Genomic DNA, 116,696 nt, shown 5'->3' with positions numbered 1-116,696 from the left:
AAAAGGTGGCTACTTTGAAGAACTTAGAATATGACATATTTTCAGTTGTCTCACACTTTTTTGTTAATTATATAATTCCAAATGTGTTAATTCATAGTTTTGATGCCTTCAGAGTGAATCTACAATTTTCATAGTCATGACAATTAAGAAAACTCTTTGAATGAGAAGGTGTGTCCAAACTTTTGGTCTGTACATACATTACTGATCCTGAGTTACCTCCTGTTTTATACTCCAGAGCTGCACTCACTATTCTGCTGGTGCAGTCACTGTGTACATACATTACATTACTGATCCTGAGTTACATCCTGTATTATACCCCAGAGCTGCACTCACTATTCTGCTGGTCCAGTCACTGTGTACATACATTACATTACTGATCCTGAGTTACATCCTGTATTATACTCCAGAGCTGCACTCACTATTCTGCTGGTGCAGTCACTGTGTACATACATTACATTACTGATCCTGAGTTACATCCTGTATTATACTCCAGAGCTGCACTCACTATTCTGCTGGTCCAGTAACTGAGTACATTCATTACATTACTGATCCTGAGTTACATCCTGTATTATACTCCAGAGCTGCACTCACTATTCTGCTGGTGCAGTCACTGTGTACATACATTACATTACTGATCCTGAGTTACATCCTGTATTATACTCCAGAGCTGCACTCACTATTCTGCTGGTGTAGACACTGTATACATTACATTACTGATCCTGAGTTACCTCCTGTATTATACCCCAGAGCTGCACTCACTATTCTGCTGGTGCAGTCACTGTGTACATACATTACATTACTGATCCTGAGTTACCTCCTGTATTATACTCCAAAGCTGCACTCACTTTTCTGCTGGTGCAGTCACTGTGTACATACATTACTGATCCTGAGTTACCTCCTGTATTATACTCCAGAGCTGCACTCACTATTCTGCTGGCTTTTTCTGTGGAATTTGTTAGCATGCTTATGGACACTCTCACTCCCCCATTATAATATGAGGGACGGTTCCTTTTTCCTACATCACTTTCTTGTACATTATGATATTTATCTCTACAGCTGACTGTAATCCTTACTTTATGGACAACATATACTGCGCCTCCAGTGGTTGATTAGGATATGACAGATCCATTGTTGAGTGTTTTACATTATGAGACCCTTAGGTTGAGGGTCTGCAGACCCTTTCTTTCCACATGAAGTGAAGTCTGTCCACTATTTCATCCTTCTTCTCCACTAGATATCTGAAACTCAACATGGACAAAACAGAATTCATCATCTTTCCCCCATCTCACGTGACCCCCCCTACGAACCTATCAATTACAGTAAATGACTGCCCACTCTCCCCAGTCCCACAAGCTCGCTGCCTCGGAGTAATCCTTGATGCTGATCTCTCCTTCAAACCACATATCCAAACCCTTTCCACTTCCTGCCGACTTCAACTCAAAAATATTTCACGCATCCGTTCATTCCTCACCCAAGAATCTGCAAAAACCCTAGTCCATGCCCTCATCATCTCTCGCCTTGACTACTGCAACCTCATGCTCTGCGGCCTCCCCTCAAACACTCTCGCACCCCTCCAATCTATTCTAAACTCTGCTGCCCGACTAATCCACCTGTCCCCCCGCTATTCCCCAGCTTCTCCCCTCTGTCAATCCCTTCACTGGCTCCCAATTGCCCAGAGACTCCATTACAAAACCCTAACCATGACATACAAAGCCATCCACAACTTGTCTCCTCCATACATCTGTGACCTCGTCTCCCGGTACTTTCCTGCACGCAACCTCCGATCCTCACAAGATCTCCTTCTCTACTCCCCTCTTATCTCCTCTTCCCACAATCGCATACAAGATTTCTCTCGCGCATCACCCCTACTCTGGAACTCTCTACCACAACATATCAGACTCTCACCTACCATCGAAACCTTCAAAAAGAGCCTGAAGACCCACCTCTTCCGACAAGCCTATAACCTGCAGTAACCACCGATCGACCAAACCGCTGCACGACCAGCTCTACCCTCGCCTACTGTATCCTCACCCATCCCTTGAAGATTGTGAGCCCTCGCGGGCAGGGTCCTCTCTCCTCCTGTACCAGTTATGACTTGTATTGTTTAAGATTATTGTACTTGTTTTTATGTATACCCCCCTCACATGTAAAGCGCCATGGAATAAATGGCGCTATAACAATAAATAATAATAATAATAAGCTCTAGAGCAGCAATCTCTAATCTGTAGCTGTCCGTACATGATGAAGGTGTAGATCTGAAAGTCCACATGTAGGAGACCACGACTCCAGAAAATTGTGGAAGATTCTTAATTTGCTACTAGGTAAAATCTTACGTCATGAGCCAGAACACAGGATTGTCCAGGAAGATTCTGAGAAATTCTATCGTTGGCTTCAGTAACATAGCACCATGGTGTGATTATGTCTGGATTTACGAAGAGCATTACATTTTCACATTTGGTTCTGAGACATCTCCTTTCCGATACTGCCTAGATACCAGGCTAGACCATCACTGGTTCTCTGCTGAGCAAGTCCGTGTATTCTGGTGGTTAATGTAAGATCCTTAGATTTTCTTATGTAGAACATTGCTCTGATTCCACCTGAAAACTGTGGGAGAAACGCTGAACGGTTCAGTACAGAACATTGCACTATGACCTGTGGATGGACTGGAGGGTTCTCATCAAAAGTTCTATGTAGAGAATAACATCATGGACTAAACCATATTCTACCTAGAACATTACACCATGGACCATAACACGTTCTACCTAGAATATCACATTGTAGACCATAGCAGGTTCTACCTAGAACATTACATATGTTCTACTTGAAACACCACGTCATGGACTATGCCTAGTTCTACCTAGAACATTACATCACAAACCATAACAGGTTCTACCTAGAATATTTCATGAAACATACCAGGTTATACCTAGACCATAACATCATGGACCATATCAGGTTCTACTTATAACATTATATTACAGACAATATCAGGTGCTACATAGAACATTACATCATGGACCATATCAGGTTCCATCTAGAATATCACATCATAAGCCATATCAGTTTCTACCTACAACATCACATAATTGACAATATCAGGTTCCACCTAGAATATCGCATCATGGGCCATATCAGGTTCTACCTAAACCATAACATCATGGGCCATATCAGGTTCTACCTAGACCATAACATCATGGGCCATATCAGGTTCTACCTAGACCATAACATCATGGGCCATATCAGGTTCTACCTAGATTTTAAATCGTTGACCATATTAGGTTCTGCCTAGAACATTACATCATGGCCATATCAGGTTCCATCTAGAATATCACATCATAAGCCATATCAGGTGCTACCTAGAAGATTACATCATGGTCCATATCAGGTTCTACCTAGAACATTACATCATGGTCCATATCAGGTGCGACCTAGAACATTATATCATGGGCCATATCAGGTTCCATCTAGAATATCACATCATAAGCCATATCAGGTGCTACCTAGAAGATTAAATCATGGACCATATCAAGTTCTACCTAGAACATTATATCATGGGCCATATCATGTTCTACCTAGAACATTACATCATGGACCATATCAGGTTCGACCTAGAACATTATATCATGGGCCATATCAGGTGGTACCTAGAATATCACATCATGGACCATACCTAGTTCTACCTAGAACATTACATTATGGGCCATATCAGGTGCTACCTAAAACATTACATCATGGACCGTAGCAAGATCTACATAGTACAGTATATAATGGACCAGATTCTGTGTAGAGCTTTACATTATAGAATAACCCTCAGCCTGGTGCTTTGCTGGGCTCTCTGGTGAGGGTTGGGAAGGACATACTGTAAATTAGAGATCAGAGGACTCAGGAGGGGAGTAGCTGGTGGCATCTCTGCTGCTGGGATGGGACACTTGACATTCCCACACTTGCTGGGCAGGTGCAGAATATGACACATAGAGTGTGATGCAGATTAAAGGACCAAGCGCACCCAGCAACATCCCAGGGGAGAGCATGCTCTGATCACAGGCAGGGAAAATAGGAGGGAGAGAGAAAGTAAAACACAGAGAGGAAGCCAGGGAGATAGAACACCAAGAGATCTGAGCAAATGGCAGCACTTCTATTGACACAGGCTGCAGGAGTGCACATTCAAGTATTTATGGGGCCTGCTGAGGGACGTTCACAAGACATCACCTCAGGGGAAGGAGGTAAATATATAATAATAGAGGATGCAAAAAGGCACCATACATGACTATAAATAACATACAATTGGGATTGTAGCGCCCAGTTGCCCTCCATGTTCATACTTGGTATGATCCAATGGTTCAGCTAAACAATAGTAACAGATGCTTATGTTTTTCAAACATTTACAACAGGGTTGTCCATGGAGAAATGAGTCCTGACCATTTCCCAAAGTAACTCAGACCATGCCTCCATGACCACAGCTCAGTGACCAGCCCTGATAGACCATGCCTCCATGACCACAGCTCAGTGACCAGCCCTGATAGATCAAGGTGCCCAGGCCATGCCTTAATGACCACAGCTCAGTGACCAGCCCTGATAGATCAAGGTGCCCAGGCCATGCCTGCATGACCACAGCTTAGTGACCAGCCCGGATAGATCAAGGTGACCAGACCATGCCTCCATGACAACAGCTCAGTGACCAGCCCTAATTATAGCCCACAAATGCCCAGAACATACTTCCTTAAGAACAGCACAGTGACCATCCCTGATAGACCAAGGTGCCCAGACCATGCCTTTAAGATTACAGCTCAGTGACCATCCCTGATAGACCAAGTTGCTCAGACCATGCCTCCATGACCACAGCTCAGTGACCATCACTCATACACCAAGGTGCCCAGACCATGCCTCCATGACCACAGCTCAGTGACCATCACTCATACTCCAAGGTGCCCAGACCATGCCTCCATGACCACAGCTCAGTGACCAGCCCTAATTATAGCTCACAAATGCCCAGAACATACTTCCTTAAGAACAGCACAGTGACCATCCCTGATAGACCAAGGTGCCCAGACCATGCCTTTAAGATTACAGCTCAGTGACCATCCCTGATAGACCATGGTGCCTAGACCATGCCTCCATGACCACTGCTCAGTGACCATCACTCATACACCAAGGTGCTCAGACCATGCCTCCATGACCACAGCTCAGTGACCATCACTGATAGACCAAGGTGCTCAGACCATACCTCCATGACCACAGCTCAGTGACCATCACTGATAGACCAAGGTGCTCAGACCATACCTCCATGACCACAGCTCAGTGACCATCACTCATACACCAAGGTGCCCAGACCATGCCTCCATGATCACAGCTCAGTGACCAGCCCTAATTATAGCCCACAAATGCCAAGAACATGCCTCCTTAGCAACAAAACGGTGACCATCCCTGATTTTTACCACATGACACATATTTCATACCCCCATGACCACAGCACAATAACCATCCCTGACCATAGCACCAAATGCCCTGATCCCCAGATAATGATTCCATGACCACTGCCTTTTGGCCAGCCCTTTCCATAGTCGTTAGATACCCAAACCATGTCTTCATGACCACAGCTCAGTGACCATAGCCTGAAGATACCCAGACCATTCTTCAATGACCACAGCTCAGTGACCAGCTCTGACTATGCTTCCATGACCAGCACAGAACATAGCCCTAAAATGCCCAGACTGTGACCCTATGACCACAGATGAGTGAGCTTCATCTACTCCCTGGTGATCTATTAACGCCTACTGACCTGCTGATAAACCATCTTATCCTTACCCATAGACTATCTAATTTTTGTATGGGGATCCAATCCACTCCTAATGCTAATCTATCATTGTGTTGATCCACTGAGATAATACCCAGCTCCCGTTGACCCAGTGAGATAGTCTCTAAATTCTACTAGTCCGATACAGTCCCTGGTGGTCCACTAAGATGGTATTTCTAAATAGTCCCTGGTGGACTAGTGAAATAGTTTCCTATTGTGGCCCAGTGAGAAAGTCTACAATTCTGGCGGTCCCATACAGTCCCTGGTAGTCTAATAAGATCCATATAGTCCCTAGTGGTCCATTGTGATGGTGACCAACTCTGTCCCTTAGGACATCATTGACCTTCTGATGACCACTTAGTGGTCCAGCCATGTTGAATAAACCTTCTCATGATCTCATTGTTCCCGGTAAACTGGTCGTCACTGTCCCCCCCACCAGCCCAATCCAAAAAATAGAACGTCTAAACCTTTTGTGTGACAGTGGAACTTCTAGGATAGTGGATGTATCAGTGCAGACACAAGGAGCCCCTCATAGCAGATGTGGTGACAACAGCTGGGGAGGGGTCGTAGAATTATAAGGGGGCGGGCAACAAGGTGTTAATTGAGTAATGATGGAGATTAGGTGAATCTAAACATAGAATTACCCTGTGTACAGACTGCCCCCCATTTGCGGGGTCACAATGATGCACTAATGACCCGCACATTTATAATAGGTGGGGGCTCCAGGGTGCGACATCAGGATCTTGTCATAGGAGCTAGCGCTCTACTGTGTGGAATGAGGCAATGATGGGATTCTGGCTGGCCCCTTCTGAGTATGGGGTCTCTCCTCCCACTGTATAAAGCTCTCCCCCCAGGTCCTGGGTGTCAGATCACATCATGCACTCAACTGGAATACTGGGCTGCTGCCTGCCCACCCCACCCCAACTCAGGAGAGACATGGGTGAGTACCCCGGACACCGTCACGGTATATGTGTGCGCTGTGTGTGTATAGGGAGTGGCACGAGAGAACTGTATGGAGGCGTTCTCTGATCACCGAGTACAGATAGTGTAGTAGATGTCACCTGCAGTCCTATGTAACACCACAGATAACAGTGATTTATTACTGAGTACAGATAGTGTAGTAGATGTCACCTGCAGTCCTATGTAACACCACAGATAACACAGTGATTTATTACTGAGTACAGATAATGTAGCAGATGTCACCTGCAGTCCTATGTAACATTACAGATAACACAATGATAAATGCCTGAGTACAGATAATGTAGTAGATGTCACCTGCAGTCCTATGCAACACCACAGATGACACAGTGATAACTCTCTGAGTGCAGATAAGGTAGTAGATGTCACCTGCAGTCCTATGTAACACCACAGATAATACAGTGATAGCTCTGTGAGTACAGATAATGTAGTAGATGTCACCTGCAGTCCTATGTAACACCACAGATAACAGTGATTTATTACTGAGTACAGATAGTGTAGTAGATGTCACCTGCAGTCCTATGTAACACCACAGATAACAGTGATTTATTACTGAGTACAGATAGTGTAGTAGATGTCACCTGCAGTCCTATGTAACACCACAGATAACACAGTGATTTATTACTGAGTACAGATAATGTAGCAGATGTCACCTGCAGTCCTATGTAACATTACAGATAACACAATGATAAATGCCTGAGTACAGATAATGTAGTAGATGTCACCTGCAGTCCTATGCAACACCACAGATGACACAGTGATAACTCTCTGAGTGCAGATAAGGTAGTAGATGTCACCTGCAGTCCTATGTAACACCACAGATAATACAGTGATAGCTCTGTGAGTACAGATAATGTAGTAGATGTCACCTGCAGTCCTATGTAACACCACAGATAACACAGTGATAACTCTCTGAGTACAGATAATGTAGTAGATGTCACCTGCAGTCCTATGTAACACCACAGATAACACAGTGATAACTCTCTGAGTACAGATAATGTAGTAGATGTCACCTGCAGTCCTATGTAACACCACAGATAACACAGTGATAACTCTCTGAGTACAGATAATGTAGTAGATGTCACCTGCAGTCCTATGCAACACCACAGATAACACAGTGATAACTCTCTGAGTACAGATAAGGTAGTAGATGTCACCTGCAGTCCTATGTAACACCACAGATAATACAGTGATAGCTCTGTGAGTACAGATAATGTAGTAGATGTCACCTGCAGTCCTATGTAACACCACAGATAACACAGTGATAACTCTCTGAGTACAGATAATGTAGTAGATGTCACCTGCAGTCCTATGTAACACCACAGATAACACAGTGATAACTCTCTGAGTACAGATAATGGAGTAGATGTCACCTGCAGTCCTAAGTAACACCACAGATAACACAGAATGTGGCATAGTCTGTATATATACTGTATGCCCTGTGTATATACTTCTTTACCTCAGACGTCAGGGCAGACATCTTTTGGGCCTAACTCATGAAAACTGACTAAACGCGGAGCTGTCCTTCGTGACCAATCACAGCATAGCTTTCATTTCACCAGAGCTGTTTACAGAATGATAGCCGCTCTGTGATTGGTTGCTAGGGGCAACATCTTCTTTTTGGTCAGGGCTGATCTGTATCACAGCGATGGATGAAAATGAGATTTTGTGACAAATACAATTCTCTGCCCCTCCGCCTTGTAGTGTGGGGTCTACTTAGTGTTGGCTTGGGATTTTGTGAATCATTTGAGAAGCTGTAAAGCCGCCATATGTGTTCCCTCCCGGCTGTCCGCAGGTGTCTTCTGTCCAGCTGTCACTACAACGCCTGACAGGTGTGCTATGCTGGGAGTTGTAGTGCGCAGCTCTGGGCTGGTAGATTCCTGGGCAGACATGGCAGCGGAGTGTGAATTGCGGTAACCTCAGGTCACTTTCCCCTTGTGTGAATATTTAGCCGGGTGTTTCGGGCGACGCCATTAGTGACATCGGACGTCCCTTCTGCTTCATTCAGGCACGAAGTTCCCTCATCCCGCTGGATACTATCTCTCTCCGCCATACTGCTCTCCTCCCGGGTCGCCAGCCGCCACCGCTCCACAAATCTCTGCCCAATTGGAAAACAGGGAATTATGGGAGAAGTTTAATGCCGTGGGGACAGAAATGATACTGACCAAAAATGGGCGGTAAGTGTGTGATGTTCATCCTGAGCCTCCTGGTTCATGAACAGAATGCCAGAACCCCAGTATGTGGGCCGCACTCACTACAACCCACAGTAATGGCGGCCAACAATTGCTGTCACTCTGCATCTGACAGGAACCCGTGGGGTGAAGCCTCCCAGTTCGGGGGATGAGTCTGACTGTCCTTCTTGTGCCCACAGGCGGATGTTCCCAGAGTTTTCTGTCTCTTTGTCCGGCCTGGACCCGCACGGTCTCTACTGTCTCTGTGTCCAGGCCGTCCCTGACGGTGAGAACCGCTACAAGTGGCGTGACCGGACCTGGAGCATGAGTGGCAGGGCAGAGCCAGGACCCCCCACCCGTCTCTACCTCCACCCCGAATCCCCGGCCCCAGGTCACCGATGGATGGAGAGACCCATCTGCTTCAACAGGATCCGACTGACCAACAATACCCTGACCCAGGGAGGACAGGTATGGCGGAGATGTGTCCATAGAACCTACGAGGGTGGCGCCACCTAGTGTCGTACAATCATGAAAAATTGAGAATTATTGTGGTGGCAGGGAGCCCCCTACCAGGACGATCCTTGTACCCTCATGATCTCTAATGATACTTTCTGCTCAGATCGTCCTGCAGTCCATGCACCGTTACTACCTGCGATTATACATCATCCCCACCTCCAATAATGGACCCCATGCCCGGCCAGCCTCCTCCATCTCTTTCCCGGAGACGTCCTTCATAGCGGTCACCAGCTACCAGAATCCCAAGGTCAGTAGGGTTCATTGCTTGTGTATGGACACCCCCTTTAAGACATTATTTGTGTCTCCATAGACGGATATTGTCAGATAGTTCTTGTTAAACCAAGCACTTTTGCAATTTACTGTTTGTTAAAATCTGCAGCCATTCATGAGATATTAACACTTTTCTTTTTGTTTACAGTTTGTTGCCTAGGTGACCGACCACCGCTGCTATAAAGCTTGTATGCACTGTGCTGAAGCTTGCCGAGAATAGGAGGTAACAACTCACTCCAGCAATGCTGGCCAGCTTTAAAGCAGCACTTACAAGCTCAATATAAAAGAGCTTGTGCACAATCGGTGGTCGTCTCCATAGTAGCGAGGTATAAACTAAAGTGTTCATATCTCCAGAACGGCTGGAAATTTTAATAAGCTGTAAATTGCAAAATTGTTTGTATTTACTATTTGGTAACACCCGTTCATTACAATGGGAATAAACCCTTTAAGAGCATTGGGCTCCCTATAAAATGTATGTTTCATGGCTCCTCCCTCTGTCACTGTCTCCTTCCACTACCACTGGCTCCTCCTCTCACCCATTCTTCCTCTCTGCAGCTCTCCTTGCTGAAAATAGAAGAAAATCCATTTGCAAAAGGAATTAAATATTTCAAGAGTCAGCAGGAAAAGTAAGTATCGCCCCCTACTGGCAGAATAAGGTGAAACAGACTGGCCCCCCAAAAATATCAGTCTCTGGGTGGTGTCTGACCCCTAATGTGACTGCCCCTATAATGATTAGATTGAGGAATCGCTTATTAAGGAGAAACGTTATAAAACATAACAGTAAAAATAAATCTATATTTTAGCAGCAATCCAAGAAAGAGGCACCACAGACCGGGACTGGATGGAGATGGGTCCCCAGGTCAGTCCGAGAGCACGGTATCATCTGCACTAAATGTCCGCACATTACAACATACTTCCCTTTTTTTAAACTTAAAACTCATGCTAAGTCACATCCTGTATTACCGTACAAACTTCACAGCTGCACTCACTATTCTGCTAGTGTAGTCACTGTGTACATACATTACTGATTCTGAGCTACATCCTGTATTATACTCCAGAGCTGCACTCACTATTCTGCTGGTGCAGTCACGGTGTACATACATTACATTACTGATTCTGAGCTACATCCTGTATTATACTCCAGAGCTGTACTCACTATTCTGCTGGTGCAGTCACTGTGTATATACATTACATTACTGTTCCTGAGTTACATCCTGTATTATACCCCAGAGCTGCACTCACTATTCTGCTGGTGCAGTCACTGTGTACATACATTACTGATTCTGAGCTACATCCTGTATTATACTCCAGAGCTGCACTCACTATTCTGCTGGTGCAGTCACTGTGTACATACATTACTGATTCTGAGCTACATCCTGTATTATACTCCAGAGCTGCACTCACTATTCTGCTGGTGCAGTCACTGTGTATATACATTACATTACTGTTCCTGAGTTACATCCTGTATTATACCCCAGAGCTGCACTCACTATTCTGCTGGTGCAGTCACTGTGTACATACATTACTGATTCTGAGCTACATCCTGTATTATACTCCAGAGCTGCACTCACTATTCTGCTGGTGCAGTCACTGTGTACATACATTACATTACTGATCCTGAGTTACATCCTGTATTATACTCCAGAGCTGCATTCACTATTCTGCTGGTGCAGTCACTGTGTACATACATTACATTACTGATCCGGAGTTACCTCCTGTATTATACCCCAGAGCTGCACTCACTATTCTACTGGTGCAGTCACTGTGTACATACATTACTGATCCTGAGTTACATCCTGTATTATACCCCAGAGCTGCACTCACTATTCTACTGGTGCAGTCACTGTGTACATACATTACTGATCCTGAGTTACATCCTGTATTATACCCCAGAGCTGCACTCACTATTCTGCTGGTGCAGTCACTGTGTACATACATTACATTACTGATCCTGAGTTACATCCTGTATTATATCCCAGAGCTGCACTCACTATTCTGCTGGTGCAGTCACTGTGTACGTACATTACATTACTGATCCTGAGTTATATCCTGTATTATACCCCAGAGCTGCACTCACTATTCTGCTGGTGCAGTCACTGTGTACATACATCACATTACTGATCCTGAGTTACATCCTGTATTATACCCCAGAGCTGCACTCACTATTCTGCTGGTGCAGTCACTGTGTACATACATTACTGATTCTGAGCTACATCCTGTATTATACTCCAGAGCTGCACTCACTATTCTGCTGGTGCAGTCACTGTGTACATACATTACATTACTGTTCCTGAGTTACATCCTGTATTATACCCCAGAGCTGCACTCACTATTCTGCTGGTGCAGTCACTGTGTACATACATTACTGATTCTGAGCTACATCCTGTATTATACTCCAGAGCTGCACTCACTATTCTGCTGGTGCAGTCACTGTGTATATACATTACATTACTGTTCCTGAGTTACATCCTGTATTATACCCCAGAGCTGCACTCACTATTCTGCTGGTGCAGTCACTGTGTACATACATTACTGATTCTGAGCTACATCCTGTATTATACTCCAGAGCTGCACTCACTATTCTGCTGGTGCAGTCACTGTGTACTGTGATAAAACACTCCGGGATCGGCTTTGCTGGGGTCAAAGGTCATGTGCGTGAAACTCAGGCGCAGAGCTGGGATTCAGGTGTAACTGACCCTGGGTCAGGTTTATTAATAGTGAAAGCAATGCAAAAAGGAAATAAAACATAAAACAAATCCTTGCCTGTCCGGCACTAACTAAACAAGGTACAACCTAACTACCAACTGGCGGGCTTCTCCCGTCCAGCCAAACCACAGTTGCAGTGGGCACTGCTCTCACTCACGTGTGTCTCTCACACAGACAGGCTCTCTGTGTTCCCAGGCTGAGACACTCACACAACCACCGGGCATCCTTTTATATCCACCTCCCATTATTCATTAGCAAGCAGGTGCGATACTGACCAGACTAGGCCACATAGGAAAGGAATCTGGGCGAGATATACCTGCCCTCATCCACTATTCCCACATGATTCTCACAGTACATATATTACTGATTCTGAGCTACATCCTGTATTATACCCCAGAGCTGCACTCACTATTCTGCTGGTGCAGTCACTGTGTACATACACTACATTACTGATCCTGAGTTACATCCTGTATTATACTCCAGAGCTGCACTCATTATTCTGCTGGTGCAGTCACTGTGTACATACATTACATTACTGATCCTGAGTTACATCCTGTATTATACCCCAGAGCTGCACTCACTATTCTGCTGGTGCAGTCACTGTGTACATACATTACATTACTGATCCTGAGTTACATCCTGTATTATACTCCAGAGCTGCACTCACTCTTCTGCTGGTGCAGTAACTGTGTACATACATTACTGATCCTGAGTTACATCCTGTATTATATCCCAGAGCTGCGCTCACTATTCTGCTGGTGCAGTCACTGTCTACATACATTACATTACTGATCCTGAGTTACATCCTGTATTATATCCCAGAGCTGCACTCACTATTCTGCTGGTGCAGTCACTGTGTACATACATTACATTACTGATCCTGAGTTACCTCCTGTATTATACCCCAGAGCTGCACTCACTATTCTACTGGTGCAGTCACTGTGTACATACATTACATTACTGATCCTGAGTTACCTCCTGTATTATACTCCAGAGCTGCACTCACTATTCTGCTGGTGCAGTCACTGTGTACATACATTACATTACAGATCCTGAGTTACATGCTGTATTATACTCCAGAGCTGCACTCACTATTCTGCTGGTGCAGTCACTGTGTACATACATTACATTACTGATCCTGAGTTACATCCTGTATTATACCCCAGAGCTGCACTCACTATTCTGCTGGTGCAGTCACTGTGTACATACATTACATTACTGATCCTGAGTTACCTCCTGTATTATACTCCAGAGCTGCACTCACTATTCTGCTGGTGCAGTCACTGTGTACATACATTACATTACTGATCCTGAGTTACCTCCTGTATTATACTCCAGAGCTGCACTCACTATTCTACTGGTGCAGTCACTGTGTACATACATTACATTACAGATCCTGAGTTACATGCTGTATTATACTCCAGAGCTGCACTCACTATTCTGTCTATTGGAAACAATCAGTAAGGGTGTGGATATATGCCCTTTACAGCTTAGTTGAACCCCAATATTGCAGGGGACGCTTGGCTACATATAATATACGCCGATTATGTTTTTTTATCTTTTTCCAGTTATTAAGAGACATAAAGCGAGCGCAACGGAGCTGACAACCTCTCAGAGAGACAGCAGGGTGGAGAGTCCGGTAGATGAGAACGTGGAGAGACATCTTGTATCAGCAGAAAGGAGAGGAGCAGAGGAAGAGGAGAGAAGGGAAGTTACAGAAAAGAGAGATGAGAAAGGAGAAAAGAGACAGACACCTGGAAAAGAGAGTCCCAGAGACATCCCAAGCCTGGCCAAGGGCAGAGACATAACACACAGGGAAGCTACAGAGGAGAGAGAGGAGCGAGCACACAGGACAGACTGCCTTGTGCAGTGGGACCCCGTAACACAGAGACCGATGTGGGCAGCCCCCTCTGCGCTGTCAGTGACAGCCTACAGTCCCCGCGCCTGCCCCGCAGGTCACAGGTAAGGTCGTTGTCTCTGCACGCGACGTGTCCTGCCTGCCGTGCCGCTATCTGACCGCTCCTCTTCATTTACAGATTGGCTCATCCACCTCCTTCCGCTTTGGCCCCGTTTCCTCCCTCGGCCTCCAATTTGCCTCCCGTTGCCCCCTATTTTATGGGCTCCTGGACCTTTCCGCGAGTCAGGCTGACTTACCCCTTTTCTACCCTGCATGCCCCCCTCCTGCATCAGGTGTGCACGCCGCCCTGGTATCTGCCCCCTCATACCACCTCCGGGGGCGTGTGATGGCACAGGCACATTCTGGGGGCCCTGCACAGCAGCACAGAGGATTATGGTGCCCGGCCCGAGCGGAGCCGAGTGACTGGCAGAGCAGACTGCTGAGGATGATAATGTCCGAGACAGTCACGAGGGGGTGAAGCGGAAGATGTTCTGCAGCAGAGAGGCCGGGGGATGCTCTACAGACTTTCTCCCACCGCAGAGGTGAGCCGCCTCTGGGGTCTCGGTGTCTGACATGTATGATGGCCGCCGCCGCCCCACGAGCTGTACAATACTGTATAATAAAGCCTTTATTTACATCGTTACATAAGTCACATGTGCGTCCTCTGCTGCTCCCCTCCTGACGAGGCGGCCGGGGCCTCTGCCCCCCGAGTCCTCTGCTCCCCATCATATTCCTGCAGGAAGGTGCGAAGCTTGGAGGGGTAATCCGTCATAACCCCGGTGACCCCACAGTCCAAGGCTCGCCGGAAATCAGAGTCCTGGTTCAGTACCCATAGGTAAACCTGTAGGGGGCGAAACAGAGGACACAAGAGTAGGTATGCAGAGTCTCACACCCATCATATGACCGCTGCAGACCATCAGACCCATCATATGACTGCTGCAGACTATCACATCCATTATCTGACCACTGCAGACTGTCCTACCCGTCATAAGATGTCTGCAGCCTATCATACCCATTAACTGACCACTGAAGACTATCACACCCATTATTTGACCGCTGCAGACTGTCCCACCCATCATAAGACGTCTGCAGACTATCACATATGCCATATGATTGGGTCGGGTGTCACACGGCTCGGGTACCTGGATGCCTCTGGCCTGGAGGTGCTGGAATAGACTTTTCCTCATTATCAGTCTGTAAGAAAAACGAATGGTGTCATTATAACCGGTGACATCACATAAGGGGCGCAGGGTGTGACGTAATATAATATTATAGTGCGGGGTCTCAGACACATACAGGAGCTTCTCTCTAAATGAGAATATCATCTAAAAGTGAATTTATTTCAGTTCTTCAATACAGACAGTGCCTCTCCTCTATTCTATAGAGTCATTACACACAGAGTGATCTATCTCACGGTTTATTTCTGGTAATGTTGATGATTATGGCTTACAGCCAATGAGAACCCAAAAGTCATTATCTCAGGAAATTAGAATACTTTATAACACAAGCCTGAAAAATGATTGTAAAATCTGAAATGTGTGATCAGTAAATGCGCTCAATACTTGGTCGGGCTCCATGTGCATCAATTACTGCATCAATGCGGCGTGGCATGGAGGCGATCAGCCTGTGGCACTGCTGAGGGGTTATGGAAGCCCAGGTCGCTTTGATAGCAGCCTTCAGCTCGTCTGCATTGTTGGATCAGTTGTCTCTCATCTTCCTCTTGACAATACTCCATAGATTTTCTATGGGGTTATGGTCAGGTGAGTTTGCTGGCAATCAGCCCAGTGATACTGTTGTCTTTACACCAGGTATTGGTACTTTTGGCAGTGTGGACAGGGGCCAAGTCCTGCTGGAGAATGACATTTCCATCTCCATAAAGCTTGTCAGCAGAGGGAAGCATGAAGAGCTCTAACATGTCATGGTAGACGGCTGCGCTGACTTTGGTCTTGATAAAACACAGTGGACCTACACCCGCAGATGACATGGCTCCCCAAACCATCACTGATGGTGGAGACTTCACACTAGACCTCCAGCAGCTTGGATTGTGGCCTCTCCACTCTTCCTCCAGACTCTGGGACCACTGACCACAGTCCGGTTCTTCTCCTTGGCCCAGGTAAGATGCTTCTGGCGTTGTCTATTGGTCATGAGTGGCTGACACAAGGAATGTGACACTTGTAGCCCATGTCCTGGAGACGTCTGTTTGTGGTGTGAAGCAATGACTCCAGCAGCAGTCCGCTCCTTGTGAATCTCCCCCACATTACTGAATGGCCTTTTCTTAACAATCCTTTCCAGGCTGCGGTTTTCCCGGTGACTTGTGCACCTTTTTCTACCACACTTTTTCCTTCCACTCCACTTCCCATTAATATTCTCGGATACAGCACTCTGTGAACAGCCGGCGTCTTTAGCAATGACCTTTTGTGGCTTCTCCTCCTTGCGGAGTGCATCAGTGACTGCCTTCTGGACATCTGTCAGGTCAGCAGTCTTCCCCATGATTGTGGAGGGTGTCAGTGATGGCCTTCTGGACATCTGTCAGGTCAGCAGTCTTCCCCATGATTTTGGAGGGTGTCAGTGATGGCCTTCTGGACATCTGTCAGGTCAGCAGTCTTCCCCAAGATTGTGGAGCTACTGAAAAAGACTAAAGGGCCTGTCACACTAAGCAATATCGCTATGTCTGATATTTACCTCCGACCGGCTCCCCCGCTGGTTATCGCTGATCGCGCGAGAACGTCCTGGGCCGTTTCTCGTCGGGCACTTCCTGCTGGGCTTCCTGTGGCGCTGACAAGCGACGCGTGGACGCGGGCAGGAGGATGTCAGGATCGCCTCGTCTGACAGGTAAGTAGCGACCCCAGACCCCTGCGATGTCGCTGGTGAGATCTGCCTGTGTGGCAGCTCACTAGCGACTACTTAGCGATGCACCAGCGATCCTGACCACGTCATATCACTGGCCGGGATCGCTGGTGCATCGCTAAGTGTGACAGAACCTTAAGGGACCTTTATAAACACTTAGGAGCCTTTACAGGGGTTTATTGTTAATTATTCTAATTTCCTGAGATAATGACTTTTGGGTTCTCATTGGCTGTAAGCCGTAATCATCAACATTACCAGAAATAAACCCGTGACATAGATCACTCTGTGTGTAATGACTCTATAGAATAGAGGAGAGGCACTGTCTGTATTGAAAAATGGAAATAAATTCACTTTCTGATGATCTTCTCGCTTAGTGAGAAGCTCCTGTATGACATTATACCTGCATTTCTCAAGCTCTACACCGCAGGTATGAGGCAGACAGGTAACACTGGTTTAACCATTCTATTACCTGCATGCGCATAGTAATAGCTCAAAATCCTCCAGGGGTGACAGATTCCCTTTAACCCATGACGTGCTGTACTGTGCAATGTGGAGTTTCCCTGGAAGAAGTGAGACAGGGAAGAACTTACTTGTCCTGGAGATAAACCAGAAAGCGGCTCCTCATCAGAGAGTGACTGGGAAAATACGTCCTATAGAGAGAGAAGAGGTGAGAGCCCTGAATACAGCCAAGCCCCCACTCACACCCTGTATAGGGCCGAGCCCCCCTGCACCCTGTATAGGGTCGAGCCCCCACGCACACCACGTATATGAACGAGACCCCTGCAGCCTATATTCAGCTGAGATTCCCCTTCACTCTATATACACCCGAGACCCCCTGCACCCTGTATAGGGCCGAGCCCCCACGCACACCATGTATACAAACGAGACTCCCTGCAGCCTATATTCAGCTGAGATTCCCCTGCACCGTATATACGGGCGAGCCCCCGCCCACACTCTGTATACGGGCGAGAACCCTTGCACCCTGTATAGGGCCGAGCCCACACCCTGCACCCTGTATATGTCAGAGCCCCTGCCTATGCCCTGTATACGGCAGAGACACCCCCTGCACCCTGTATATGTTCGAGCCCCTGCCTATGCCCTGTATACGGCAGAGACACCCCCTGCACCCTGTATATGTTCGAGCCTCTGCCTATGCCCTGTATACGGCAGAGACACCCCCTGCACCCTGTATATGTTTGAGCCCCTGCCTATGCCCTGTATACGGCAGAGACACCCCCTGCACCCTGTATATGTCCGAGCCCCTGCCTATGCCCTGTATACGGCAGAGACACCCCCTGCACCCTGTATATGTCCGAGCCCCTGCCTATGCCCTGTATACGGCAGAGACACCCCCTGCACCCTGTATATGTCCGAGCCCCTGCCTATGCCCTGTATACAGCAGAGACACCCCCTGCACCCTGTATATGTCCGAGCCCCTGCCTACGCCCTGTATACGGCAGAGACCCCTGCACCCTGTCTATGGCCGATCCCCTGCACACCCTGTATACGGCCGAGAACCCCTGCACCCTGTTTACGGCTGAGACCCCTGCACCCTGTATAGGGCTGAGACCCCACCTACACCCTGTATACAGCAGAGACCCCCTGCACCCTATATATGGCCGAGCCCCCTCCCCCTGAATACAGCGAAGACCCCCTGCACACTGTATAGGGCCGAGACCCCACCGACACCCTGTATATGGCCGAGACCCCTCTGCACCCTGTATAGGGCTGAGCTCCCACCCACACCCTGTATATGGCCGAGACCCCCCTGCACTCTGTATAGAGCTGAGCCCCCGCCTCCTGAATACGGCAAAGACCCCCTGCACTCTGTATATACCACAGTCTGACCTGTTTATAAGGGACGGCATGTACGTCTCCACCACTGACTCTGGCAAATCCACGAACGGCAACAGCCCCGTGTAATAGAGGAGGAGGAGGATGACGCCCCGGCGGGGGGTGAACATGAACGGCATCTCTGGGTTCTGAGGGAAAATGATGAGGAAGCATCAGTGGTGGTCCCAGGAGAATGAGAGGTGACACCGGCGGCATTGTACAGTCAGATGAAGTGGTGGGAGGATGAGAGTAGTAGTACCAAGGAGGGGTGACTAGGAGAGTGATGGGGTAGTAGCAATAGACGAAAGGATGATTAGAAAAGATGATAGGATAGTATCATAGAATCATAGAATCGTAGAGTTGGAAGGGACCTCCTGGGCCATCTGGTCCAACCCCCTGCTCAAAGCAGGATTCGCTAAATCATCCCAGTCAGATGTCTGTCCAGCCTCTGTTTGAAGACTTCCATTGAAGGAGAACTCACCACTTCTCGTGGCAGCCTGTTCCACTCATTGATCACTCTAACTGTCAAAAAGTTTTTTCTAATATCTAATCTGTGTCTCCTCCCATTCAGTTTCATCCCATTGCTTCTAGTCTTTCCTTGTGCAAATGAGAATAAAGTTGATCCTTCTACAATGTGACAGCCCTTTAGATAGTTGTAGACAGCAATTAAGTCTCCTCTCAGTCTTCTCTTTTGCAAACTAAACATTCCCAAATCCTGCAACCTTTCCTCATAAGACAGGGTTTGCAGACCGGTCACCATTCTGGTCGCTCTTTTCTGAACTTGCTCCAGTTTGTTGATGTCTTTTTTAAAATGTGGTGCCCAAAACTGGACACAATATTCCAGATGAGGTCTGACCAACTGAGTACTGAGGAGGAGGATGGAGTAATACTAGAAGGAGCATGAAGAAGATGTAGAGCGCAGGATGGGAGTGTAATAGTCAGAGGTAGTGTCAGTCTATGGGATAATGCAAGAGGATGATGAGATAGTAGTAATAATCACTGAGGAGAGTAGTCGTACCGCCTTCCGACATTTCTTCATGACCTTGTCGCTGGTGCTGGCCCAGATGGTTCTCTCCATGCGCTGGTATTTCTTCACAAGCTCAGACACCTGCATATAATGATGAGATTACTGTCTGCGGGCACATGGGGCAAACAGCGGGTACACGGGGCAAATGGCACATACATGGGGGGCACACAGTGAGTACATGGGGCAAACAGCAGGTACATGGGAGTATGCAGCGTGTATATGGGGGACACACAGCAGGCACATGGTAAGTACATGGGGGCATAAATTGGGTACATGGGGGCACACAGCGGGTACATGGGGGCATGCAGCGTGTACATAGGGAGTAAATTGCGGGTACATGGGGAAAACGACGGGTACATAGGGGGGCACGCAGCGGATACATGTGGAGAAAGTGGAGAGTACATGGGGAGCAAATGGCCGGTACATGGGGGCACATGGCGGCACTGCCCACCCCCAGCAGTAGTTACCTTTCTTATAAGGTCATCGCTGTCCTCCTTGATCTCCACATTGATGGGTTTATCCGGGTATCTCTTGAAGACCTCCTCCAGCAGAGGGATACTGTGGTCTGTACCTGACGAGATGTGACCTGGGACACAAACGTCAGAGGGAAAGCTGGGACTTATAGTTCTCCAACACCCTGAAGGTTACCCGATCCTCGACTCCAGCCTACCTGGGAAGAAGGTGACCTCCAGATGTTCCTGATAAGGCGGCAGCTCCTGGGGCAGAAAACACACATAAAGTACACGGCCGCCGCTCTGGACACCAGAGATGTTCATCCTGCACATGATTAGATACAGTGTAACAAACCCTCAGCTGTGATAGTGAGAGGTCAGCAGGGATATTGAAATGGAAAAAAGCTGAGACCTTCAGAACGTCTTATTACACTGTGTGTATATCTCTATCCACACACGTCACTGCCGTTACCTCGTATGTCACATCCTTTATGTTCACATCGTGTCCTGTTTGCCGTAATAAATTGCCATCATGTGACACCACAACGCATCCGTCTTTAGTCATGTGACAGTCCAACTCCAGGAGGTCAGTGTGATGGGTGACCGCGCTGTAAGAAAAGGAACACTTAAAGGGGTTGTCCAGTAGGTATTGGAATTACAACAACACTGCCCCCCCCCCCAGACAGATCAACACTTCCCCTCCACAGATCAATGCTGCCCCGCACGGATCAACACTGCCCTGCAGATCAATTCCCCGCCCCTCAGATCAACGCTGCTCCCCACAAATCAACACTGCCCCCACAGATCAACACTTCCCCTCCACAAATCAATGCTGCCTCGCACAGATCAACGCTGCCCCACACAGATCAAAGCTGCCCCGCAGAGATCAACAATTCCCCTCCACAGATCAACGCTACCCCGCAGAGATCAACGCTGCCCCACAGATCAATTCCCCGCCTCTCAGATCAACGCTGCTCCCCACAAATCAACGCTGCCCCCACAGATCAACACTTCCCCTCCACAAATCAATGCTGCCTCGCACAGATCAACACTTCCCCTCCACAGATCAACGCTGCCCCACACAGATCAACGCTGCCCCGCAGGGATCAACGCTGCCCCACAGATCAATTCCCCGCCTCTCAGATCAACGCTGCTCCCCACAAATCAACGCTGCCCCAACAGATCAACACTTCCCCTCCACAAATCAATGCTGCCTCGCACAGATCAACACTTCCCCTCCACAGATCAACGCTGCCCCACACAGATCAACGCTACCCCACACAGATCAACGATGCCCCACAGATCAACGCTGCTCCCCACAAATCAACGCTGCTCCCCACAAATCAACGCTGCTCCCCACAAATCAACGCTGCCCCCACAGATCAACACTTCCCCTCCACAGATCAACACTGCCCCGCAGAGATCAATGCTGCCCCGCAGATCAACAATTCCCCTCCACAGATCAACGCTGCCCCACAGAGATCAACGCTGCCCCACAGATCAACGCTGCCCCGCAGAGATCAACGCTGTCCAGCACAGATTAATCCCGCTCACAGATCAGTGCTGCCCCTTACAGATTCCCCGCCCCTGAGATCAACACTGCCCTCCAGAGATCAACGCTGTCCCCCACATATCAATTCTCCACCTACAGATCAACGATGCTCTCCACAGATCAACGCTGGCCCCACAGATCAACGCTGCCACCCACAGATCAAGGCTGCCCCTCATAGATCAACACTGGCCTCACAGATCAATGCTGCCCCCTAAAGATCAATCCCCCACCCACAGATCAACGCTGCTCTCCACAGATCAACGCTACCCCCTACAGTTCAATGCTGCCACCCACAGATCAATTCTCTCCCTACAGATCAACACTGCTCCCCACAGATCAATGCTGCCCCCTACAGATCAATGCTGCTCCTCATAGATCAACGTTGCCCTCCCACAAAACAATGCTGCCCCCCACTTACTTATCAAATGCTTCCATGGTGTTTTCAATCTTCTCTCCGGCTCCTGGAGGACAGGGGGCATATTATAATCAGGTCATTGTGAACATCAGCCCAGCTTTCCCAGACTCCTGACCAGCGTTTTCTTTTCTGAAGCATGTTAAAGGTGTCTGACAACCTCAGCAGCAGGTGTTATTACAGCGCCAGTGGTTGTCACCTAACTTGCCCAGAAATTGACCAGTGTTAGTGACACTGCTAAATATAGGGTGGGCGCCCATCCCTCCTATAATAAAGGGTTACATGTTGGGGTGCCGGGTGGTCTGGGCACCACAGGGACATGACTTACCCCCACGGTGGGAGATATGGCGGCAGTGGAAGGCCAGTCTCTTCCTCTTCTGCAAGATGTGGGGATTCTTCAGTAAGTAATAGGAGGTGGCAGCGTAGCCCCCCAGGACTGGCACCAGGTAATATAAGGAGCGCACCATGATGAGGAGATGGGGCCCAGCAGCAGGACCTGAGGAGAAGAGCCCCGAGAGTCATCATCCAGATGCAGGATGTGAAGGACACAGAGGATGGGAGGAGTGATGCTCCTTTACTACAGCAGCCACCTCCTCACTGTGTCTGCCATGGGCACTGCCCGGAAAATCTCTGCTCAGTGCCCAGGATTAATGGCTGCTCGTAATATGTCTGCTGTACAGCGGAATATGCTGCCACAGGGTATCCTCTATTCTACTGCCATAGGGTATCCTCTATTCTACTGCCAGAGTATCCTCTATTCAACTTCCACAGGGTATCCTCTATTCTACTGCCACTGGGTATCCTCTATTCTACTGCCACAGGGTATCCTCTATTCTACTGCCACAGGGTATCCTCTATTCTACTGCCACAGGGTATCCTCTATTCTACTGCCACTGGGTATCCTCTATTCTACTGCCACTGGGTATCCTCTATTCTACTGCCACTGGGTATCCTCTATTCTACTGCCACTGGGTATCCTCTATTCTACTGCCACAGAGTATCCTCTATTCTACTGCCACAGAGTATCCTCTATTCTACTGCCACTGGGTATCCTCTATTCTACTGCCACAGGGTATCCTCTATTCTACTGCTACAGAGTATCCTCTGTTCTACTGCCACAGGTTATCCTTTAGTACCACAAAGTACCCTCTACTGACACAGGTTATCATCATGCTATAAGCAGTCACTGCTCTGCTGGGTATCCTCCACATCAGGGGTATCATCAGCTTTTCTTCCACTATTAGGGCGCTCTATTAATTGGCCTCCCCGGCACTCGACTCTCCCCTCTCCAGTCCATACTTAATGCAGCAGCCCTGGCTAATCAGTACTCGGACGCGTCCGCTCTTCGCCAGTCCTTACATTGGCTGCCCGTTCATTATAGGATCCAATTCAAAGTACTTGATCTCACCCACAAAGCTCTCCACAGTGCGGCACCCCCCTACACCTCCTCCCTCATTTCTGTCCATCGGCCTAACCGACCGCTGCGCTCTGCAAACGACTTTCGACTAACCTCTGCACTAATCCGTGCCTCCTACTCCCGACTTCAAGACTTCTCCCGTGCTGCGCCAATCCTCTGGAATGCTCTACCCCAAGACATCAGGATTATCCACAATTTGCACAGTATTAGGCGCTCCCTCAAAACACATCTGTTCAGAGCGGCTTATCACGTTCACTAATCACAGTCATTCTATGTGTAAGTGTGCGTGTGTCGCCCATTCACTATCTCCATCCATCCCTCACTCCCTCAGGATGGCTGGACCTTCATTGTATATACACCCCTGTCCTCTGTATCTCCCCCACCTCATTGTAGAGTGTAAGCTCTCACCAGCAGGGGCGGCTGATTGTATTGTTAACGTTGTTACTTATGACTTATGGTTAGAACTGTTAAACTGTAAAGCGCTGCGGAATATGTTGGCGCCATAGAAATAAAGATTATTATCATCCATCACAGCCGGACGGCATTCTCTACTTTTCTGATTCCAGTTCCCCTCTTGATCCATGGGGCATTCACTGCTTTACTGCCACGGGACAGCTTCTACCCTTCACCCGGTTCACTCCATGCCTGGCTATCCTGGCACAGGATTACTATTTGCATCTGATATCTTTACATGCAGCCATGCCCTGATCCATACCACCTATTCCTGCCCTGCTACATAATGCCAGCTCTTCCTCGGGCACAGGCTTTTCTTGCCTATCCCTGGGCACAGGGCACCTACCTGGTCATGTCCTGCTCCTGGCACACCGTCTGTCCTCCCGGGAGCTACAGGGGGCTTGGTCCTTCTCGGTTTGTCTCCCAGACCAATGTACCCGTCACATTGCCAGCTCAGATAATACTCTGCCCCTCACCTGGCACACAGCCGCTCCTCCTGTTCTGGCACAGTCCTTGCCCCTCGGTTTGGCACAGTCTCCACACCTGCCGCTGACTGATGGATCTTCTCGCCTGGCAGAGTAGTGGGTCCTGCGGGCAGAATACGGGCACAGTCGTGTTCTCCCCTGGCACACTATGGATACCTGGCACCGTGCCCACAGCTGCGCCCTCTTTCTACCTGCTATGTGGATTGGAAGGGAATGCTGCAGCTCAGCAGATAGAAGCCGACAATCAGCAGTTTGTGACGAGCGGCGGTCCCTGATCAGGAGGGGGGTGCAGGTGCTGCCCCTGGCATGACAAAACCAGGTCCCCAGAGAAGGGAATGCAATCCCCGACTGCAATGAGCCGTCCTGGCAGCTATGAGGTTAATTCCACACTGACACACCTGTACACATTCCAGGCAGGTACATACCTGCAGCCGCCCAGGACCACAACCTGTTTGGGCAGTGACCAGGGACTGGGAGGCCGGACCCCCAACTGCAAGTCCTGCAGCTACCAGCCCTACGTCATGTCCAGCGGGTACCGTGCTGAAGTATCTAAGCCTCTCCTGCGATACCACAAACTCCACCACATATTGTTACAGAATGTCAGCGTATCTAATCCTGTCCTGTGTGATACTGACTGCTGAGCTGTGCATCTAATCCTGTCCTGTGTGATACTGACTGCTGAGCCGTGTATCTAATCCTGTCCTGCGTGATACTGACTGCTGAGCTGTGCATCTAATCCTGTCCTGCGTGATACTGACTGCTGAGCCGTGTATCTAATCCTGTCCTGCGTGATACTGACTGCTGAGCCCTGTATCTAATCCTCTCCTGTGATACTGTCTTCTGAGCTGTGTATCTAATCCTGTCCTGCGTGATACTGACTGCTGAGCCGTGTATCTAATCCTCTCCTGTGTGATACTGTCTGCTGAGCCGTGTATCTAATCCTGTCCTGAGTGATACTGACTGCTGAGCCATGTATCTAATCCTGTCCTGCGTGATACTGACTGCTGAGCCGTGTATCTAATCCTATCCTGCGTGATACTGACTGCTGAGCCGTGTATCTAATCCTGTCCTGCGTGATACTGACTGCTGAGCCGTGTATCTAATCCTATCCTGTGTGATACTGACTGCTGAGCCGTGTATCAAATCCTATCCTGTGTGATACTGACTGCTGAGCCGTGTATCAAATCCTATCCTGTGTGATACTGACTGCTGAGCCGTGTATCTAATCCTATCCTGTGTGATACTGACTGCTGAGCCGTGTATCTAATCCTATCCTGTGTGATACTGACTGCTGAGCCGTGTATCTAATCCTATCCTGTGTGATACTGACTGCTGAGCCGTGTATCTAATCCTATCCTGTGTGATACTGACTGCTGAGCCGTGTATCAAATCCTATCCTGTGTGATACTGACTGCTGAGCCGTGTATCAAATCCTATCCTGTGTGATACTGACTGCTGAGCAGTGTATCTAATCCTATCCTGTGTGATACTGACTGCTGAGCCGTGTATCTAATCCTCTCCTGTGTGATACTGACTGCTAAGCCGTGTATCTAATCCTCTCCTGTGTGATACTGACTGCTGAGCCGTGTACCTAGTGGAGGATACCTCGGGCCGTATAGAACATCCCCGGCCTCCTCAGCCTCCAGGACCGGTTATAACGACCTGCCGTGAGGCCTCAAAGATGGACGATGCAGCCATAGCAACCAGCTCTTCACTTTCTATTTTGCAGAGATCTGATTGGCTACACATAACAACCAACCACAGTCAGGTTTAATTTCTCTAGTGCAGCTGAGATGTCTGCTGATTGGCTGCCGTGAGCACATACCATGGGAGGTGTGAGGCGGCCTCAGTAGTGCGGACGCTCTTCTCGGGGTGGGAGCGGTCTCCTCAGTAGCGCGGACGCTCTTCTCGGGGTGGGAGCGGCCTCCTCAGTAGAGCGGACGCTCTTCTCGGGGTGGGAGCGGCCTCCTCAGTAGCGCGGACGCTCTTCTCGGGGTGGGAGCGGCCTCCTCAGTAGCGCGGACGCTCTTCTCGGGGTGGGAGCGGCCTCCTCAGTAGCGCGGACGCTCTTCTTGGGGTGGGAGCGGCCTCCTCAGTAGGGCGGACGCTCTTCTTGGGGTGGGAGCGGCCTCCTCAGTAGGGCGCGTGCTCTACTGGGGGTGGGAGCGGCCTCCTCAGTAGTGCGGAAGCTCTTCTCGGGGTGGGAGCGGTCTCCTCAGTAGCGCGGACGCTCTTCTCAGGGTGGGAGCGGTCTCCTCAGTAGCGCGGACGCTCTTCTCGGGGTGGGAGCGGCCTCCTCAGTAGAGCGGACGCTCTTCTCGGGGTGGGAGCGGCCTCCTCAGTAGCGCGGACGCTCTTCTCGGGGTGGGAGCGGCCTCCTCCGTAGCGCGGACGCTCTTCTCGGGGTGGGAGCGGCCTCCTCAGTAGCGCGGACGCTCTTCTCGGGGTGGGAGCGGCCTCCTCAGTAGGGCGCGTGCTCTACTGGGGGTGGGAGCGGCCTCCTCAGTAGGGCGCGTGCTCTACTGGGGGTGGGAGCGGCCTCCTCAGTAGGGCGCGTGCTCTACTGGGGGTGGGAGCGGCCTCCTCAGTAGGGCGCGTGCTCTACTGGGGGTGGGAGCGGCCTCCTCAGTAGGGCGCGTGCTCTACTGGGGGTGGGAGCGGCCTCCTCAGTAGGGCGCGTGCTCTACTGGGGGTGGGAGCGGCCTCCTCAGTAGGGCGCGTGCTCTACTGGGGGTGGGAGCGGCCTCCTCAGTAGGGCGCGTGCTCTACTGGGGTGGGAGCGGCCTCCTCAGTAGGGCGCATGCTCTACTGGGGGTGGGAGTGGCCTCCTCAGTAGGGCGCATGCTCTACTGGGGGTGGGAGCGGCCTCCTCAGTAGCGCGGACGCTCTTCTCGGGGTGGGAGCGGCCTCCTCAGTAGCGCGGACGCTCTTCTCGGGGTGGGAGCGGCCTCCTCAGTAGGGCGCGTGCTCTACTGGGGGTGGGAGCGGCCTCCTCAGTAGGGCGCGTGCTCTACTGGGGGTGGGAGCGGCCTCCTCAGTAGCGCGGACGCTCTTCTCGGGGTGGGAGCGGCCTCCTCAGTAGCGCGGACGCTCTTCTCGGGGTGGGAGCGGCCTCCTCAGTAGGGCGGACGCTCTTCTCGGGGTGGGAGCGGCCTCCTCAGTAGCGCGGAAGCTCTTCTCGGGGTGGGAGCGGCCTCCTCAGTAGGGCGCGTGCTCTACTGGGGGTGGGAGCGGCCTCCTCAGTAGCGCGGACGCTCTTCTCGGGGTGGGAGCGGCCTCCTCAGTAGCGCGGATGCTCTTCTCGGGGTGGGAGCGGCCTCCTCAGTAGCGCGGATGCTCTTCTCGGGGTGGGAGCGGCCTCCTCAGTAGTACGGACGCTCTTCTCGGGGTGGGAGCGGCCTCAGTAGCGCGGACGCTCTTCTCGGGGTGGGAGCGGCCTTCTCAGTAGCGCGGACGCTCTTCTCGGGGTGGGAGCGGCCTCCACAGTAGTGTGGACGCTCTTCTCGGGGTGGGAGCGGCCTCCACAGTAGGGCGCGTGCTCTACTGGGGTGGGAGCGGCCTCCTCAGTAGGGCGCATGCTCTACTGGGGGTGGGAGTGGCCTCCTCAGTAGGGCGCATGCTCTACTGGGGGTGGGAGCGGCCTCCTCAGTAGCGCGGACGCTCTTCTCGGGGTGGGAGCGGCCTCCTCAGTAGCGCGGACGCTCTTCTCGGGGTGGGAGCGGCCTCCTCAGTAGGGCGCGTGCTCTACTGGGGGTGGGAGCGGCCTCCTCAGTAGGGCGCGTGCTCTACTGGGGGTGGGAGCGGCCTCCTCAGTAGCGCGGACGCTCTTCTCGGGGTGGGAGCGGCCTCCTCAGTAGCGCGGACGCTCTTCTCGGGGTGGGAGCGGCCTCCTCAGTAGGGCGGACGCTCTTCTCGGGGTGGGAGCGGCCTCCTCAGTAGCGCGGAAGCTCTTCTCGGGGTGGGAGCGGCCTCCTCAGTAGGGCGCGTGCTCTACTGGGGGTGGGAGCGGCCTCCTCAGTAGCGCGGACGCTCTTCTCGGGGTGGGAGCGGCCTCCTCAGTAGCGCGGATGCTCTTCTCGGGGTGGGAGCGGCCTCCTCAGTAGCGCGGATGCTCTTCTCGGGGTGGGAGCGGCCTCCTCAGTAGTACGGACGCTCTTCTCGGGGTGGGAGCGGCCTCAGTAGCGCGGACGCTCTTCTCGGGGTGGGAACGGCCTTCTCAGTAGCGCGGACGCTCTTCTCGGGGTGGGAGCGGCCTCCACAGTAGTGTGGACGCTCTTCTCGGGGTGGGAGCGGCCTCCACAGTAGTGCGGACGCTCTTCTCGGGGTGGGAGCGGCCTCCACAGTAGCGCGGACGCTCTTCTCGGGGTGGGAGCGGCCTCCACAGTAGCGCGGACGCTCTTCTCGGGGTGGGAGCGGCCTCCACAGTAGCGCGGACGCTCTTCTCGGGGTGGGAGCAGCCTCCACAGTAGTGCGGACGCTCTTCTCGGGGTGGGAGGTACACGTGATTCTGGGGGCAGCTGAAGGACGCAGTGTACTTGGGTGGTGTCGCCCCTCCCGGGCAGCGGTTACACAATCCTTAGTTTCCGCAGAGAACACAACGCCAATCAGGAAACTTCTTTTATTTCAATCCAAAGGTTGGAGAAGACGGACGTCTGCTCCGAGGGCGGATGGTGAACCCGCTGCCGAGGTGGCGCCTGTAACACCGCAGGCGGGGCAGAGTCACTGCTGCTTGCCTGACATGGGCAGAACATGGCTTTCAACAGGGGCCAGATGGGCAGACACTCCCGCCGACTACCAGTGGGCGCCCCTCTTCTCTGCCACTATCTGAATGAACTGGGCATGGTTGGCGTACAGGCTGCAGCTGCCGCTGACGTCCACCCACTGCACCTTGCCCGCATCGTCCCCGGCTTGTAAGGCCAACTGGTCCAGGATGTGCCCTGATGGGAGAGGGAAAACACGGGCATCAGAGGATGCAGCACCGGGGCAGGTAATGAGACCGCCCGGAATACCCACCTGTCTCGTCGTGGTAATTCACAGCCTGCGTCTCCATCCAGGCGTTGTCCGTGTTACGAGGGTCATCCACATACCCCTTGTATACCTGCAATGGACGGTCACACATGAAATTCACTTCATCCTGAACTTTCTGTTTCATGAACATCATAAGATTACAGTAAAGACTGACACAAAGGCAAAAAGAGAAAGGCAGTATTCACACTAAGCAGCCGCCAGCAAAGAGCCTGACGTTTACAAGATCTACACAACCCCCTATATCCGATGAGCCCCCGAGAATGACGACATTCCTAGAAGCAAGGGACCACCAGGTGAACATTACCGGCAAGTGCTCCTGAGAGAAGAGGCTCTGGATTCTCTGCTCTGTGTCCGGCTCCTCTCCAGAGCTCTCCAGAGAGTTCAACGCTTCCTCACAGAACTCCCTGCGCAGCGTTGCCGTCACCAGCTCCCCCGGATCCACCATCCCCTGCCACATACAGACATGCAGAGAGTGGAAGATACACACACAGGGGCAGTATTATAGTAGTTATATTCTTGTACATAGGGGGCAGTATTATAATCGTTATATTCTTGTACATAGGGGGCAGTATTATAATCGTTATATTCTTGTACATAGGGGGCAGTATTATAATCGTTATATTCTTGTACATAGGGGGCAGTATTATAATCGTTATATTCTTGTACATAGGGGGCAGTATTATAATCGTTATATTCTTGTACATAGGGGGCAGTATTATAGTAGTTATATTCTTGTACATAGGGGCAGTATTATAGTAGTTATATTCTTGTACATAGGGAGCAGTATTATAGTAGTTATATTCTTGTACATAGGGAGCAGTATTATAGTAGTTATATTCTTGTACATAGGGGGCAGTATTATAGTAGTTATATTCTTGTACATAGGTAGCAGTATTATAGTAGTTATATTCTTGTACATAGGGAGCAGTATTATAGTAGTTATATTCTTGTACATAGGGGGCAGTATTATAGTAGTTATATTCTTGTACATAGGAGCAGTATTATAGTAGTTATATTCTTGTACATAGGGGCAGTATTATAGTAGTTATATTCTTGTACATAGGAGCAGTATTATAGTAGTTATATTCTTGTACATAGGGGCAGTATTATAGTAGCTATATTCTTGTACATAGGGAGCAGTATTATAGTAGTTATATTCTTGTACATAGGGGGCAGTATTATAGTAGCTATATTCTTGTACATAGGGAGCAGTATTATAGTAGTTATATTCTTGTACATAGGGGGCAGTATTATAGTAGCTATATTCTTGTACATAGGAGCAGTATTATAGTAGTTATATTCTTGTACATAGGGGCAGTATTATAGTAGTTATATTCCTGTACATAGGAGCAGTATTATAGTAGTTATATTCTTGTACATAGGACTAGTATTATAGTAGTTATATTCTTGTACATAGGGGCAGTATTATAGTAGCTATATTCTTGTACATAGGGAGCAGTATTATAGTAGTTATAATCTTGTACATAGGAGCAGTATTATAGTAGTTATAGTCTTGTACATAGGGGGCAGTATTATAGTAGTTATATTCTTGTACATAGGGGCAGTATTATAGTAGTTATATTCATGTACATAGGAGCAGTATTATAGCAGTTATATTCTTGTACATAGGGGCAGTATTATAGCAGTTATAATACTAATCCTCATTGCACCATGATCTCGGGTACATTAGAGGATACACAGCAGTCATACATCTCCAGTTCCTGTCACTGACATTTCCCATGAACGCCCTGGCGCTCAGGTTCTATCTTGTCTTTGAAGCAGGAGAAACACGAGGTGTAGTTCTGTCTGTATCTGCTTGGAGCGGTGATTGTGAGAGGGGTCACATTGTGTAATCCTTCCTGGGGTGAGCTATGTGTCTCATCTGTTCCATATTTACACATCCTTTATTCAGGGGCCTGTAATGTGCTCTGCACTCACCCCCGGGATCGCCCACTGCCCGCAGTCTTTCCTCTGTATAGATACAAATTGTAATACAGGTTTCCCAGTCTCGGAATGCTGAACCTTCTCCCCTGTAGTAGCTCGTTTCCACCTGGAGGGGGGAGGAAAACATTAAACACATTCTGGCATATTACCTGTCCATTGCAGCAGCAACAGCAGTAGAAGTAGTAGCAGCAGTAATGGTGGTAGTAGCAGCCGCAGCAGTAGTGGTGGTAGCAGCAGTAGTGGTGGAAGCAGCAGCAGCAGTAGTAGCAGCAGCAGTAGTGGTGGTAGCAGCAGCAGCGGTAGTAGCAGCAGTAATGGTGGTAGTAGCAGCCGCAGCAGTAGTGGTGGTAGCAGCAGTAGTAGAAGCCGCAGTAGTAGCAGCCACAGTAGTGGTGGTAGCAGCAGTGGTAGTAGCAGCAGCAGCAGCAGCGGTGGTAGTAGTAGCAGTAGTGGCAGTAGTAGCAGCCGCAGTAGTAGCAGCAGCAGCGGCAGCAGTAGAAGTAGTGTTGGTAGCAGCAGTGATAGTAGCAGCAGCAGCAGTGTAAGCAGCAGTAGTGGTGGTAGTAGGAGCAGTGATAGTAGCAGTAGTAGAAGTAGTAGCAGCAGCAGCTGTGCTCACCTGGTTATGATGGGGTCTGCTGCATGATTCGGTCCCCATCGGCCCAGTAGTCCTCTCCCTATTATCCCTGTCCGCCCCATGGGGTTCCTGAGAATGGAAGTAAATACTCGCAGTCAGATCTTGCTGTAGAGGCGAGAGGATGCCCCATTATATGTCACCCGCATTCACCTCGGCCATCCGTCTATTACTTCATATGTTCCTTCAAAACTGGTTCTCTCTACTTGTCCGTCGAGTGCGTTGTACTTGGGGCAGAAGTCTTCATTGCTGCAAAACACAAGAAGATCCATGTTTTATTGTACTCCAGTCACATCGAAATCTGCACGCACATTTCTGCTGCTTTTCTGTTGGTTCTCAGGATGCATGCGGTCTTCTTTAGTGTTAGTACAGAGCACACAGAAATGGAGACGTGGTCCAAGCGAGCAAGTACAGCAGCCGGAAGAATTGTGATTGCAGCTCTGGGTGTGACTCGGTATTGTGATGGTCAACGTGTGACTGGACACACCGCCTCCAGCAGGGAGAATTTCTATGGCACACGTGACCCTGGATACACCGCCTCCAGCAGGGAGAATTTCTATGGCACACGTGACCCTGGATACACCGCTTCCAGTAGGGCGAATTTAAATAATATAACGTGCAGCCGGATACACCGCCTCCAGCAGGCGAATTTCAGAATTACACGTGTAACTGGATACACCGCCTCCAACAGGGAGAATTTAAACAATAAAGGGAAACACCAGGGAAACTGATACAATGGAGGGCCCTGCGAGAGAGAACAGGGATGTGGAGACCTCCTGCACTCCCGAGCCAGTCTCTACACTCCTAACAGTGCCTATACAGGCTCCACACCTGTCGCCGAGCTGGAACCTAAGAACCCTAGCTCGCCCTGCACCTAGCCCTTTCTAATGAAATGGACGGTGCAGAAACTAATCCCACCACTGCACTGAAACACACAAAAGGGATGTCCCAAACAGGGATAACACCACTTAGCTTTGCTCTGTTGCTCTTGCTCCCAGCAACAGAGTCCAACACCAGAATGCAGCTTTCCTCCAGAATAGCTGCTCCTTCACCAAGCTTTGTCAGAGCTGCAAGGAACTCTCTCTAGCTCCTTCCACACCAGGACTCTGACTGAGCTGCCAGGAACTCTCTCTAGCTCCTTCCTCCACCAACGATGGTTGGAAATGACCACTATCGCCAACAATGAGTGAGAGCACATGACACACCTTTATAGTTAAGCCAGAGGAATCACACCTGTTAGTGATTCCCGTGTAATAACGCTAACCACCACCGGGGGCAAACTAGGACAAAAGACACCACTGTGCAATGACCCTAATGGCCACCGGGGGCAAAACCAAACTTAAGCACACAGCATAAGGAAAAAAAAGGTTACATGTGCTTTTATCTGTCATCAGCCAACCTGGATCATGACAGGTATTAATAAAAAAAATACTATTTCTGCAAAGTTACATTCATGGTTGTCTTTATCACCCATCCACAGGAAAGGTGATACATTGCTGACAATTGGGACCCCCACCCACCCTGAGAATGGTCTATGAATAGATGGATGGTCCTACATGCCCCCCACCTTTGCTCCATTTATTAAAGGCGCTGGTTAATTAAAATTGCAATATGCTGGTGAAAAATAAGCAACTTTGCAACTTAGCTTTTAGTAAAAATCCTTTCCGTTCTCAAAAACGGGGAATTTTTAATTTGAGAGCGTACTGATTAGGAGACCAACCACCACTGGTAGACCGCAGTGGTGGCCGCTAACCTTGGCAACGAGCAGTCCCTGCCACTGGTGGTTGGTCTCCTAAGCAAGGAGTTCAGCACTTACAAATAGTTTGCTTGTAATCGCTGCTCTAAAGCTGATAGCACCGCGGTATCCGGAGAGCTTCACGCTTTCTAGCACTCGTCTGATGCTGCCGAGGCAAAGCGGCCTCTGCATGCGGGATAAGTGAGGGCACAGTACGGAGCAGGGTGGGACAATGCCGCAGGTCTGAGCTGTCGATGGCAAGCAGGGAGCTGGGTGGAGGTAGAGCAGCACAGCGCGCCTGGACTCCGGCACTCACATATTTAAAGGGGTTGTCTCATGTTCTTTGTCCAGGAACGCACAGCTCCGCTGCCTCCAACCTTCTTATCTGCTGTGGGACATAAAAACATGAGACAACCCCCTTAAATATGGAGATAGCCTTACACTGCTCTGTGCCATGGAGGATGAGTGGACCGCTGACCTGCATGTGCGACCACCGCACCATTCAAAAAGTCCACACCAAGCCCCTTTCTCAGGATCTGTGGGTAGAGAATAATCTTGGTATATAACCCCTATAAATATTACTGGGGACCCTACTCCGGTTTTGGATCATTTTTGGACAGAATGCTGCAGGAAACGGCCGGCATGGTGGTGACAGCCGCTCCCTGGTGGCTGTTCCACAGTTCTACACTAGAGGTCCCCGTCGCTCAGAACATGGTACTGACTTTATACGTAACGGGACGCTGCGATGTACTGTTAGGCGTAATAAGGCTGAATCTGCGATGAACGCTCCTGATGAAGCCCCTGAGCCGAAATCCTCGCCCAGCCTGGGCGTTATCAGAAAGCGCTACACGAGACTAGCCAGACTGGTCTGGCGGTTTCCAGGCACCTCTCACCTTTGTGGTGGGTCAGCCCAGGGAGGTCTGGCGAGAACGGAGGGGGCAGTGTACTCTACGGGCTGATACTCCGGCCATTCCACAGACCAGCTGACCTTCTCCTGGGGAACCGGCCTCCTCTCCACCTTGGAGCCTTGGTACGGAGAGGTCAAAGCCTTGACGTGAGTCGCCATCACTGGCGGGCGGCTGCTGTACCAGCACGACAACAGGACACTGCGGGAGAAAGAAACGAGACACAACCGAGTCAGGACAAGGACCTGCCGCTGCTCAGCCAGGGCCTCCTGGTGCATGAATACAATGCCAGACGCACGGTACAGTCTGACACACACAGAGGACACATGGCGGCACTATAACAGTACTGCACCTGACGAGCGCAGCAGTGACAGAGGCCGCGGTAACAGCTCGAGTCAGGGCGCTACCCGGCATCCACACGTCCGGTCACACACCGCACCCCTAGACGCAGGCGGGAAGATGGGTCAGTACAGCAACATAAAACATGGCTCCAGCCCCCACACTGACACACTCTGCGCTGCTGTACGGCCTCAGACGCCGGACGCTCCGATCTGGCGCACGACTCTGATCGGGCGATCGGTCTGTCACCTGTATTTATGTTGTCCCCATGGTGATGACATCACAGATACCCATGTGACTGCCGCAGCCAATCACAAGCCTCCGGTAGCATCACGAGACCAGGGATTGGCTGCTGTGGTCACATGATCTCTGTAAACACTACCTGGATTGGACCGTTACAGCGGTGATGATATTATCCCATGGCTGTCAGCTGTTACCTCACCAAGGCCTAGGGCAGCAGTGTGTTATCACCATGGTGACTGGATGATGGCGGGAGGCAGAGGGGCGCGGAAGTATACCATGAGGGGTGATATGATGTAACTACCTGCTGTTCCCAACGTGATTGGTGGAAATAAATGTCAATCAAGCGGAGCGCGGTTTTGATAGGTCGCAGGGCACCTCAGGACCCTCTTACCTGCTAGGAGCGCTGTGATTGGTCGGGAGTAGAAGTCGCTGAGCGCGGAGCCCGAACACCACGCACCCGGCCTGGAGCAGGTGACCGGCGCAAGCAGTCAGTCGGGGAGACATACTGCGCAGGCGCAAACCAGACGGCCACGCCTTCTGGTTCCTTGGTAACGGCCCGTTGACGCAGTGGGCGGGGCGTCGTGTCTTCTGAGCGCGCGATGTAGAGGCGTCGAGTTCTCTGCTGACAGGAGCTTGTTCTGAGGTAAATGTGAGCGGGGAGCGGGATACCACACGGGCCGGGACCGGGAGGGCAGCGCTATAGGGAGGTGATTCATGTAAACCTCACTGGTTATAAGGCACCTCCTGTCAGAGCTGCAGTTTGTGGCGGAAAAATGGAGGCAAAATTACCGTCCAGTGATTCTACAGGTGTGGACGTAGCGCGTGTGTCCGTGGCTGTGTGTATCGCGTGCCGGCGTCGTGGATCGCAGGATCGCGAACATCGGAGCATCTGGATCTTATGTCGGGAATCACCAAGATGGAATCAGCTCTCCGGTGTAGACCTCAAAGGGGCTCCGGGGCCCAGAGAACGTCTGGACGTAGGACAGGTGACCGGTGTCATAAATGTGAGGTCCTACACCCGGCAACGATCAGGTCCCACACACAGGGTACGGAGCGGTCCTAAATCCAGCACCCCCAACGATCAGGTCCCGTACACAGGGTACAGAGCCAGAACAGTACGGTGAGGTCCTACACCCAGCTCTCCCAACGATCAGGTCCCACACACAGGGTACGGAGCCAGAACAGTACGGTGAGGTCCTACACCCAGCTCTCCCAACGATCAGGTCCCACACACAGGGTACGGAGCCAGAACAGTGCGGTCCTAAATCCAGCACCCCCAACGATCAGGTCCCGTACACAGGGTACAAAGCCAGAACAGTGGGGTCCTAAATCCAGCACCCTCAACGATCAGGTCCCGTACACAGGGTACAAAGCCAGAACAGTGCGGTCCTAAATCCAGCACCCCCAACGATCAGGTCCCGTACACGGGGTACAAAGCCAGAACAGTGCGGTCCTAAATCCAACACCCTCAACGATCAGGTCCTGTACACAGGGTACAAAGCCAGAACAGTGCGGTCCTAAATACAGCACTCCCAACGATCAGGTCCCGCACACAGGGTAAGGAGCCAGAACAGCGCTGTACGGTGAGGTCCTACACCCAGCTCTCCCAACGATCAGGTCCCGCACACAGGGTAAGGAGCCAGAACAGCGCTGTATGGTGAGGTCCTACACCCAGCACCCCCAATGATCAGGTCCCACACACAGGGTACGGAGCCAGAACAGTGCTGTACGGTGAGGTCCCACACCCAGCACTTCCAATGATCAGGTCCCACACACAGGGTACGGAGCCAGAACGGTACGGAGAGGTCCTACACCCAGCACCCCCAATGATCAGGTCCCACACACAGGGTACGGAGCCAGAACGGTACGGAGAGGTCCTACACCCAGCACCCCCAATGATCAGGTCCCACACACGGTACGGAGCCAGAACAGTGCTGTACGGTGAGGTCCTACACCCAGCACCCCCAATGATCAGGTCCCACACACAGGGTACGGAGCCAGAACGGTACGGAGAGGTCCTACACCCAGCACCCCCAATGATCAGGTCCCACACACAGGGTATGGAGCCAGAACGGTACAGAGCGGTCCTAAATCCAGCACCCCCATCAGGTACCGTACACAGGGTACGGAGCCAGAACAGCGCAGTACAGTGCGGTCCTAAATCCAGCACCCCCAATGATCAGGTCCCGTACACAGGGTACGGAGCCAGAACGGTACGGTGCGGTCCTAAATTCAGCACCCCTAACTATCAGGTCCTGTACACAGGGTAAAGAGCCAGAACGGTACGGTGAGGTCCTAAATCCAGCACCCCCAACAATCAGGTCCCGTACGGAGCCAGAACAGCGCTGTACGGTGAGGTCCTACACCAAGCACCCCCAACGATCAGGTCCCGCACACAGGGTACAAAGCCAGAACAGTGCGGTCCTAAATCCACTACTCCCAACGATCAGGTCCCGTACACAGGGTACAAAGCCAGAACAGTGCGGTACGGTGCAGTCCTAAATCAAGTACTCCCAACGATCAGGTCACGCAGACAGGGTACGGAGCCAGAACAGCGCTGTACGGTGAGGTCCTACACCCAGCACTCCCAACGATCGGGTCCCGCACACAGGGTACAAAGCCAGAACAGTGCGGTACGGTGCGGTCCTAAATCCAGTACTCCCAACGTTCAGGTCCCACACACAGGGTAAGGAGCCAGAACAGCGCTGTACGGTGAGGTCCTACACCCAGCACTCCCAACGATCAGGTCCCGCACACGGTACAAAGCCAGAACAGTACGGTGCGGTCCTAAATCCAGTACTCCCAACGATCAGGTCCCGTATACAGGGTAAGGAGCCAGAACAGCGCTGTACGGTGAGGTCCTACACCCGGCACCACCAACGATCAGGTCCCGTACACAGGGTACAGAGCCAGAACGGTACGGAGAGGTCCTAAATCCAACACCCCCAACGACCAGGTCCCACACACAGGGTAAGGAGCCAGAACAGCGCTGTACGGTGAGGTCCTACACCCAGCACCCCCAACGATCAGGTCCCGCACACAGGGTATGGAGCCAAAACAGCGCTGTACGTTGAGGTCCTTAATCCAACACCCCCAACGATCAGATACCCCTACACAGGGTACAAAGCCAGAACAGTGGGGTCCTAAATCCAGCACCTCCAACGATCAATTCCTGTACACAGGGTACAAAGCCAGAACAGTGCGGTCCTAAATCCAGCACCCCCAACGATCAGGTCCCGTACATGGGGTACAAAGCCAGAACAGTGCGGTCCTAAATCCAGCACCACAAAAGATCAGGTCCCGTACACAGGGTACAAAGCCAGAACAGTGGGGTCCTAAATCCAGCACCTCCAACGATCAATTCCTGTACACAGGGTACAAAGCCAGAACAGTGTGGTCCTAAATCCAGCACCCCCAACGATCAGGTCCCTACACGGGGTACAAAGCCAGAACAGTGCGGTCCTAAATCCAGCACCCCCAACGATCAATTCCTGTACACAGGGTACAAAGCCAGAACAATGCGGTCCTAAATCCAGCACCCCCAACGATCAGGTCCCGCACACAGGGTAAGGAGCCAGAACAACGCTGAACGGTGAGGTCCTACACCCAGCACTCCCAACGATCAGGTCCCGCACACAGGGTAAGGAGCCAGAACAGCGCTGTACGGTGAGGTCCTAAATCCAGCACCCCCAACGATCAGATACCCGTACACGGTACAAAGCCAGAACAACGCGGTCCTAAATCCAGCACCCCCAACGATCAGGTCCCGCACACAGGGTAAGGAGCCAGAACAACGCTGAACGGTGAGGTCCTACACCCAGCACTCCCAACGATCAGGTCCCGCACACAGGGTAAGGAGCCAGAACAGCGCTGTACGGTGAGGTCCTAAATCCAGCACCCCCAACGATCAGATACCCGTACACAGGGTACAAAGCCAGAACAGTGTGGTCCTAAATCCAGCACCCCCAACGATCAATTCCTGTACACGGTACAAAGCCAGAACAGTGCGGTCCTAAATTCAGGTCCCTTACATGGGGTACAAAGCCAGAACAGTGCGGTCCTAAATCCAGCACCCCCAACGATCAGGTCCTGTACACAGGGTACAAAGCCAGAACAGTGGGGTCCTAAATCCAGCACCCTCAACGATCAGGTCCGGTACACAGGGTACAAAGCCAGAACAGTGCGGTCCTAAATCCAGCACCCCCAACGATCCGGTCCCGTACACGGGGTACAAAGCCAGAACAGTGCGGTCCTAAATCCAACACCCTCAACGATCAGGTCCTGTACACAGGGTACAAAGCCAGAACAGTGCGGTCCTAAATACAGCACTCCCAACGATCAGGTCCCGCACACAGGGTAAGGAGCCAGAACAGCGCTGTACGGTGAGGTCCTACACCCAGCTCTCCCAACGATCAGTTCCCGCACACAGGGTAAGGAGCCAGAACAGCGCTGTACGGTGAGGTCCTAAATCCAGCACCCCCAACGATCAGATACCCGTACACGGTACAAAGCCAGAACAGTGCGGTCCTAAATCCAGCACCCCCAACGATCAGGTCCCGTACACAGGGTACAAAGCCAGAACAGTGTGGTCCTAAATCCAGCACCCCCAACGATCAGGTCCCGTACACAGGGTACAAAGCCAGAACAGTGGGGTCCTAAATCCAGCACCCCCAACGATCAGGTCCCGTACACAGGGTACGAAGCCAGAACAGTGCTGTACGGTTCGGTCCTAAATCCAGCACCCCCAACGATAAGGTCCCGTACACAGGGTACTAAGCCAGAACAGTGTGGTCCTAAATCCAGCACCCCCAACGATCAGGTCCCGTACACAGGGTATGAAGCCAGAACAGTGCGTTACGGTGTGGTCCTAAATCCAGCACCCCCAACGATCTGGCTTTGTACCTTGTGTACGGGACATGAACACTGCAGTCCTAAATCCAGCACCCCCAACAATCAGGTCCCGTACACAGAGTACGAAGCCAGAACTGCGCTGCACGATGCGGTCCTAAATCCTGCAACCCCAACGATCAGGTCCTGTACACAGGGTTCGAAACCAGAATAGCGCTGTACGCCGAGGTCCTACACCCAGCACCCCTAACGATAAAGTCCTGTACACAGGGTACGAAGCCAGAACATCACTGTGCTGTGAGGTCCTAAACCTGGCACCCACAACAATCATGTCTCCTATGGAGGATAAGAAGCCAGAACAGATATGTGCACCACGTAGTGGCCGTTCTCCGGTACTGCATCTCAGCTTATAGTGAAGTAAATGATAGACCTGGCATATGACATGGACAATTCTTCTAATGGGTAATTTCTAAGCGTCATTCATACTGGCTCCTTTGCAAAGTCAAGAAAAGTCGCAGTAGACTGCACTATGACAGCCTAATGCAGACTCAACAGGCCCCATAACAGTCAGCGGGCTTCATTTATGGTAGTTATGATCGGTTATAACCCTAGTGTCAATATATAAAGTCAAAAGAAATGCTACAATAAAAAATGATAATCAGGCAAGTATTACTTTCCAAATAAGGAGTTTTTATTAAACATATATGTAAATAACAAACAAGACAGAAAACCAGAATAAAAAGGGGATCTATTGCAAAGTCACGTCACTGGAAAACATGGATGCACGGACAGTATGTATGAAATAATAAATAAGCCATGAAACATGAAGATGAATGCGGGTCCACATGGAGGAATTGTGCATAGTTTTCATATGACATCACAGCCAAAAGGTACAAATATATGATGTAAAATAGATGTAAATACTTAAGTCCCCCAATGATGTAAAATACAAATCGATAACCCATTGCTCAATATCCCCACCTAATGGAGACAAGTGGAGTAACAGACCAACTGAAAGCAAATAAAAATATATATATACTAGCTGAAGAGCCCGGCGTTGCCCAGGCATAGTACCTAACTGTGGGTCCGCTCTCTCCCTTAACAGCCCCGCTCTCCTTCCGCAGCCCCGCTCCACTCGCCATCACGCTCTCCTTCTACAGCCCCGCTCTCCACCCGCCATCCCGTTCTATCCCTCCGCAGCTGCGCTCTACATCCGTGTCCCGCTGTCCCTCCACAGCCCCGCTCTCTCCCACCACAGCCCCGCTCTCTCCCACCACAGCCCCGCTCTCTCCCACCACAGCCGAGCTCTCTCCCACCACAGCCCCGCTCTTCTCTCCACCCGCCGTCCCGTTCGATCCGCAGCTGCGCTCTACATCCGTGTCCCTCTCTCCCTCCACAGCCCCGCTCTCTCCCACCACAGCCCCGCTATCTTCTCTCCACCCGCCGTCCCGTTCTATCCGCATCCGCGCTCTACATCCGTGTCCCTCTCTCTCTCCACAGCCCTGCTCTCTCCCTCCACAGCCCTGCTCTCTCCCTCCACAGCCCCGCTCTCTTCCTCCACAGCCCTGCTCTCCCTCCACAGCGTGGCTTAATTCCTCCACAGCCCCGCTCTCCATGCACCATCCTGCTGTATCCATCCTCAGCCCCGCTCTCCATCCGTGTCCCACTCTGATGCTTCGTGATTGGTTGGTGTCCCACTCTGCTGCTTCGTGATTGGCTGGTGATGCACACACATACATACATACATTCACTTTTATATATAGAGATTATAACAATGACACCAACCATGTCTATAGCAAGGGAATATATTCCATTTACAAGATTAGGTGTATTCAGATAAAGTGCAATAAATACAGCTTGGGAGGAACATTTATTCCCGAATAGTAACTACACACCCGGCATCGGTACATGTATCACATCACAAATGCATATTCTATTTACCCGGAGTTTAGCCGCCCTAACGCGCGTTTTCTCGTAGTTGCTTCTTCAGAGAGGGTCTACTGTCAGTCTAGCCTAAGACCTTTATGACTATTGATGACTGGTGCTGGATTCGGAAAACATCTGTCTTGTGGCCAAAGTGAAGGGAGAAGTGGATAAAGGTAGGAAAACGAGCCAATTTACTAATGTAGGAGGATTCATTACCTAATCAGTGTTGTGCGTCCCAGTGCTGGCCGTTTTACTTTTCAGATGGCGTCCTGACGCATAGAGTTTAATTGATTCATATAGGCTTCAGTTTAGTTTCATGTGACTCAGAGCAGGACCGGTTATCATTTTTTTTTTTCGGAAGTTTATGGGGTGGGGACCCATGAGACATGGATGAAACTAAGAAGATGGACTTCATATTTCAGTTTTCTATCTGCGTTTCATCCATTTTTAACCTTATTGTTAAAAGCCAATGGATAAAAAAAAAAAGTTCAAGCTACCTGCTCCAACAATTTAAAAAATGATATATCAGAAAAAAAAAAAATTGGTTAATTTCTCTTGGATGGCAACACACATATGTGTAAAGCTACCTTATGGAAAGAGTTACCATTCTCTCAGATGGCAACACACGTATGTGTAAAGCTACTTTATGGAAAGAGTTACCATTCTCTCGGATGGCAACACACGTATGTGTAAAGCTACCTTATGGAAAGAGTTACCACAGCTCGTTGTACCGTACACATTACAGATATGTTTTTGGCAGATTTGCCATAATCGTCCTAAGATAGACATCCTCCCTTTCACCAGATTAACCTCACTTGTTAATCACTAGCTGAAATCTGAACAATACTCTGATCCTCACACACTGGAGATTTTGAACAGATGAGACAGTCAATTTAGACTATTTTGTACCAGACATTTGTACCTTTTTGTGACACAAGTGAGCCTGATAGATGCCGATTTCCATGTAAAGATGCTCTGTTTTAGCATTTTTGGTTGTTGGGGCGTTGCTGTTGAAAAATCATTTGGTTAAAATGACAGATCTGCATGGCATCAGTGGCCGTCTAGTAAAGAGGTTACGGTCATCACTCCGGACAGGTGGACGGTGGTGCTCAGTGGTAGGGTGAATATCCCAACATTAACTTGGGAAAGACCACAGCTCTCCTTAGTTGGAGTGAATAAAATGACATTTATTGATATCTTCACATGTCATGTTCTTGGGTGAGAAGATGGCCAGCATTTCGGTCTGTCCAGACCTTGGTCATGGCCTGTTAGAAGCAGAATACTGGATACTCTGGAGAGGCTGATAGCGGTCTGTCATGGCTTTCATGTCAGTCCACCTGGATCTTGGTCAATTAGGAGCAGCGTAGTGGTCGTACTATGGAGGGTCTAACAGGCTGAGCGGAAACGGCTGCACTCTCACGGAGTCTTCAAAGAAGTGTGATTATTATTATAGTAGCAGGCACAAACATGTCAAAATGCATGGAGATACATATGATGGTCATAAGTTTCGATCCATCCCTGTTCTTTATCACATCGTGGCTGTCGAAAATGTGAAATCCTACATAAAAAATTGTGCAATATATACAGTGAATAATGATATGTACAGCAAAATATACAATATTGTAGACATTAAATGATCCCAGAAATGTTCTTTACACTGCTCTTAACAGGCTGAGACCGGTGTCTGGGTGGATTGAAGCATTGGTCATCTTACAAAGTTACCATGCCATGCTGACCCCTCAATAAATTCTTCACGTCAACTAAGGACTGTTATGATATCTCCTATATTATCAGAAGTCCCAACCAACTTATTCCCAACAATGGATATCAAGACAACTGCATCCCCTAAATGGAAATCCAGGTCATGGCCGACCCCAATAAGTTGTTTTGCTCAGATCATCTTTTTATCTTGCATATTGTCTTTGAAGACGACAACTATCACAGACAGTAATGAAGGATAAGTTGTTTTTTTTAGGAAACAGCCTCTGGAATTCCCTAATTTACAGTCAGCTTTAGCCTCCTGATAAAAACCTGTGACTTTATGCAAATATTGCATAAAGCTACATGTATGTAACTACCCTTTTTCTAGGACAGGATATTTACAGGACAGAAAAAGAGCTTGGCTCTTTATGGGACTGTCTTAGAAGTTTCCTGGGGAATCAGGTAAAACAAGTTTGAGTGTATTTCTAGCAAGAAAACAGAAAATCCCTCTGTAGATCGCCAGCTCTCTTCCAGGATGGCATCTGCTGCAGTCGCTGAAGACCAGACCTGTTTCACATGCATATACCTTTGTTCCAGTCTCGTGACTCTGAGATGTGGACATGTTGTTTGTGAAGATTGCAAGAAGGAGACCTCTCAGGAAGATGAACAATGCTTTGAATGTAAGGCAAAATCAGAGAAAGAGAGCAAGGTTTTGTGCACTTACTGTGTGAATCTTTCGGTCCCTGCTGTGAAGTCGTGCCGTGTATGTGAAGCTTCGTTGTGTGAAACACACCTCTCTGTCCACAATAAGTCACCAGATCACGTCTTAATAGAGCCAACCTCATCATTACGTTGCCAAAAGTGTACCATCCACAACGAGGTACTTAAGTACTACTGTCCCGAAGATGACTCCGTTATCTGTGTCTCCTGCTTTTTAATTGGAAACCATAAGGGACATGCGGTGCAACTCCTACAAAGTGCTTCTGAGAAGAAGAAGGAGAAACTCGTGGGCTTGTTGAGAAGACGAATCCTAAGGAAGGAAAAGACTCAAAATAGAATCAAGGACTTAGAGTCAGAAATGGAAAACGCGAAAGACAAAGCAAAAGCCATAAAGGACCAAGTAGACGTTCTCTTTACTAATATAAGGGCACAGTTATATGCCCTAGAAAGACGTGTCTTACGAGAGGTCTCAAAGCAGGAAGAGCAAGTTATGCACTGCCTTTCTGAACAGGTCCAAGAACTAGAAATAAAAGTGAAAAATATATCTAAGCAGATATCCGATATTGAGAAACTGTGTCAGATGACTGATCCATTAACTATCCTAACAGGCCGTCTACCAGGATCTCTGACTGTATCAGATGGCTACTCAAGAAGGATGAGCGATGAACCATTGAACCAAGTAAAAAGTCTGGATAAAGTTCTCATTTCTATGACTTTGCACAGAAATCTAGCTAAAATTGTGTCTAATGTAAGTGCAATGGAAGAACTTCAATTGTTGGAGGCCTCAGAGATAATACTGGATGAAAAGACAGCTGGAGATTATGTTTTGCTCTCAGGAGACCTGAAGACCGCCTGCAAATCAAAGCTTAACTTAAGACGGCCAGAAAGACCAGAAAAATTTTACTGCGTTCAGGTCCTTAGTACCAAAAGCTTTCTTTCAGGACGACATTCGTGGGAGGTGGAAGCAAGTGACTGTGGGGACTGGATGATAGGGGTGGCCTATGCTACCATAGAAAGGAAAGGTACTCTCTCCTTCCTCGGCATCAACGATCACTCCTGGGTCCTCACGAGATCAAACAATAGGTATTCAGTGAAGCATAACTCAGAAATAATTCACATAGATGTGGCGTATTCATGTCAGAGATATTTAATATATCTGGACCTTGAGGCCGGTCAGCTTTCTTTCTATCAGCTAAGTGACCCCATATGCCACCTGTACTCCTACAAGACCATCTTCCACTCCCCTCTTCATGCTGCGTTTTGGGTGGAGGATGATGCCTGGGTTAAGATAAGTTAGAGCCCAAACTAATGACGAACCATTCATTAATGTCATTGTTACTGAGGTTTCCTCATTGGCAATCAGGAGCAAAGCCATTTATTTATGATTTAACTTGCACTTTATTCTTTTTACGCTGTATCTTGACATATGAGCGTTGCCTTTTAAAATTTAATTATAATCGTGATTACAGTCTTGTTTCTCTAGATGGGTATTTGCCTTGATTTCTAAGACCTCACTATTTACTCACTTTTCTTCTATGATTAATTGTAGCCATTAATTCTCTACCCAAGTTCCGGTAATAAAGCGGCCGTGTGGTGCATCTTACGCCTCATTCAGATGTTTGATTTTTGCTGACTGTGATTTTCCTGGATAACACTCGTAACTGTGATAGTTTAAGGGACCAATCAAATATCAGACTTTTTCCTTGGACCAAGTGGACGGCGGAAAATCTTGGAGATATGTATAATTTTGATCCAAGACTCAGATCTAAATCGGCAATGCAAGTCAATGGGTCCGCGAAAAAATCTGAGTGCGGTCTGAGTTTCATAGACTGTCTGAATGGTGAAGGGGGGGAATTTTTTTTTAAAAAAATTTCTCCACATACGTGAAAAGTGGATGACCCATGTACCACACTCTGATCAGAGTCTGATCTGAATAATGTGTCCTTTTTTTCGCATGTGGAAAAATCGAGTGTCTGAAGAGCCCTTAATCTGAGTAAGGCCCCATTCACACGTCTAGGCTCTGTCTCGATTTTTTCCTTTGTTGTTTGGGCTTGTTCATATGTCGTTTTTGTGAAATTTTTTTTTTGAGCATGACATTATAAATTGATGTGTGAATTTGTTCTTTACTGTGGTTTTGTGATGCTGTTTGTACTATGTGGTTTGTACAGGTGAAAGCCCTTTCTTTTCTCTCGTACATGCAAAACAATTTGTGGATTGTATTTGCTGCAACACTGCTGTATTTTGCGTACAATCATGACAGAAAAATGGAATTTGACTCCATCAGGATATGATAAGTTTCTTTGACATGTATTACGGTATGTTCTTGATTTAGCTAACCCGGCTTCTCATAGTCAAGGATTTCACAAATGACCCTGTCACGGGGTCCTTCTCCGATACCACACAATCAACAGAGCGAGGGAAGTGTGAACAATCCCAAGACCTTTATTATAGGCAAAACTAAAAGGTCCATAAACAATCCACCACACTGAGGATACAATAGTCCAGAACACGGATGCAGTTCAGTAACAGGATGAATGTCCAAGGAGATGAGAGTCCAATAATCCAGCAGACAGAGGATAAAATGGGTCCATATGCTTCCCTTTCTCTCTGACGTGCTGTCTTCACATGATCATCACCACACAGGGTCTGACTTGTACAGCTCCTGTCCTCCCCAGCCCCCTCCTTATGTCCAGGGGTAGTCAGACAGGTTGGGGCGGTTTTCAGGCCTCCCAGACCAGACAAAGGTGCCTTGGGGAAAAAGGCACTATAGGGGGTTCAGTAAGAGGCATAGATACAGTCAGGCTGCAGACAGTAAGTGAGCTAATTCAATTATCAGACTTTTGGAAGGTAATTGAGACTCCAAACAATATGGGGAATACACAGAATGATACAGGGCAACAAGAGAACACTATGGAAATCTGTAAAATATAAATAGACCCATTGTATTGTGCCAATACTTTAAAAATTGGTTAATAAAATAATTTTAGTAAAAACATTTTTCTTAGCAGAATTCACAAGGAAAAAGAGAGAGGGGATTTTCCTCCATAAAGGGGTTTCCAGTTCCTCATTCTCTCAGAGACATGGATATATTTATCTTTTGTGTCTGACTTAGAAGGTTATATAACTGCATTGTTCACCTGTGCCCTGACTTACAGCGGAGAGGCTGATCTATATCTAGTGGTCCGGGCGGTGAACTTATCCACTGTTTTAGTACTTGTAAGCCGGAAGTTTGCCATTCAACTATCTTAAAAAGTTGGGTTAAAGCTTTGATGATGGTCCAAATAGTGTTCAACTATCTATCTAGGTTGAAAAGAGAAGGAAGATCCGGCACTGGAGACTTGATGTCTCTGAGGAAGAACCTGGTGTAAGGTTCGAAACGCGTCAGGCGTGGGGGTCTGTTTTCCCCTTTATGGTTTTATCATGAAATTATGTGAATAAAACTCATCGTGGATTTTATCAAGTCTCCAGTGCCGGATCTTCCTTCTCTTTTCATGTTTGCAACACATGGTGGTCAGCCATTTGATCCCTAGGCACGACCGGCTTACAGGACTATTTTGGTGAGCACAAATTTCCCTTTCCCCTTCCTAATTTTCTATCTATCTAGGTTGTCAGTGGGATAAAACGCGTTAGGTGGGCTACGCTGCTGGAACAAATCGCTTCTACAACAAAGATATTATTATAATAATAATACATTTTATTTCTATAGCGCTGACATATTCCGCAGCACTTTACATTTCAGAGGGGACTTGTACAGACAATAGACATTACAGCATAACAATAATCACAGATCATAACAGATACCAAGAGGAATGAGGGTCCTGCTCGCAAGCTTACAGTCTATGAGGAAAAAAGGGGAGACACGAAAGGTGGGTGGTAACAGTTGCCCTGATTGTATGGACCAGCCATAATGTTAAGTGTGTAACAGTACTGATGCATAGGGCTAATGGTTGCATAAAGCATGTGGGAACATGATGCGGGGAACCTGGTTATGGTAAAACTTTTGGCTGTGCCACACAGGGATAGATTAGGTTAATGTGTTGAGGCGATAGGCCAGTCTGAATAAATGTGTTTTCAGGACACGCTTAAAATTGTGGGGATTGGGGACTAATCGTATTGACCTGGGAAGTGCATTCCAAAGAATTGGCGCAGCACGTGTATAGTCTTGAAGACGGGAGTGGGAGGTTCTGATTATTGAGGATGCTAACCTCAGGTCATCAGCAGAACGGAGGGCGCGGGTAGGATGGTATACTGAAACAAGGGAGGAGATGTAGGGTGGTGCTGAGCCATGGAGGGCTTTGTGGGTGAGGGTAATAAGTTTGTACAGGATTCTGGAGTGGATGGGTAGCCAGTGTAATGACTGGCACAAGGTAGAGGCATCGGTGTAACGATTGGCGAGGAATATGATCCTGGCAGCTGCATTCAAGACAGATTGGAGGGGGGAGAGTTTGGTAAGAGGGAGACCGATTAGAAGAGAGTTACAATAGTCCAGACGAGAATGAATAAGAGAAACAGTAAGAGTTTTTGCAGAGTCAAAAGTAAGAAAAGGTCGAATTCTAGAAATGTTTTTGAGGTGCAGATAACAAGAGCGAGCCAGTGATCGAATGTGGGGGACAAAGGAAAGCTCGGAATCAAGTATGACAAAGATAAGGGTTTTTTTTTTATTCACAACGCCGTACCAGCATCTTTATGACGTGATCTGTCCCTCTTTGGTAGTATCAATCTGCAGCACTTTTTTTCGTACCCAGTCTTACTAATTTACACGATATCATTCCTTCCATAACATTGACTCCCAGGTCTTTATCCCTAATAATCAAAGACAAGCCGACCAAATAATTGGACACTAATTGTTATTTGTATCAGGAGCGATACATTACTTTTCCATGTACGATTCCTCATGGGGCTTTGATGGGTATAAGGGTCTTCCTTCATGTCTTAGCTGATATGGAGGGGTCATAGGTTCGTGCAGCCACTAATCTGGCAGGTTTCATGGGGTGTAACTTTTCTAAAGTTAGCCATACATATAAGCTACAAGTTGGTTGAATGAATGATTGGATCAGTTTGCTGATGTCCATAGCGTTTTTAGTTCCTATTCGTCATTAAACCTGGTCATACATTTTTGCTGACAACAGGTTTCTGGGAACGGGTTGACTAAAACATCTCTCATTACAACAAAACATGTTCATTCCAACCATCTGAAAACTTCACAAGTAGCCGACTTCTTTCCAGATGAGTTGAGTGTGTCAGCCGTCTGATAAAAGGATTGCTTATAGGTAAATTTCATCCTTATCGTTGATTATGGCTTTTCATCAGCTTTAGTCTATGGAAACCTTACGACTCATACTCAGATGTAGGAGCACCAGTTAATAAGATTTGTGGCTTCCTATCGCTAGCTCCATTTAGACCGTCCGCGGCCAGGCTGAGAGTGTAAAGTGTTCTTGAGTTGCTTCAAACCAAGAAGCGGAAAGACAGATCGGTGCCGGACATTTGTTTCTGATAATACTCATCAAACTTCTCGCTCTGAGACGCAGTGAAGTGGTTTTTCCAATCCCCACAGATTCCTGAGGGAAAAAACAACAGTGCTCTTAATTCAGTCCCTAAGATACTAGTGAGATATTGCTGTGTAGACAGAGCTGGAAATATCCACAACAGAGTTTTCCAGAAACGTCGCAGTACACCCTCTTTATATAAATTTGGATGCACTGGCATATTTGGTGGGAAAATATATTTTGGTTGAATGCAAGAAAAAAAAAAAAAGATAATAGCTACAATGCAGTAATGAAACAACAACTGCAGCCCCACATTGTATTAATGCCACGTGGTTGGGAGCCTATTAAATTCATCAAGTATTTTATACTCCTGTATAACAGGAAACCCCAAAAAGAATGGAGTGCTATAAAATATATATAAAAAAATCTTTATTAATCACTTTTTTGTACATACTGGTAAAATCACCATTAGAACAGTATAGACAACAGTAGTAACAAGGACAGAAAACCCTAGTATAAAGCATGGGTCTGAGGTATATCTAATGGTACAGATGTAATCATGGTAACCAACATCATTATGGTAGTTAAAGGGGTTGTCCACTACTTTAAATTAACCCCCCAATGTATCCCCCCTGGGCCCCTAATGAAATTTGTAAATACCTTATGTTGCCTATACTGCCTGTGAGCAGCGCTCACAGGCGTCACGTGATCCAGCACTGACGTCACGAGAAGTGAGGCGTGACTCAGCGCTGGGTCCCCGCGGTGGCTGCGGGGTTGCCCCCGCGGCACACCCAGCATCCACCACGCGCTTTCTCAGTGAATGGGCGCTGTGGATGATGGGTGTGACGCGGGGGGATAACCCCGCCCACAACCTGGCAGCCAGCGCGGAAGGAGGAAGAGGGACCCCCGGTTGCTGCCAGCACTTGTCGGGACATCAGCAGAAGCAAGAGCCGGCTGCAGCCGGGGGTCACGTGCTGCCTGTGAGCTGACAGCGACAGCACCGCTCACAGGCAGTATAGGCAACATGAGGTATTTACAAAATTCATTGGGGGCCCCGGGGGGATACATTGGCGGGGGGGGGCAAATTAAAGTAGTGGACAACCCCTTTAAGAAGAAGTCTGATCACCGAGACACATGTGCATCACTGCCAGTAATGTGTAAGCAGTTCAGATGTGACTGTGCTGTCAAGATGCACATGGTAGAGATCAGACCGTGTAAATCCTGCTGCAGAACATCGTCTTTACATATCCTCGTGATATAGCAGATAATACAGGGTTGTAAAATCCTGCATGCATACGCTTACCCATAATGTGTGAGTGGATATACCAAGGAGCCCGGCACAATCCCGACGCGCGTTTCGCAGTAGCTTTTTCAAGCACTCAAGTGAGCAGCAGAGGCTCGATTTTTATGTGCAATTTGTGATAAAACACTCCGGGATCGCCTTTGCTGGGGTCAAAGGTCACGTGCATTCAGCATGAAACTCAGGCGCAGAGCTGGGATTCGTGTATAACTGACCCTGGGTCAGGTTTATTAATGGTGAAAGCAATGCAAAAGGAAATAAAACATAAAACAAATCCTTGCCTGTCCGGCACTAACTAAACAATGGACAACCTAACTACCAACTGGCGGGCTTCTCCCGTCCAGCCAAACCACAGTTGCAGTGGGCACTGCTTCCACTCACGTGTGTCTCTCACACAGACAGGCTCTCTGTGTTCCCAGGCTGAGACACTCACACAACCACCTGGCATCCTTTTATATCCACCTCCCATTATTCATTAGCAAGCAGGTGCGATACTGACCAGACTAGGCAACATAGGAAAGGAATCTGGGTGAGATATACCTGCCCTCATCCACTATTCCCACATGATTCTCACATATCCCCCCCCCTCTGCTCAGACCACTCTGGTCGAGCAATGACACCCGCCAAACAGTGCACTCGGGACAGGGCATCTGCATTCCCCATCTGTACCCCTGGGCGGTGCTCCACCGTAAAAGTATAGGCCTGCAGGGCAAGGAACCACCGGGTCACCCGGCTATTCCGTTCCTTGTTCAAGTGCATCCACTTGAGAGGGGCATGGTCAGTGATCAGCCTGAACTTTCGGCCCACCAGGTAATATTTGAGGGCCTCTAGAGCCCACTTAATGGCGAGGCACTCTTTTTCTACGACTGCATACCTTTGCTCGTGTTTATTCAGCTTCCTGCTGAGATAGAGGACTGGGTGTTCCACCCCGTCCCTCACTTGTGAGAGTACGGCCCCGATACCGGTATCAGAGGCATCCGTTTGTACCACAAACTCACTGCGGAAGTCCGGAGTCACCAGTACGGGCTGAGAGCAAAGTGCCCGTTTTAGGCTATGGAAGGCTTCTTCAGCCGCTAAACTCCATTTAATCATGACGGAGTCTTTCCCTTTTGTAAGATCCGTCAGGGGGGTAGCGATGGCTGCAAAATTGGGTATGAACCGGCGATAATAGCCGGCGATCCCCAGGAAGGCTTGCACCTGCTTCTTGTTGACAGGTTGTGGCCAGTCCTGAACCGCCTGAATCTTATCAACCTGGGGTTTAACAACACTCCTCCCAATTACATACCCCAAATACCGGGCTTCTTCTAGCCCGATGTGACATTTCTTGGTGTTCGCGGTTAGACCTGCCTCCCACAGGTCGTCAATCACAGCTTGTACTTTCTGGAGATGAGTCTCCCAGTCCAAGCTGTAAATGACAATGTCATCCAAATAGGCCGAAGCGTACCGCCTATGTGGCCTCAAGACTCGATCCATCAGTCTCTGGAAGGTCGCCGGTGCCCCGTGCAGTCCAAACGGCATATACACATACTGAAATAGACCTTCTGGCGTAGCAAATGCCGTCTTTTCTCTGGCAGCCTCCGCCAAAGGGATCTGCCAATACCCCTTTGTCAGGTCTAGGGTCGTAATATACTGGGCTTTTCCTAACCGATCTATTAACTCGTCGACCCGGGGCATAGGGTAGGCATCAAATTTTGAGACCGCATTCAGTTTCCTGAAGTCATTGCAGAACCGGATGGTGTCGTCCGGTTTAGGAATTAGCACAATCGGGCTGGACCACGCACTGTGCGATTCCTCAATGACTCCTAACTCTAATATTGCCTTCACTTCAAGGGAAACGGCTTCACGGCGCGCTTCCAGGATTCGGTAGGGTTTTACGTGAACTGTGACACCAGGTTCCGTTACGATGTCATGTTTCATTAGCATAGACTGCCCGGGTTTTTCTGAGAAAAACTTTTGGTTGTGAAGTAGAAACTGCCTGACCTCAGTCTTTTGCCGCTCCGAGAGAGTCTCTGCAACCCGTACCTCCGGTACGGTATGCGAGCAGACAGGACGGGCCAGCTCCGCTGACAAGGCAGACCGATCCTTCCAGGGCTTTATCAGATTTACATGATAAATCTGTTCAGGTTTCCGTTTACCTGCCTGGTATACTTTGTAGTTTACTTCACCAACTCTTTCCTTGATCTCAAAGGGGCCCTGCCACTTTGCCAGGAACTTACTGTCCACCGTGGGGACCAGGATCAACACCCTATCTCCGGGTGCAAACGTACGGATCTTGGCGCCCCTATCATAGATTCTTTTTTGGGCTCCTTGAGCCTGTATCATGTGTTCTTTGACGATAGGCATAACAGCCGCAATACGGTCCTGCATTTGTGTGACGTGATCTATCACTGTTTTAAATGGAGTGACCTGACCCTCCCAGGTTTCTTTTGCAACGTCTAACAGTCCGCGAGGACGTCGGGCGTACAATAACTCGAAAGGCGAGAATCCCGTGGAAGACTGGGGTACTTCCCTGAAGGCAAAAAGCAAATACGGAAGTAAATAGTCCCAGTTCTTCCCATCCTTGTCTATCACCTTTCTCAGCATCTGCTTCAGAGTTTTATTGAACCGTTCAACCAACCCGTCTGTTTGAGGGTGATACACGGATGTGCGTAACGGTTCGATTTGTAACAATCGGCAGAGCTCCTTCATTATCCTGGACATAAAGGGGGTCCCCTGGTCGGTGAGTATCTGTTTTGGTATACCGACCCGACTAAACACATGCACCAGCTCCTTGGCAATCTTGTTGGCCGTGTTACGCAAAGGGATGGCCTCCGGGTAACGAGTGGCATAATCCAAGATGACCAGGATATGTTGGTGTCCACGTGCAGACCGTGGAAGGGGCCCAACTAAATCCATCCCAATCCTCTCAAACGGGACTTCAATAATAGGTAGGGGTACAAAAGGGCTACAGAACCGGGGCTTAGGTGCAGAGGCTTGGCAGTCAGGACAAGACTCACAATATACTCGAATATCGTGATGCATGCCTGGCCAAACAAAACAGTGTAATATCCTTTCGGTGGTTTTCTGGACTCCCAGGTGACTTCCCATCACATGTCCGTGGGCCAGGTCCAGCACCTGCCGCCGGTAGGGTTTTGGCACGACTAATAGTTGCACCGTATCTTCCCCCTTTTTCTCTATCTGATAGAGTAAATCATTCTCCAGAACCATGTAAGGATATGCCAGCCTAGAGCCAGGTTCTACGGGTACCCCATTTATCACTTTCACATTTGTCCTAGCCTGAGAAAGGGTAGGATCCTTTATTTGCTCGCTTTGGAAGTCATCTTTCTGAACTTCTAAATCCGGCAAACGGGGAGGTGGACGGCTGTCAGCCTCCTCCTCTTCCCCGGTCTCCTCATTATCACCCGCCATGACTGAAAACGGGAACTGCAGGTCATTTCCCGCAGACTCTTCCCCCGAGTCTTCCGGGGAGACCTCTTCCAGGGGTTCGGGACCCACACGCTCCCTGGGAGAAGAATCATGTACACTATTACCCGAGGGCATCAACTGATTCTCCCACAATTGCCAGAAGTGGGGAAAATCCCGGCCCAGGATAACATCATGCAACAACGCCGGGACGAGTCCCACTTTATGTTGCACAGACCCATAGGAAGTAGTAATGCATATGACCGTGGTGAGGTACGAACAGGTGTATCCATGCACACACGTTACAGAAAATTTGTCTGATGGTCCAGTCGGGGCTGACACCAGACTGGCCTTCACCAGAGTCACCACACTTCCCGAGTCTAACAATGCCACCACCTTTTTGCCATCAACAGTTAAATCACACAAGTGTTTTTCCGCATCCTTTTGACCGGCATTCACACTCACTACCCGTGCAACCATAGACATGCGGTTTTTAGAGTCTGTGACGTCGCACTGCATGGGTTCAGTAGTGAGCGGACAGTTCGCAGCAATATGTCCCATCTCTTGGCAGCGGAAACACCTAACGGGCCCCTTGCTTAGACCATAGTTCGTTACTCTCGGCCTCGCAGTGCGGGCAGTCCCGTTTTCCTCCCCCACTGTCTTAGGGATTTTTCCATCTCCCCTACTCCCTGGAACAGTCTTACCGGTTCCACGTGGAGATGATGAAGAACGAGGTGGGGTAGCGTCGTCTCGGAGTCCTTCCGCCACGGAGTAACGTTCAACCAGATCCACCAGTTGATCTGCCGTCGTAGGATTTCCATGGCTTACCCACTTCCTCAGGGCTGGCGGTAGAGCTCTCAGGTACTTGTCCGTGACGACTCTCTGGATTATCTCTGGCGCTGTCAACACCTCGGGTTGTAGCCACTTCTTTGTTACGTGGATCAGGTCGAACATCTGGGACCGCGGTGGTTTATCTGGTTGATAAGTCCATTGATGCACTCTCTGTGCACGGACAGCGGTCGTCACTCCCAGCCGGGCCAAGATCTCGGCTTTCAGTTTGTCAAAGTCCTGCGCGGCTTCAGGCTCTAAGTCATAATAAGCCTTTTGGGCCTCACCGGAAAGAAACGGGGCAATCAGGCCGGCCCATCTTGCCTTCGGCCATTTTTCTCTCACCGCCGTCCGTTCAAACGTGGTCAGGTATGCCTCGACGTCATCTTCGGTCGTCATCTTCTGCCAGTACCGACTCACGTGAATCACTCTCGACTCGGCTTCCAGGTTAAGCTCAGGTAAGCTTGCCAAGCGCTGCGCCACCTGCTGGAGAAGCGAACGATCGGTAACTGCCATGTCCACCAACTCCTTCAGCTGGGCCATCATCACCCGATTAGCTTCTTGCTGGACGGCGGTGGACTGTACCAGCGCTTTCACCACGTCCTCCATGCTCATGCTTGCAACGTGATGCCCGCGTTCTCCACCACAATGTGATAAAACACTCCGGGATCGCCTTTGCTGGGGTCAAAGGTCACGTGCATTCAGTATGAAACTCACGCGCAGAGCTGGGATTCGGGTGTAACTGACCCTGGGTCAGGTTTATTAACGGTGAAAGCAATGCAAAAGGAAATAAAACATAAAACAAATCCTTGCCTGTCCGGCACTAACTAAACAATGGACAACCTAACTACCAACTGGCGGGCTTCTCCCGTCCAGCCAAACCACAGTTGCAGTGGGCACTGCTTCCACTCACATGTGTTTCTCACACAGACAGGCTCTCTGTGTTCCCAGGCTGAGACACTCACACAACCACCGGGCATCCTTTTATATCCACCTCCCATTATTCATTAGCAAGCAGGTGAGATACTGACCAGACTAGGCCACATAGGAAAGGAATCTGGGCGAGATATACCTGCCCTCATCCACTATTCCCACATGATTCTCACAAATTGTACTTTAGCATTGATACATAGTCCTGTAAGTGTGATATATATCTCCACAGAGTAAGAATGCTTACTAGCCATTGCGCTGAAGAAACTGGCAACTGGCCTAGACTTTAAGGCGATTTGGGTTTCTGTCCATGATTATAAAGGTTAACATTACCACTCCACTGACTAAATTGTTTCCGAAAACTGACTGCTAAAAATGTTATGTCCAGCCCTGCTGTCTATGAAATTCTACTTCATAATATAGTTTATACATGATGATATCTGTAATGCACTGTGGAATTAATGGCGCTATATAAGTGCGAAAAATAAGTAAATTCATCTAATATAATCACTACTGCAGTGACTGAAAACACAGTTGTTCTTGCAGCCACCAGGTGGCAGTGTTGTACCTTTCCTCATAAATGGAGAGGCCGACTGGTCCAAGATGGAAGAGGGGATAGTGGTGTAGTTTGTTGTTGGGTTCTCTTTCATAGCCTTAAAAGAAGTGTGTAGACAAATCCTCTCCAGGTCATCATCCGAGAGGTCTTTTCCCAGAAACTTCATTACTTTCCGGATCTCCCGTTTTGGGTTCTGTTTAAAAAAAGAGATGAACAAATATTTAAGTGTATAGGAAAGAAGCGCTCCCATGAAAGTTTTTATTCCCTAATCCTGATGAAAAGTGTATCAAATGTAGTATAAGTATATACTTACTGATCGCCATCTTCCCCAGTTTCCAGCTCCGCTCTGGTCCTCTTCTCACTTAAATGGTATATCCGGGACTTTCTGAAAAAAACAAAAAATGTTCCTAAGTGCTAACGGGCAGGTAGATGCTAACTACCTGCCTGTAGTGCACGGTGCCGTTCTTCCCCGGCACAGAGAGGTCACAGACCGCTCCTGCCGGGGTTTCAGTTGCTTCTGTTGGCGTTACATCGACAGTGGCTGCTGCTTCTCCTCTGCTCTGTCGATTGGACGGTACTTCCTCATTCTAATTGACAGGCAGTCGGAACCCGGCTGTCAATCATAGTGACGTCAGCAGAGGCAGCTGAATCCCTGGCAGGATCTGTGCGAGGAAAGAACAGCGCCGTGCACAACAGGTTGGCCAGTAGCACCTACCTGCCTGTTAGTACTTATGCACATTTTTTGTTTTTCAGAAAGTCCCGGATATCCCCTTTAATTGTCGCCAGGTGACACTGTCAGCCGGAAGTCGCTTTAACAATGTAAACCTATGGAGTCGCTGTAAAAGTGAATTACGCTCCACACCAGGGCTGTGGAGTCGGTAAGCCAAACCTCCTACTCCAACTCCTCAATTTCCATGGCTCCGACTCCACCAAAATGGGTTCCGACTCCACAGCCCTGGTTCACACAGAGCACAGTGTGATCCCAGAGAGTTGGAATTTCCGTCAAGTGAGTGAGAAGAGGACCGGCACAGTGCTGGAAACAAGGGAAAATGGCAATCATCATGTATGTTTCCCGAATGTATTGGAACCTAGCTTGGTTTGTCAGGCTCCCCTGACCAGGACATGTCATTTTCATAGCTCCAACCTATACAGGTCTTGGTCAGTATGGTGGTAAACAGGGGCACTGCTAGCTGGAGATTGTGAGTAACCTTGAACTCAATCACAGGGAGACACCGTTCCAGGTAACGGTCCTTCAACGCTAGCCAGTCGCTTCTGACTACCGTGATGCTCACAAGCTCTGGTGGGCAGTGACACATGCACCGACAACGTAGGAGACGTCCTGGCCGCACATACGTATCACAGTATCGTCATCAGCAAAATTAGACTGTACAGTGATTCCAAACCATATCCTCTCCCCTCCTTTTGGGAATTGCAGAGCGAGGCGAGAAAAAAATGTGATCAGCTGCTCCCTCTAGTGTATAATAGAGGAAAATATCAACAATTTTCATTTAATGTTTTAGATTTTCTGCAATTTAAAAACTAAATAAACATAAATGATAAAGTTTCACATTTAATAAATATATATATTTTTTACATTACATTCCCTTAAAGATTCCTCTTGTAGAAACCCAGTGCACCAAGATGATGAAGTGAGAGTAGTAAACACTATTCATTCCTACTTGTGGCCTTCTAGAAGTACTAAGTAGAGAAGTCTTACCTCCAACATATCTTCATAGAGAATATAAAGGATGTTTCTTTCTTGTTTTAGGGACCAAAACTCTTTGACATGCGCACCCCATTGGCCAGATCCCACTAGGACAAACAGGAAAACTCTATGTCAGTGACCAGTACATAAAGAATGAGCGACTATTCCACTATGGGGTCTCACAGTTTACTTGAATAAACTCCTCGACATATTCCTCCCAGGGTCCCGGCTCCGGATGGAGTTGGTTCATCTTACCGAAATCATAAAATGACACGGCCACATCTTTAGGATTCCTCGCCACATAGATAATCTGATAAAAGACACAAAGAAATGAATATTTAAAAATGGAGCAAGTGGAGGGATCAGTATGTATAAGGGAATAATGGACAGGTCCAATACCTTAGTTATTTTCCCACAATGACTTAGGAAAGAGGGATACTGGTAGATGGGTTTTAATCACCCGAGGAGAAGGGAGAGAATCTAAAAGCTGAGACCCTAAAAAATAAAAGAAAACTTTATATTAAGGGAACTTTTGGCAGAAAAATTAAAAATAACTAATGTCCTCCTAAAAGGTATTAGAGTATACCTATCATTTCAGGTAACTTTTTAGGATAGAAAAGGCGCCTTCTCCCCACATGGTTAGCCTAGGACCATCTAAGCAACTGGAAGTGTTAACCTCTATCTTCATCCCTTTTATTTTATATTTGCATTGTACATATCTAATTTCTCAACTTTGTAACATCGTTTATCTGTGAAATCACTGCCCACCTTTTTGGGAATAAATTATAAAACTTATTAGTCTGTCTTCATGCTCTAAAAACGAACACGTGCCTTTAAGATAATTACGCTACTGATTGGGTTGGCTTCGAACCCCTCTATTAAGTTTATAAGTTAAGCAGAGAAATCTGTAGCTGGTGGCGGCGTGGTGTGTCTTGGTTGGTTGGGCTAGCTGGCAGTGACGGAAGGGTTTTATATGCTGATTGCATGGCTGCGGCCAAAGCATTGATAATTCCCTCACTGCAGCGGCCTAATCACCCGTGCACAACAAGCAGCCCGTCCGGCTACTATCCTAGGTGTAGTTCCCTGACTGACCTGAGGATAAGGGGGGGGTGCCGGAGAGCTGCGAGTTCCAAAGTCGAACTGAAAAGTGGGATATACATAAATCCCCGCAGCGTGTGGAAGATTGTTAGCAGTGGTGGGACATCCAAAATACCCCCCTGCGATAAATTGTTAGGGCAAGACTAGCTTGCTGTTTTTTGTCACATGGTACCAGTGGTGGGATAACTAAGATAAGCCCCCACTGTGCCTGTGATAGCCGTGTGCCGGCAGTGCGCCGCTTCCCTCCGTCCGTGTCAGCGGGTGAGTTTGTGACATATTTATAAAGATTATTATTATTATAGAATAGGCAGTTGCATTTCTACAGGAGGAATTATAAAATTTCTGGCCACTATATGCCTTGTATCATGCAATTTTCACCGTTTTCCCCCTCTGCGGGCCATGTTTCTTATTTTCAGTTGTGTCTGACCTAGCGAGTGACGACCATCTGCTATAATGTCTCCCATATACCGCAAACAGAAATGAAGGATTCCTGCTCTTCTTTCCTTGTACAGCAGAAAGATAGAAGCACCAGCAGTTTGGAGATTATACATCACGTCCAAGCTGAGTACCTGTGAATCCGGTTCTTGGAGAAACTACATAATTATCCAGAATGCTGCTGCATCTGAGTATGTGCGTCCCTGCTTATGAATCACTCTCCTGTCTCCTTTCCCCACCCTCACCCCTATACTCTCATAATGAGAGCTGTAACCTGACACCTCAGTGAGCTGGTGCTTTGATCAAGCAGTTTTTTTTTTTTTTTGCATAGTCAATGGTTAAGGAGGCAGGATAGTTGGTATAAAGTGGCAATTAGCTGCAGAAAGAATCAGATTGTTCTCCGATGAGATATATTGCATAGTTTCACCATTGATATATACAAATTTTGTTTAAACCACAGGTACCATTTATCTGATTTTCTTTTTTAATTTTTTATTATAGTCAAAATATAGGGGCAATATTATTATGGCAGTCATATTATTGTACATAGGAGCAGTATTATAGTAGTCATATTCTTGTACATAGGAGCAGTATTATAGTAGTTATATTCATGTACATAGGAGGCAGTATTATAGTAGTTATATTCTTGTACATAGGGGGCAGTATTATAGTAGTTATATTCTTGTACATAGGAGGCAGTATTATAGTAGTTATATTCTTGTACATAGGAGGCAGTATTATAGTAGTTATTTTCTTATACATAGCGGCAGTATTATAGTAGTTATATTCTTGTACATAAGGGGCAGTATTATAGTAGTTATATTCTTGTACATAGGAGCAGTATTATAGTAGTTATATTCTTGTACATAGGAGGCAGTATTATAGTAGTTATATTCTTATACATAGCGGCAGTATTATAGTAGTTATATTCTTGTACATAGGGGGCAGTATTATAGTAGTTATATTCTTGTACATAGGGGCAGTATTATAGTAGTTATATTCTTGTACATAGGAGCAGTATTATAGTAGTTATATTCTTGTACATAGGGGCAGTATTATAGTAGTTATATTCTTGTACATAAGGACAGTATTATAGTAGTTATATTCTTGTACATGGGGCAGTATTATAGTAGTTATATTCTTGTACATAGGGGGCAGTATTATAGTAGTTATATTCTTGTACATAGGGGGCAGTATTATAGTAGTTATATTCTTGTACATAGGGACAGTATTATAGTAGTTATATTCTTGTACATAGGTGCAGTATTATAGTAGTTATATTCCTGTACATAGGGGCAGTATTATAGTAGTTATATTCTTGTACATAGGAGCAGTATTATAGTAGTTATATTCCTGTACATAGGGGTAGTATTATAGTAGTCATTCTTGTACATAGGAGCAGTATTATAGTAGTTATATTCTTTTACATAGGGGCAGTATTATAGTTATATTCTTGTACATAGGGGCAGTATTATAGTAGTTATATTCTTGTACATAGGAGGCAGTATTATAGTAGTTATATTCTTATACATAGCGGCAGTATTATAGTAGTTATATTCTTGTACATAGGGGGCAGTATTATAGTAGTTATATTCTTGTACATAGGAGGCAGTATTATAGTAGTTATATTCTTATACATAGCGGCAGTATTATAGTAGTTCTATTCTTGTACATAGGGACAGTATTATAGTAGTTATATTCTTGTACATAGGAGCAGTATTATAGTAGTTATATTCTTGTACATAGGAGCAGTATTATAGTAGTTATATTCCTGTACATAAAGGCAGTATTATAGTAGTCATTCTTGTACATAGGAGCAGTATTATAGTAGTTATATTCTTGTACATAGCAGTATTATAATAGTTATATTCTTGTACATAGGAGCAGTATTATAGTAGTTATATTCTTGTACATAGGAGGCAGTATTATAGTAGTTATTTTCTTATACATAGCGGCAGTATTATAGTAGTTATATTCTTGTACATAGGGGGCAGTATTATAGTAGTTATATTCTTGTACATAGGAGCAGTATTATAGTAGTTATATTCTTGTACATAGGAGGCAGTATTATAGTAGTTATATTCTTATACATAGCGGCAGTATTATAGTAGTTATATTCTTGTACATAGGGGGCAGTATTATAGTAGTTATATTCTTGTACATAGGGGGCAGTATTATAGTAGTTATATTCTTGTACATAGGAGCAGTATTATAGTAGTTATATTCCTGTACATAGGGGTAGTATTATAGTAGTCATTCTTGTACATAGGAGCAGTATTATAGTAGTTATATTCTTGTAAATAGGGGCAGTATTATAGTAGTTATATTCTTGTACATAGGGGCAGTATTATAGTAGTTATATTCTTGTACATAGGAGGCAGTATTATAGTAGTTATATTCTTATACATAGCGGCAGTATTATAGTAGTTATATTCTTGTACATAGGGGGCAGTATTATAGTAGTTATATTCTTGTACATAGGAGGCAGTATTATAGTAGTTATATTCTTATACATAGCGGCAGTATTATAGTAGTTATATTCTTGTACATAGGGACAGTATTATAGTAGTTATATTCTTGTACATAGAGGGCAGTATTATAGTAGTTATATTCTTGTACATAGGGGCAGTATTATAGTAGTTATATTCTTGTACATAGGGGACAGTATTATAGTAGTTATATTCTTGTACATAGGGGCAGTTTTATAGTAGTTATATTGTATATAGGAGCAGTATTATAGTAGTTATATTCTTGTATATAGGAGCAGTATTATAGTAGTTATATTCTTGTACATAGGGGCAGTATTATAGTAGTTATATTCTTGTACATAGAGGGCAGTATTATAGTAGTTATATTCTTGTACATAGGGGCAGTATTATAGTAGTTATATTCTTGTACATAGGGGACAGTATTATAGTAGTTATATTCTTGTACATAGGGGCAGTTTTATAGTACTTATATTGTATATAGGAGCAGTATTATAGTAGTTATATTCTTCTATATAGGAGCAGTATTATAGTAGTTATATTCTTGTACATAGGGGCAGTATTGTAGTAGTTATATTCTTGTACATAGAAACAGTATTATAGTAGTTACATTCTTGTACATAGGGGCAGTATTATAGTAGTTATATTCTTGTACATAGGGGCAGTATTATAGTAGTTATATTCTTGTACATAGGGGCAGTATTATAGTAGTTATATTCTTGTACATAGGAGCAGTATTATAGTAGTTATATTCTTGTACATAGGGGCAGTATTATAGTAGTTATATTCTTGTACATAGGGGGCAGTATTATAGTAGTTATATTCTTGTACATAGGGGCAGTATTATAGTAGTTATATTCTTGTACATAGAAACAGTATTATAGTAGTTACATTCTTGTACATAGGGGCAGTATTATAGTAGTTATATTCTTGTACATAGGGGCAGTATTATAGTAGTTATATTCTTGTACATAGGGGGCAGTATTATAGTAGTTATATTCTTGTACATAGGGGCAGTATTATAGTAGTTACATTCTTGTACATAGGGGCAGTATTATAGTAGTTACATTCTTGTACATAGGGGCAGTATTATAGTAGTTATATTCTTGTACATAGGGGCAGTATTATAGTAGTTATATTCTTGTACATAGGGGGCAGTATTATAGTAGTTATATTCTTGTACATAGGGGCAGTATTATAGTAGTTATATTCTTGTACATAGAAACAGTATTATAGTAGTTACATTCTTGTACATAGGGGCAGTATTATAGTAGTTATATTCTTGTACATAGGGGCAGTATTATAGTAGTTATATTCTTGTACATAGGGGCAGTATTATAGTAGTTATATTCTTGTACATAGGGGCAGTATTATACTAGTTATATTCTTGCACATAGGGGCAGTATTATAGTATTTATATTCTTGTACATAGGGGCAGTATTATACTAGTTACATTCTTGTACATAGGGGCAGTATTATAGTAGTTATATTCTTGTACATAGGGGCAGTATTATAGTAGTTATATTCTTGTACATAGAGGCAGTATTATAGTAGTTACATTCTTGTACATAGGGGCAGTATTATAGTAGGTATATTCTTGTGCATAGAAGCAGTATTATAGTAGTTACATTCTTGTACATAGGGGCAGTATCATAGTAGTTATATACTTGTACATAGGGGGCAGTATTATAGTAGTTATATTCTTGTACATGGGTGCAGTATTATAGTAGTTATATTCTTGTACATGGGTGCAGTATTATAGTAGTTATATTCTTGTACATAGGAGCAGTATTATAGTAGTTATATACTTGTACATGGGGGCAGTATCATAGTAGTTATATTCTTGTACATAGGGGGCAGTATTATAGTAGTTATATTCTTGTACATAGGAGCAGTATTATAGTAGTTATATTCTTGTTCATAGGAGCAGTATTATAGTAGTTATATTCTTGTACATAGGGGCAGTATTATAGTAGTTATATTCTTGTACATAGGGGGCAGTATTATAGTAGTTATATTCTTGTTCATATGAGCAGTATTATAGTAGTTATATTCTTGTACATAGGGGCAGTGTTATAGTAGTTATATTCTTGTATATAGGAGCAGTATTATAGTAGTTATATTCTTGTACATAGGGGCAATATTATAGTAGTTATATTCTTGTACATAGGGGCAGTATTATAGTAGTTATATTCTTGTACATAGGGGCAGTATTATAGTAGTTATATTCTTGTATATAGGAGCAGTATTATAGTAGTTATATTCTTGTACATAGGGGCATTATTATACCAGTTATATTCTTGCACATAGTAGCAGTATTATAGTAGTTATATTCTTGTACATGGGTGCAGTATTATAGTAGTTATATTCTTGCACATAGGAGCAGTATTATAGTAGTTATATTCTTGTACATAGGGGGCAGTATTATAGTAGTTATATTCTTGTACATGGGTGCAGTATTATAGTAGTTATATTCTTGTACATAGGGGCAGTATTATAGTAGTTATATTCTTGTTCATAGGAGCAGTATTATAGTAGTTATATTCTTGTACATAGGGGCAGTATTATAGTACTTATATTCTTGTACATAGGGGGCAGTATTATAGTAGTTATATTCTTGTACATAGGGGCAGTATTATAGTAGTTATATTCTTGTACATAGAAACAGTATTATAGTAGTTACATTCTTGTACATAGGGGCAGTATTATAGTAGTTATATTCTTGTACATAGGGGCAGTATTATAGTAGTTATATTCTTGTACATAGGGGCAGTATTATAGTAGTTATATTCTTGTACATAGGGGCAGTATTATACTAGTTATATTCTTGCACATAGGGGCAGTATTATAGTATTTATATTCTTGTACATAGGGGCAGTATTATACTAGTTACATTCTTGTACATAGGGGCAGTATTATAGTAGTTATATTCTTGTACATAGGGGCAGTATTATAGTAGTTATATTCTTGTACATAGAGGCAGTATTATAGTAGTTACATTCTTGTACATAGGGGCAGTATTATAGTAGGTATATTCTTGTGCATAGAAGCAGTATTATAGTAGTTACATTCTTGTACATAGGGGCAGTATCATAGTAGTTATATACTTGTACATAGGGGGCAGTATTATAGTAGTTATATTCTTGTACATGGGTGCAGTATTATAGTAGTTATATTCTTGTACATGGGTGCAGTATTATAGTAGTTATATTCTTGTACATAGGAGCAGTATTATAGTAGTTATATACTTGTACATGGGGGCAGTATCATAGTAGTTATATTCTTGTACATAGGGGGCAGTATTATAGTAGTTATATTCTTGTACATAGGAGCAGTATTATAGTAGTTATATTCTTGTTCATAGGAGCAGTATTATAGTAGTTATATTCTTGTACATAGGGGCAGTATTATAGTAGTTATATTCTTGTACATAGGGGGCAGTATTATAGTAGTTATATTCTTGTTCATATGAGCAGTATTATAGTAGTTATATTCTTGTACATAGGGGCAGTGTTATAGTAGTTATATTCTTGTATATAGGAGCAGTATTATAGTAGTTATATTCTTGTACATAGGGGCAATATTATAGTAGTTATATTCTTGTACATAGGGGCAGTATTATAGTAGTTATATTCTTGTACATAGGGGCAGTATTATAGTAGTTATATTCTTGTATATAGGAGCAGTATTATAGTAGTTATATTCTTGTACATAGGGGCATTATTATACCAGTTATATTCTTGCACATAGTAGCAGTATTATAGTAGTTATATTCTTGTACATGGGTGCAGTATTATAGTAGTTATATTCTTGCACATAGGAGCAGTATTATAGTAGTTATATTCTTGTACATAGGGGGCAGTATTATAGTAGTTATATTCTTGTACATGGGTGCAGTATTATAGTAGTTATATTCTTGTACATAGGGGCAGTATTATAGTAGTTATATTCTTGTTCATAGGAGCAGTATTATAGTAGTTATATTCTTGTACATAGGGGCAGTATTATAGTACTTATATTCTTGTACATAGGGGGCAGTATTATAGTAGTTATATTCTTGTTCATAGGAGCAGTATTATAGTAGTTATATTCTTGTACATAGGGGCAGTGTTATAGTAGTTATATTCTTGTATATAGGGGCAGTGTTATAGTAGTTATATTCTTGTACATAGGGGCAGTATTATAGTAGTTATATTCTTGTACATAGGGGCAGTATTATAGTAGTTATATTCTTGTACATAGGGGCAGTATTATAGTAATTATATTCTTGTACATAGAAGCAGTATTATAGTCAGTGGCGGATTAAGTGGACTATGGGCCCGGGGCTGTTTATAAAACCTGGGCCCCTGTACCCCACTTCCCAGGAAAACATTTTCTGTCAAAATTTTGTGGCTCTTCTCACAAAAACACTGCATATGCTGATTTTTAGGTATACAAATTGTAACATTTATTAGACCATAAAAACAAAGAAAAATTACTTTTTTCTCACAAGAAATTGTATTGTATGGTCAAACAATATAAATAATATTAAATATTCCTCAAAATCAACAGTCAAAATATATAATGTGGTATATACTGGCCTGTATTTCTTCATACAAGGTAAACATAAGGCTACATTCACCGTACCACATGTAAGTGCAAGTAAGAACATGTAAACATAATATTAAACAATAATTCAACATAATTATTTATCTATACAGATGTATATCTGTGTGGGTGGTAGCCTAACAGGAAAAGTGCAATGAGCACAGGCAACAGTTTCTTAATGGACTAGAAACTCGGATTTTTTTTGACACTGAAGATCATAAACTGCTCACAGACTTTTTCGGCGAGATTTTTTGGTGCTAAAGTCGTTGATGATTTCTGAGAGGTCTAGACTCTTCAAAAGCTCCGCAGTGTGTGCACACAGCCTTACACAGGCTGCCTGCGACTGCCTGGCTGCTGTGTGTGTGAGTGTGAGTGACTCTGTATGACACTGAGGAAGGAAGCCGCCCGCAGGGAGAGCTCAGCAGCTGACTGAGCATGGAGGGAGGCTGGGGAGAGGCAGAGCATCCTCCTCCCAAATGGTGAGTGACCTGTGACCCACCTGCGCTAGCCGCTGCCAAAATCTCCTGAGTCCTGCTAATACTCAGTCCTCTTCTCTCCTCACTGTGCCTCGGCCGGCCGCCTCCACGCTTCTCTCCAGAGTCCCACAGCACAGAGAGGAGGAATTTCTGCTCCTGCCGTGCTGCGCCGCCCCCACACACGTGCCGCCTGGGGCGGCCCGCCCCCCGCAACCCCCTTCCTACGCCACTGGGCGGCGGCGGCGGCTCACACATGCCGACCGGATTGGCCCCTGCCCTGGGCCCCCAAAAAACCTTGGGCCCGGGGCGACTGCCCCATCCGCCCCTATTAAGATCCGCCACTGATTATAGTAGTTACATTCTTGTATATAGGAGCAGTATTATAGTAGTTATATTCTTGTATATAGGGGCAGTATTATAGTAGTTATATTCTTGTACATAGGGGCAGTATTATAGTAGTTACATTCTTGTACATAGGGGCAGTATTATAGTAGTTATATTCTTGTATATAGGGGAAGTATTATAGTAGTTATATTCTTTTTCATAGGGGCAGTATTATAGTAGTTATATTCTTGTACATAGGGAGCAGTATTATAGTAGTTATATTCTTGTATATAGGGGCAGTATTATAGTAGTTACATTCTTGTACATAGGGGCAGTATTATAGTAGTTATATTCTTGTACATAGGGAGCAGTATTATAGTAGTTATATTCTTGTATGTAGGAGCAGTATTATAGTAGCTATATTCTTGTACGTAGGGGCAGTATTATAGTAGTTATATTCTTGTACGTAGGAGCAGTATTATAGTATTTATATTCTTGTACATAGGAGCAGTATTATAGTAGTTATATTCTTGTACATAGGAGCAGTATTATAGTAGTTATATTCTTGTACATAGGAGCAGTATTATAGTAGTTATATTCTTGTACATAGGAGCAGTATTATAGTAGTTATATTCTTGTACATAGGAGCAGTATTATAGTAGTTATATTCTTGTACATAGGGGGCAGTATTATAGTAGTTATATTCTTGTACATAGGAGCAGTATTACAGTAGATATATTCTTGTACATAGGAGCAGTATTATAGTAGTTATATTCTTGTATATAGGGGCAGTATTATAGTAGTTATATTCTTGTATATAGGGGCAGTATTATAGTAGTTATATTCTTGTACATAGGGGGCAGTATTATAGTAGTTATATTCTTGTACATAGGTGCAGTTATATTCTTGTATATAGGAGCAGTATTATAGTAGTTATATTCTTGTACATAGGTGCAGTTATATTCTTGTATATAGGGGCAGTATTATAGTAGTTATATTCTTGTACATAGGGAGCAGTATTATAGTAATTATATTCTTGTACATAGGGGCAGTATTATAGTAGTTATATTCTTGCACATAGGAGCAGTATTATAGTAGTTACATTCTTGCACATAGGAGCAGTATTATAGTAGTTATATTTTTGTACATAGGGGCAGTATTATAGTAGTTATATTCTTGTATATAGGGGCAGTATTATAGTAGTTATATTCTTGTACATAGGGAGCAGTATTATAGTAGTTATATTGTTGTATATAGGGGCAGTATTATAGTAGTTAATTTGGACAGAGGGGCAGACTATCTTTAAGCTGAAAAAAAAAAGAAATTAATCAGAGAAATAGTAGAAATGTTAAAAGCAGCCAAATCAACAGCTTGGTACATTCTGGTGAAAAAAAAGAGCGCACTTGTGAGCAGGGCTTAGGAGTTGGGGTCAGTGTCCATTTTGGTGGAGTTGGAATAAAGTGAACAGACTCCTAAAATATAGAATAAATTGGGTACAGTGGTTCAATGCAGTATGTGCTGTAAATTTTTTAATAAAAATTTGGGAAAGTTAAGAATTGTGTGTTCTGATCCTGATCTAAGGACCTTGGCATTTAGTTGAGATAAATCTGTGCTGCACATTATGTACATGCTCAGTAGTGACCAGTGCTGTGGAGTCATTGGAGTCAGAGAAATTATTGAGTTGGAGGTTTCGCTTACTATCTCCACGAGCTCGTGAGCTTGGGAACTCAAAAAAGCCTGGACTTCCCAATAAGATGAACAGCGGTGGATGTTCGCAGAATTCTTGCCATGGTGAAGGAAATCTTCACAACATCTACCCAAATGAAGAACACTATCCAGGAAATAGAGGTTTCACTATTCTACAAGTACTTCTCACTAATTTACAGTATCATCAAAAAGTTAATTTATTTCAGTTCTTCAATACAGACAGTGCCTCTCCTGTATTCTATAGAGTCATTACACACAGAGTGATCTATGTCACGGGTTTATTTCTGGTAATGTTGATGATTATGGCTTACAGCCAATGAAAACCCAAAAGTCATCTCAGTAAATTAGAATACTTTTTAACTCCAGCTTGACAAATGATTTTAAAATCCAAAATATTGTCCTACTGAAATGTCTGTTCAGTAAATGCACTCAATTCTTGGTCGGGCTCCTTCTGCATCAATTACAGCATCAATGCGGCGTGGCATGGAGGCGATCAGCCTGTGGCACTGCTGAGGGGTTATGGAAGCCCAGGTTGCTTTGATAGCAGCCTTTGGCTCATCTGCATTGTTGGGTCTGGTGTCTCTCATGTTCCTCTTGACAATAGGCGAGTTTTCTGCCAATCAGGCCCAGTGATACTGTTGTGTGTACACCAGGTATTGGTACTTTTGGCAGTGTGGACAGGGGCCAAGTCCCGCTGGAGAATGACATTCCCATCTCCATAAAGCTTGTCGGCAGAGGGAAGCATGAAGAGCTCTAACATGTCATGGTAGACGGCTGCGCTGACTTTGGTCTTGATAAAACACAGTGGACCTACACCAGCCGATGACATGGCTCCCCGAACCATCACTGATGGTGGAGACTTCACACTAGACCTCCAGCAGCTTGGATTGTGGCCTCTCCACTCTTCCTCCAGACTCTGGGACCACTGACAACAGTCCAGTTCTTCTTCTCCTTGGCCCAGGTAAGACGCTTCTGGCGTTGTCTATTGGTCATGAGTGGCTGACACAAGGAATGTGACACTTGTAGCCCATGTCCTGGATACGTCTGTGTGTGGTGTGAAGCAATGACTCCAGCAGCAGTCCGCTCCTTGTGAATCTCCCCCACATTACTGAATGGCCTTTTCCTAACAATCCTTTCCAGGCTGCGGTTATCCCGGTGGCTTGTGCTCCTTTTTCTACCACACTTTTTCCTTCCACTCCACTTTCCATTAATATTCTTGTATACAGCACTGTGTGAACAGCCAACTTCTTTAGCAATGACCTTCTGTGGCTTCCCCTCCTTGTGGAGTGTGTCAGTGACTGCCTTCTGGACATCTGTCGGCATACTCCTGTCCCCACAATGCACTTTCCAGGTCATCCCCCCAGTTCCATCACTCTCATTCCCTTCTTTTGAAGTCCACACCATCAGGCTCTTTCGTCCCCTCTCCCTCAGAGTAGCGGTCATATACCGGCCCCCAGGCTCACCCACCCACTTCCTGGACCATTTCTCTGCCTGGCTGCCGCACTTCATGTCCTCAGAACTACCAACCCTTATCCTGGGAGACTTCAACATCCACATTAACAGCCCCACTTCCACATCTGCATCCCAGCTTCTATCACTAACCACTTCTCTAGGCCTCTCTCAGCTCTCAACCTCTGAAACACACAAAGACGGTATCACCCTGGACCTGGTTTTCTCCCGGCTCTGCTCAATCTCCTACCTAGATAACTCACCGCTTCCCCTCTCTGACCACAACATTCTCTCCTTTACACTCACAAATCCTCGCTCACCCCAGCACCCTCCTACCTACCATTCAGTCAGAAATCTACAAGCCATTAACCCTCATACACTTTCAGACTCCCTACACTCATCACTGTCCCCAATCTCTTCTTTGTCCTGTCCTGATCTGGCTGTACATCACTTCAATGACACTCTTAGAAGCACCCTTGACCAAGTAGCTCCCCTCACCCTCAGAACCTCCAAACACAGAGTGAAACAGCCCTGGCTCACATCGCAAACCCGATTTCTCCAGCGATGCTCTAGGTGTGCTGAACGCTTATGGAGGAAAACACGCACACCAGAAGACTTCATACACTTCAAATTTATGTTAAGGACATATAACTCTGCTCTTCACCTCGCCAAACAGACCTACTTCACCACCCTGATCTCACTATCCAACAACCCCAAGAAACTTTTTGACACCTTTCACTCCCTCCTCAGGCCAAAAGCACAAGCCCCTATCACAGACATTTGCGCTGATGACCTTGCCTCCCACTTTATAGAGAAAATAGACAATATCCGTCAGGAAATCCGCTCCCAATCACCAAATTCAGTGACTCCCATCCCTCCCTGCATTTCCCCTGGCTCACTCTCCACATTCGATCCCATCACAGAAGAAGTCGTCTCCAGGCTCCTCTCCTCTTCTCGTCCGACTACATGCACAACCGACCCCATTCCCTCACATCTCCTCCAGTCTCTCTCCCCAGTCGTCACAACTCACCTAACTACAATCTTTAATCTCTTCCTCTCCTCTGGCATTTACCCCTCCTCCTTCAAACACTCCATTACTAAAGAAACCCACCCTCGACCCATCCTGCACAAACAACTACAGACCAGTCTCCAATCTCCCCTTCATCTCTAAACTCTTGGAGCGCCTGATATACTCACGCCTTACCCATTACCTCTCCACTCACTCCCTCCTAGACCCTTCACAGTCCGGTTTCCGCCCCCTACATTCGACAGAAACTACACTCATCAAAGTGACCAATGACCTTCTGACAGCAAAACGTAATGGTGACCACTCTCTGCTCATTCTTCTCGACCTTTCTGCAGCTTTCGACACTGTTGACCATCCTCTCCTACTCTCTAGGCTCCAGTCACTAGGCATTAAGGACACTGCTCTTTCCTGGTTCTCCTCCTATCTTTCCGACCGCTCCTTCAGTGTTCTGTTTTCTGGCTCCACTTCATCTCCTCTTCCTCTCACTGTTGGGGTACCTCAGGGCTCAGTCCTTGGCCCCCTTCTCTTCTCTCTCTATACGGCCCCAATTGGACAGACCATCAGCAGATTTGGCTTTCAGTACCATCTTTATGCTGATGACACACAACTGTACACATCATCCCCTGACCTTACCTCCGCTGTACTACAGAACGCCACTGACTGTCTGTCTGCAGTCTCCAACATCATGTCTGCTCTCTATCTGAAACTCAACCTCTCCAAAACTGAACTTCTTCTGCTCCCACCATCTACTAACCTCCCTAAATCTGACATTTCCCTCTCTGTGGGTGGCACCATAATAACACCCCGACAGCAGGCACGCTGTCTGGGTGTTATGTTCGACTCCGATCTCTCCTTCACCTACCATATACAATCTCTTGCCCGCTCATGCCGCTTACACCTAAAGAACATCTCTAGAATCCGCCCTTTTCTCACCATGGAAACAACAAAAACTCACTGTCGCCCTGATCCACTCCCGCCTGGACTACTGTAATGCTCTATTAATTGGCCTCCCTCTCACTCGACTCTCCCCTCTCCAGTCTATCCTTAATGCAGCAGCCAGGGTTGTCCATCTGGCTAATCGTTACTCAGACGCGTCCGCTCTTCGCCAGTCGTTACACTGGCTGCCAATTCATTACAGGGTACAATTCAAAGTACTTGTTCTCACCCACAAAGCTCTCCACAGTGCGGCACCCCCTTACATCTCCTCCCTCATTTCTGTCTATCGGCCTAACCGACCGCTGCGCTCTGCAAATGACTTTCGACTAACCTCTGCCCTAATCCGTACCTCCCACTCCCGACTCCAAGACTTCTCCCGTGCTGCGCCAATCCTCTGGAATGCTCTACCCCAAGATATTAGGATCATCCACAATTTGCATAGTTTTAGGCGCTCGCTCAAAACACATTTGTTCAGAGCGGCCTATCACATTCAGTAATCAAAGTCATGTTATGTTTGTGTGTGTGTAGCCCATTCACTATCTCCATCTAACCCCCACCCCCTGAAGATGGCTGGACCGTCATTGTAAATACATCATTGTAAATACAAACCTATGCTTTGTATCTCCCCCACCTCATTGTAGATTGTAAGCTCCACAAGCAGGGTCGTCTTATTTCGCTTTAATTATTGTATTGTTAACGTTGTTACTTATGACTGTTGTGTTTGAAACTGTTCAACTGTAAAGCGCTGCGGAATATGTTGGCGCTATATAAATAAAGATTATTATTATTTATTATTATCTGTCAGGTCAGCAGTCTTCTCCATGATTGTGGAGCTACTGAAACAGACTAAGGGACCTTTATAAACACTTAGGAGCCTTTACGGGGTTTATTGTTAATTATTCTAATTTCCTGAGATAATGACTTTTGGGTTCTCATTGGCTGTAAGCCATAATCATCAACATTACCAGAAATAAACCCGTTGTCATGTCCGCCATGTTTGTCATGTCTGCCATGTCTGTTTTGTCTCAAGAACTCCTGGAGCGATGTGCATGTGCATATCTTGTCTGCTGTCCTGCATGTTCGCTAGAGCAGTGTGCACACTCACCTCATGTCTGAGCTGCCGGATGCCTGCGTTTCTGCTCTGCCTTCTGTGATCTTCTCGTCTTGTCTAGAGTCCCTGATCATGTGTCCCTGCCTGGATCCTGCACTGTCTGGTTCGGTAATCATCTCGTCATGTCTGGAACTCTGATCATGTGACCTGTCTAGGTTTCAGCACTGGATCTGCGGTCGTCTCGTCATGTCTAGAACTCTGATCATGTGACTGTGCTCTGTTATCCTGTGGATCTGAACCCGAAAGTGCTCCCCTGGTCCTGACCTGGAAGAGGAGGTGCTATGCCCTATATCAGGCCGCCCCTTCCTATGCTCAGGGCCTGAGTATTGTGTGGTGTCCCTGCATGGCTGCTTGGTCTGTGGGGCGCTCCCTCTATTCTGTGCCCTTGCACTCTGCCCTGTCGTGCGTCTCTGCACACGCTCTGTGCTCGTACTCTATCTCTTGTCCCGTGCCTTGTCTTATGTTTGTCTGTTGTGCCATGTTTGTCTTTGTCCTGCTTGGACTTGTAGTCCTTCTGTTTCTCTGCCTTGCCTGTTTTCGCTATGCCTTGTTCCGTGCCTTGCTCTGCCTTGTTCCTCCCTATGGTCTTAGCTTGCTCTGCCTCGCTCTCTCCTATGGTGCTCTGTTGTGCTCCCTGGCACACGCACCCTTCCTCCTCTCTTTTCCATGTCTAGTCCCAAGGTTCTCCCTTGGCCCGGCTCTGGGCTTCGCCTACGCTCCGCTGCTAGACTCTTTCCTATTATGCTCTCTTGCACGTTTCTAGGCTAGTCCCAAGGTTCTCCCTTGGCCCGGCTCTGGGCTTCGGCCTACGCTCCGCTGCTAGCTCTGTTCCTGCTCTGATCTGCTTCCGTTCCTGGTTCTGTACTCTGCTTAAGCCCTGCCTTGTTTCTCGTCTTGTCTTCCCTTGCTCTGTTTCTTCGTATGCTCTTTGCATGCGCCTAGCCTTCCTAGCCTCCTGTTTGTGCCTCAGCCGTGCGCGCCCTAGCCGTGCCCGCCTGCTTGTGCCTCAGCCGTGCTCGTCGGTCAGTGACAGCTGTGTCGCCTGCCATGCCTCAGTCGGGTTTGCTGGAGTCTTGCCCGTCTGTCAGTGCCGCTGCCCGATCAGCTAGCCAGTGCCCCAGCCGTGCTCTCTGTGCTCCCTTGCACCTCACGCTGTTTCTGCACTGTGCTCTACGTGCTCTCTATAGCACGCGCAGGCCTCACCTGCCCATGGCATACCTCCCCGTGCTTCTATAATAGTACATGCAGGTTTGGCCATGTACCCTGTTGTGCCCTCTTGCACGCACAGGTCCCAACCTGGTCCTTGAACCCTGTCCCTGGCGTGCCTCTCTGCACGTGCAGGACTCTGCCTCGCCTGTCCCTGGCGTGCCTCTCTGCACGCGCAGGACTCTGCCTCGCCTGTCCCTGGCGTGCCTCTCTGCACGCGCAGGACTCTGCCTCGCCTGTCCCTGGCGTGCCTCTCTGCACGCGCAGGACTCTGCCTCGCCTGTCCCTGGCGTGCCTCTCTGCACGCGCAGGACTCTGCCTCGCCTGTCCCTGGCGTGCCTCTCTGCACGCGCAGGACTCTGCCTCGCCTGTCCCTGGCGTGCCTCTCTGCACGCGCAGGACTCTGCCTCGCCTGTCCCTGGCGTGCCTCTCTGCACGCGCAGGACTCTGCCTCGCCTGTCCCTGGCGTGCCTCTCTGCACGCGCAGGACTCTGCCTCGCCTGTCCCTGGCGTGCCTCTCTGCACGCGCAGGACTCTGCCTCGCCTGTCCCTGGCGTGCCTCTCTGCACGCGCAGGACTCTGCCTCGCCTGTCCCTGGCGTGCCTCTCTGCACGCGCAGGACTCTGCCTCGCCTGTCCCTGGCGTGCCTCTCTGCACGCGCAGGACTCTGCCTCGCCTGTCCCTGGCGTGCCTCTCTGCACGCGCAGGACTCTGTCTCGTACCTTGTGCCTTGGCGTGTCTCCACACACGCACCCTGTCTTGTTTTGTGAACCCTGGTGTGTCCCCTACACACGCACCTAGTCTTGAACCCTGGCGTGTCCCCTACACACGCACTTTGCCTTGCACCTAGCCTTGAACCCTGGCGTGTCCCCTACACACGCACCTTGCCTTGCACCTAGCCTCGGACCTCGGTGTGTTCTGTAACACGCACCATGCCTGGATACCTGTCGTGCCTCCTTGCCTGAAACCTGGTTTGCCTGCCGGATGCCCGGAACCTGCCGATCGCTGCCAGAGATCATGAGCTGGATGACTGCGGCCTGACGTCTGGAGCGGATGTCCGCAGCCTGATGCCTTGATGATGTCGATCGTTGCCAGGAGTCCGATGCCATCATGCCTTTACCTGTACCTAGGCGTGCCACCTGGCACGTACCATGTTATGGACCTTGGCGTGCCCACGCGCGCTGCTTGCACGTTTTGCTTGTTTACACTGTATGTGATCCTGAGTTATTCTAATGAAGTTACCTTGCACCTACGTCTTGTCTCGTCTTGCTTCCTGCTCGTCCTTGTCGTCAGACACTCGTCTAGTGTCCCTTGAGCCGGCCGTCTGGTCCAGCTGCCGTGGTGGCTCACCCCCTTGGTCTTGCCCCTGACACTCCCTGTACAGGGGGTGGGTTCTCACAAGGTAAGCTCACCCTCGGTGGGTGGGTGCCACGGCCCAGAGGGTCCACTCTAAAAGGAAAATGGGCTCAGCAGTAGCTGAGTCCGTCACACCCGTGACATAGATCCCTCTGTGTGTAATGACTCTATAGAATAGAGGAGATTCACTTTTCGTATTGAAGAACTGAAATAAATTAACTTTTTGATGATATTCTAATTTTTTGAGAAGCACAAATAGACTGTTCACCACAAGGTGCAAACCATTAGTCAGCCTTAGATATAATATACCAGATTAGACTACGCCAGAAAATATCTAAAGAAGCCGCCCAGTTGTAGAAAAGCAAAAGTAAGATCAACCTGTGCCATAATGATAGGAAGAAGAAAGTGTGGAAAAGGCTTGGAACGGCTCATGATCCAAAGCACAGAACATCACCTGTTAACACATGGTGGAAGCGATGCGATGGCGCGGGCATGCATGACTGCCAATGGCACCGGGTCACTAGTGGTTATTGATGATGTGGCTGAAGGCAGAAGCACCCGGATGAATTCTGTGTGTATAGGGCGATACTTTCTGCTCAGATTCCACCAAATGCAGCAAGTTTGATTGGACGGCGCTTCACAGGACAGATGGACAATGACCCAAAACGTTCTACGAAAGCAAATAAGTGGAATATTCTGCAATGGCCGAGTCATCACCAGATGTCAGCTCATCGAGCTTCATTTCACAGGCTGAAGACAAAACATAAGGCAGAAAGACCCACAAACAAGCAACAGCTGAAGTCAGCTGCAGTAACGTTCTGCAAAGCCTGACACCGTAGGGCTTTTGGCGACATCCTTGGCTTCCAGACTTAAGGCCGTCATTGCTGCAGCTGATTCTCTACAAAGTATTAAAAATGAACATTTTATTTATGATAAAGCTTATTTGGTCAATTGCTTTTTTTTAATAACTAATTTTTATTAAATTGTACAATCAGGAATGCGACAAACCAATCGCAAGTTGGCTTAAAAATTATAGGGTCAGAAAGAATGGACAAACACTAATAAGAAAAAATCCATAAAAAAAATCATTTGAAAGGTAACTCACCAAGCCCTGACTGATGCACTAGCAGGATGCAGCAGAACCCCTTTGATAAAGATTAGAGCAGCACAGGTGCATTCCACTGATGAGGACAGCCAGTAACCAATTGTGGTCCGGCTGCCCAGTGGAAAAACTGCACACAGATGAGGCTTGCATAAGGCATAAGTCACACTGATAAATGTGATGCAAAAGTGTCTGAGCAGCCTATTGATCACGCCCATAATATTAGCAGGCGGGCTGCTCTGCACTATATATACATGCATCACACAAAGAACCAAGCCAACATAAAGGGTTCTAGCTGCATCCTGCTAAAAAGTGCAAAAAGATAATTGATATGGGGTATTGGTTACTATTTTGGCCAGAGCAGATAAGCTCACAACCCAGCGTCAAGGGTCCCCAGATATTGTGAGTCCCTAACATGGATTTTTTCTTATTAGTGTTTGTTTATATTTAGTGTTAGGGACTCACAATATCTGGGGACCCCATATCAATTATCTTTTTGCACTTTTTAGCAGGATGCAGCTAGAACCCTTTATGTTGGCTTGGTTCTTTGTGTGATGCATGTATATATAGTGCAGAGCAGCCCGCCTGCTAATACTATGGGCGTGATCAATAGGCTGCTCAGACACTTTTGCATCACATTTATCAGTGTGACTTATGCATTTTGTGTGTGTGTTCATATCCCCGTGTGTGGTGAGTATCCCATGTCAGGGCCCCACCTTAGCAACTGTACGGTATATACTCTTTGGCGCCATCGCTCTCATTCTTTCAGTCCCCCTTGTTCACATCTGGCAGCTGTCAATTTACCTACAACACTTTTCCTTTCACTTTTTCCCCATTATGTAGATAGGGGCAAAATTGTTTGGTGAATTGGAACGCGCGGGGTTAAAATTTCGCCTCACAACATAGCCTGTGATGCTCTCGGGGTCCAGACGTGTGACTGTGCCAAATTTTGTGGCTGTAGCTGCGACGGTGCGGATGCCAATCCCGGACATACATACATGCATACTGTGAGGTAGTGCTGTCATTCGGGTTGGGGATCACTTGCTCAGCAGCCACAAAATCAGATCCGGCACAGGTTTTCCATAAACTCATAACAGCAACATAAAGTTCACTTATCAGCATAGCGTCCATGACAGAGTTCAGCTCTGGTACCCTGTAGTCATACAGGTTATGCATACACAGGCGTTCTAGCCTCAGCTATCTCACCCATGTCAGGGTAGCCTCATGGTTCCTTCATCATGCTGCACACGTTCATTCCCTCCAGGTAACTAACAGGCACATGTCGCCATTACTCACTGTCACTTCACAGGCTGTTAGCAGGACCTTCCACACTGGACCAACCGGGTCTCAGCATTCACCACATGTGACCTACCCTGGTCACCATATATGGTCCGTAGCCACGCCCACCGGGTCACATGGCTGTAACCTCATCACAGGTCCTTGACCCATTCACACTCTTTGCAATAGCGTCCTTAAACACACCCCCTGGGTGGGTTTGTAGGTAACTGGGTTTGTAGGTAACTGGGTCCGCCCGTCTCAGTTGGGGAGACGGGCGAACCCAGTTACCTGGAGACTTCTCCCTGACACATTGAAACAACACCTCAGCAATATCACTGCTGATCAATACACACATCAGTCTCCATCTCAAGGCCACCCACCTTGAGATACATAATGGTCATTCATGACTCTGCCATTCATCCTCTCTCCTTGGACATCCACACAGCGTCCACTAGCGGACACAGTGGTCACTACACCACAATACATACACACACACATTGAGCTTTATATATTAAATGAGATCCTGTGCAGGGTTCCAAAAACATCCGTGTTCTAGCTGACGTAAAGGGAGAATTGGGTACAAGTAGGAAAACGAGCCAGTTAACTAATGTAAGAGGATTCATTTCCAAATCCGTGCGACATTTCCCAGAGCTGGCGCTGTTTCCTGACCCATAGAGTTTCACTGATTCATATATAAGCATTGGTTTTAAAAACACGTTAATGTCACTCAGAGCAGGTCCTGTTATTTTCTTCTGATCATAAAGTCTATGGGGCCCATGAGACATGAATGAAACTAGGAAGATGAACTCTATACTTCAGTTTTCCATCTGTGTTTCATCTGTTTATAACCACATTAAGAGCCAATGGATTAAAAAAAAAAAAAGTTCAATCTACCTGCTTCAAAGAATAAAAAAAACAGATGCAGCTAGGATGATAACAAGTCCTAAGATGATAATCCCCCCTTTTAACCAGATCAACTTCATTTGTTAATCACTACCTAAAATCTAAATAATACTCTGATTCTCGTACTCTGGAGATTTTGAACAGACGAGGCAGTCAATTTAGACTGTTTTCTACCAGACGTCTGTACCTTTTTGCCACACAAGTGAGCCTGATGGATGCAGATCGGTGTCAAAAAAAGATGTTTTAGGCTGTGTGCCCACGATGCGATTTTTAAGCGTTTTTGGCGCGAAAACGCTGCAAAAATGTTTAAAAATCTTGTACATGACGCACCCCATGCATTCCTATGGCATTCTGTACATGCTATGCTTTTTTCTGCGGCGGAATCGCATCGCGGAAAAAATTGCGGCATGATCATTCTTTTGTGCGGAATCGCAAAGAATTGCCGCGATTCCGCACCCATAGGAATGCATGAGAACCGCTTACTTCCCGCATGTGGCTATGCCCGCCATGCGGGAAGTTAAGCGTCTCGTGCGGTTGGTACCCACGGTGTGGAGGAGAGGAGACTGTCCTCCAGGCCCTGGGTACCACACCACTGTAAAAAAAAGAATAAAAAATAAAAAATCGGGGTATATTTACCTTCCGACGTCCCGCGCTGCATTCCCGGCCTCAGCGTTCCCAGTAATGCCTTGCGGCAAGGTCCTGTGATGACGTAGTCTCGCGGGACTCTAGCGGTCTCGTGAGATCGCTATAGCAACGCGAGACCAACGTCATCACAGGTCTCGCAAGGCATTACTGGGAACGGGAGGGTCGCTGAGACTGCGCGGGACATCGGAAGATAAATATACCCCGATTTTTTATTTTTTTATCATTTTTAACATTTTATCTTTTACTATTGATGCCGCATAGGCCTCCTCAATAGTAAAAAGCTGCTCACACTTGTCAATCACTTTCCAAGCGATGCTTCAAATCTCTTGGAAAGTGCTTGAGAAAATTGCAGCAAAATCTCGAACAGAATCGCGGTGAAATCGCGCGGAAAAAACTGCGCGATTTCTGGGAAGGAGTCCGGTTTTCATTGTGCATTTTAAAACGCTACGTGGGCACATAGCCTTAGAATTTTCTGTTGTTTGAAAACTCATTTGTGCAAAATGACAGATCTGCATGGCATCAGCGAAAGTCCTGTAAAGAGGTTATGGTCATCGCTCCGGACTGGTGGACGGCAGTGCCCAGTGGTAGTGTGAATATCCCAACATTAATATGGGAAAGACCACAGCTCTAAGGACTGTTATGATGCTTCTTATATTATCAGTGGAATCCCAACCAACTGATTCCCACAAATGGATATCAAGACAACTGCATCCCATAAATGGAATTCTAGATCATGGCCGACCCCAATAAGTTGTTTTGTTCAGATCATCATTTCAACTAAATTATTGTCTTCGAAGATGATGAGAACCATCACAAAAAGCAATGAAAGATTAGGAAACAGCCTCTAGAAACCCCTAATTTACAATCAGGTTTAGCTTCTTATTAAAAAACCTGTGACTTTATGGAAAGATTACAGAAAGCTACACGTACGTAATACACATTTTCAAGATTTACAGGACAGAAATAGAGTTTAGCTCTTTATGGGACTGTCTTACAAGTTTTCAGTGCAACTCCTACAAAGTGCTTCTGAGAAGAAGGAGAAACTCGTGGGCTTGTTGAGAAGACGAATCCTAAGGAAGGAAAAGACTCAAAATAGAATCAAGGACTTAGAGTCAGAAATGGAAAACGCGAAAGACGAAGCAAAAGCCATAAAGGACCAAGTAGACGTTCTCTTTACTGATATAAGGGCACAGTTATATTCCCTAGAAAGACGTGTCTTACGAGAGGTCTCAAGGCAGGAAGAGCAAGTTATGCACTGCCTTTGTGAACAGGTCCAAGAACTGGAAATAAAAGTGAAAAATATATCTAAGCAGATATCCGATATTGAGAAACTGTGTCAGATGACTGATCCATTAACTATCCTAACAGGCCGTCTACCGGGATCTCTGACTGTATCAGATGGCTACCATCCAACCACGTAAAAAGTCTGGTCGAAGTTCTCATTTCTATGACTTTGCACAGAAATCTGCAATGGAAGAACTTCAGTTGTTGGAGGCCTCTGAGATAATACTGGATGAAAAGACAGCTATTAGCTTTTGATCTCAGGAGACCTGAAGACCGCCTGCAAATCAAAGCTTAACTTAAGACGGCCAGAAAAATTTTACTGTGTTCAGGTCCTGAGCAACAAAAGCTTTCCTTCAGGACGGCATTTGTGGGAGGTGGAAGCAAGTGACTGTGGGGACTGGATGATAGGGGTGGCCTATGCTACCATAGAAACTAAAGAAAAATTACACACCGAGCGAAGCAATAGTATATACTAAAAAGTAGTATATGCAGTATCAAAGAATAAGGTTAGTAGTATGTGCACTTACATACTTGTCTATGGAAGACCATTTGGAAACAAGATCATTAAATAAGGAGGAACGACCGAACAACAAGGTAAAAAAAAAGATGAAAGGACGATAACTGTAAAGAGTAAAACATTGTTTTTATTGGGATAAAAGGGTAACACTGACACCCTACAGTGAGTGCACACACAAAGGTGACCAGGTGTTACTGACAAGAATCAAGGAAAATGGACCAGGTATATAAGGTGACAATACAATGCAAAATAGTAATGATGATAATATAAAATATAGAAGTTGTCCATTACTATTTACTCACTTTTCTTCAAGTTCCGGTAATAAAGAGGCGGTGCATCTTACGCCTCATTCAGATGTTTGATTTTTGCTGACTGTGATTTTCCTGGATAACACTCGTAACTGTGATAGTTTAAGGGACCAATCAAATATCAGACTTTTTCCTTGGACCAAGTGAATGGCGGAAAATCTCAGAGATATGTATAATTTTGCTCCGAGACTCAGATCTAAATCGGCAATGCAAGTCAATGGGTCCGCGTTCGGTCTGAGTTTCATAGACTGTCAGAATGGGGAAGGGGGAGAATTTTTATTTATTTCTCCATGTACGAGAAAATCGGATGACCCTTATACCACACTCTGATCTGAAGAATCAGTCTGTCTCATACATGGAAAAATCGGACGTCTGAAGAGCCCTTATTCTGAGTAAGGCCCCGTTCACACGTCTAAGCTCTGTCTGCATATTTTCTTGCGTTGAACACATACCTTTTTTGTTTGGACTTGTTCATTTGTCGTTTTTGTGATTTTTTTTTTTTTCTTTTTTTTTTTGCGCATGACAATAATAATAATAATAATAATAAATTTTATTTTTTTTATAGCGCCGACATATTCCGCAGCACTTTACATTTCAGAGGGGATTTGTACAGACAATAGACATTACAGCATAACAATAATCACATACAGTAGATTATAACAAATACCAAGAGGAAAGAGGGCCCTGCTCGCAAGCTTACAGTCTATGAGGAAAGAGGTAGACACGAAAGGTGGGTGGTAACAGTTGCCCTAATTGTATGGACCAGCCATAATGTTAGGTGTGTGACAGTACAGGCGCAGAGGGCTAATGGATGCATAAAGCATGTGGGAGAATGATGCGGGGAACCTGGCTATGGTAAAACTTTTGGCTCTGCCACACAGGGATAGATTAGGTTAATGTCAGGGTATGGCCCTGAGGAGAGGTCGTGGGTGTCTCATTCCGAGGTTCATGCCCCCAGGTTGTGTAGGAGGTTCCATGTCGATTTTCCTGAGAAGCCTTCCCCGGGTGAGGGTCCGGAGGCCCCTCATAAAGGAGGGGGTAATGTCAGGATTCGTACCGGGGTCTAGTCTGGGTTCCACAGCAAGTTTCGCTGCCTTACTGGCTGTGCCACACAGCCAGTCGGAATATTCAGTTTCTGATCAACTAGTTCTTTTTCGTTCATCATTCTTCCCCGTTCTGGTGATTGGCTGCTTCACTGTTTCCTGTTCGTATGTCCCGCCTTCTTCCTATTTAGCACTCCTCAGGGCTTTCACTCCTTGCTGGTGATTCTTTTGTGGTACGGATTCCTGCCTTCTCCACTGCGCTGCCCGGTACAACCTCTGACAGCCTCCCGGTCTCTCTTTCGTCTGAGTACCTCTGGACTCTAGCTTTCCGCTTGTCTTTGCTGAAAGTTTAGTACTGTTTGGTGTGGTAGTTTTGGGTTTCGTGGATTAACCCTTCAGGTTCGTTCTCTCTTTAGTATCACTCTTGTAGTCCTCCTTGCTGCTGCTTGTCTCCCTTAGGTTGTCCAGCATTAATTCCACCCTCGGTTTACCCTCACTGTAGCTCCCTGCACTTACGCCGAGGAAGGGACCGCCGCCCAGTTGTCGCCCACCGGCTAGGGTGGGACCGGCAAGTAGGTAGGGTCAGCGGGGGGTGGAGCTCAGTGGCACCTTCCTTCCCCGCCGTGTGGTGGAATCATAACAGTTAATGTGTTGAGGCGGTAGGCCAGTCTGAATAAATGCGTTTTCAGGACACGCTTAAAATTGTGGGGATTGGGGACTAATCGTATTGACCTGGGAAGTGCATTCCAAAGAATTGGCGCGGCACGTGTAAAGTTTTGGAGACGGGAGTGGGAGGTTCTGACTATTGAAGATGCTAACCTCAGGTCATCAGCAGAACGGAGGGCGCGGGTAGGGTGGTATACTGAAACAAGGGAGGAGATGTAGGGTGGTGCTGAGCCATGGAGGGCTTTGTGAGTGAGGGTAATAAGTTTATACTGAATTCTGGAGTGGATGGGTAGCCAGTGTAATGACTGGCACAAGGTAGAGGCATCGGTGTAACGATTGGTGAGGAATATGATCCTGGCTGCAGAATTCAAGACAGATTGGAGAGGGGAGAGTTTGGTAAGAGGGAGACCAATTAGAAGAGAGTTACAATAGTCGAGACGAGAATGAATAAGAGAAACAGTAAGAGTTTTTGCAGAGTCAAAGGTAAGAAAAGGTCGAATTCTAGAAATGTTTTTGAGGTGCAGATAACAAGAGCGAGCCAGTGATCGAATGTGGGGGGCAAAGGAAAGCTCGGAATCAAGTATGACCCCAAGACAGCGGGCCTGTTGCTGGGGAGTAATAGTGGAACCACACACAGAAATGGCAATGTCGGGTGTAGGTACATTAGTAGAGGGAGGAAACACCAGGAGTTCTGTCTTTGACAGGTTCAGTTTCAGATATAGTGAGGACATGATGTTAGACACAGCGTTTAGACAATTGCCGGTGTTTTCTAGAAAGGCTGGCGTGATGTCAGGAGAAGAAGCGTATAATTGGGTGTCATCAGCATAGAGATGGTACTGGAAACCAAATCTACTGATTGTTTGACCAATAGGGGCAGTGTACAAGGAGAAGAGGAGGGGGCCTAGAACCGATCCTTGGGGGACCCCAACAGTAAGGGGAAGATGGGAGGAGGAGGAACCGGCAAAAGATACAGTAAAGGAGCGGTCGGAGAGATAGGAGGAGAACCAGGAGAGAACGGTATCCTTGAGGCCAATGGAACGGAGCATAGTGAGGAGGAGCTGATGATCCACAGTGTCGAATGCTGCAGAGAGATCCAAGAGAATTAGCATGGAGTAGTGACCATTTGATTTAGCTGTTAGCAGATCATTAGAGACTTTAGTGAGGGCAGTTTCAGTGGAGTGTAAAGAGCGGAAACCGGATTGGAGAGGATCGAGAAGAGAGTTTTCTGAGAGATAGCGGATAAGACGGGTGTGGACCAGGCGTTCCAGGAGTTTAGAGATGAAGGGAAGATTAGAGACAGGTCTATAGTTAGCGGCACAGTTTTGGTCGAGGGTTGGTTTTTTTAAGTAATGGATGTATGATGGCATGCTTAAATGAGGAGGGAAAAATACCAGAAGAGAGAGAGAGGTTAAATATTTTAGTTAGGTGAGGGGTGACAGCAGGGGAAAGGGACTGGAGGAGCTGTGACGGAAATGGGTCACTGGTGCAAGTAGTTGGGCGAGAAGATGCAAGGAGCCTGCTTACTTCTTCTGTGACTGGTTCAAAATCAGAGAGTGAGCTACATGCAGTGGGGGAGGGAGGACAGTGCATGGTATGAGGTGATTGGGAGATATTTCCTGTCGGATCTGGTCAATTTTTTCTTTGAAGTAATTGGCCAGATCGTCAGCTCGGAGCTGCGTGGTTGGGGCCTGTACTCTTGGATTGAGTAGAGAATGAAAAGTGTCAAAGAGACGTTTTGGGTTATTGGACAGTGAGGTGATGAGGGTGTTGAAATAGGTTTGTTTGGAGAGGTGAAGGGCAGTGTTGTATGTTCTAAGCATAAACTTAAAATGGATGAAATCTTTGGGTAGATTGGATTTTCTCCACAGACGTTCGGCGCACCTGGAGCACCGCTGCAGGAAACGTGTTTGCACTGTGTGCCAGGGTTGTCGCCGTCTGCGTTGTGGTGTTCTATTTATAGGGGGTGCAAATTCATCCGTTTGAAGTGTTTCATTGTAATGCTTCAATGCAGAATCAGGACATGAGAGGGAGGAGATAGGGGCCAATGAAGACTGCAAGTTCTTCATAAGTTTCTGGGTGTTAATGGCCTGTATGTTTCTATAAGTCTGGACAGTGGGGGTGACCTGAGCAGCCTGGCAGTTCTTGATAGAGAATGAAAGAAGATTGTGGTCAGAGAGCGGGAGAGGGGAGTTTGCAAAATCATCCACTGCACAAAGCCGAGAGAAGACCAAGTCGAGGGAGTTTCCGTCTTCATGCGTTGGAGAATTAGTAAGCTGCGAAAGGCCAAATGAGGAGGTTAGAGATAAAAGGTGAGTAGCAGATGGTGAGAGGGGAAGAGCAATGGGGATGTTGAAATCTCCCATGATGAGGGTAGGGATGTCACAGGAGAGAAAATGTGGAAGCCAAGTGGCAAAATGATCCAGGAACTGATGGGAGGGGCCGGGAGGACGATACACCACCGCCACTCGCATGGAGAAGGGGGTGTAGAGTCTGACGGCATGGACCTCAAAAGAAGGGAAGACAAGTGAGGGTACTTGAGGGATAACCTGAAAGGTACATTTTGGTGATGGGAGCAGACCAACGCCTCCACCAGCTCTATTGTCTGATCTTGGGGTATGAGAGAAGTGAAGCCCCCTGTATGAAAGAGCAGCAGCAGCGGTAGTGTCTGACTGCTGGATCCAGGTTTCAGTAAGAGCCAGGAGGTTAAGAGAATTAGAAAGGAAAAAGTCATGAATGAAGGAGAGTTTGTTACACACTGAGCGAGAATTCCAAAGTGCACAATTAAGAGAGACAGATGGCATGCAGGGAATATTAATAAGATTAGAGGGGTTTCTGAGTGTAGCAGTCGGGAGGTTTGACTTTCAATAAAATGGGGGACCAGGGTTGGGAGCAATGTCTCCTGCGACTAGGAGAAGGAGGATAGAAAGAGTGAGCAGATAGTTAAGTGATTTGTGAGAGCGTCTCTGATGTTGAATGGTGGGACTGACTGGATCTGTGCAGTTTAACAACGTGAAAAGAGCATGAGTGCTATACATAGGAGAGGAAAGAAGCGAGGGGCCAATGTGGATGGAGTGTAGAGAGTTAATGCCAGGGCGGTGGATGTGTGTGAATGCAGCGGCCAGGATAAAAATTACACAAATGCATATGGTATATATTTGTTGTACTCCAAATGTACAGGGAGTAGATGGATATAAATGTCTTACCTGTCTCCTGCCATGTTATAACTGCCAGTACTTTGATAAACTGTACTTGGATAAAGTGTGCATAAATGCCCCCTGCATAAATGCTATCCCCAAGCTATGTCTGAATATATAGGAGGATAAGACTTAGAACTTTTTTTTTTATGCCTCTCTCTCTTCTCGTTAATCAATCACACTAAATTGAGACACCAGGACCCAATAAAATGTTGTGGTCAGATAAACACATGTCCAGCACTACATGGATCATAATAAATTGATGTGTGAATTCGACCTTATTGTGGTTTTGTGATGCTGTTTGTACTATGTGGTTTGTACAGGTGAAAGCCCTTTCTTTTCTCTCGTACATGCAAAACAATTTGTGGATTATATTTGCTGCTGTATTTTGTGTACAATCACGAAAACGTGTCCATCTGCAGCACCTTTTTTTTCCTACCCATTTTTACTTATTTACACCAGATCATCCCTTCCATAATATTGACTCCAAGGTCTTCATAATAATCAAAGACGAACCGACCAAATGAGTGGGCATTAATTTAATTGGTATCTTGATCGATACTTTGCTTTTCAACATACGATTCCTCATGGGTGTTTGATGGACGCGAGTGTCTTCATGTCTTATCTCATATTGAGGTGTCCTAGGTTCGTGGATTCCCTCGTCTTGCAGGTTTTTCGGGGTGTAACTTTTCTTATAGACAGCCAAATACATAATGATAATGTACAAGATGAGCGAGTGGATCAGTTTGATAATGTTCGTACCCTTTTTAGTCCTCATTAGCAATGCATGACAGAGAAAAAGGTCTTCGATAAAAGATCTTTCATTAAAGCCAAAAAATGTATATTTTGACTATCCTCCGGTAGACTTCACAAGTAGCCGACTTCTTTCCAGATGAGTTGAGTGTGTCATCCGTCTGATAAAAGGATTGCTTATAGGTAAATTTCATCCTTATCGTTGATTATGGCTTTTCATCAGCTTTAGTCTATGGAAACCTTACGACTCATACTCAGATGTAGGAGCACCAGTTAGGCCACTTTCACACTTCAGGCTTTTGTAATCCGGCGGCCTGCGGCGAAAAATCTTAAAACCGGATCCGGCATTGTTTATCGCCAGATCCGGTATTTCCCCCATTGACTTGCATTGGCGCCGCATTACGCCGCATGGGCATGCGGTGCATCCGGCTTTTGCCAGATCCGGCAAAAATTGCTGGTCTGGCGTCTGGAAAAAACATTACATGTAACGTTTTTTGTCTGCGTTGCAAAACCGGATAATGCCGGATCCGGCATCATCCGTTTTTTTTTTTTATAATGGAAGCCTATAGGCGCCGGATCCGGCGTATTCCGTTTTTTTCCGGATCCGGCGGCCGGATTCGTTTTTTTGGTCTGAGCATGCTCAAAAAAGTATCAACTCATCCAAAAAAGTTGGCAACCAAACCCCACAGAAAAGGTATAGAAACCTGATAGGTAGGGCTTCATTCATTATTTGTCCTTCAGAACACCAGAGGAGTCATCCAGCAAGACTTCAATCAATCCATCCATCCTTCCATCCATCAGGAGTTGCCAGCCATCCTCCCAGCTATCCAGTGGGATTTGCCATCCATCCATCCATCCATCCATCAGGAGTTGCCAGCCATTCAGCAGCAGTCGCCAGCCATCCATCTCTGGATTGGCTCGCAACTCAAGATATAAAGTGGAAAACACCCCACGTGTCATCCTCAGTGCCGTTATAGAGTGAATCCAAATCCGACGTCGGTGAAGACGCATGACACGCTGTCTTTCTCGCTCCTTCTGCATGACAATCATTGCCAAACGATTGGCCTCAAAAGTGAAATCCACATATATCTGCAGGATGTTTGCAATAACAGCTTCCATTTTTCCTATTGCTCTCCAACAATCTCCAACAACCTATCAAGCAAGGGGTGTAAAACCAATGTATATATAGGTTTCCTGTAGTTATCCAGTAGCCAATAACGTTTTGGGGGCGTTTCTAAAACCGGATCCGGTTAAAAAAGGAAGAAACGGATGGAAAACCGGATGAAACCGGTATATTTTATGACGGATCCGGCGATGCGGCAAGGCGCCTGATTCAAAAAGCCTGAAGTGTGAAAGTGGCCTAAGTAAGATTTGTGACTTCCTATCACTAGCTCCATTTAGACCGTCCGCGGCCAGGCTGAGAGTGTAAAGTGTTCTTGAGTTTCTTCAAACCAAGAAGCGGAAAGACAGATCGGTGCCGGACATTTGTCTCTGATAATACTCATCAAACTTCTCGCTCTGAGACGCGGTGAAGTGGTTTTTCCAATCCCCACAGATTCCTGAGGGAAAAAACAACAGTGCTCTTAATCCAGTCCCTAAGATACTAGTGAGATATTGCACTTCAAATTTAAGTTTAATATACCGTAAGTAAACACATTTAATCTAATCAATACTGCAGTGAATGAAAGCGCTATTGTTCTCGCAGCCACCAGGTGGCAGTGTCGTACCTTTCCTCATAAACGGAGAGACCGACTGGTCCATGATGGAGGAAGGGATAGCGGTGTAGTTTGTTGTTGGGTTCTCTTTCATAGCCTTAAAAGAAGTGTGTAGACAAATCCTCTCCAGGTCATCATCCGAGAGGTCTTTTCCCAGAAACTTAATTACTTTCCGGATCTCCCGCTTAGGGTCCTGTTTACATTAGAAATGGACAAATATTCCAATGCATAGGTTAAAGAAGCTGTAGAAATGTGTATGTAACATAGTGTAAGTGCTCTTATGTACTTACTGATCGACATCTTCCCCAGTTTTCCAGCGCTGCTCTGGTCCTCTTCTCACTTAAGTGACTTCAATTACGACTCGCCGGATCACAATGTCAGCCGGAAGTCGCTTTTACAATGGAAACCTATGGAGCACCTGTAAAAGATCGCAGTGTGATCCAGAGAGTTGGGATTGCAGTCACATGAGTGAGAAGAGGACCGGAGCCGTGCTGGAAACAAGGGAAAATGACGGTCAGCACATATATTTCCCATATGTATTTGCTTCTGTGTAACGTGTCAGTGCACAACTCTTACACAAAGGAAGTAGCACATACTATGTGCAGAGCTGAGTACGGACAGTGTCCGACCTTAGGTCATGTGCTCTGGCCGTATCCGCTGTGCACCTTGCACGCTTTCTGGTGGACGCAGTACACAGCCTGTACTTTTCTAGAGGGAGAGCTTGATGGTAATGTTTGTGAAGCCTAGCGTGACTTGTCAGGCTCCACTGACACTGGAAGTAATCTTACCGCCAACATATCTTCATAGAGAATATAAAGGATGTTTCTTTCTTGTTTTAGGGCCCAAAACTCTTTGACATGCGCACCCCATTGGCCAAATCCCACTAGGACAAACAGGAAAACTTTGTCAGTGACCAGTACATAAAGAATGAGCGACTATTCCACTATGGGGTCTCACGGTTTCCTTGAATGAACTCCTCGAGATATTCCTCCCAGGGTCCCGGCTCCGGATGGAGTTGGTTCATCTTGTCGAAATGATAAAATGACACGGCCACATCTTTAGGATTCCTCGCCACATAGATAATCTGATAAAAGACACAAAGAAATGAATATTTAAAAATGGAGCAAGTGGAGGGATCAGTATGTATAAGGGAATAATGAACAGGTCCAATACCTTACAGTTATTTTCCCACAATGACTTAGGAAAGAGGGATACTGGTAGATGAGTTTTAATCACCCGAGGAGAAGGGAGAGAATCTAAAAGCTGAGACCCTAAAAAATAAAAGAAAACTTTATATTAAGGGAATTTTTGGCAGAAAAACGAAAAATAACTTATGTCTTCTTAAAAGGTATTTGAGTATACCTATCATTTCAGGTAACTTATTAGAATAGGCAGTTGTGTTTGTACATAAAGAATTACACTATTTGTGGCCACTATATGCCTTGTATCATGCAAGTTTCACCATTTTTTCCCTCTGCGAGCCATGTTTCTTATTTTCAGTTGTGTCTGACCTAGCGAGTGAAGACCATCTGTTATGTCTCCCATATACCGCAAACAGAAATGAAGGATTCCTGCTCTTCTTTCCTTGTGGAGCAGAAAGATAGACGCTCCAGCAGTTTGGAGGAGATTACCATATTTTTCGGATTATAAGACTCACTAATTTGGGGGGGGGGGAATGGGGGTGTTAGGGACGGCGGAACGCACCAAATATAAATAATAGGAGGTGCGTTCGCCGCCCGGGGTCCACCGTGCGGTAGATGACAAGACCGCTGCTGGTTAATGGCAGAATTGCTAGAAGGCGGAGCACTGCACTCGGGTTAACGTCACCCGAGGTGCTAGGAGCAGCTCTGTTAAGGACACAGAGACGCCCTGGAGTAAACTTAAGAATAAACGCTGGGCCTGTTCACAACACAGGTCCAGCCGGCATGTGGCGTCGCAGCCGTGAACACCAATAGATGCTGCTACTGCAGCGCGGCGATCACAAGCTGCTAAGCGACGGTGCCGGAGAACCGGACACCGACGGACGCTAGTGTAGGTGCGGTAAGCACAGTGGCGCGTAGCTTGCCACAACCTGGAGCTGACTAAACTAACACTCTGTCACCATTCGTAATATCAGAGGGAAGGGGTTTCAAATAAGTCAGTCACCAGACACATGCATCCATCACCTTTCACACATAGCAAATATTAGTCTACACTAGCGCATGGCCGAGTCGCCATGCGGGCTTTTTATTGCCATGCGCTTCCGGGACCTTCCAGTACCCTGGGAAGGACCAATCAGATCCAGCGCAGGACCTGAACATGTGAGCCCTGCTCTCCACTGAGAGGTCACCTTGCGGGCATGCCCAGTAGCACGATATGAGGACTTAGCCTCTGGAGCGGTTCCCTGCAGAGCAGGTTGCGCTGCCTTTGCTGCACCAGAGGTGGCAGCAACATCCAGGCTCACAGAACGAGTCTGAGCAAGACGCCTGGCTCGCCGTGATTGCTGAGCAGGTCCCTGAGCGGTCGGAGCGGAATGGGAGACCCCTGGATGTCTGGCTCTGGATTCCTGCTGTGCATTGTCAGGAATCCAACTCCTAACATTACCCCCCCTCCTAAGGCCCCCCCCTCTGAGCCTCGCTGCGCTCAAAGGCCGCAATGAAAGAACTGGGAGCGCAGGTGGTCTTCTCTTCCATCCTCCCAGTGGATGGCCATGGAACAAGGAGGTGGAATAAGATTCTGCAGGTGAACAACTGGCTACGTCGATGGTGCCGTCAGCAAGGATTTGGATTTCTGGATCACGGAGTGAACTACTTATACGATGGACTACTTGCTAGAGATGGGGTGCACCTTACGAAGACTGGAAAGCATGTATTTGGAAGTCACCTTGCTACACTTGTAAGGAGAGCTTTAAACTAGAACAACATGGGAAGGGAAGCAAAAGACCAGAAAAAGCCATACACCTGACAAATGCTATTGAGAACTCTGCTATTAGAAGTGGAAAGGAAGAACAAAGACGAAAGAATCTAATTAATAAAAATATTGGAGAAAGAGAAACCAATCACAAACTAAAATGTTTCTATACTAATGCACAAAGCATGGGCAACAAACAAGGAGAATTGGAACTACTAACACAGGAACAGAAATATGATGTAATTGGAATCACTGAAACTTGGTGGGACAATACACATGATTGGAATACAAGACTAGAAGGATACAACTTATTTGCAAGAAACAGACTTGATAAACGAGGAGGGGGTGTCGCATTGTATGTTCGAAATGCGTATATCTGCACAGAGATTGAAGCTTCAGAGACTGGGAGTTCTGTGGAAACTGTTTGGGTAAGAATACAAGGACAGAACAATGGAAAGGACACCATTGTAGGCATTTACTACAGGCCGCCTGTTCAAGCCGAATATATAGATGAACTCTTTATGCATCAGATGGCCAAGTTCTCCAAAAAATATGACATAGTTGTCATGGGAGATTTCAACTATCCAGACATTTGTTGGGAATCTCTCTCAGGCAAAACTAACAGGTCAAGGAAATTCTTATCCTCTCTTGCTGACAACTTTATCTTCCAAAAGGTAAGGGAGAAAACAAGGGGAACTGCTACCTTGGATCTAATCCTTATAAACAGGGAGGAAATGGTTGAGGAGGTAAAAGTGGCTGGGACCCTAGGAGGTAGCGACCATGCTATTTTAGAATTTTGGATTACTAGAGGTGGAAGACCTGTGAAGACTCAGACGTCAAGGTTAGATTTCAGAAAGGCAGATTTTAAGGGATTCAGAAAGAGAATTGGAGGGATCCAATGGCTGGATATCCTTAAAGACAAAAATGTCCAGGAAGGATGGGAAATCTTGAAAAATGAAATTCTCAAAGCACAGTTGTTAACAATTCCGAAAAGAGGGAAGAATAGGAAGCATTTAAGGAAACCAGGATGGATGAACACAGAACTTAAGCACATGCTAAAAAGGAAGAAAAAAATGTTTATAAAATGGAAAGAGGGAGGCATATCTAAAGAAGAATATAATGCTGTCTGCAGAACCTGCAGGGCACAAATCAGATTAGCTAAAGCTGAAAATGAACTGAGGCTTGCAAGAGATGTCAAAAGCAATAATAAAGGATTTTGGGGATATGTCAAAAGTAAAAGAAAAGTCAAAGATGCTATAGGATTTTTACAGGATGAAAATGATGAAATGGTAAGACAGGATGTTGAGAAGGCTGAACTTTTAAATTCCTATTTTGCATCTGTTTTCTCTCAGAAAGGAAATGCAACATCAACTGTTATTCACTGTCCTATTAAGGGAATAGAAGAATCCAGGATATCTATAAACAGAAAGATAGTGAGGAAACACTTAGCTAACCTAAATGAATTCAAGTCTCCAGGTCCAGATGAATTACACCCCAGAGTACTGAAGGAGATAGCAGAAGAAATTTTTGAACCCCTCTCCATAATCTTTGAAAATTCTTGGAGAACAGGAGAAGTGCCAGAAGACTGGAGAAGAGCAAATGTTGTTCCTATCTTCAAAAAGGGGAAGAAGGTGGACCCAGGCAACTATAGGCCGGTGAGTCTGACTTCTATACCAGGAAAGATCTTTGAACAAATTATTAAACAACATGTATGTCAATACCTGGATAAGAATGAAGTGATTAAACAGAGTCAGCATGGGTTTCTAACTAATAAGTCATGTCAGACTAACTTAATTTCCTTCTATGACGGTATCACTGATTGGGTGGATCAAGGAAATGCTGTAGATATAGTATATCTTGACTTCAGCAAAGCATTTGACAAAGTCTCTCATACAATCCTTATTGAAAAAATGACTAAGTATGGAATGGACAAGGCAACTGTTAGGTGGATTCATAACTGGCTTAGTGATCGGACCCAAAGAGTGGTCGTAAATGGCTGTACATCCAGTTGGAAGAATGTCTCAAGTGGGGTACCACAGGGCTCTGTCCTGGGCCCTGTATTGTTCAACATCTTTATCAACGATTTAGATGAAGGAATTGAGGGTAAACTGATTAAATTTGCTGATGACACAAAGCTAGGAGGGATAGCTAATACTAGAGAAGAGAGAGAGAGGATTCAAAAAGATTTAAATAAACTGGAGAAGTGGGCAGCAACTAACAGAATGGTTTTTAACAGGGAGAAATGCAAAGTACTACATCTGGGCAATAAAAATGAAAAAAGCATATATAGAATGGGAGGAATAGGGCTAAGTGACAGCACATGTGAAAAAGACTTGGGTATACTAATAGATCACAGACTGAATATGAGTCAACAGTGTGATGCAGCAGCAAAAAAGGCAAATGCAATTCTAGGATGTATTAACAGAAGCATACAGTCTAGATCACGTGAAGTCATTATTTCCCTCTACTCCTCTTTGGTCAGACCTCATCTGGAATATTGTGTCCAGTTTTGGGCACCACATTTTAAAAAAGACATCAACAAACTGGAGCAAGTTCAGAAAAGAGCGACCAGAATGGTGACCGGTCTGCAAACCCTGTCTTATGAGGAAAGGTTGCAGGATTTGGGAATGTTTAGTTTGCAAAAGAGAAGACTGAGAGGAGACTTAATAGCTGTCTACAAATATCTAAAGGGCTGTCACATTGTAGAAGGATCAACTTTATTCTCATTTGCACAAGGAAAGACTAGAAGCAATGGGATGAAACTGAATGGGAAGAGACACAGATTAGATATTAGAAAAAACTTTTTGACAGTTAGAGTGATCAATGAGTGGAACAGGCTGCCACGAGAAGTGGTGAGTTCTCCTTCAATGGAAGTCTTCAAACAGAGGCTGGACAGACATCTGACTGGGATGATTTAGCGAATCCTGCTTTGAGCAGGGGGTTGGACCAGATGGCCCAGGAGGTCCCTTCCAACTCTACGATTCTATGATTCTATGATTCTATGATTCAATCAGGAGTGGAGCATGGATATTTTCCACCGGCTCCCAGGTCCGAGCCTCCGGTCCATGACCCTTCCAATCCACTAAATAAAATTTTTTGCCACGGACAATCCTGCGTCCCACGATGGCGTTAACCTCGAACTCGTCAGGTGACAAATCTCATGACCTGGCAGATGACTCGGAGAACCGGGCCATATGAACTGGTTTGAGGAGGGGCACATGGAAAACGTCCGAAATGGCTAAATGTGGAGGAAGAGCCAGGCGGTAGACCACCGAGCTAATTCGCTCGAGGACCTTGAAAGGCCCAATGTATCGCGGCGCGAACTTGGGGGACACGACTCGCAGTTTGATATTTCGAGTAGAGAGCCACACCATGTCGCCGGGGGAGAAGCTTCGAGCGGGTCGCCGATGTGTATCGGCAGACGCCCTCATTCTTTCATTAGAGGCCTGAATAGCATCCTGAGTACGATCCCAAATGTCACGAGCCTCCACTGCCCAGTCTGCCACCCTGGAGTCAGCGGAGGACACTGGCATCGGGACAGGGACGCGTGGATGTTGGCCGTAGTTCAGAAGAAAGGGCGTCTGACCAGTGGAATCAGCCACTGCATTGTTTAGGGCAAACTCAGCCCATGGTAGCAAGGATGCCCAATCATCCTGCCTGGCAGAGACAAAATGCCGTAGGTACGTGACCAAGATTTGGTTGGCTCTTTCAACCAAACCGTTCGTCTCGGGATGGTAAGTGGAGGACAGATTGAGCTCGATGCTGAGTAGACTGCATAGCTCCCTCCAGAACCGAGACGCGAACTGGGGACCTCGATCACTAACAATTTTGTCCGGCATGCCATGTAGGCGGAATACGTGCTTTATGAACAGTGTAGCAAGACCACGAGCGGAAGGCAAGCGTGCGAGTGGCACCAAATGCACCATTTTAGAAAAATGGTCGGTGACCACCCAGATGACTGTACTGCCACCGGACTTGGGCAAGCCAACCACAAAGTCCATGCCAACCATCTCCCAAGGTCTATCCGCCACTGGCAGAGGAAATAATAGCCCCGCCGGCCTCTGTCTAGAGGATCTGTTCCGTGCACACGAGATGAATGCCTGCACGTATTCATTGACATCTCGAGCTATATGCGGCCACCAGTACGACCTAGCCAGGAGCTCTGTGGTCCGCTTATTGCCAAAGTGACCACCCACTCTAGAGGCGTGTGCCCAGGCGAGAACCTCCGTCCGTAGCTGAGGTGGCACCAAGGTCTTGCCCGGTGGCACTGACTCGAGAGCAACTAGAGCCACGGTAGTAAAACTCCGGCGGGAGAATTAGCCGAGGCTCAGCCTCCCCTTCTTCCGCAGAAACCACCGAGCGGGAGAGAGCATCCGCACGGACATTCTTCTCCCCTGAGAGATAATGCAGGGTGAAGCGGGAAAAGAGCGACCACCTCGCCTGACGAGAGTTCAAGCGTTGGGCCGTCTGTAAGTAGACCAGATTTTTATGGTCTGTATATACCTGGAAGGGGAACCGGGCTCCCTCCAGGAGATGTCTCCACTCAGAAAAGGCCAACTTCATGGCTAGCAGCTCCCTGTCACCGATGGAGTAATTCTCCGCCGGTGAAAAGGTCTTTGAGACGAAGAAGCAGGGATGCTTCCGACCTTGAGCATCCTTATGGAAAAGGACTGTTCCTGCACCGACGGAAGAGGCATCTACCTCCAGAATAAATGGTTTATTCACATCGGGATGATGTTATATAGGAGCGCTAGCAAAATGAGATTTTATGGAGACTTGTTCAGACCAAGCGTTAGGGTTAGCTCCTTTCTTAGTGAGAGCAACCAAAGGAGCCACCAGTGTGGAAAAGTGCGGTATAAACTGGTGGTAGTAATTCACGAACCCCAGAAAGCGCTGCACCGCTTTGAGTGAATGGGGTTCCTGCCAGTCCATCACCGCTTGCAGTTTAGCAGGATCCATAGCCAACCCCTGGGCCGAGATGATATAGCCCAGGAACGGCAAGGACTCCTGCTCAAACTGGCACTTCTCCAGCTTGGCAAAGAGGGAGTTCGACCGCAGACGGTCGAAGACCCTGCAGACGTCTCTCCGGTAGGTGGTCAAATCTGTCGAGAAGATGAGTATGTCATCCAGATAGACCACCACCGAGGTGGAGAGCATGTCGCGGAAGACGTCGTTAACGAAGTCCTGGAAGACAGCAGGCGCATTACAAAGGACAAAGGGCATGACCAGATATTCGTAATGGCCATCCCTGGTGTTAAAAGCTGTCTTCCACTCGTCTCCTTCGCAAATGTGGATCAGGTTGTATGCCCCCCGCAGATCTAGTTTTGTAAAGATCCGGGCCCCTCGCAACCTGTCAAATAGTTCAGAGATCAGTGGGAGAGGATATTTGTTTTTGACCGTAATAGCACTGAGACCTCTATAATCAATGCAGGGTCGTAACTCCCCGTTCTTCTTCTGTATGAAGAAGAACCCTGCGCCAGCCGGCGACACCTATTTTCTAATAAAACCTCTAGCCAGGTTCTCCCGGATATATTGAGACATCGCCTCTGTCTCAGGGAGTGATAACGGATACACACAGCCTCTAGGAGGTTCCGTGCCTGGCAGGAGATCAATCGGACAATCGTAGGGGTGGTGCGGCCGGAGCGTCTCCGCAGATTTCTTAGAGAAGACGTCCGTGTACTGGTGGTAGGGCTTAGGGAGCGAGGAGAGATCCGCAGGCAGTTCAGTGGAAGCCACCTGAACACTGCCCCTCAGGCACCTTCCCTCACAGTCCTTGCTCCAATCCAGTATATTCCCCATAGCCCAATCAATATGAGGGGAATGGCAACGGAGCCAGGGAACCCTGAGAAGCACCTGATCGATGCCATCTGGCAAGATGAGCAGGGACAGAATCTCACGATGAGAGGGTGAGATAGAGAGACCGAGTGGAGCGGTCTGATGGGTCACCTGAGAGGGTAGCGGTGCTTCGTTAACCACCCTGATGGTCAGAGGCTGTGGTAGTAATACCAGGGGATGGCGTGTTTCTGGGCGAAGGTAGAGGACATAAAGTTCCCCTCGGCCCCCGGAATCCACAGTAACCTCTGCCTCCCAGGTGGAGGACCCACTGTCTAAGATACCCCGGAATACCGGTTTGGGTGAGAAGGGTTTCATATTGGACTGACCACCACCTATGGCCACTGGACGTGGACATCCCCTCGCCCGCAGAGGACACGTGCCAGCCGGGTGACCAAACTGTCGGCACTGATAGCAACGTACAGAGCTTCGCATCGGTCGTGGCTTTGAGCCAGTGCGAGACACCTCCATATGTTCGGAGGGTGAAAGCTCCTGTGCGGGGTACGTTAGCGGCTCGGTGAATGTGGGAGCCAAGTTAACCCTACGTCTGGATTGTGCACGTTCCAGCCCGCGCTCCGTAAACCGGAGATCAATGCGGGTGGAGATGGCAATCAATTCCTCCAGACTTGTGGGAACCTCTCTGGTAGCTAGAGCGTCCTTGACGTGTTCAGCTAACCCCCTCCAAAACACCGGGACCAATGCTTTGTCAGGCCACTCCAATTCGGAAGCCAATGTCCGGAACCGGACGGCATAATGGCTGACCGAGAGCGACCCCTGTGTTAGGGATAGTAATTGGAGAGAGGTGTCATGCGTGATCCGTGGTCCCAAAAAGACCTGCTTCAGGGCCGCGAGAAATTGAGCAGCACCCTGAACCACGGGATCATCACGTTCCCACAATGGCGTAGCCCACAGTAATGCCCGGCCAGACAAGAGTGACACAATAAACCCCACCTTAGCCCGCTCTGTAGGAAACCGTGCAGCCAGTAACTCGAGCTGAATAGAGCACTGGCTCACGAATCCCCTACAGGTGGCGCTGTCACTCGAAAACTTGTCGGGAAGCGGGAGGCGAGAAATTGTCGGCGTGGGCAAAAGTGCGGGCACACGTGAGACAGCCTCAGCGACTGAGCAGCGGCTACCGTAGCATTCGCAGCTGAGGTGGTGCTCTCGATAGCCGCCAACCTGCTCTCCAGCTGCCGAATATAGCGCTGCAACTGCTGCACGTCTGCCATTACCAGCCAGACCATGGCGCTAGTGTAATGTTAGGGACGCCGGAACGCACCAAATATTAATAATAAGAGGTGCGTTCGCCGCCCGGGGTCCACCGGGCGGTAGATAAGACCGCTGCTGGTTAATGGCAGAGTTGCTAGAAGGCGGAGCACTGCACTCGGGTTAACGTCACCCGAGGTGCTAGGAGCGGCTCTGTTAAGGACACAGAGACGCCCTGGAGTAAACTTAAGAATAAACGCTGGGCCTGTTCACAACACAGGTCCAGCCGGCATGTGGCGTCGCAGTCGCGAACACCAATAGATGCTGCTACTGCAGCGCGGCGATCACTGAAGCCACTAAGTGACGGTGCCGGAGAACCGGACACCGACGGACGCTAGTGTAGGTGCGGTAAGCACAGTGGCGCGTAGCTTGCCACAACCTGGAGCTGACTAAACTAACACTCTGTCACCATTCGTAATATCAGAGGGAAGGGGTTTCAAATAAGTCAGTCACCAGACACATGCATCCATCACCTTTCACACATAGCAAATATTAGTCTACACTAGCGCATGGCCGAGCCGCCATGCGGGCTTTTTATAGCCATGCGCTTCCGGGACCTTCCAGTACCCTGGGAAGGACCAATCAGATCCAACGCAGGACCTGAACATGTGAGCCCTACTCTCCACTGAGAGGTCACCTTGCGGGCATGCCCAGTAGCACGGCCTAAGGACTTAGCCTCTGGAGCGGTTCCCTGCAAAGCAGGTTGCGCTACCATTGCTGCACCAGAGGTGGCAGCAATATCCAGGCTCACAGAACGAGTCTGAGCAGGACGCCTGGCTCGCCGTGATTGCTGAGCAGGTCCCTGAGTTTGGTCGGAGCGGAATGGGAGACCGCTGGATGTCTGGCTCTGAATTCCTGCTGTGCAGTGTCAGGAATCCGACGCCTAACGGGGTGCATCTTAAAATGCGGATATACCTTACCGGCTGCTGTGGAGCAGGAAAGAGTGGAGCGTTGCTGCAGGCCGCAGGCTGGGATGAGGGGGTGTTCGGATGTGCGGCGTGCCGCTTCGGGTGTCCGGCACTGTGCGTGTCCGGTGCTGCGGGGACTCTGCCAACATTTTGTGAAAGGCCAGAACCCCCGCAGTTCCATGGTTTCCTATGCGGTAGACTCCAGGAAAATGGCAGCTGGGGTTGGCGCATGCGCAGGTGGAGATCTCGTCACCAAGATCTCGGGAGATGAGATGACACATGAGCCTTGCGCCCAATCAGTGCCTTCGTCGCTGTCGCTATCTTTGGACAAATTGTCCGGGCTGCAGCTGATCTGACTTCATCTGCTATTCAACAGACAGGGACAGTGTCGCCAGCGCTGATTGCCAGTCTCGTGTCATCACAACCGCACAGCCCTGGGACCGCGATTCACGACACCACTGGAATGATGGCTGAACCGGAGGAGAGCAAAGGTGTCACAGGTTTACCGTGACATCTAAAAAGGAAGGTAGGGTGCACTACAATAGTCTATCCTAAATATATGGGTGCTACATCCAGTAGTAGAACATGAATGCAATATCAAAGAAGAAAAAAGGAACTACAGAATGATGTGTACACTCAAAAATAAACAGCAAATGCGCAAAATAATTTTTATTGGCAAACAAGGAACATACATTTAAAAACAAGTAAAACCAATGGTGTCCGGGTCCTAATGCTCACAGCACTATAGTGAGCAAAATAAGCAATTTATTCCGCTGTCAGGGAAGGCACAAAGACCGTCCAAATAATGGCGACGCTGCTGTAGCGTATCCCCTCTAGCGAATGCGGATAAGACAGAGGTCCAGAGATACTGTATATGAACATGTAGACATACAATACAGTATTTGTATCAGTACCTAGGCTAATTAGCACTCCAGTCCCCAGCTAAGACTGATGAAGCAAACGTAAGTTTCCCAACATCAATGAATAAAGACGGTAAGAACAGAACCCTCCTAATAAATCACATAGCAGACAGCTGAACCCAAACACTGGGCAGCACCAGCCAAGGCAAAGACAAGCATATGTCTTTTGCCACCCAAACTAAGGAAGACGACGTTATAGCTGTGCAAGTAGTAGCACCCAGGATATGCTGAAATGGGGTTGATGGTAATGAAAGTCAGCTTTTAAGGAGGGAAGGCTAGGTATTGGGGAAGATACCTGTAAGTGAGGAAATCCTCAAGTCATCCTAAGGACACAAGGAGCAAGAGAGCATGAGTGAATCCAGTATAGAGAGGAGCCAGAAGACCGCGGCGTCTGATTCCTCTTACCCTGCACAAGTTAGAAGCACTTCACCTTCTTATTAAACGGTGTTAATTTCATTTGGCAGTGCAGGGGTTAATCTGCTGTGTTGGTAGCTATTATATTAGCTAGCATAGGGGGAAGTATTATAGTAGTTATATTCTTGTACATAGGAGCAGTATTATAGTAGTTATATTCTTGTACATAGGAGCAGTATTATGGTAGTTATATTCTTGTACATAGGAGCAGTATTATGGTAGTTATATTCTTGTACATATGGGCAGTATTATAGTTGTTATATTCTTGTACATAGGAGCAGTATTATAGTAGTTATATTCTTGTACATAGGAGCAGTATTATGGTAGTTATATTCTTGTACATGGGGCAGTATTATAGTAGTTATATTCTTGTACATAGGGGCAGTATTATAGTTGTTATATTCTTGTACATAGGAGCAGTATTATAGTAGTTATATTCTTGTACATAGGGGCAGTATTATAGTAGTTACATTCTTGTATATAGGGGCAGTATTATAGTAGTTACATTCTTGTACATAGGGGCAGTATTATAGTTGTTATATTCTTGTACATAGGGGGCAGTATTATAGTAGTTATATTCTTGTATATAGGGGGCAGTATTATAGTAATATTCTTGTACATAGGAGCAGTATTATAGTAGTTATATTCTTGTACATAGGGGCAGTATTATAGTAGTTATATTCTTGTATATAGGGGGCAGTATTATAGTAGTTATATTCTTGTACATAGGGGCAGTATTATAGTAGTTATATTCTTGTACATAGGGGCAGTATTATAGTAGTTATATTCTTGTACATAGGGGCAGTATTATAGTAGTTACATTCTTCTACATAGGGGCAGTATTATAGTAGTTACATTCTTGTACATAGGAGCAGTATTATAGTAGTTATATTCTTGTACATAGGGGCAGTATTATAGTAGTTACATTCTTGTACATAGGGGCAGTATTATAGTAGTTATATTCTTGTACATAGGGGCAGTATTATAGTTGTTATATTCTTGTACATAGGAGCAGTATTATAGTAGTTATATTCTTGTATATAGGGGCAGTATTATAGTAGTTATATTCTTGTACATAGGGGCAGTATTATAGTAGTTATATTCTTGTACATAGGGGCAGTATTATAGTAGTTATATTCTTGTACATAGGGGCAGTATTATAGTAGTTACATTCTTCTACATAGGGGCAGTATTATAGTAGTTATATTCTTGTACATAGGGGCAGTATTATAGTAGTTACATTCTTGTATATATACGGGCAGTATTATAGTAACACCCCGACAGCAGGTGCGCTGTCTGGGTGTTATGTTCGACTCCGATCTCTCCTTCACCTCCCATATACAATCTCTTGCCCGCTCATGCCGCTTACACCTAAAGAACATCTCTAGAATCCGCCCTTTTCTCACCATGGAAACAACAAAAACTCTCACTGTCGCCCTGATCCACTCCCGCCTAGACTACTGTAATGCTCTATTAATTGGCCTCCCTCTCACTCGACTCTCCCCTCTCCAGTCTATCCTTAATGCAGCAGCCAGGGTTGTCCATCTGGCTAATCGTTTCTCAGACGCGTCCGCTCTTCGCCAGTCGTTACACTGGCTGCCAATTCATTACAGGGTACAATTCAAAGTACTTGTTCTCACCCACAAAGCTCTCCACAGTGCGGCACCCCCTTACATCTCCTCCCTCATTTCTGTCTATCGGCCTAACCGACCGCTGCGCTCTGCAAATGACTTTCGACTAACCTCTGCCCTAATCCGTACCTCCCACTCCCGACTCCAAGACTTCTCCCGTGCTGCGCCAATCCTCTGGAATGCTCTACCCCAAAATATTAGGACCATCCACAATTTGCATAGTTTTAGGCGCTCGCTCAAAACACATTTGTTCAGAGCGGCCTATCACATTCAGTAATCAAAGTCATGTTTGTGTGTGTAGCCCATTCACTATCTCCATCTAACCCCCACCCCCTGAAGATGGCTGGACCGTCATTGTAAATACAAACCTGTGCTTTGTATCCCCCCCACCTCATTGTAGATTGTAAGCTCCACGAGCAGGGTCGTCTTATGTCGCTTTAATTATTGTATTGTTAAGATTGTTACTTATGACTGTTGTGTTTGAAACTGTTCAACTGTAAAGCGCTGCGGAATATGTTGGCGCTATATAAATAAAGATTATTATTATTATTATTATAGTAGTTATATTCTTGTACATAGGGGCAGTATTATAGTAGTTACATTCTTGTATATAGGGGCAGTATTATAGTAGTTATATTCTTGTACATAGGGGCAGTATTATAGTAGTTATATTCTTGTACATAGGAGCAGTATTATAGTGGTTATAGTCTTGTACATAGGGGCAGTATTATAGTAGTTATATTCTTGTACATGGGGGCAGTATTATAGTAGTTATATTCTTGTACATAGGGGCAGTATTATAGTAGTTATATTCTTGTACATAGGGAGCAGTATTATAGTAGTTATAGTCTTGTACATAGGGGCAGTATTATAGTAGTTATATTCCTGTACATAGGAGCAGTATTATAGTGGTGATATTCTTGTACATAGGGGGCAGTGTTATAGTAGTTATATTCTTGTATATAGGGGGCAGTATTATAGTAGTTATATTCTTGTACATAGGGGGCAGTATTATAGTAGTTATATTCTTGTACATAGGGGGCAGTATTATAGTAGTTATATTCTTGTACATAGGGGGCAGTATTATAGTAGTTATATTCTTGTACATAGGGGCAGTATTATCATAGTTATATTCTTGTACATAGGGGTGGTATTATAATAGTTAGTTATATTCTTGTGTTTAAGGGAAATCAGTGTTTCTTACAATTTAACATGTTCTATTATTTACCACTGATTTAGTGTTTGGGCTTTATTTATGTTTGGGTTGGGATCTTTAGGTAATACAGTTAGGTCCAGAAATATTTGGACCACGGGTCCCCAACCTGTAGCTCAGGATCCACGTGTGGCTCGCGGTCCCATGAATTGTGGCTCATGGCTGTCTGCCAGCTTGTGAATTAGCTCCAGGTCTAGAAAACAGGCTCATCTCAAAATGGTGAATTTTGTGAGTAGCCCTGCACATATACTGGTCTTAGGGGTTTAGACATAATTTAAGTATGGAACACTGGAAACAGAATGATATGACTTCTCAGAATTGGTGCTTGAAGCTGGATGTGACAGTGTGTTGGAGGTGCTTAATGGGAGAATACTGAGTGGGGGTATTGTGGGTACCCCTGGATCTTAGTATTTTGCTTCTTGGTAAAGTCTGTGGAAAAGCTATGGTCATCCTTATACCCGTAATGGGGGTTTTGGCTGCCACTACTTTGAGGGGGCGGGAGCTGCCTGCAGCTCATGACCCTCTGTCGGAGTTGAATGTGACTCTCAAAGGCTGAAAGGTTGGGGATCACTGATTTGGACAGTGACAAAGTTTTGACATTTAGCTGTTTGCCAAAGCATATTTAAGTTCCAGTTCTATAATCAATATTGGCTTGAAGTACAGGCTTTCAACTTTAATTTGAGGGGATTCACATCCTAATTGGAGGAATGGTTTGGGAATTACAGCACTTTAACTTGTAGCTACCTTTTTTTTTAACTGGACCAAAAGTTATTGAATGGATATCTCAAAAGCTCTTTAATGGGCTGCATGGCCTATTCCCTCATTAATCCATTATCAATTAAGCAGGTAAAAGATCTGGAACTGATTCCAGGTGCAGCATTTGTATTTGGAAGCTGTTGCTGTGAACCCACAACATGTGGTCAAAAGATCTCTCAATGTAAGAAAAACAAACCATCATTAGTGTGAAAAAAAAAGAAGAAACCCATCAGAGAGAAAGCAGAAATTTTAGGACTGGTCAAATCTACAGTTTGGTACATTCTGGGAAAAAAAAGCTCACCGATGAGCTTGGGAACTCAAAAATACCTGGATGTACCCGGGAGACTGTGGTGGATGATCACAGAATCCTTTTCATGGTGAAGAAAAACCCCTTCATAACATCCACTCAAGTGAAGAACATGATCCAGCAAGTAGATGTTTCAGTATCTAAGTCTACCATAAACACAAGACTTCATGAGGGCAAAAATAGAGGGTTCACCGCAAGGTGCAAACCATTAGGTAGCCTTAGAAATAGAAAGACAAGATTAGACTTTGCCAAAAAAAACATCTAAGGAAGCACCCAGTTTTGGAAAAGCAAAGCCAAGATCAACCTGTAACAGAATGATGGAAAGAAGAAAGTATGGAGAAGGCTTGGAACGGCTCATGGGCCAAAGCACAGCACATCCTTTGTAACACATGGTAGAGGCGGTGTCCTGGCGCGGGCATGCATGACTGCCAATGGCACCGGGTCACTAGTGGTTATTGATGATGTGACTGAAGACAGAAGCTGCCGGATGAATCCTGTGTGTATAGGGTGATACTTTCTGCTCAGATTCCACCAAATGCAGCAAGGTTGATTGAACACATCACAGTACAATGACCCAAAACATTTTAGTAAAGAAATGGAATATTCTGCAATGGCCAAGTCATGACCAGATGTCAGCTCATCGAGCTTCATTTCACAGGCTGAATACAGAACATAATGCAGAAAGACCCACAAACAAGCAACAGCTGAAGTCAGCTGCAGTAAAGGCGGAAAAGCCTCACGAAGGAGGGAACTCGGCATTTGGTGATGTAAGTGGCTTCCAGACTAAAGGCCATCTGCTACAGAGGATTTTCTATAAAGTATTAAAAATGAACATTTTATTTATGGTAAATCTAATTTTCTCCAATAACTTTTGGGCCCCTGAAATGAGGAGCCTTTTGAAGAAAAATGTAAACGTGCTTATTGGCGCTACGGTCTTCTTCCAAAGTTAGGGTACCGTTACACTAAGCGACGCACCAGCGATCCCGACAACAATACGACCTGGTAATGATCACTGGTGCGTCTCTAAATGGTCGCTAGTAAGCTGTCAAACAGATCTATTCAACGACGCAGCAACAATCCAGCGATCCGTATAAAGTCCTCGGCGGTCGTTGGGACCTTGTCACACAGCAGCGATTCTGACGACTCCCGCCTGGGTCCCTGATTTCTGAGTCGCTAACGAGGTCGCTCATCGGTTTCAAACACAGCGATGCATGCTGGCCAGCGGGACAATAGCGATCAAAAAATGGCTCAGGACATTCGAGCATGATCAGCGACATCACAGCGGAGGCCAGGTCGCTGCTAAGTGTCACACGTAACGATATCGCTGGCGAGGTCGCTGTTGCGTCACAAAATCGGTAACGCATCAGCGATCTCGCTTAGTGTGAAGTACCCCTTAGACAAGTGGGATAAGAGCATGTACCAGAAGCCGTGGTTTTAGTATTAGGAGCCGTAGTGATTGTACTAAATGATTTGTCAATATGTTGAGCCGGTCAATGTAGTCAATAGAGCACACAATGGTGCAGAGTTCCACTTACATGGAGAGTTAAAAGTATATAAAGAGAGTTACCTCTTTCACTTCTTATGAGTGTGCTGCTGTGCTGTAATTCAGGTGTCCACTCATTCTCCCAGGATCTTCTAGTCCACTCAGGTAACATGGATGAAGAGTTGTTTGGGTCTGGACGGAGTTATCGGAGAGCTGTCCCGGCCGGTGACATGCGCTCTGTGCAGCTCCGCTGGTCCTAAGTAAGCGTGTGCATGTAGGCACTGCGGGTGAATCTTCATACCGGTACCGTCCGTGCAGCAGCAGGACCTTCGTGATGCAGGCGACCACGTGAATCAGGTCCTTCGTGAAGTAGATGGGCACGTGCGGCACACGACGTAGACCAGTAAAGAGCACTAAGAGGACCACAATTTCTATAATCCTATAACTACAGCTCCTAGTACCAAAACCACGGCCTCTGCTACATGCTCTTATCCCCCTTTGTGTAACTGTGGAAGTGGACCATACCACAAATAAGCACATTTACATTTTATTATTGAGACTACTCTGGTTGTGGTCCTATTTTGCAGCTGGTCCTTCCCTTCTATACCAGCGCCACTAGTTGAAAAAAGCTTGTACTACCTAACCAGCACCTTAAAGTAGGCAGCGGTATAAGCGTGGCAACTATGGGGGATTTGTGGTCAGACAGGAAAGACCACATACATAACATTCATAAACTCTTCAGGTTGACTCATAAGCAACTTGCTCCCACCCATTCTAATACCCAAAGTGTCAGCATGATGAAAGAATCAAATGAAAACATTAGAACAATTATTGCTGAAGGAAATGCGAGACCTTTGGGAAGTCGCCACCCTTGAACGCCATTTAGCATATGACTGTATACAAACCCTGAATGCCATTTTGTAGAAAAAATGGTTGCAATTCCTAAACGTTTCACAGGATACTTTTGTTCAACCCATATAAATAAATCTGAAAGTCTCAACTTCAACTGCATCTTGGTTATTTCATTTTAAATAAAAAAAAAAACCCGTGGCCTGCAGAGCTGAAATCACGAACACTCCTCACCGGCCAAAGGTTTCAGGACCTAACTGTAGTTACATAATTTACACTTTAACTTTCAGATTTTGATTTATAAGAAAAAAGGGATTTTTTTAGATACCTGGGGGCACTTTATCGGGAACCCAAAACTCCAACATTGGAACCTTGTTGAATATTACGTCTCTCCGGCTCTTCTCTGTGTCCCCGTCATTCAAGATCACGTCCACAATCTCACTCATCCATGTTGTGCCTTAAAGATACAATCACTGTAATTAATAAAAAATGTCCATTTTCTAACTGAATTCTCTGGAGATGAAGAAACTCACAACTGACCTGATTTGGGGTACGTGGCAATGACAATATCATCTTTTCTCGCTTGGAAATTATCAATCCTCTCCCAGTTTTGAGAAAAAGCGCAGACTATTGGCACACCACGGACCTTAACCCAATCTTTCCGACGCCATTCCGAGTCCATCTTGTCTAATATGAGCCATTTGGAAAAATAAGTGTTAAGAAGAGAATAAGCCTCGTATCTAAAACACCTTCAGCTTTGTCTGTGTTGCTCCAGTTTCTGTCTTTACCTCAATATCCTATGGATAATTCCTTTACATTTCCCGTCTAGTAGGTTTTCCCAGCCTATGACAATATTACTCACCAGTCCGCAGCTCGCCCCACACCGTTCCCAGTACTTTGTATTTCTCCCTGTCCGAGAACGCCACCTCCCTGTCCCCTCCTCCATCAGTGTCAGGCCGTGCCTTGCAGTATTGCCTAAGCTTTTATCAGCTACATGAGGCGTCTAAGCGATATACAAGTGAACGAATGGTGACAAAGATTAGTTCCGCCCAGGGTGTTTGTTTTGCTATTGAATTTTGAGTCCATTAAATCAACACGGAAAAAAAACTGCGTTCGGACACGCTATGTCTATGGAGGAGCGTCGCACCCTGCGTTGAGAAAGTGAGCTGCGGGATTTTACATGCAGTCTGATGTATTAGCAGCAGGTGTGATGTTAGTATTGTAGTTAAGGAGGAAAGACAGTGGAAGGTGGTGGCGATTCATCAGAGACCCAAATAGGGAGTGCTGATAACATGGATGTGTGACTAGTAGTGATGAGCGAGTATACTCGTTGCTCGATTTTTCCCGAGCATGCTCGGGTGTCCGAGTATTTTAGCGTGCTCGTAGATTTCGTTTTCCTCGACTTGCGACTGCTAGACAGCTTGAATACATGTGAGGAATGCCCGTTAGGGAATTCCCACATGTATTCAGCCTGTCTACAAGTCGCAAATCATGCAGATAAGAGCACGAAAACGAAGTCTCCGAGCACTCCAAAATACTCGGAGGACACCCGAGCATGCTCGGGAAAACCTGAGCAACGAGTATACTGGCTCATCACTAGTGAATAGGAGAGGGGGCTGCAAGTGAAGGAAGGATCCTGGTGGGAGCAGATTGTAAAATATCTTCTAGAACTTAACCACCTGCAAAGGTAATGCACATTTGTAATGTAAAATGTCTGTAAGATCTGTATGTTAAAGTAAAGTATGAGGTTTCTAGAACCTTCTAGAAATCTCCCTTTGCTACACACTGAGGAGATGAGCCTGTCATGTAGCTGCAACCCCTCTTCCCCCAAAACACACACACCAGTGTCTTCCTGCGTGCAGCTCTGTGAAACCTGAAACCGTCCATTTCCTCTCGCAGCCTTCCCCCCTTTCAAGGGAAAGCATTGCTTTGTTCTGAAGCCATGATGCTTGAATACAGGTATAGGAAATATTAAAAGAAGCCTAGCACGCACTTTGCTTGTGACAGAGATGTGAAACTCACATTTCTGCAAAGGGCACAAAGCCAGCTTTCTAAACCCCTAAGTTTCACGATTCTCGGACTTTCAGAAATTGAGATATGGATTGCTCCCAAATGGAGTGTCCTGTCTAGTGCATTCTTGATGTTTTCTTGTTGGGTTTGTTACACTGTGAAACATGATACCCTTGGTGAGTTCATATGAGCTTCCCCCATTAAGATATGGTTATCATAACTTTTTTAGTTAAGTTATAACTGAGAGAGAAGGGGTGTTGGACCTCACCAGACCGCCCATTTCATGAGGTCACAGACCCTAGGCTATAGGTAATACCTACCAAATTCCAGTCAGTTCAGCTGGAGTCCTCCTGCCAGAGAGAGGTGCCGATGAGTGGGGACGTTTGGTTAAGCGCCCCTCCCCCAGCCACATGGTCTGCCTAATACCAACTACACACATGTGAGTGTTACTTTCTGTTCTTTCATCCACTTTGTTTTATATTTGTATTTGTACGTATGTAATGTCTCAACTTTGTAACAACTTTTTATATTTGTAACCACTGCCCGACTTTTTTGGGGAATAAATGATAAAATTATTTAGTCTGCCTTCATGCTCTAGGAAACGAACTATGCGCCTTTTTAGATAATCGCTACTAATTTGGGGTTTGTCACGGACCCTCTTAATTAACTCTTTGATTAAGTAAAGCGTGGCAGCGTGGTGTGCGTGACTGGCGAGGCTAGCTGGCAGTACAGACGGGTCTTACATACTGAATGAGGGGCTGCGGCCACAGCATTGATAATTCCCTTACTGCAGTAGTCTAATTGCCCGTGCACAGCAAGCAGCCCGTCCGGCGACTAATTATCCTAGGTGCAGTTCCCTGACTGACCTGAGGGTAAGGGGGGCGCCGGAGAGCTGCGAGTTCCAAGGTGGAACTGAGAAAGTGGGATATACATAAATCCCCGCAGTTCTTGGAAGGTTGTTAGTGGTGGGGCATCCAAAATACCCCCCTGCGGTAAATTGTCAGAGCAAGATTAGCTTGCTGTATTTTTGTCACATGGTGCTAGTGGTGGGATAACTAAGATAAGCCCCCACTGTGCCTGTGATAGCTGTGTGTCGTGTCCCTCCGTCCGCTGATACACCCGTGTCGGTGGGATCGTGACATATTGGTGGCACAGGGTCCGCTGTCCTTCGCAATTTGGTGGCAGTGGTCCGCCGGTTCCTCACAACATTGGATGTAAATGGACAGATTATGTGTCAGCTGAGGTCTGGATGAAGCATAACCGAGATGAGGTGTAAGCATGGGGCATTTCCTAAATCATCGCAAGGCAGTTATGTTGCATGTACATCACAAACGGAGGTGGTGGTGAATCCAGCGGTTGCAACATCGGTGAAAGTTCCTAACAATGTTTCTGCATGTGAGCCCCGCTTCTAGAATGATTCTGAATTGCCTCCAACATTCCCAATATTATGAGCTGAAAGTAAGTTGGGCTGCTGTGAGATTAGTCCTGGTATTCACAGTCTTGTATCAAAGGATTACCTAGACTGAGCAAAAGTCTTGGTCAAGGCAATCCCGCTAGAGTAAGCCGATTACCATAAATCTATGGAGAAAACCATTAAAGGTGTTTGAAGAAAAAACAAAGAATTACACAGTTCTCACTGAAGTAAGGAGGCTTTCTGCGTAATGCAAAGCCGGTCAAATCTTTGGGAGAATTGCTTGTAGAAATTAGTCTGATGCTGCTACCTGGAGTTGGGAGCACAGCTTTGTAATACAGATGTATATCTATCGCATGGGCACGGCATCACCTTCATGAGTCGCTAGTACACTAGGTTTCCCCGACCATTGACATAAGTGTGGGACTTCTCCTTGTGCTGCCTTTGTAAGCAAACACACATCCAGTGCATTTCTCTCGATTAACAGATGTCACATTACATGCAGGAACAGTCATCCCATGTATCTGAAGCATAGCTAATCGTCCTAGTCCTATAAGACACGTGAGGGAGGTACAGGGCGGTAGTCGGGGCTGATAGCATTTGCGTTAGCGCGCCCTGCCCTCCATTCACATACATGTACTGGCCATAACACTGCATGCCTGTGGCTTCTTCCCCAGCACCGTCAGGGTTCTCTATCCGTTTCTGGAGGTCTTCACAGTCCGGTTTTGTACAAAATGAGCCACAGTCCAATTCAGCTTTCAAACTGGTAACTTTACTGATTCTGAAACACAGCATATTTGCATTCGTTCCAGCATCAACTTCAGGTTTCACAACGTGCAACTCCTTCTCTTTCCCTGTACTAAGCTAGCTTCCGGGACTGACCGCACCTTTTGATCCTAGAGCGTCCTCACTGTTCAGCCTTACTTCATTAGTGGACTCCCTCTGCTGTTTCGCCCCGGTACTGAGGGCATCAGCCCATGCAATAAGCTGCCACATATTGAGAGACCTGCTGTATTGCTTAGTCTTCACCGGCAAATGCAGTCCCACTAATACTGCACTGCTAGCACTGTTGCTGTTGCTCCCTCTGGTGAAATCCTGGCCAAGAACACTAAATAGCTAGGCATTAATCTTCGGCAACGTTACGTGACATGGTGTTGTTCGGGGCTAGTTAGCCCAAGAGAGCTGTACGGGCGCCCTGGCCCCAACTGACTTCTATAAGGAAGTCCTTACTACCTTATCTACGGTGCCCCTCCTATCATAACTATTTACACTACCACTAAAATGTATCCCCATCTGGTGGCCAAACCTGGGTACTACAATCCCCCTACCAGTACAACATTACATGAATATATTACATAAATATACAAGATATGTACATATAGCAGAAATATATATATAACTGGGACATAACTTATGGGGTTAATGTGACTTTACAACCCCTTACACACACTCAATAAGCCCCTGTATAATTACCACCAGAGTAACGATGTATAGTTACGTAGGTTGAAAAAAGGTCTAGGTCAATCAAGTTCAACCTTTCTCCACCAGTTATACATTGGTTGTCACTAAATTATCAGTAACCCAAAATCTTATGTATTGAGGAAATCATCCATCCCTTTTTATCCCCTTCACGACATTGAATGTATAGATACTTCATTGGTCATGTCCATGCCTTTGATGTGGGCTTTGGTGCTGAGCCCGTAACTTTCCCTACACATGACACCTGATCAGATCAGCTGTCATGTGCCTCTAACAGCCGCAGGTGGACCCTGTTCTCTAACAGCTGCAGGTGGACCCTGTTAGCAAGTTAAATGCCGCTGTCAATCTGGCAGCAGCATTTAACATTCGCTGGCTGGAAACGTGTCATAAGTCCTACCTGTTATGAATGAGTCACCGGAGGAGGAAAAAACAAAAATGCAAGCTAAGCCCAGAAAACCGGAGAGGTTGGTAACTAGCGGATTGCAGACCCCTGATCCTATTCACAACAACTAACAGTAGCCGTGGAGCGTTCCTACGGTGGTCCTAGATGCCTCTTCACAGCCGGAGAACTAAATAAGCCTAAAGCAAGAAAGGGGAAATCTAAACTGCCCCAGAGCAGACCCCAAAGCAATAGACAGCCCCCAACATGTATTGTCGGTGAAACAAGATGAAAACACAGACACAGATAGAAAGATAGGCTGAGCAAATGATGGGGCCCTCACTAACTAGAAAGGACAGGAAAGAAAAGCTGCTGTCTGCAATCACGCAAAAAACCCTGCCAAAAATGCCCAACACGTCTGATAGAAAAGGCCCTGAAGTCGCTAGACTTCAAAATCCCTATATCAGCACTCCGATATATTCTGAAGACAGAGCAAAAGAGATTTAACCGATCAGGGACAAAAATGGAAATTCAGCAGAGCCCCAGCCGGGGCTGGCAGAACACAAAACTAAGCAAATCAGACAAAATCTCATGGAACAATAACAGAGCAAAACTTAGTTTTAGAAGACAGGAACTGAACTGGAGGCCAGAGCTCAGAGCAGAGAAATCACCAGCAACCCTACAGGGCGTCGGCTGCCTTATATCCACTCAGAGATTCCGGATGTCCAATCGCAATCCACCTGTTCAGGTGACAGGTTTCTCCCATCCAAATCAGTTTCACCACCTCCTTTCACCAGCAGAGGGCGTTCATCGGACATCAAAGGTGAACGAGAAAATGAGCTCACAACACCTACCCATTGGTGCTCTGATCGCAGGGCGCTGATGGAGTGTCATGATAGCTGGGGGTCTGTAGAAGTAGCTGTCATTGTAAATCTATGATCGCCGACCCATGGCCGATGTTCCTAGCAGATAGTGATTTTTGCTGCATATAGCAGGGCTGAAGCACTGCTATGTCTATCACAGGTGATCGGACGATTGCAGCTTCAAGTATCCTAAGGGGGACTATTAAAGCAATTAAACTAAAAAAAAAAAAGTAGTTTAAAAAAAGTAACAAGTTCAAATTGCCCCTCTTTTGCGCCATTAAAAAAAAAAACATTTGGTATCGCTGCATTCAGAAATGTTCGATCTATCAAACATTGTTCTTAAAACATTAACGACAAAGTAAATTTATCTGATTGGTAAATGACGCAACCAGAAAAAGTTAGAAACGCCAGAATTACGTTTTTATGGCGCCGCAACATTGCAATGAAATGCAGTAACAGGTGATCAAAACATTGTATCTACTCCAAAATGGTATCAATAAAGCATCATTTCTGGTTGCAAAAAGTAATCCCTCACCCTGATCCAGAAAAATGGAGACGCTATGGGTCTTGGAAAATGGTCACATAAGCAAATTTTTTTTTCCTTTCAAATTTCAAATTTTTTTTACCTTTTAAAAAGAACCTATACATGTTTGATATCAACAAAGTCGTACTGAGCTGGAGAATTATGGTGGCAGGTCAGCTTTAGCGTTTAGTTAGCGTGTTAAATAATAAAAAATTGTGGAATTGCACTTTTTGGCAATTTCACCGCACTTGGAATTTTTTTTCCTGTTTCCCATTACACTGTATGATAAAATCAATGGTGTCATTCAAATGTACAGCTTGTCCTGCAAACAAAACAAGCACTCGTGGCCATATTGATGGAAAATTAAAAAAGTTGTGGCTCTTGGAAGAAGGGGAAGAGAAAATGGAAAATTGTCCGGTATTGAAGGAGTTAAAAGCTGTTATAGTGTCGGCATTGCAGTTGGCATTCCTCAGTCTGACTGCTGTAACTGTAAAGAACCCTTTCCTGTTTAGCTGCCAGAATCATCTTTCTTCCACCCATAATGAGTGGTCCCTGGGCCTTAGTATGGTCTTTGGAAGGAAGAAGTCATGTGCTGTCCTTTGTACTGACCATACATGTTTTTATACCTGTGATTTATAAAGAGGTAATCTTGGGATTTTATCTTTTTTTATTCACGCTAAAATCATGTTTGCTTTTGCAGCTGCTGCTTGACATTGAGTACTGCTGTTCAGCTTACTTGTAATCCCCCATCCTTCTCCTGCTTTGTAGTCCCGAGTATACAGTACTTCCATTTAATGTATATGCAGCGATAGGATTACTCCCATCGTGGTGCATTACTCTAGTTATCAACATTAACCCCTTCACCCCCAGGCCATTTTCCGTTTGTTTGAATGTGCAACTCCATAATAGTTTTTTTT

General features: G+C 46.6%; 6 protein-coding genes across 11 annotated transcripts; 2 read left to right on the top strand and 4 right to left on the bottom strand.

The window, feature by feature from the left end:
- The first annotated feature begins 8,074 nt into the window (after positions 1-8,074).
- LOC141050724 (MAX gene-associated protein-like) lies at positions 8,075-14,814 on the top strand. Its single transcript, XM_073547326.1, has 7 exons — positions 8,075-8,949; positions 9,144-9,411; positions 9,563-9,706; positions 10,285-10,355; positions 10,533-10,588; positions 14,004-14,397; positions 14,472-14,814. Exons 1-7 carry the CDS (start codon positions 8,927-8,929, stop codon positions 14,677-14,679), a joined length of 1,164 nt encoding a protein of 387 aa, XP_073403427.1. The 5' UTR covers positions 8,075-8,926; the 3' UTR covers positions 14,680-14,814.
- Positions 14,815-14,942: 128 nt separating this feature from the next.
- Positions 14,943-26,780, bottom strand: GDPD3 (glycerophosphodiester phosphodiesterase domain containing 3). 2 transcript variants are annotated; one of them, XM_073547327.1, is made up of 12 exons: positions 26,636-26,780; positions 24,802-24,913; positions 22,784-22,951; positions 22,462-22,504; positions 20,964-21,099; positions 20,710-20,755; positions 20,507-20,625; positions 20,031-20,120; positions 19,028-19,161; positions 17,770-17,829; positions 15,475-15,526; positions 14,943-15,173 (listed from the first exon to the last, which is right to left on the bottom strand). In XM_073547327.1, exons 1-12 carry the CDS (start codon positions 26,636-26,638, stop codon positions 14,982-14,984), a joined length of 1,155 nt encoding a protein of 384 aa, XP_073403428.1. In that variant the 5' UTR covers positions 26,639-26,780; the 3' UTR covers positions 14,943-14,981. The 2 variants fall into 2 exon arrangements, with proteins under 2 accessions (XP_073403428.1, XP_073403429.1); XM_073547328.1 differs by lacking the exon at positions 26,636-26,780 and having other exon boundaries at positions 24,672-24,806.
- Positions 26,781-29,414: 2,634 nt separating this feature from the next.
- Positions 29,415-36,145, bottom strand: NUDT9 (nudix hydrolase 9). Of its 4 annotated transcripts, none has more exons than XM_073547362.1 (9): positions 36,030-36,143; positions 35,409-35,497; positions 35,045-35,257; positions 32,570-32,665; positions 32,402-32,488; positions 31,777-31,888; positions 30,143-30,286; positions 29,824-29,908; positions 29,415-29,747 (listed from the first exon to the last, which is right to left on the bottom strand). In XM_073547362.1, the coding sequence occupies exons 2-9, from the start codon at positions 35,468-35,470 to the stop codon at positions 29,602-29,604; spliced, it is 945 nt and encodes a 314-aa protein (XP_073403463.1). In that variant the 5' UTR covers positions 35,471-35,497; positions 36,030-36,143; the 3' UTR covers positions 29,415-29,601. The 4 variants fall into 4 exon arrangements, with proteins under 4 accessions (XP_073403463.1, XP_073403464.1, XP_073403461.1 ...); XM_073547363.1 differs by lacking the exon at positions 36,030-36,143 and adding an exon at positions 35,778-35,796; XM_073547360.1 differs by lacking the exon at positions 35,409-35,497 and having other exon boundaries at positions 36,030-36,145.
- A 38-nt stretch (positions 36,146-36,183) lies between these two features.
- Positions 36,184-46,376, top strand: LOC141050734 (E3 ubiquitin-protein ligase TRIM7-like). Its single transcript, XM_073547349.1, has 3 exons — positions 36,184-36,281; positions 42,465-42,585; positions 44,083-46,376. Exon 3 carries the CDS (start codon positions 44,649-44,651, stop codon positions 46,128-46,130), a length of 1,482 nt encoding a protein of 493 aa, XP_073403450.1. The 5' UTR covers positions 36,184-36,281; positions 42,465-42,585; positions 44,083-44,648; the 3' UTR covers positions 46,131-46,376.
- An 879-nt stretch (positions 46,377-47,255) lies between these two features.
- LOC141050759 (sulfotransferase 1B1-like) lies at positions 47,256-68,292 on the bottom strand. The gene is made up of 6 exons (XM_073547399.1): positions 68,146-68,292; positions 59,440-59,535; positions 59,224-59,350; positions 59,053-59,147; positions 57,348-57,528; positions 47,256-50,391 (listed from the first exon to the last, which is right to left on the bottom strand). Exons 3-6 carry the CDS (start codon positions 59,288-59,290, stop codon positions 50,279-50,281), a joined length of 456 nt encoding a protein of 151 aa, XP_073403500.1. The 5' UTR covers positions 59,291-59,350; positions 59,440-59,535; positions 68,146-68,292; the 3' UTR covers positions 47,256-50,278.
- A 20,410-nt stretch (positions 68,293-88,702) lies between these two features.
- Positions 88,703-110,122, bottom strand: LOC141050750 (sulfotransferase 1B1-like). Of its 2 annotated transcripts, none has more exons than XM_073547380.1 (8): positions 109,977-110,122; positions 109,655-109,801; positions 109,443-109,571; positions 91,820-91,917; positions 91,604-91,730; positions 91,435-91,529; positions 90,659-90,839; positions 88,703-90,490 (listed from the first exon to the last, which is right to left on the bottom strand). In XM_073547380.1, the coding sequence occupies exons 2-8, from the start codon at positions 109,794-109,796 to the stop codon at positions 90,378-90,380; spliced, it is 885 nt and encodes a 294-aa protein (XP_073403481.1). In that variant the 5' UTR covers positions 109,797-109,801; positions 109,977-110,122; the 3' UTR covers positions 88,703-90,377. The 2 variants fall into 2 exon arrangements, with proteins under 2 accessions (XP_073403481.1, XP_073403482.1); XM_073547381.1 differs by having other exon boundaries at positions 109,903-110,038.
- Positions 110,123-116,696: the final 6,574 nt, after the last annotated feature.

Source organism: Dendrobates tinctorius, unplaced genomic scaffold (genome assembly GCF_039654945.1).
Source record: "Dendrobates tinctorius isolate UK_male_01 unplaced genomic scaffold, ASM3965494v1 ptg000152l, whole genome shotgun sequence".
Lineage (NCBI taxonomy): Eukaryota > Metazoa > Chordata > Amphibia > Anura > Dendrobatidae > Dendrobates > Dendrobates tinctorius.
The sequence above is the reverse complement of the archived record's forward strand: the minus strand, read 5'-3'. Positions and strand labels throughout refer to the sequence as shown.

Coding starts and splice junctions, on each gene's coding strand:
- LOC141050724 (XM_073547326.1), top strand. CDS start 8,927: ATGATACTGACCAAAAATGGGCG. Junction 8,950..9,143: donor ATACTGACCAAAAATGGGCG/GTAAGTGTGTGA, acceptor TTGTGCCCACAG/GCGGATGTTCCCAGAGTTTT. Junction 10,356..10,532: donor TTCAAGAGTCAGCAGGAAAA/GTAAGTATCGCC, acceptor TCTATATTTTAG/CAGCAATCCAAGAAAGAGGC.
- LOC141050734 (XM_073547349.1), top strand. CDS start 44,649: ATGGCATCTGCTGCAGTCGCTGAAGACCAGACCTGTTTCACATGCATA.
- LOC141050759 (XM_073547399.1), bottom strand. CDS start 59,290: ATGAACCAACTCCATCCGGAGCCGGGACCCTGGGAGGAATATGTCGAG. Junction 57,529..59,052: donor TCTATGAAGATATGTTGGAG/GTAAGACTTCTC, acceptor TTTTTTAAACAG/AACCCAAAACGGGAGATCCG. Junction 50,392..57,347: donor CTCTCCATTTATGAGGAAAG/GTACAACACTGC, acceptor TTTTTCCCTCAG/GAATCTGTGGGGATTGGAAA.
- LOC141050750 (XM_073547380.1), bottom strand. CDS start 109,796: ATGGACTCGGAATGGCGTCGGAAAGATTGGGTTAAGGTCCGTGGTGTG. Junction 109,572..109,654: donor TGCCACGTACCCCAAATCAG/GTCAGTTGTGAG, acceptor TGTATCTTTAAG/GCACAACATGGATGAGTGAG. Junction 91,918..109,442: donor TCCCGATAAAGTGCCCCCAG/GTATCTAAAAAA, acceptor TTTATTTTTTAG/GGTCTCAGCTTTTAGATTCT.
- GDPD3 (XM_073547327.1), bottom strand. Junction 22,952..24,801: donor GAGGAGCGGCTGTGTGCCAG/GTGAGGGGCAGA, acceptor TCTTCTCCTCAG/GTCCTGCTGCTGGGCCCCAT. Junction 19,162..20,030: donor TGAAGAAATGTCGGAAGGCG/GTACGACTACTC, acceptor ATTTTCCCTCAG/AACCCAGAGATGCCGTTCAT.
- NUDT9 (XM_073547360.1), bottom strand. CDS start 36,142: ATGTCTCCCCGACTGACTGCTTGCGCCGGTCACCTGCTCCAGGCCGGG. Junction 35,258..36,029: donor AATCACAGCGCTCCTAGCAG/GTAAGAGGGTCC, acceptor TTTCTCCCGCAG/TGTCCTGTTGTCGTGCTGGT. Junction 29,909..30,142: donor TCTCTCAGGAGCACTTGCCG/GTAATGTTCACC, acceptor CGTCCATTGCAG/GTATACAAGGGGTATGTGGA.